Here is a 144179-nt window from a genome sequence, read left to right on the forward strand (position 1 = left end):
CCGACGTGTCTGCTTTCTGTGAATGCCCTTCAGGGTGTGCTGGGTGGTAAGCTGAGGTACACGCGGGCTACCTCAGCTCCTCGCTGGGGAACCTGCCTCGTCCTCTGTAGGGCTCCCTCGGCAGTTAGCGTGATACTGTTTCCCACCCCTCACCTCTCCACGTGTAAGCTCTTCTTGGAATCTGGGAGAGAAGACAGTCTTTCTCCTGAAAGACTGACTCGTTTCTTTCTTTCTTTTTTTTAAGTATGTGTTTGTATTTTTTTATATGTTTTTATAGATTTTAGAAGAGAGAGAAATGGAGGAGAGAGACATTGATGTGAGAGCGCAACACTGAGGGAAGGATCGGCTGCCTCCTGCAGCGCCCTGCTGGGTGGAGCCCGCAGCCCAGGCCTGGGCCCTGCCTGGGAGTCCAGCCAGCGGCCTCTCAGGGCATGGGGCACGGCTCAGCCATCGGAGCCACACGGCCAGGGTGACGTGTTTCTCTCCCTCCCTCCCTTCCTCCTTCCCTCCCTCCCTTCCTCCCTCCCCTCCCTTCCTGCCTCCTTCCCTCTCTCCTTCCCTCCCTCCCCCTTTCTTTCTTTCTTTCTTTCTTTCTTTCTTTCTTTCTTTCTTTCTTTCTTTCTTTCTTTCTTTCTTTCTTTCTTTCTTTCTTTCTTTCTTTCTTTCTTCCTTCCTTCCTTCCTTCCTTCCTTCCTTCCTTCCTTCCTTCCTTCTTTCTTTCTTTCTCCTTCCTTCCTCCCTCCCTCCCTCCCTCCCTCCCTCCCTCCCTCCCTCCCTCCCTCCCTCCCTCTCTCCCTCTCTCTCCCTTTCTTTCTTTCTTTCTTTCTTTCTTTCTTTCTTTCTTTCTTTCTTTCTTTCTTTCTTTCTTTCTTTCTTTCTTTCTTTCTTCTTTCTTTCTTTCTTCTTTCTTTCATCTCTATCCCTCCCATCACTTAGGAAACTCCAAGGTTTTAGGAGCTCGATATGAGGCTCCCTTTCTGCCTTGGCTGTTGGGGGGCACAACAGCACCTTGTTTTCTACACGGTAGCTCCCATCCTTGATGTAATTTCTGCTGCGATTCGTCTTCCCTTGTCCCCAGCCTTTCCTTTAGTCACATGTCTCTAGTTCTCTTATTATTATTATTATTTTTTAAGGGAACTGTTTTGTGTGTCTTATTTTTTTCTTGTTAGACATTTCAACCACTTCTTTGGAAACAGGAGACATTTAAAAGAATTAATGTAATTCTGTATTTTAAATATATATATATTGTCTCCATTTCTTGAGGGCAAATAGGGCAAAGGAAGAATACATTTCCTCACATCTTGAAGAAATGAGGGGAGAACCCCACAGGAGACCTGCTGGGCCCATGGTGTAGGTGCTTCATATGGCTGTCCTCTCGGGCACGAATCTCGGAAGAACTCCCCTTCCCCTTCAGTAATCGCAGGCGAATGTCTGCTCCCACCATACCCACGGTGCAAGGTGTCTGGAGAATGCAACGGTTAAACAGATCTAACCATATTTTTAAACTATTGGAACTGGTCCTAAATATCGAGTCTCCAGGCGTCCCTTGCTGCATAGTAAACACACACTAGGTGTGATGTGACATCTAGGTCCCTGATACATGTCGAACCCCATGTCTCGTACAGGTTATTCCTCTGTTCTCATCTTTACTTCCTTTATGAGGAATCCATCCGAACCTGGTCTTGATCTGCCGTTGCGGGCAGCGTAAGGAGGGCTTAGTCCCTGGAAACGTCTGCCGTCCACCCAGGCTAGCTCGCTACCTCTGCATGTCTTATAATGTATCTTTAAAAGTTCTTCTGGGTGTGGCTCAGCGGTTGAGCGTGGACCTGGGATCCAGGCGATCAGGGTTCGATTCCCGGTCAGGGCACATGCCCCGGTTGCAGGCTCGATCAATGACTCTCTCATCATTGATGTTTCTCTCTCTCTCTCCCTCTCCTTTCCTCTCTCTGAAATCAATAAAGATATATTTTTAAAAAAGAAAATAAAATAAAAAATAAAAGTTCTTCTGAAAAGGATGCTGCTTATTCCCAATGCAACAATTCAAATCAAGAAACACGTCTTTAGCTCCTAGTGAACAGGTCCTCAGTGCCTGTGGGTGGTAGCGAGGCGAGGGTCGGGCGGAAGGCCAAAGCCGACAAGACCGGGTGTTCCTCTCAGGAACAGGGGGACAGGGGCCCCTGACAAAGCAGAGGAAGGTGATGCGGTGAGAGGACAGAATGGGAAGCACCGAGAAGAGGAGGTGCCCGGGAGCGGGGACAGGACGCAGGTGGCAGGGAGCTCTGGGGAGGAGGGACGAAGGACGTGGCTTCAGGGTAGGGCCTTAAAAGAGGGATAAGAATGGAGATTAGGAGAGAGGAGAGGCAGGAGGTAGGTTGAAAGGGTGGAGGCAAGGCAAGAGCAAAGTGGGGCATGAAAACAAAGTTTCAGGCATGATTAACTGGTAACAGGACAATGGGGTAAACAGGCGATCGTTTAGGAAAATTAAGGCTGGGAAGTTAGAGGCCCTGTAGCAATTTACGCAGCACCTGGCATTCCATGCTTAAGGAATTGTACTTTCTGGTCATCTGGACAATGGGAAAGTTATTGTTTCTGGACAGAGTGGTGACTGGCTTCCGAGCAGGAAGATGATTTAAATGTCACGAATGAGATCCTTTGGCGATGGGAGGGACAGGAGGAAGGGGAAATGGACAGCAAATCCAATTCTCTTCTTCCGTGTTTTAAATTAAATTAAATTGAATTAAATTGAACACATTAATGAGAAGATAATAGAAGCAACTTGTCCAGAGAATTCATTCTAATTCAGTCAAACAGCAGATAAAACACTAGATTAGGGCCTTCTCAATTTGTTCTGAATTTCTGAAAGAAAAGTTAATTATGTGGTTTAGACGTAATGCAGGATTTTTCTCTGAGAACTACACTTTTCCTAAAATTCCTTTTAATCAGCTCCTAATTTTTCTTCTTTTCTGTTCAAAGCCTTAAAAAAAAAAAGACCATATGGATGCCACCCCCAGTCCTCGGTGAAATGGGCAAAGAGGACCAATCAGTGGTCTGTGTGATTCTAGAACAAATGCCCGTATGCCAAAATCCTGTCCTGGGGCTTTCAACAAAGAAACCATCATGGGTAGTCCATATCTGGCTCTCATTGTCTGGCTATTAAGACCTTCTGCCCACCCACAAAAATAAACAAATCCTTAAGAGGAAATGTAAAAGAAATCTCAGAGATATAGATGATGATGATAGATAGATAGATAGATAGATAGATAGATAGATAGATAGATAGATAGATGATAGATGATAGATAGAGATAGATAGATAGATGATAGATGATAGATAGATAGATAGATGATAGATAGATAGATAGATAGATAGATAGATAGATAGATAGATAGATAGATGATAGATAGGTATAGATATAAATTTGGGGATATTCACAAACAAATATATAAATATCTTTTGGCAGTTATTAGATTACAGAAAGGTAATCCTCTAGTTTAGCCAGTAGTTTTACAATTTCTTTCATGAAAACATAGCCAAAATTCACGAACACTGCCATTGGTAATAAAATAAACAATTTGGCATCTTTTCCTGCCCCCGTGAAGTTGCTGGCTTGCTGGAATGGTCCAAACAAGGTAGCAGCAGGAGATAAAAGGCCAAAACCCCCAGAATGAGTCTCATCTGTGGAGTGGCTCACACTCAATCTTGCCATCTGCTGATGAGCATTAGAAGGGCCTGGGTGAAAACAGAAAACCTCGGTGGATATTGGCAAGTGAAAGGGCGACCACTTGTATCTTGAGCTACACTGGAAAAAGAAACTTAACAAAACCCTCATCTAAGTGGGACCAACTTTACTGACTTTGTTCACTTTGCAGAGCCAAAAATAAAGCGATTGATTAAGTTATAAATTGTTACAACTACTTTCAACGGGAAACATTAACATATACATTGACTTATATTGAACATACAACTACCTACATCCAGCTAATTGTTCCCTCCCCCACCCCCACCTTATTACAAATCTAAACTACCTCCACAATTTATTTTTAGGATTATGGCTTCAAATTATATCTAATTTTACATAATTTAAGACGATTCCTGAGAGATGGCCTGTATTAGGGAGAAGCTGATATGCCTGTTCACATACAAAACCCCAAGGGACACAGCCTTTACTCACAGGACGCACTGTTCCTGTTGGAAGACGAGCTGCTCTGGGGTTCCGCTCCCTAGGAGTGGGGCCACGTGCACTTTCACTTGGTGCCCATTCCTGCCTCCTCCAGCCTGATTATTCCTCGAGCCAGATTCTGAAGGAGCGGCTGCTCTCGTCAGGGCCTGGCTCCGTTGGTGGCTTTCTGTAACATCTCTCCGACGCATGATGATTTAGATATTTAAGACAAAACAAATCAGAGAAAACAATAAGACTACCACAGTCCTCATCACTGCCTGCCCATGGATCTGTCTGCTGCACGGCTTCTCAGCTGTGTTCCCATGATATGTCTTCTGCTTGAAAGTTGCCTGTAGTCTAATGGCAGCTGCTTTTAGTTTTTTGGATTCCCTGGCCTACCTTGTATGACTGAGTTATCACGTCCGCACAGTAGTTCCCCCAGTAATCTGCAGGGGATACATTCCCAGACCCCCAGCGGGTGCCTGAAACCACAGGGAGTAGCAAACCCTATATATACTGTGTTTTTTCCTAGACATACATGATGTTTATATATTTTGTTTATATATTATTCAGAGTAAGAGATTAACCACAATAGCTAATAACAAAACAGTAATTATAACAATATACTGTAATAAATGTGAATGTGGCCTCTCTCTCTAAAAAGCTCATTGTACTGTTCTCACGGTTCTTCTTGTGATTATGTGAGATAGTACAATGCCTCCATGATGAGATGAAGTGGAGTGAATGACACAGGCATTGTGACAACGGAGCATTAGGCACCTATAAGGGTTACATGAACACCAGCACTGCGATACCACGGCAGTCCGCCTGATAACCGAGACGGTTCCTAAGTGCTTAATGGATGGGGAGTGTGTACAGCGCGGATATTCTGGAAAAGGGATGATTCATGTCCTGGATGGGACAGAGCAGGTCGGTGTGAGAGTTCATGGTGCTACCCAGAATGGGGTGCAATTTAAAACTTAATGATTTGTTTATTTCTGGAATTTCTCATTTAATAGTTTCCAACTCCAGTTGACCTCTGGTAAATGAAACTGCAGAAAGGGAAACCCTGGCTGAGGGGGGACTACTCTAGCTTGGAGGACTTTCAGATCTCTTAGCTTTCATTCTTTGTAACTTTCCCCTTGGTCCTACATTAAGTAGGGTCAAAGGACCAAACATTCAACCCATGGCAAGCAAGTATCTAATATCATATCCATACTAGTAAGAATTGGAGACCAACTTAAAGCCATATATTGTAACCAAGTCTTATGTAATGTTCTAGTTACCATCTCCATCTGGCTAATTCGATCATTTTCTGACAACAGATGGGCCAAGTCAGCCTTCCAACTCACTATCTTCTCTGGTGAGTGTTGTGTTGAAAATTCCCCGAGTGTGGTTGTGACTTAGGTCTCCCTCAGAGCGACTGCTCTTCTGGCTGACTATATACAAAGAGTCCTCTTCTGGTGTATTTGCTTTGTTGAAAGTCACCATCCTCAGGAACCATTTCTCAATGACTACTTCAGTGATTTAAATACGCCTGCAACTTGTTGACCTGGGTAACTTTCCAGAGGACAAAAAGCGAGTTCTTACGCTTCCTGTTAGCTTATAAATCTGAAAACTGTGTCTATCAAGCTGCAGTGAATTGAAACAATCTTGCTATGAAACTGTTTTTTATTACTTTAGAGGATGGTAAAGTGATCCCTGTTTTGAGTTTTGTCTGGCTTTGTTTTATATTATAGAAGAAGCACATGGGCAGCTCTCCTGGAGAACATTTATGTTCTTTTTAGTTTTGTTTAAGTCTTTTTTTCTAATACTTTTTGTCCTTTGCCTTAAGTCTAACCCTTTAGCTTTAGCTTCCTTTAATAAGTTTTGTGTTCTACCATCCAAATTATAAACATATACACTACTCAGTAGGCCTACAATATGGTAAGATGAATGTTGATGTTCTTAGGTTCTCATTATGCATTGAGTGTCATTGTAATGATATGCCTTAACTCAATCACCACGACAACCCTATGATTTAGGTATTAGTGTTGTTCCTATTTTATAGAAATGGAAATTCAGTCTCAGGGAGATTAAATAACTTTCATAGCTACTAAATGAGGAAGGTAGAATTCAAATTCAGACCCATCTGATTCCAAAGCTTCATGTGATGATTCCATAACTCCACGCAGACCCTTTCTGGCTGGAAATCTATAGTTCTTCAGTCAAAGGGAGTGTTTGTCCTGAAACACAATTTGGAGACCCAGAAATTAAAGAGCAATAGCTAATCCAGTCACATGTTTTATATTTTTTGTCTGTTCCTCTAGATAGCCCTTGAGTTTGTTAATTTTTTTCCTGTTAAAAGAAATGCTATTTCTGTTTAAGTGCTGCTAGATTTGGAAATAATTCTCATGACTAAATATTTGTTTGCCTAGGAAGAGCCCAGCTATGCTGCCAGTGGGTGCTCAGTAAAGATTAATGGATGGCCGTGCGTGTCTGTGTGGGAGTCGGCTGCTTAGAATCTGCTCAGTTCTCCGAAAGAGACAGCAATGAAGTAAGGAAGGTGAGAACCTCAGGATCATCACCCTACCCGGACCCTGGGGTTTCGTATTGGACTTTATCATTTAAGGGTCCCAAAGGCCCATCTGGGGCCTGCTGTTTTCCTCAGAAATGACCAGGAAGTGCTGGGAAGAAGATTAGATTCCAGGGCCTACTTCCAAAATTAATACTATCAAATATGAGAGAGAGCTGGGCTCTCTGGTGAGGACTGAAGAAAATCAAATATTTTTTTAATCGACACATTTTCTATTATTATATACATATAAAGATGGTGAGTAATATGCCATATCAGATGGTTTATTCAAACTGTCAGAATCAGGGCTGAAGCGTGAATAGCTTTCTAGAGAACCTTCTGAGAGATTCAAGCAGTGGAGAGTGGGCAGTCACCAGCCATAAATGTATCTACCACCAGCCATCCCTAAAAATCTTGGAGGGGGGGAGCATTCCTTCCAAAGGACATGGTGGGACATTTCGAGAGAAAAGGAAGGAGGCCGATAATTTAAACTTCACTAAAAAACCGAATGTCCACACACTGCCCAGGTCGGTGCACTCCACTAGAAGACAGGGGTCAGCCTTGTGACCCGGGAGATGATATCTACACGATGAGTGATGGCTACTGGGCACCTTTCCGATCTCAGCGGAACTTTGAGACGTTAGCGCCCTCCCTTGCAAAATCAAGCTTTGTTTGGGCATTAGAGAAAATGGAAAGAGGAAAGCCTCAATTACTGGGACTAGTACCATAGGTCTCGGGCTGGGCTGGGGTGCGCTGGCGTTGCGGTGCAGAGGGCGTGCACAGGCACACCTTGGAAATACGGTGGGCTTGGTTCCCGGATCACCACAGTAAAGTGAATATCGTAATAAAGTGAGTCACACGGATTTCTGGATTTCCCAGCGCATACAAAAGTTATGTTTACACCATACTGTATTGAGTGCCATAGCGTAATGTCTAAAAAAAAAACAACCCAAAGCAATGTACATACCTTAATTAAAAGCACTTTATTGCTAAAACATGCTAACCATTATCTGAGCCTTCAGCAAGTCATAATCTTTTTGCTGGTGGTTGCCGCGCACCTTTAATGTGTACAAAACGCGGTATCTGTGAAGCGGGTAAGAGGAGACGCGCCGAGCTGGCGCCCGGAGGCCTCCTTCTGCTCTGAGCTCCGTCTCCGCCTCTCCATTCGCAAAGCCAGCAGGTGGAGGCTGGCTTTCTAGGGTCCATTCCAACTCTACTGTTTTATGTTATCCTTGTCCGGTTTCTCTATGAGATGAGCATTCTTCAAAGAGGAAACTCCATGTATCTTGAGGTTTTCAATGACAACTTATTTATACAATGCTACCTTTAGAAAACTACCAATTTTACCCCCCACTGAACTCTCTTTAGCAATAAGGAGACTTTTTGAAGTGTGATAATTTGGTGGTATCGGAGAACAGTTTATTTCATGAACTCACTGCTCTCCATTGCTGACACCATACTTTTTACCATCCTGTCCTTTTACAGAAAGGTGACTTCTGAGAAGCAACCCAGAAGATGCATCAGGAAAATAGGTATTGTGTCCAGGACAGAACTTAGCTATGTGCCTGCTGCTTAAACATATGAAAATAAGGTAGCTCATGTGAATAGAAATATTCTGAAATATATGTATACGTATACCCAAGATATAGACACACATTTATAAATAATAAAAATGAAAGGTTGGAGACGTGGGAGGGAGTATTTCCCAGTAGCAGGACTATCTTCAACAGCCAGGCAGAGAGATACTGCGGAGACATGGGCCAGGCTTAGCCCCGGTGCCCCACACTCAGGGTTCATTCTCCCAGGAAAGACTTGCAGGAGCCGCTGACATTTCTCTAAAAAGAATCAATGAAGCTTTGTTTCCTTCTGCCTGCTCATTTGACCTTATTCACTTTTGAAAGGAGGAAAGAAAGAATGACTCCAATAGGGAGGGTCAGGGTAGAAGAAACAGAGAAGTAGGTGTCCGTGTTGTGGAGCCCACGACAGGATCGTCACCCAGGGTGTTACTGTTTTGTGTGCTTGCTGTGGTCTTTCTTTCTTGCTTCTCATTTCCCATTCTCGCCCTGATGTAATAAGTCTCCGTCTTCCCAGCCATCATCCCCATATTGACAAGCAAATGTCACCCATGTTTGATTGACATCTATTGCTCCTGAATGCAAAAGTATGATTTACGAATCAATTCTACGTGTTTATTTCAAGCCGTTCTTGTGTGTCTTATGTATGTGTTGGTGGGATAACCTGCCTAATATCTACTCTGGAGGCTTTCCATTAATATTATAAATCCAGGCCGTTCCTTCCCCTGTTCTCTCACGGCAAACGGGGCCCTTCCTTCTCATATTTTTTCTATTTTCCCAGTCCCCCAGTGCGCAGGCAGGAAATGTGCTACGGAGTTTACAGGACTTTTTCCATATCTTTGGAAAAGAGCTTGACCAATGCTTTGGTAAATGCTTCTTGCTTTAGCTTAAGTCTTTTGAAGGCATTTCACAAGTGATAATTTCTCATGCATGTAGCACCCCTCAGTAAATGCAACTTCGGGCCCAATGGTTGTAAAGGCTGCTAGAATTGTAAGCCTGTAAGTGGAGTATACATGTATACACTCACCGCCTGCAACATTTGTAAAAAGAACCAACCCCTCCCCCCTTTGTGGGGTGGGCATGTTCATTTAAAATCATTGAGAAATGTCCTTTGGCTTTTCAACACACCTTGCTGTTCTCTGAGTAACATTTTACTCCGTTTTAGGAGGGTGGCGAGGAAAACCATAAGGTTAAAAAAAAAAAAAATCACATCTACCATCTGGAAAATTCTAAAGGGCCCTCCTTATGTTAAAAGTGGCATTTTTAAAAAACACCTGAAGCACTGATTGTGGGTGAGCCTGTAGAGGAATATTGTCAACCAAGCCACCCTCCTTTCAACCTTCCTCCCCACCCTCCCCCTGGGGCTGCTGGCAGCAGTGACACCGGGCGCTCAGGTGTGACCCTTGAGTTCCGAGGGCTCGCGCACATCTGTCCCCTTCCCCCCGCGCCTGTCCGGCGAGAGCGCTGCCATCGCCTGGATTCCGCAAGGGAGCATTGAGGATCTCGCTGTTATCCATGTGCGGGGGGCGGGGGGAGGCCGAAAAAAAAAATTCCCACATTGTCAGAGTAATGCCAAACTCTGCCTGAGTGGGATGAGCGGAGCAGATGCTGCAATGAGATGCCAGAGCGGCTCCCCTTCCTCTGCGCCTTGGGTGCCTATAAATTGCTCGGGCGCGCGTTTCCAGCCTCCTCTGCTGCTGGCAGGTGGCACCCGGGCAGAGTCCTGCGCTCCGCCTCGCTCGCGCCCGGCTCCCGGCCGCCCCGCGCTCCCGCCGCCGCGCCTCGGCTGCTCCGGGGCGTCCGCGCCCCAGCCCGAGCCTCGCGGGGCGCCCCTGCCCGCCCCTGCGCGCACCCCGGGAGCGGCCGGCCCCAGCTCGCGCGCCCCGCGCGGGCCTTTGGGGGTGCGCGTCTGTTAGAGTTGTGCTGGTCGCCAAGGAGGAAGAGAGAGAGAGAGAGAGAGGCAGAGGAGAGGCGGACCGAGCGGGCGAGAGCAGACCAGGAGGAGGCAGGAAAAGGCAACTTCGGAGGGAAAGTTGGTGCGAACTGGCGCAGTCGGCAAAAACGGAAAAGTCGATCGCGGGCGGCGGCATAAAAGTGCGAGCGGCCCGGGCGGGCGCCAAGGCGGCGGCCGGCTGTGCGCTCCGAGCGCGGGGCCGCCCCGGGCAGCGCGGCCACAGGTGCGACGGGGCGAGAGGGGCGAGCGGGCGCACGGCGCACCCCTCCCCGGCCCCGGCGCCGGACTTCTCGGGTCGCTCGGCGCCCGAGCTCCCTCCGGGCCGCAGCCTCGGCGGGGGGAGCGCGAGCAGCCTCGGAGCGGCCGGCGCGCGCCCGCCCGGGGGAGTTGGGGCTCGCAGGGGGTTGTTTTCGGCTCTGAAGAGGTCCCCGCCCAACCTTCAAAATTTTGTCCAAAAGCAGACAAGAGGATCGCCCCGCGCTGAGCCGGCTGGTGGGCAGCAGGAGGCGCCTGATCGCCGCCGGGGCGCTGGGGGTGGTGATGGTGCTGCTGCTGGTCATCCTGATCCCGGTGCTGGTCAGCTCGGCCGGCACGTCGGCGCACTACGAGATGCTGGGCACCTGCCGCATGGTCTGCGACCCCTACGGGGGCACCAAGGCGCCCAGCACGGCCGCCACGCCCGACCGCGGCCTCATGCAGTCCCTGCCCACCTTCATCCAGGGCCCCAAAGGCGAGGCGGGCCGGCCGGGGAAGGCGGGCCCGCGGGGGCCCCCTGGAGAGCCCGGGCCGCCCGGCCCCGCGGGCCCGCCGGGCGAGAAGGGCGAGCCGGGCCGCCAGGGCCTGCCGGGGCCGCCGGGGGCGCCGGGCCTGAACGCGGCGGGGGCCATCAGCGCGGCCACCTACAGCACGGTGCCCAAGATCGCCTTCTACGCCGGCCTCAAGCGGCAGCACGAAGGCTACGAGGTGCTCAAGTTCGACGACGTCGTCACCAACCTCGGCAACCACTACGACCCCACCACGGGCAAGTTCACCTGCTCCATCCCCGGCATCTACTTCTTCACCTACCACGTCCTGATGCGCGGCGGGGACGGCACCAGCATGTGGGCTGATCTCTGCAAAAACAACCAGGTGCGCGCGGGCGGCGCGGGGACGCTGCGGGCGAGAGGGAGGACACCCCGCAGACGGGGCGGGGGCCCCGCGGAAGGGGCGCTGCGGCTCGGGGCTCCCGGGTGCGCTGTGAAGGCAGGGCGCGGTTCCGCTCTGGGGACTCCGGGGTCGAAAGTCAAAAAGGGGTGCTCCCGGAGGCCCCGAGAGGGCGGTGCCCCCAGCCCGGGGCCCGCACTCGGCGCTTCGGTGCGTGAGCGCGACCCTCGAGGGGCGGGAGGCCGGGAGCTCGGTGTCCTGAACGGCGCGTGAACCGGGGAGTCCTGGAGCAGCAGCCGGGAACCCCCGGCTGTGGGGTGGTTGCTCAGGGGCTTTGGCGGGAATGGGAGGGCCGGGGGAGTCCAGGCTGGGCGTGCCAGGGCCACCAACCCACCCCCGGGGGAGAGAGAAAGACCAGGTCCGGGGGAGAAAGGGGGGTCCGAAGGAGCGAGTCAGCCGGGACCCTGAGGCCCGCAGCGACCCGCACCGGGAAACTCGCCTGCGGTCAAATTCAACACAAATCCGGTTTAGTTTTCAGCCAAGGAGACGAAGGGGGAGATGTAATGAGTGTTGAGAACAGAAGAAAAAAGTTGAAACTCATGGTTTTAGACCGTAACACAGGATCCCGAACATAGAACCCAAACTCCGCTTCCTGGGGCAGGTCCCGGGACGCACGGGCAGGTGGACGGGAGAGCGGGAGGGGAGCCCAGCGGGAAACCGGGGCCGCGCGGCGCGAGCCCAGGCCCCTGCGCCAAGGTCGCTGCACCCCGCCTGCCAGCGCGCAGGGCCGGGGGCCTTGGCCTTGACTGTGAGCAGCCTCAGATTAGCCCTGGGCCGGGAGGACGTGCTCTCCCGAGCTGTTGGCGCTGCCACAAGGGCCACATGGCTGCAGTTTTACACTGGGGCAACTTTCCCGTTTGCTCGAGAAATTCGCAGTCATTGCAGAACCAAAGGGTGTCTTATCTCGTAGTCAGAAGAGGAAAATAATATGTGTAACTGCCTGAAGGTGTAATCAGATCCTCTGCACACGCTGGATCGGTGGCTGCTGGGGGCGAGGCCTTGCCGCCTGCAGTCTAGACAGAATTTTGGGGCTGTAACTTTGTTTATCGGGTGGCACAGTGAATGGCCCTTGACCCTGCCATGGCCAACTTTGATTTAACAAGGTCTATGGGGCTTGGTCACTTTCCCCTTGAATTCAGACCTTTTTAGCTATAACCCAGGTTTCTATTAAGCAGCACTGAAGCTGGAGTTCTTCCGAAAACCTAATTCACTGTCAGGATTGTTTCAAAAACGAAAGACAAATATCTTAAATGTATAAGAGATAGAAAGGACAAAAAAATCCCATCCCGCCCCTCACTTCTAAAGGAATTTAGAAGAAAATAGCTTAAAGGACTCTCAGGACTCAGGACTCTGTGGAACAAAAAGAAGAATTGGCCACCAGGAGGCACTGACAGGGTTGTTTATTATAGTTATTATGCACAAAAATAATATTAAGATAAATAAAAATTATTTGCAGAGCCCTGGGATAGTTATAGGTAAATGGCTGCCAAGGGCATGACTCACTGTACCCATAGAGACTCATGGACAAAAGGACTCATGGGCAGCCCCTCAGCAGGCAGGGGTGAGGCACCCATTTATTTACAAATTGGCTATCTTCTGACTCAACGGTTAAGTCTGGAAAATACTATCTAAAGAAAATACTATCTGGAAAATACATGCTAAAGAGACCTTTTTTAAAGATATTCATTAACATGGAATAAAATTCAGGTTTAATCAGTCCATGTATAAAAGTGCTCACATCTTTAAATATCTGGAAATTGCAATTGCATGAAAAACCAGGGAACAATATATTTAAATTACCTGAAATGTTGATATCTAGACTGCTGAGCCCGAGAATCTTACACTGGTTCCATGAAAACCATTCCACATACACATTCTATGTGCATTTCATTTTTAAATTATTTCATTATTCGGAGTGCAGAGTGCTCCTTTGTATCACCCTAGCGTGTACATTCTTTGAGGGTCAGGAAAAAAGAGCAAGGCAAAAACAGCTGACCTTAAAGGTATAATGCTTTCCATTGGCATTATTAAGTTGCTGCTCAGCAAAGGTGTGCAACGAGTAATTCAGAAAATAAATATCGTAGCAAACAATATATTTTTGAATTCAGCATGGGCTATTTTGGAAAATAGTTATTACAATATTACTGTTAAGGAATTTTATCTCTAGAATAGAACTATTTTGCAAAGTCTGGGCTGCACACAGTTGTAGATGAGAAATCTTATAATATCTTTATTAATATTGAATAAATAGTTTATCCTTGCTTTTCAATTATGCTCTTGTCTAATCACTTCTTAGAGTGGCAGTTGCCACCTCTGAGCTGACATAATTTGTTTTCATAAAACAGAAACTCAGAGATCCATGTCAGTATAATGTTCTGTGGATTAAATGGATTAGAGAAACACAAAAATTGCACTAAAAAATGCAGTTCACTCTCGGATAGAGGAATGTCTCTGGAATGCTACCATATGAGAAGCAATTTATTTATGCTTTGTGTTAATTCAGGATCACAGATGGAAACATCAAAGGCCAGTAAATTAACCTGATGAGCCACTTAACCTTTTGTTTATGATTCCACAGAAGTACAATGAAAATGAAATTATGAGAACATCAGTAGCAATTAATTAAATTAGCAAATGTTACCATAAATATTGTTCTAATGATAATCCTCACTAATGTGATAATGCTAAAGCTATACAACCTATTACGCTCTCACAAACCTGCCACTAAAAGCACCACGGTTCTCACATTCCCCTTGAAACCATCAACCTAAACTTAATCTTATCATCTGTTGAGAGCCCATGACAGTGCATATTAAAGGTAAAAATTGGACTCAAATAGCTGGGAAATATTTTAATATGTTTCTATACCTCTAGCAGAAAACCTGAATAAAAATATTGCTACTTGGATATAATCACTATAATATTACTATAATAAGCCACTATAATGAAAACTTACCAACAGGCTCAAGATTAGAATTATAAAATAATTAAGGACCAATTTTCACTCTAAGAATTTATTTGTTAAGGCACCAGTGAACAAGAGGTATATTGGAAACAGTGACTAGTTTGTGGGTTTTATTCTATACCCTATAGAATAAAAACTGCATCATTCTATTTACTAGTGAGATCAGGAAATGTCAAATTAATTATCTTTGTAGGGGCCATAAAACATGCACTAAAGATCAAGCAGAATCTAAATACTTAACTCAGATATGAAAAGATACTAGCGTACATTTAGATAGAAATGAGTATGTTGAGCTAAGGAAAGGATGCATCGTATTTCCGGAGAAAATGCTAAAATCAGTGTACATTTAGGAACCTGAAAATAGCCTCCAGGGTGGATGCATTACCTCCCTCAATAGTTTGATGGCTTAAATGCAGAACTGTTGGAAGTCACCGAGCTAGAGACTAGAGCTTGAAATTTCAAGTGCCATTATACTTTTAGAGTAGGATGAGGTGAGCAGGGATACTAAAATCATGCAAAAGACACTGGAGCATGGCAGCTATTTAATTGGGAAGGTCTTATGGTACAGTACAGGTTAAAATCTTAGAGAATCACTTTCATTTAAGAGCAATCACACTGGCTTTTTTCACAAAGGAAGCGAAAACCATAGGAGTAACTTCCAGTCTGTGGGATCACACTAATGTATTTACAGGTTTTTGTGATTACCCCTGCTGAATAAAAATGGTAATAATGACATGGTTTGTGGTTATACCCTATAGAATAAAAACTGCATTATATGTATTTTTTAAGATTATTGTCTCAGAATCAAGTGATTTTAATGAGTCCTGGTTCCCAAAGGCCTTTGTATAGAAAACAGTGTTAAAGCACAATACCCATGGAACATATAGTAAATGCTAAGGCAGTAAATAAGGTGTGTGTGGTTATTAATAACAACTGAGAAGTATATTAGGGATTGATACTATATTACTAATATGGTTAATTACTATTTTGTATTTTAACTTTTCTCACCCACTAAAAATCCACACATGAAAAAGATCAGGTCATAATCGCACTATCCCCCTTGTAGATGTTTTTCCCTGGGAATTAATGACTAGATGACATTAACAAATCAAAGCACTCAACTCCTACAAACTTACGGTTAATTCCTAGGAAATATTATGACATTAAGTTGTATTATTACTTAATGGACAAAACAGATCACCTCCCTAAATTGGTGAGTACATTCCAGCCAGTGCTTCTGGGCGTAACTATGGGGTATATCGTGATAATCGGACTGGTGTCGGCCAGCACAGTGTTGAGGAATTCTAAATGCTCTAAGCCTTTCCTCCTTTTGCTCTATGATAGCCAGAAAGAAAATTTTAAATAATTCTCAAATCACTTTACAAGTTCAGCAGTGTCAAAGAGCCTTTTCCTTTTTTAACATTTCAGCATTAATGTGAGAACATACCACATGAAAATTTAATTTGAAAATCTACCATTTACATTTTGAAAAAAATGCATGGAAATTCTTGACTTATGTCTCAGTTCCTTCATTTTGCCAAGTGATAAATTCTGGCACATTGTACCCCAAGTCATGCATTATCACATAGCGCAGGTTTACAAAACCACTAAATCACTTGCTATGTTATTCAGGGAAATACCGTTATACTGGAAGAGAAACAAGCCACAAAGTAGGTGTTTTACTGAAGGAAATCAAATACAAGCCTGCCTGTTGAAAAATTGTTTCTAAGGCAGAATCAAAATTTAGCTAAATGGGCATGAAGCCTAATTTGAGTTGAGGATGTGACAGAATGCCCATGTTAGTTGATATGATAGCAATTTGATTGTTTGCAAATGTCTGTCAAATCACTAATGAAACCACAGGCTCCACACGAATGGGTTTATAAGCAAGCAAACCACACACTTAGAATCACCGAAATGAGATCATTCAAAAACTCTAGCAATTTGAGAAACTTCAAATCATGGAAATTTAGTTCCTTCTATAATTTCAGATATGTTGAAATGAAATAATTTGCTTAATTGCACACATCACAATTAAGTGATTAAAAAGGCACAAATAGAAAAAAAACAACACCTGTAAAGTTGGATGGTATAGTCAAAGATGTTTAAAAGAGTTAAGCTTCTGGTAAAAGGGGCTTTGCTTGAATTAGACTTTGAAATCCCCAAATCAGCTGGCTTTCTTCCTGTACAGTAGAGTAGTGGTATTTCTCTGAGTCTTTACCTCCTGCGGATCTCATGTTCTAATAATCGTGGGGACTAGAGCTGAAGCTTGGGTTGAGCTCCTGTGCCCCTCACCGGCTGGTTAGAATATTGCTATCTGGGTAAATTAAAATGCAAGAAATGACTCTTATTTCCCCTTCAAGAAGTGATTGGGCAGAGAGGTAAAAGAATCAGAAAACGTAGTGATTTAAGGAGAGAATGGATTGGCACGCACTGTTTACAACACATGGTAAGGACAGACGGCTGGCATGCAGGCACCGCTGCGCCTTTCCATCCCTCCTTTCCATCAGCATAGTTGAGACGATTACAAAGATATCCTCGCAAAGCTCCAAGGCCAAGGTGGCCGTTGCGGCGTCGGCTGTCTGCCGTGAGCAGGCCGGCTCCTGAGGCTGAGCGAGCGGCCCAAAGGGGATGCTCCCGGCCCAGCTCTAACCGTTGCCCGTTGCCCGCAGGTGCGCGCCAGTGCCATCGCCCAGGACGCCGACCAGAATTACGACTATGCCAGCAACAGCGTGGTCCTTCACCTGGAGCCGGGGGACGAAGTCTACATCAAGCTCGACGGCGGCAAGGCCCACGGAGGGAACAACAACAAATACAGCACATTTTCCGGATTTATCATTTACGCCGACTGACGATGCAGAAGCTAAGCCGATGAGCTTGGACGCTGGATTCGTGTGGCCAACATCAGTGAATCAAGGATCCCAGGGGAACGCCGGCTGTGGGGCATCTCGGTTGTGTGTATGTGGGGAATTCAAATGCTACCTGACTCACATCTGTGTTCTCAGAAACATTATGTAAAAAAAAAAAAAAAAAATAGATTAAAAACAAGATAAGCAGATGTGTGATCCACTACCGCCAAAGCAAATACTCCTTGTTGTTAGTGTCCATGTGAATGAAGTCCTATATAGATCACAAATTTTTATAGAAAAATCTAAGACGCTCAATTATTTCTTCAGTATATAAGATACTTTGGTGTACCGTGATCCTGCTGCTCTTATCCATGTCAGCTTTGGTTCTTGTGAGTGTACCTGCTTTTTATGATCCTTGGAGTCCATTCGTAGTGTGGGGAGGAATGATTGTACCCTGCAGGAGAAGGTCGAATCGAAATAATGCTGCTTGTCCCCAAAGAAATTGTTTGCCTTGTACTCGTGTGAACTTTAGAGCTAGACCCGGAAATGATTCAACTTCAAGCCTTAACCTGGAATTTTCTGGATTTGAGGGAATTCCCAAGCCTATGGTTATTTTCCCATTTTCTTTTTCTTATGAATGTTATTTTCTCTCTTTACTGGTGATAGTCTTTTAAAATAGAGGTTGAAATTGTATCATAGGATTACCTTCTAAGTGTAAAAATGTGTAATATGTATGGTATTTAGAAAATCCCCTGTGTGTCCATTTTGTCAGTAGAATGTGTTTAGATTTACTTGGAAAGTCAGAGGAATTTATTCTTTGGTGTTAAATCAGACTGAGGCTTTTGCCTTCTTTGGAACAAAAGATTATTCATAAGCCAGCGCACAAAGGTTTAACTTGAGCTACTGCATGCATCACCAGGGGGACACTAAGTAAGGCCTTCAAATAGTTACTATAAGTCATGGCCTGAGGTTACTTCAAAAAGAACAATTTCACATATAACCAGTATGACAACAAAGTGTATATATTTTATAGAAATACCTGCTACATATGTGTGTGTGTATATATACACACCTATATATATTAGATGAAATAAAATATATATGGCTTCAGACCATAAGCACAGTGGCTGGTATAGCCTCAGAAATTTAATTAAAAAATATATATATATATGTGCACACACACACACAAACATAAATTATTTGACTTATTTTGGATTGAAATATATTTTGGATGACAAAAATATATGGAATAGCAAAATAATTTAAATGACTTCTCTTTTACGAGTTATCCTGAAAATTATATTGAATTAGGTTAAAATGCCCTATGCGTCACATGTCTGTAAATTAAGCCTATGGCTTCTCTGTAACCCTCTGCCAGTCAATACTTTTCACTGCATTTGGTGGCAGACTGTTAATGTGAGGATTGCTGAAACAAAGTGGCTCTCCTTTGTAATGTTTATGAATTATATGCATTTGAATGATCACTTTTTCTTTCTCAGGTGGGTCAAAGCTGACAGTAAAGTAGATTTTGAGAGTAGTGTAAATCCTTTGTCTGTTTAAAATACACTGCCAAAAGCCATCTCTTTAAAACTAAGAAAAATATTAAAAATGCATGCTGATAGATTCAAACTATCAGACCACTTCCACTATTACAATGAAAAATCTGTTCCCCTCTCAGCTGCCTTTTGAAGACTCTTTGACAAGTAGATTTCAAAAACAGATTTAAAAATCTGTTTTACTGGTGAAGGATATTTGCTTTTTTTTTTTTTTTTTTTTCATTTAAAAGAATTAATTTGTTCTCCTGACTTGTTCCTCTGGGTACTTTCTGTTCTCATGCAGAAAGCTTCATCATCTTTGATACGCAGAAATATCTTTTATTTAGCAGACCTCACCTTTCCAAAAGAGTTATGCATGGTGTTCCCATAAGAAGGTGCTGTTTTCTTGGTTTAAATGCCTTAGTCTGAGTAACCATCATGATTATATGATTAAAAACACTTAGCCCATTCACCAAGAATAATGACTGATTCGATTTGGCCTTTCTAATATATAAGATAACTCAGAAAGCTGAGTTGCAATGGATTTTATTTCTATTGAACAATATATAGTTATCAAAGAATTGGCAACAGGGTTTGTAGAATTTTTTTTTTTTTTAGGTAACAGCATACTGAGGATTCAACCAAAAAGATTAATTTTTAAAAAGCAATGCACATCAACTAAGAGTTTTAAAAAGGCTTTATTTACACAAATCATCAGGGCTGGGTACTATTTATTTATTTATTTATTTATTTATTTATTTATTTATTTATGAGTATGTTTATTAAAGCTGGGGACAGTGAAACAAAGGAAGGACTTAGGGGCTTAGGAGAGCCTGGGCTGGCCTGCTTTGGCTCCCTAGAAATGTTATAGGCAAGAAGTGATCCAAGGTGGGGCTGCTTTAGCTCACTGAAAAGTCAGAGAAAAGGGTGACTTGGAGACAGGTTCAGGGGTTAAGCCTGGGACGAGCTGCCATTGCTTGCTGCTTCCCTGGTTGCAAGTCTCATGGGGACCCTTATAGTATTAAAAAATAGTATGTGCTCAAGAGAAGGTCATGGGCGTGCTCCAAGGAGGGCGCCAAGGCTGATAACTTTTAGAACATAGGCTGAAGAGTCAGACTGTCATTTCTAGTAGACCCGACCTTTTCCTCATATAAATAAGCATTATTTTCTCTATTTAGGCCCAAGGAAAAACAAAGAAAAGGTAAAGGGAATAAAGGGACTATATATATATGGCAAACGTTTCTCTTTTTTTGCATTATACATTATTAATTAAATTGTGGCCTTTGTTATTATAAATGTAATGATTCATTAAAGTATATTATGTAATATATTCTGACTTTTATGATTGAATTTTTATAATTCAGTGTTATGTGTTCATGCCCCCTTATAAAAAATTTTCAAAACACAACAAAATTTATAGCAAAAGTGGGTGCCAGAAAGCCACAGGCAACACAATTTATTGTAAGTATATATAGATAGGTGGACAGCATATAATTAACCTTCCACAATATTTTTACCATTGTAAATTGGTAATTGTCTTACAGTCTCTATTGAAAAAAATCTCAAAATTTCACTTCCCTTGCTGAAGAAGCTATTCTAAAGTGCCATATTATTCATTAAGCATTAATTAAAGAACAGCAGGATAATTAGTAGGATCATCAATATTACAGGAAATATTGGATTGCTCCAGAAGGGGGTAATTTAACTAAAAACACTTTAAATTCTCAAGTAGGGCAGCTGATAGATTAAGAAAACAAAACAAAACTTCCCTAAAGGGATTTAGCCTGTAAATCATTGTTTGGAAGTAGGCACTTCTGTGCTTATGTTGTTAAGGCAAAGCAATAGGGCTCAGTAAGGCTCCATGACTCCCAAAAGGCGCAGATGTGATAGCCAGGTTCTAAGAAGGCAAGATGCTTCTAATTCTCATAAAAAGGAAATGACCCATCATTAGTCCCATGTAGCGCTGATTAATTGATACCTCACAGTGGGTTTGAAAGAGCTGAATGCTCCCTGTAAGCTTCCTATTCAAGGTGTGAACTTACAACCAACCCTTATTTGAAAGTTAGCCATTGCCGAGGGTTTGCTATTAGTATCTTATCAAGGGCTTTCTCGCTTATACCTCTAAGCAGCATTTTAGGAACAATGTTGGTGAGTATGTGAGAATAGCCGTGGCCTCCGTATTTCATCAGCCGGTGCTTTGTGTGTATGTCATGGGCCATCAGAATTCGGTCTTCATAGCCTTCGTCCACCAGGAGACGTACCCTGTGAAGAATGTTAACTCATGATGCGGCATTTGTCTCACATTTACAGTTTTCAGGGTGCTTTACACGTTGTACTTACAAACCTACTGTGCTTGTCACAGAGACCCCGCCTTCCCCGTGGCATGTGCACTGGGAGACCCTTAATAAATACTGTGTGGTGATGATAAAGCGATGGCTGCATTTTGGTAGGATCACGGTCCTTGTTGCATGCCCACAGACATGTGTAGCCTTTGATATTTAGGACAATGCCTGGCAGTGCTGCGTTAAAGATAGCTTCGAACAGGAGGTGCCAGTTTGAATGGATGGCCCCTTTAGCATTCCACTAAATAACTGTTCTGCCTCTGTAGCTGGTTCTCACTCTAAAAATGCCTCTCTTAGTGGGCCTTTTTTTTTTCAGATCTCAGTCTCTCTCTTTTTTTTCTAGCAAATAACACCAATGACTACTTCTGATTAAATAGGGAAACAGAAGGAATCCTCGTACAAGTGAAACATTCTGAGAGTAAAACCAGCTGGTTTGGAAGTGAAGGGTATATGATAGCTAGACAGTCATTTTTAAAAGCTGAGCAATGGTATGTTTATATTTGGAGCATTTGTCCCTTTGACGTCTATGGGAATTTTTACTTAGTCTTGGAGCACTGGGTTAAATTGACCACTAAAAATTTACTCTTCCTTCTATTTCAGTAAGATTGCTATAAATGATGAGCCGTTCCTTTGTCTAAACATCTAATGCTGTAATTCAAAACATGAGTCACCTCCTGACAGCCACCATCTGTACATGTCCGGACTCTGGGCAGTGTCTGTCGTGACATCCATGGGTCTCTGGTGACAGGAGGTGCAACTTGGGCACAGTGGCTCTTCTCTGGCATTTGCTATAAAGTCTTGTCAGTTTCTAGATTCCCAAATGGATCTAGGTATTTTTTGCATTTCAGTGGCACTTCCTGGCATTCTAGTGCATGGGGCACATTTAACAGCTACTACAATAAGCAAAACGTGAGGTGCTACACAAAAACTCAAGCACAAAGCCCTTCCCTCTGAGAACATACATTTTAAAAATAAATTTCAATGGAAGATTTGGTCTTGTGTTTGCAGGTCAAAGGGATATAAGTGCCAGAGAAGAGGAGCCACCCTGGGCATTTTGTCTAGAACTCCATATTCATGTCATGTGTACCCTATACATGGAATGCTAATTGCGTCACCACAGTTCTCTTTGAGTCTTTAAAAATTTGTGTAATGCCCAAAAGTTCTGAAGTTACCTTTGGAACAAATTCTCTTTAACGGAATTATCTAAGAGAGTTATCGGTCATTTATGAGACAGAAAGATTTGACAGAAACAATGCAGGATGTGTCTTTACAGGATGTTTTAGGGTATGCTTCCCTAAGATTTTGTCTCTTTTCTTTGAGGGGAAAAAAGGGGGGTATCTCGTTACTACAGAGGCATATCGTATGGACGAACAGATTCCTGTAAGAGGCCTTGTGTCAACACAAACTTACTGAATTGCGAAGTAGTGAGGAAAGAATATAATGGATAAGATAGTCCTTTGAAAATGGGAACCCTTAGGACTCATTAAGTCAAGAATCTGGAGACTCCTAGGAAACATAATGTCATAGCTCTAGAAACATCATGATATCCCATCGAGAAAACTACCTGGTCACTCCTAAAATGAGATCATCCCTCCTGTGGTGCCACTGTAAGGAAGAACAGTAGTTCTAGCGACGCCACCAGAAGGAATGAACCACTACAGATGAGAAGACAAAAAAATCGCAGTAATTATAGAAATACAAATGAGTTAGTGTTTTGCAAACAAATATTAGAGAGAGACTACAAAGTGTGAAAAGGCAGAGATATAATAAGATTTGAGAACTGGAGCACAAGATTGAAAACAGGTGTTAGACACAGAATTTCTGGTGCTGAAAACCAGAGGTAGGCAGGCGCTTGCTTCTCTGTTCTTGCACTTCTGAGCTTTATGACTACCGGGGCTCAGAAAAGGACTGCCACTGAAAGATGAAAACCAACTGCCCAAGAGGTAGGGACAAGGGCACTGGGGCACATACCATCCAAAAGTGCATTCAGGATTACTGTGGGCTGTACTTGAGTCAGTGACCTAATGCATTGTTTTAATTTAAGGAAGATAAGTGTATATACATACACATATACATAGAAATACATAAACACACACATATATAATTTTGTATGTATTTTCATACATCTAGAATGTTTACAATTGGTGCAATGAAAGCTGACCAAATTAAGTTCTTGTTCTTGATTTAATAGCCGAAAGGATATTAAATATGGTAAGAAGGCCTACTGGGAGAGGAGTTGGTCATCCTTCCCCCATCTCCTTCATAGATCCCCACCCCGGCAAATCTCCTGTCTCTTATTCCAGAAGGTCTGGGAGCCTCATGGAAGGTGTAAGGGTGCAAAAGATATACCTCACTGCCACAAAGGAAACAGGTCCCAGGAGCTAGCTTCCAATTTCCAAGATGAATCATAAAATATTTATTGAGGACATTTATCGAGATCATGAAAGATCATAAAGACCTACCACGCCATCCCATTTTAAATTCCAGACAATATTCACCTCTGAGCATGGCACAAGCTAGAAGGGCCCTTGGGAAGCCTGTTAGCCAGTATTGAATAACGCTACTGGGCCAGTAAATGAAAAATATAGAACAAAATAAACAAAAATGAAACAATATATCTGTTTATCAAAGGGCTAGTTTGAGTAGTAAAAAAAAATAGATCTAGTTTCACTGGTCAGGACAGTCCAAGCAGTCTGCGTATGGAGAGCTAAGCCTCTCCACGTTTACGTAACTAGTGTAACACCGATCAGCTAGCTCTCTCTAGTGATGCTAAACTTGAAGCATATTTTCCTGTGCACATGGTCATCAGGAGGAGTGCTGACGCCCAGGGACAGCGGAATATAGACAGAAAGGCCCACTGCCCAGGGGCAAATGCTAAGCCTGTCCCAACTGTGGCCTCTGGCTCAAGCTCTTCTCAACCCCAGGGTGCACACGTTTAACTGTTGATACTTGAACCTCACAGTTTCTAGACATCATGTCTCCACTCCAGTGTTGCTTACTTCCATTCTAACCAGGTTTCTACCCTGATAACCGTATTCCGGCCCCTGTCACCATGGAGAGCTACCTCCTCTCTGAATTCTCAGTCTTCAGTTTACCACCCTGACCCCCAGTCGCATCTTCCTAGCTTCTCGCTCGCCCTCTCCTACGACATGTATCCACCCGCTCCACCAAAGCTTCCAGCTATGTGCCCCCGCCCCCTGCCACATATATTCCCTTTTCTCTCTACATTTTCTTCCCTCCAGCCCAGACCTCATGACCCTCCTCTCAACCCCTCTCTTGTTCCCTTAGCTATCAACAACATTTTTTGGACAAAATCCCAACTCTTGATCTCTCCAACTCTTTGCATCTTTTTTTCTTCTATTTTTGCTTCTACTCACAAAGCTTCTTTGGTTCCACTACCAAACTACAAGACATTTTTGGGGAAAATATTCACCAAGTCATGTGTGTATTGGAGCCAATACACAGTCATGCAGCCGGGACCTCTAGCCTCACCTGGGTCTTGCACACATCATGTCTCTGGTCATATCTCTCTTTCCACCTGACATCCATCCCTGGCCTACACCCTCTTCTACAAGCTCCTGCCCGGAATCCACTCCTTCTTTCTCAGGAGATGATCGTTAAGGGCTCACTAGAGACTACATGGGGCCATATGCTCTCACTCCCTGTTTCTCCCCCCAAGAGGTATCTGTATTCACCCCTTTACTGGCCTCATCTCCCCTCATTTCCATGGAGAAAGTGCATCTCCTTTTAACCAACTTCTGATTTGCCATCTATTTGTCTCCTTAGGAGCCTTGCTCTGTATCTCTTATCTCTCCAGTTTTTTAAAACTTAACATTCATTGACCAGTTCCATATTCTGCCCCAGTCAGTCAGCTAAAAACTTTGCATACCTTATTTCATATACATTCTCTAACAAGCCTGTAGAAGAGGCATTACTTACTCCCCTGGATTCAGCCTCTCTGCCTCTCTGCTCTTGCTCTCAGCTACATAATCATGGCTCAGCTCCTAACAAAACCTTCCTTAGATCTGTCTTGTCATCTAGCTTTAGCCCTACACCCCTGCTTCCTTCCCTTTACTACCAAGCTTCTGGATTTTATTTATTTTTTTAATAACAGTTCCTTACATTTATTGGGGTGATGGTGGTTAATACGAACATCTAGGTTTCAGGTGTGGGTTTGCTCTGTGTGCCCACCACCCAAAGTCCTGCCTTCCCCTGTCACGGTATATTAGGCCCCCTTTACCCCCACGCCCCTAAGCTTCTTGCAAGAATAACCTCCACATTCTCTCCCCCTCTCGCCTCCTACTCATTCCCCGAGCCTTTTCCACCAAGGCTGCACTTACTAACTGAGAAATGAGAGCCTCCGGACTGAAATCCACTGGATGCTTTTCGGTCTTTATCTCACTTGATATCTGCCCCCGACCACCAGCGTTCAAGCCGTCCCGCCTGCAGCCTGCTGCCCCACCAGCTCCCATGAGGACACACTCGCCTGCCATTCTCTTACCCCTTTGCAAACTTCTCCACCTGCCTTGAGGGGCTGTTCCTGAGTCCACCCCTTAAACGCATGTGTTCCCGGGGGCTCGGCCCTCATTCTCTGAGTGATCTGACTCATCCCCACACTTCCAGCTGTCACGTACAAACCAATGGCATCTACACTCATGTCTCAGTTCAAGCAATTTCCAGCCCGAGCTTCACACTCTTTTCCAAGGGCCCCGCTGGAGAGCAGCCCTTAGGTATTCCCAAACCAAAGTCATCCTTTCAACCTCAGATCTAGCTCTTCCTCCGGGTTCCCTGACCTGCTGCATTCGGTGTTCATATCACCATGTAACTAAGATGAAACAGGTAGCCATTCATCCCTGACTCTCAACATTTTCCATTTCGTGGCATAGAATGACAAGGACAGGTGTTTGCTTTCAATGAATATCAGACAGTTTTGAAAGGTTAGATTTTATATGATGTTTGGTCTTTAGACAGTATACTTATAGCATTTAAGTTGCAGTCGACTCTTTAGTGAGTACTTTTAATAAAGCATTTCAAAAATATATTGTATGAGGTTATGACTTGAGTGTGTTCAACCTGGGAAAGAAACATCTTACTTCCTGAGAGATAAAGGAGAGAAACATGTTTTGTTCTCGTTACCATGGCAGGGGTTGAGTGTTATCTGTGTTTCTTGTCAGCTGCCCATCTGCACTGAATGTCTAAGGCTCTGCTGAGCTTTTGCCTGCTTAGGATGGCTCATTCTCTTCTTACTATAATATGTAGAGATTCTTCTCCCTGAAACAGCATTGATATATTTTTATTTGCAGGTCTCTGGTTCTGCCTGCTTACTGATTCCAGAATCTTTGCTGATACCCACCCAGACATGAAAATCAAAAGCGAATGCTATCAGAGACTTAATCATATTTACCTTCTAATTCTTTTATTATCATCGGGCATGTCAATATCTGGGTTCAATTGGTAATGAAAGAGTTCAGTACCAAAGAGATCATATTCCAAGTAACAGCCAAGTTGAGCAAACTCCAGTAGTTCCTTCTTATTAAGTATAGTCCTAGAGACAATAAGACAGACATAGTGTTATTATCGAGAGCCTATTTTCCACATGCGCAGATTAAAAGCTTTAAACACACTATGTACGGGAACATAGTTTAAGTAAAGTAACAGAACTTTTGAATTGGCTCTTATGATGTGACTGTAAAATAGTAAGTTCACTTTGTTATCAGAAATAAGAGAATTTACCCCTCCAAAGGGACTTTTCCCTTTCAAAGTACTTAGGATCTATAGACATTTTAATTATGTTGCCAAACTAAAAAAAAAATTTATTTTTTTAAACTTCACCCGAGGATATGTTTTTATTGATGAGAGAGAGAGACAGAGAGACAGAGAGAAACATCAATGTGGGAGAGAAACATCAATCAGTTGCCTCCCATATGTGCCCCACCAGGGTTCGAACCCACAACCTGCGTATGTGCCTTGACCGGGGATCAAGCCTGCAACCCTTTGGTGTATGGAACAATGCTCCATCCAACTGAGCCACCTGGCCAGGGTTACTCAAAAACAATTTTGTAATTCTCCTATAGAATTGTCTTCAGGATATGGTCCATGTATGTTTGAAAATCCTTAGTGGTACTGCTGTGAACTGTGGAAACTATTACAGGAAATTTGGCACCAGGTGCCATGAATTCGGTGAGTAAATACTAATCTGGGTTAAACCTGAAGCGAAGGTAAAATAAGAGGATCAGTTTCTTGTGAAGATCATGACATGGTTCTAAACTTAATTTCAAAACTTATGTAAACGTCATTGCAGCTTCTTAAAAGGAGGCAGCACTCCTATAGATATTTATGTTCTGGTGTGCTTACTTTTAAAATACAATTTATTATTTTGCGCTGATTTTTGTGAATATCTTCTCATTCAATAGATATCTTAGCAATAATATCACAATTTTATGTCGCAAAACTATGCAAATGAATGGAAAAAGAGAAAGATTTAAGATAATACAGTAAACAGACAAAGGAGCAGAGTCAAATGATTTCAAGAAACTTATAACTGGTAAAAAGGGATGCATTAAGTTAGGCCCAAAAAAGCATGGTAGAAATTCAAACACATAGAGAAATAAATAAATAAATAGATAGATGGATGATAGATAGATGATAGATAGATAGATAGATAGATAGATAGATAGATAGATAGATAGATAGATAGATAGATAGATAGATGATAGATAGATAGATAGATGATAGAGAGATGATAGATAGATAGATAGATAGACAGATAGATAGATAGATAGATAGATAAAGAAAGAAAAAGAAAGAAAGAAAGAAAGAAAGAAAGAAAGAAAGAAAGAAAGAAAGAAAGAAAGAAAGAAAGAAAGAAAGAAAGACATTCTACCAAAAGACAATGAATATGGAAATAATGTGAGGGGAAAATACACCCTGTTAGACATTGTGTAAAGGTAATTAAAGGCCTAGAAAAAGGATGATTGTTTGGGACCCAAGACTGGCCTGGAGAAGAGTTGGGATGTCAGGCATTCATTGTCTGATTAGGCTTTGATGTTCTCTAATATACTATCACTTTGGCAACTCCAGGATGCAAGGATTAAAGCACTATTATATGCCTATAAATCTCTTCTAAGAGGTCAGAAGTATTCTCAAAGCCTTTCTTCCAAACCATAGCAGGACCAATTAAGCCTCAGTGTGTCACAGTGCAGGTTTCTGCTGTGCTGAGGCGCTTTCCGGGAGCTCACTGTTGACTTCCCCTCCGAGCAGGCACATTGGAGCTGGCTCCCCTTTATCCGAGCCACCAATTTAGCGTAACTTAGCATTGACAGTATTGTTTAGGCAGAGAGGCTAAAATACCTTCCCTTCAGACTATAAAATGTGCATTATTTCTGTGCGATCTTCTATTAAACTACTCCTTTTCCATCTTCTTACCATGGAAACCATCTTTTGCTTCCAAAATTACTAGGCTAAAAGATTATGTGTTTTTCTATAGTAAACATATTCTGTCCCCCCCCCACCCCCAAAGAACCATGCTTCAAAACAAAATATACACAATTAAAATAACCTAAGGGGGAAGAGATACCTTTAGTATTTTCCCTTTTGAGTCAATTCGTTTAGTTTGTTGATTACCCCATGGGCAGGGTACTGGGGCAGGGGTGGGGGAGGGCCGGTTGGAGTCAAGAAAGAGAACGGGGTGCCAATAACAGGCTGGATCAGACTCTGATTTCTACTCCTGAAATCTTTTTTCTTTCGTTGGCATAATGCCTTGAGAGCAAGTTTTCTAAATTTTAAGGGGTATATTGAGAAACATATTCAATGAAAAGACCATAGTAAATAAAAAGCCATAGAAAAATCTTTAGTCTTAGAACCAATTGTAAATAAAAAGTAAAGTTGTTTGTCATCATCATCATCATTATCATAGCTAAGAATAAGAGCCTACTGTGTGTAGCAATGTGCTAAGTTCTTCATATGTATTATCTCATTCAACATTCTCCACAATTCTTTCAGGTCTTGATTTTACAGATGGGGGAACTGGGACTTGACATATTAAATATTCAAGGTGATATGCTGAAGTATAAGTGCATTTCGAGGCTAGAATCTACTCTCTTAACTATCGTCCTTACTATATGACTTCTTCTATGGCTAAATATTCTGTACTCAAAGGACAGTTTCCAAAATTGCATTGACTTTCTGTGCATATCATGTGTTTTAATTTTTATTTTTAAATTTAGTTCCCTCCCACAGTAACCTCAAACTGCACTTGAAAATGGGAAATTTACCATCAAAGAGGGTGATCAACCCCCAAAGTAAGAAAGGATTGCTTTGTGGAACTTAATTACTAGTTCAGAGAGTGATTACATATAATAGGATCTGACCATTGCAGTTACTTCAGACAATTCAAATGGCATGGTCAAAGGGGGAGAAGGAACTATATTAATCATGACCATTGCTTACTTTCTTACTAGGAGCCTGATATTGATTGCTCTAAGCCTCTTACAAATATTAAGGGGTATATATTAAGGGTCTTCTTTCTCTTGAAGTCCAGACTTGCATGTCTAATTGCTTGCTGTCATGTCAATTTTGATGTCCAGAAGACAGCTCAAGTTTAACATGTCTCGAAATAACCCCTTGTCTACCACCCTAAACTAGCTGTTCTAGCACCCTTCCTTATCTCGGTGGATGGCAACTCCATCCATCCAGTTGCTCAAGCCAAAAATCATGTGATTATCCTGGCTGCTTTGTTTCTTTTATACTCTACATCTAGCCCATTAGGGTAGACATTTGGCTCAACTTTCAAAATATGACCAGAATCCAGATAGGTCACCACCTCCCTGCTATCCTACTGGTCCAAATAACCATCATCTCTTGCAGGATCTCTGCAGTAAATCTCACTGCTCTCCTTATTTCTGCCTTTATTCTACTACAGTCTAATCAAATACAGCAGCCAAAGTCTATCTCCACACTAAAGTCAGATCAGGTCTCTCCCTTGCTCAGAACCCACTAATGGCTTGCCATTTCCCTCAAAGGAAAAAGCCGGGGCCTTGCAGTGGCCCCTGAGGCCAAGCCTGGTCTCTTCAGATGCGGTCTTACAACAGCCTAATCTAAGAGAGGAGTGGGGAATGTAGGTATCCAAATCTCCAGATGCCAGTTATATGTAAATGCGACTTATATTACCAGCGCTAGCTGAAGAATATCCCCATAGGTAGAAATACTTTTCTAGAGGAAGACTAACATGTTTAGTAAGACTCATCCTACACATGTAGGTTTCCAGAGTAACCCCTGGGAATTCTTATCCTGTAGAACAGCCCATAGAAAGGAGAGTGACTTTGAGGAAAATGGTTCTTTGGTAAACACGTAAACATTTTACAACCACGTGTAGGGAGATTTCCTCAGCAGAGAATCAATTAAGCCGATGTTTTGGACATTAGGAAAATGCAGTTAAAAAGGAGACAGATAAATTTGCTGTTATTAAAAATCCAAGAAAGCTCTGGCCGGTGGCTCAGTTAGTTGAGAGTCGTCCCATGCACTAAAAGGTTGCTGGTTGATTCCTGGTCAAGGCACATGCCTGGGTTGTGGGCTTGATCCCCAATAGGGGGCATACAAGAGACAGCCCATCCATGTTCTGCTCTCACATCAATTTTCTTTCTATACATTCTTCTCTCTCTCTCTAAAAATCAATAAAAATATATATATTTTAAAAATCCAGGATATATAAGTAGGTATACATAAATATATAAATTATTTTTTACTGACATTTAATGATATGACACCCTTTGGATAACTGAACATTAGTGTGTAGAAATTAAGAAATGAATTGATTTAAATTCTTCTTGCTGAAGTGCAAAACCCCTGGGGGGAAATAGTGTTAGTGGACATGCATATTTTTCATGACAAAGACCTAAAAAAAAATAGAACTTGGTATTAGATGTTAATGAGAGGTAGGATAGGAGGAGCAGGTGAACAAGAATAATAAACACTTAATCACCATCAAGTATTTAAAGCAGCCCTATCTCATTTAATCTGTTCAAACACTACGTGAGGGAGGTGTGATTATCACCACTTACAGGTGAGGAAAGTTGAGGAATTGTGAATAAACCCAGACTACGTTTGTCCTCAGAAGCCATGCTCCTAGGCCAGGCTGCCCCTTCTGTGCTGAGAGCCTCCAGCACCCACAGCAGCCCCCTTCCTTCTCGCCAGCACTCACCTATGGAGAGATCCACCCCATCACAGAGACCTCGGAGCATCTGCACCATCAATGCCTAACAAGGTGACTTAACCACATTACAGTGACACTCAGTTGGACGACTTCCCGGGACTGTCAAGGTGCTACTGAAGTTGCATTTATGCAAGTGACTTTTTTTTTTTTTTTCACTTGGAGAAAGGATTGACCCCAGATGTCAGAATGGTATCATGGGAAAATGTACTCTGCTTGACGTCTTTCCAGATACGGATTAAAGAGAGGTCCTGCCCCTCCCAGACATCAAAGATCTCAAAGCTTTTCTTATATAAGTGTAGGGGTCAACCTCAGCCAGCTCTGCTCATTCCATATTCTCTATCCGTGAATGATTATATTCTTTCTTATTCCAGTCTTCCCCAGCCTTGAAGGGAAGTATTTTTCACCTCTTGTCCTAAACGGTCAGCCAAGTGACTATGAGATGCAGAAGAGCTCCTGTATTTCACACTGGGCAAAGTGCCTCCTTCAAGGTGCACGGTGTGACTGCAATGCCATTTGTCCAATATCCTGGGATTTCCCAGGAGGAAGATGAGATTTTTGTACCAAATGTTTGTTCTTGTCATTCATATTATATAATTTCTTCTGTTGCATGCTTTACACTTTTGCTCTTCAACTAATAAGAAAATTCGGTCTATATAAGGAACAGGCATACATTTATGACAAACATATTGCCATCAGCTAAGAAAATGGTATCTAAAGTGATTTGCCTATCTCTGTTTGCAGAATACGGTTATCATTTATTAGTGTTTTAAAGTTGGTACTAAAAGGCAGGGATCGTTGATTCTCTTTTTCTTACCTCTTTATATTCTAGATCTTATCCAAGTGCTGAGGGGTTTAGTTTAATGTCAAATGCACTCTGATGGGAGCAAGGAAGTCTGTGTGAAGTGATAATTTAGACAGGGGTCCGTGGGCCATCTAGGGAGAGGGAACTAGAGCAGAGGAAAGGATGTGATTTGTGGGTGTGATCAAGATGATAACAATGCCTAACATGTGCCTTGGGCTTTGCAGTTTCACAGAACTCTCAAATATTGCTTTCACGGAACAGTCTTTTCAATATTAGAAAATAATTGGGAACAAAAAACAATAGAAAAGTAATTCAGATTGCCGTGTATTTATTTCCCTTTATCAGTATTTGAGCAAGCATGCCCCCCCCCCCCCATGTTATTCAGTTCTCTGACTGCTTGGGCCTCTACCTTAAGAGATGTTTAATGACATCATCGGAAGGAATGATGTCACACTTTCAATATTATGACTTAAGTGCAGGCTTAAGCAAAAGGAACAGATGGCTGCAAGAGAGAGAGACCCTTATTTGAATCAGACAAAACTACAAGCTGGCTCTGAATTGTGAAATGTATTTAAAACATTATTTTAAAATACATTTCGTGGTTTATACACCCTAGGAAGAGCTTTTTACTCTATGAACTTTCCAGCTGCCACGTAGCACCAAAGAGGCTGTGTTTCTCACGTAGGCGATACCCAGTTCAGGGAATGATGGCACTGAGGGGAGTGAAGATAAATCTCATAGCCATGGCAATCCTATTTGTTAAAATGTCACATTTCATGGGAATGGTGTCAGAGTCGTGAAAAACTGCTTCAGAAGAAAAAAAATCACCAGGGCAGGGTTTGATGGTTACAATGTACTGGAGATAATACACGGCCGGTGCATCCAACGGCCCTGACAGTGGCTGGTCTGCCCAGTGTCTCTGTTAAAGGTGCACTTTTGGACATTCAACAAATATCAGTTACAAACATAACTTAATTGCACTTTATTCGGCACTTTTATAAGCATCGCAACATTTGCCTGGATTTAAGTTTGTCGAACATTTGCCTGGATTTTCTTTTTAAATAGGTCCTGTCTTGAAAGGAAGTCCAAGATAAACAATAATGGGGGCAATTTGCATTACACTTAAAGGATTAAAAATAATTTTTTTTAACCTCTTTGACACATGAGCAAAAGACTGGGAGGATTAAGTGACCTACTCAAGGTCACACAGCAAGTAAGTTCTGGTGTCAGAACTAAAATTAAGCATGGTGACCCCCACACCCCCTGTTTTCCACTGTTCCATGCAGACATAGACTAGACATCACATCAATGAAAGCATTGCTGCCGCAATGTCATCACACAATTTCCAGCTGAAGTGTATCCGAGGTTTGTGTTTCTATGTCGGTGAGTACTCTCCAGACCAGTGTAGGTTTTAGTGTGAAATTTAGTCATAGTCATGCCCAAGTATATATACAAGTAGCCACAATGACATGTTTCAAAGCACCCATTTTAAAAATATTTTCCCATTGTCTGCCATAGTGATAACAGAAGAAATACCAGTGGACATTAGTAAATGGGAAAAGGGAAATGTTATTTGTAAATATTTTCTTTGAAAAAAATGCACTTGCTTTTCAGGTCCCTCTCTGCTTTGTTGCCTGAGTTGATGTCTTTAATTTCTCATTCTGTGCTTGGATCTGAACCAATATGACTAGATAAGTTGTTTTTGCTGTACTTAATGTGTACAATATACATACTATATAATGCACACTCCTTTTTTTCACAGCATACTGTACATTATGCACATAACACATGCATATACACCACCCCTATAGTAAACTGTTAAGAGATACAGCGCTGTACCCACAGGATTCTAAGTATTTAAACCATTTCATGGGCACGACATTCCAATTGTGTGTTTTTTAAGTACTACCATACTATTTAGATATATAAAGATGTTTTGCTCAATTCAAGTTTGTCAAATATTTGTTTTTGAACGATTTCATGTTATTTCACTAGTATTCATAGAAATTAAAAGTGTACAGTTCCAAGGATACCAGATAGTCTTTTTTTTTTTTTTTTTTGTGGCTTTTCAAAGGCAACCTTAAGGTTAAAAGTCACCATAATCATAATTAAATAAACAGTTTGAAGGCAGAGATTGGGTCTTGCTCCCTGCTACCCCTCAGTGTCTGGTTTATGATAATTATGCTTTCAATAAATATTTGAGGAAGGAAGGAAGGAAGGAAGGAAGGAAGGAAGGAAGGAAGGAAGGAAGGAAGGAAGGAAGGAAGGAAGGAATATTCCACTCAATCTAATTAAGAGCATGAAAAAATGTTTCAAAATTGTATCCTTTGAAGAGCTAGGTAGATTTGCATGGATAATCAGGAGTACAGAGAATAAAATGTGTTGGTGGCCCATCATCTGTGTCTTCCTTTCTCCTCTGTTAGAAACCCTTTGGTCAAATTCTTTGACCTTCCACAGGGAGCAGTTTTCAGACAGAAGATGTGCTATTTTCCTGAACTTTATTATTATTGTGTCCCTCCTCAAACTCTAGGCCCTGGATTTCTGTCAAAGCCTTTGGTTTGTTAAATAGAGAACCAAGCAGAAAAAAGATTGAGGCATACCAAGTGTCTGGTGCCTTCCCTAGGGCTCAGAATGTAATCAGTAAATAGTTAGTACCCAAATACCGACCAGTCATGTTGTTTTACCCAACTTTCCTTGGTAATGAAAGAATTGTGTTGTGATAAAAATACCTACAGCTACTCTATAGCGCATTAAGGATAAACTTCCTTGGAGATGAATCACAAAAAGACTATCTGTGGGGTGTCTTCTTTGATCACATATAGCCCATGTTAGACTGGGGACAGAGGCAGTGCTGTAATTACATGCCACCTGGAAATGTGGCTAGAGTTTTAACAGGTAGTAAAATTATAATAAATGATTAAAAGGCATAAAGCCTTTGTAGATGAAAAGCCCAAACAGGAATAGAAATGCTGGTGTTATTTTCCAATAAATGTTGACTTTGGGTGGCTGTAACTGTCAAGGGCAGCCCCCTGTGAGGTTCCCTAGGGTTAAATTCACAGCCGTCCACAGGCACTTCCACAGGCCCATATTTCTTAAAGAGAACAGATGGTTAGGGGAGGGCCTAGACACAGAAGCAGATTTATCTTGTCAGGCTGTTATCTCCAGGTAAATGACCTTAAGCAGGTCACAAACGGTCACATGACAAGAATGTGGTTCAGAGGTGTCCTAAGGTGACAGCCATTCATTAACTCTTCCCTCTCAAGGTCCCACAAGCTCTTTTGGGACAGGCATACAGCAGTTTGCTGTAGCTGCTGCTGTGTGTGTGTGCGTGCATGTATTTTAAGGCAAAATGCCTGATGAATGAGTGCCAGTGAAGGTCTATGTAGTCAAAAACATTTCATTGCTTCAATGTTATGTGGACATCCTGGAATCTTTTATTCCATACACTTAACTGATAGAAATCCTACCTTTAAGGGGACAAACGAACAGTTTCACAGGTAGCCAAGGCTGAGCACCAGCCCTGCTGGAAAGCCCAGGGCTCTAAGGGGCTGCAGGGCCGAGCCAGCGCCTCCACTGGTTACGTCACAGTCACAGCAGCCTGTGGGGTCTGAACCTTCTTTGTGCCTGAGAAAACATGGTGGGAGAAACAGAATAATTTTCTGGGGTTTTTTTGGTGTGTTTTTTTCCTGGAGGCCTTGTTGTCAGGATGCTTTTCTTTTTGTGTGTTGTCAGTGCATTTTGCGGCGTGAAATACATGCCCTTTTGTGATTTGTCCCCATTATGAAAGCCGGAGCCCTTGCCCTTTCAGCGAGGATCAGATTGTGTGCAGCGCAGCGGACCTCAGAGAGCCTGTGAAAGGCTGACCTAGTCAAACCTCCGCCTGGCGACGGTCTCGCTGTGAAAAGTCACATCAGAGAGCTCAAGTTGCCTGGATCTGCCTCCCTGATTTTTTTTTTTTTTTCTGTTACTTTATTCAATTTGTTTTTCCAAATGTGCTACTTTTTCTAAAGCCATTTCCCCAGTTCCTCTCCACTGAAATGTTCATACTTCTCTACATTTCTTTGCCAGGCACTGGAACCCTGAAAAATCCCTAATATAGACACAGAAGATGGGGGGGGGGCGCTGTTCTAGAAATGGCCTCAGGATTTTCTAGGATGCTCAGAGTTTGTCTGATGTCAGACCAATTTCTCCTCCCCATCCTGAGCCATTCTAGAGGGGGGCACTGAAATGGATGCCAGTGAAAATCAGATGGTGTAGCTTTATTATTTTTTAAAAAATACATATACACACATGTATAGGTATAAATGTTGTTTGACTTTATGAACAAGAAATATACATATGTTTATTGCTTGATTCTATGAGCAAGGAAGTTCTACTGCACTAGGAGTTAAAGACTGTTTCACAATTTCCAGTGGAACCTTATTTTTTATTAATGCCAAGCATAATTTTCTAACTCACCTACAAGTCTAACTAAGAACAGAAAGCACCAGAAAGATTCTTCCTTAAGAATCACTGTGAACCAGGTTTGGGCAGTATGGCAGGCTAGACGTTCACAACAGAAAACCTTCCCAGGACAGTACAAGTAAAATACTGGATACAGTAAAAGGGGGCGAAAATACATTTTTAAATGCTTGGTTCAGCTGGTGGGAAAGTAAAGGACCTGCTCAGAAACAAGAAAGCAGACAAAATGAGGAATAGAGGGAAACCCAGAACTATCATCGTCCTGGGGGGTCTTAATGGGCCCATAGTAGAGAGTCAGGGCCGGATAGGGCAGGAGACAAACCAGACGCAGCCTGAGCCAGCGCATAAAGGAAGCACTCCTCTCATCCCAAACCACACCCATGCGAATAAACGAGTTAAAAACTGGCTCACAGACGGAGTCTTCGGAGATTATGTCTTTCTGAGTCTTGTCTTCTGGTGAAAGGGAGGCAGGCTGGGAAAAAGTCTCTTCTGAGAATCCAAAACCACAACCTGCACTCACTGGGTTTAGGGGCCAGAATTCACAGCACCTGTGTGGTTCTAAACCCTTCGCGTCAAAAGTTTAGTTTTAAAAGTCACAATAAGGCCCGGCCGGGCGTGGCTCAGCAGTTGAGCGTCGACCTAGGATCCAGGCAATCGGGGTTCGATTCCCGGTCAGGGCACATGCCCGGGTTGTGGGCTCGATCCCCAGCAGGGGGCGTGCAGGAGGCAGCCGATCAATGCCTCTCTCATCATTGATGTTTCTATCTCTCTCTCCCTCTCCTTTCCTCTCTCTGAAATCAATAAAGATATATTAAATAAATAAGTAAATAAAAATTAAAAGTCACAATAAGACAAATACAATATCATTCTACTGTATAAGGTCCCTAGAACAGCCAGCTTCATAAGGCCAGACAGTAGGATGGTGGTTGCCACGAGCCTAGGGTGGGGGGAGGGGGAGGTGTAGGTGAGTGAGTACAGAGTTTCAGTTTCGCAAGATAAAAAGAATTCTGGAGACCGGTTGCACAATAATCCACACTACTAAACTTCACACTTCAAAATGGTTAAGATTGTAAATGTTATGTTATATGTATTTTACCACAATTTATACAATTTTAAAAAAATTTAGTTTAAAGTAATACCAGGTTAGTAGTGCCCTTAACCGCCTATAAGAAACAAACAAAACAAAACAAAACCAAAAAACGGAGAGAAAACTCAACCCAGGGCTCTTAATAATTTCCAAGGAATCTAAGATCACACTAAAATTTTATACAGAAGGAAATAACCTCACATGGACAAGAGCTAAAAGAATCAACAAACTAGAAAGTTAGAGTAAAAAAAGATAATCGAAATTAGATTTATTAATTTATGCATGCATGTATATTATTTTTTAACATTTGAGTTGAAAACATGTTGAAGGAAAAAAATGTGTCAAAATTAACCGAGCAGATTTGAAAAGTAACAAATAAAACTAATAGAAATAAAGAAAAAAACTATAGTTCTTAGCATTATAAAACAAATCGAGAGTCTAAGCAATAGATTGCTTTCACTGGAGAGAGAAGCAATAAATAGGAAGACAGAATGGAGAAAATTACAGTTCAAAGATGAAAATGGATGGAAATATGAAGGTGTTAAGAGACGTGGAAGACAGGGAATTAGATCTTACATATATCAAGTTGGAGTTTATGATGCAAATATAAAGAAAATATGAAGAAGCAATATTTGAAGAGACAAGGGCTGAGGTTTTCCAGAAACAATGAAAGATACATCCTCATGTCCAGGAAGTACCCAATTTAGAAATAACTGTAATGTATTATTAGTCACACAGACACTGTGTTAATTCCTTAATCAACCCAATCCAAAGGCTAGTGTGTAGCCTATGTAACATTGTTAGGCTTATTCATGAGATTAACTCCAGCCAACATCTGCTTATATAGTCAGCTACTTTGCTGTCCCCTACACGTCCAATCATCCATAATCATCTGGGCACTTGCACTAATTTGTACATAATCTGCTTACCTATCAAGGTGTGACATAACTGTCTTGGAGATGTCCATACCTGCTTCTTGCAATATTCGGATAATCTGAAAGGGTGCACTTGGATTCCTTCCAGGATGAATGATAACAGGACAGCCAAGCTGGGCCTGGGCATGAGCTGCTGCCTGAAGAACCTTTCTTTCGCTTTCAGTCAGAGGCCAGGAGCAACCAATTTCTCCAATAACGCCACACTTGACACTGGTTCCATCAGCTCCATGGAGAACTTCATTAATGAGGACATCAGTAAGCTTAGGAAGGGTGGGAATGAATATATGTTATAGACTGTGGAATTTCTCAACATAGTATCACCCAGTATGTTAATGAATGCGTTCTTTTAGTTACTGATTCTTCAAAAATGTATTCGTCATTCGTTCAATTAATATTGGTCAAGGAGAAAGGCATTTTGCTGGCCAGATCTCAAATACAACAAGTAATTCTAAATCAAAGATTCAGCAGTATCTTACTGTGACTATTTAATAAGAAGCGTATGGCTTTAGGAAGCTATAGGGGAAATAAAAAATTACTTAAGGAAAGGGCATTCAGATGAGAGAGAAAAAATCAATAATTTAACCAGAGGAGCGTTTAGACATAAAAAGGCTGCCTTTGAACTTACATCAACTGTATCAAGTAATTCTTTAATTCCCCCTTATTCATGCATTCTTTTATCCTTTACAGCATAGAAAATTCACAGCATACAATACTCATGTTACATTGTTTTGGTCAGATGTATAGCTACTGCTAAGAGTAGCTGGAAGACTGTAATAGTTGACATCATGGTAGTCCTCAAGTGATGTAAATATATAAAAAGGGAAAGCCCTGACTGGAAAATAATGCAGGTAAAGTTTTGAAATACAAAGTATTTTAAAGATTAACTAAGTGTTTGCAAAAACTGCAGCTGACGTGCTATGCCTATCAAGCAGGCAATGGAAGATACAAATGAATATCTATGTGTGTGTGTGTGTGTGTATATGTATATACATATATTTACATATATATGTATAAACACATACATGTACGTCTAGAAAGAGAGCACATACGCATGCCCAAAAGTTTTGCTGCTTATTTGTTTTTATTGTCCCTGAAAGATGTAATTCCTTATATCCATTCTTACTTAAGATCTTATGACAAAAACAGGGGAATGGATTTTCTTCCACCCCTCCTGTTTTGTAAAAGGAGAAGGGAACATATTGGCAAATGTGCCAAGTCTCTGCCTGCCAAGTTTCACCCTACAGTGAATTTTTATGACTGGTTATTATAAGACCCAGCAACAAAATCGAGGCCACCTAACTGAAGCTTATCATGAAAAACTGAGGTTTACAAACAGGCGGGGGCACCGCTGCTGAGCAGGGACGCAGTGTCCACGAATCTGAGCATTAACACATTGGGTTCTGCAATGACCGGTGCGTTCAGATCTCCTTCCTCGATGCTTTTTATGAAACGAAATGTTCCTAACTTGGGTCTCAACTGGAAGATGTCCTCGCTCTCCAGCAAATTTGTGTAGAATGCCCAGCTACCTGTGAGCCAGTGACATTTCCAAATGTAGATGACATGTGGGGATAACGTGAATCCTGGCTGTTGGGAATGTTTGTATATCCAAGTATTGTCAAAGAATTTAGGACTTTCTACCTGCTCCACTGACATGGCTCTGGTCTCTGGAGAGTGAGTGGCATCCACGTAAAAGCCAGCGCCGGCTATGATGTGGACACCGGTCTCTTCTGCGAGCCACTTCAAGGTCAGCACGTCCCGGCTAATCCCGGTGGTCGTGTTTTCCACCAAAGCCCCTCCACCTTTGGCTTTAAAATACAGCAGCTCTTCCTTGATTGCTTCCTTCTCTTGATTCAACTGAAGGTTCTCTCTATGGGAGTAAGGGTTCTTCTGAATCCAAAACAAATTTTTCATCATAATGGGCTCCTTAGAGACAGCGTCGTGAGACGGAGGAGGTGGGTCGTAACAGCAGTCAAAGGACATCGTCAAATGTTCGTGCGTCAGGGTGCGGCCCAGTTTGCTTGGCTCCAGCAGTCCCAGGACAGTTTGGACCTTGCCGCTTAAGGAAGACATTTCTGAGGGCACCTGGAGATGTTCTAAAAAGAGTGTTTTCTGGAAAGAAACAGAACGATAATCAGAAAATTTAACACATACATAAATTCTTTCCATAGGGGAAGGGAGGCTGTGGACGTGCACCCGTGGAAGGAAGATCAGTGAAACTAGGAATACGACTTCACTCTTTGTCCCACCAGAGTCCGGGCCTGTCCCTGTGAAGACGTGAGTGCACTGCAACGCTCAGTGACATGTGCGGTGGTCAGTGTCCCCAGGTCACTTCCACTGGGACTCCTCTGCCTGATTAAACCCCAACCTCATCTACTGGCAATGTCTCTTGATATTCAATTCATATTTTTCTTTTGCTTAATTTTATCTCATTAGTCATAGCTGTGCTTCCTTGGATAATTCAACAATAATCTCCATTAAAAAACCTTTATAATCAATGGCATATCAAAACCAGCCATCAAGTATGGAAACTGTCTCATTTGTCATTTTCCAGCTAAGTTAAATATACTGGGGCTACTGAGCGGTCCCTTCGCCATTTACTGTCCAACGGAACAAACTTTTGTTGAAGGTCCACCACGTGCCAGAAACTGAAGACACAAAGGAAAATAAGACAAAATCTCTGACCTTGATGATTTCACAGATTATTCCCCAAAAGACAATGGGGGTGGGGGCGGGAGTCGGGGCAGAGCACACGCAGGTTTAATGTTGGAAAACCAAAAGCAAAACCAAACAAACCTCTTCACTCTCGATGTTTTTATTTTGTCTATGGCACAGAGTCAGAAACACACTTCAAAAATAAAACTAAAATCCCTTCGTCATAATGAAAGCAACTATGACTTATTGAAACTGAAACCTGCCCTCTCTAAAAAGACTAAATACCTCTCCATTTATCTTTTATTTGCTTTCATTTGGAACACAAGTTAAGTTTTCACCAAATTTCTGTCGTTGACAGCAAGAACCCCAACCCCGGCGCTTTCATTTGAAAGTACTTTTCCTAAATGAAAGGACTTCACTTGGAAACAAACAGGTGCTACTGAGAGTGGTGGCCAAGAGCAAACCCTGTGTTCCTTCCACACAGAGCCCCAGCCAGGCCCACTGAGAGGACAGTGGAAGAAAAACAGACTGGGAACTGGGGAAAAGACAATGCCTTTGGAAGGGCCCAGAGGGTTCATCTAAAAGACACTCTGAAATCGCTTTTTGCCACATCCTTCTGAAGACCTTGTCTGACTCTGAGCATCCATTTTCTCACTTGTAAATCAGAATAACAGTGCACATTTCACAGGCTTTTATAAGAATTAAATTTGGTACCACAGACAGAAAGATCAGTAAACGTGTCTGGCACATAGCACACGTTTGATAAATAGTAGCTTTGTTTTGCATGTATCTCCTAGGTTATTTCTTTTCAGAGGGAGTGGTTGATTAGAGGGGAGCATTTGGGGTATAAGACAAATTTATAGTGGGCACGGTGCATACATAAGGGAAGGTAGAAACAAGTCAGGGTTGAGAAAAGGGGACTGAGTTCAAGTCCAATTTATATCAAGCCACTGCAGTTATGTGGAACCCAGGTGTTTGATACATATTGGTCTACAATGTGTAAATGATTGATTTAGACCATTTGACAGAGAACTTAGAACTTGGGGCTAGCATGGCCATTTGTTTTTGTTGATATGGTCTTCAGGAGGCCAAGCTTCCAATATCTAAATAATTCTCATGGTGTCTGTGATGAAAGGAGATGGCATCTGTTTAGAGAACCACATGTAGCTGCCAGTCACTACACAGGGCATAGTTTTCACCGACGATGTCAAGGATTTCTGTTCAACAATGCCTTACGGAGAGCAAGGACTACGCAGCTAGTTCCTCCAGTTGATGAAACCACGGTACCATTAATAATCAACTCAACCTTCCATGGGGGTGCATTTGCTCTTTCATTCCTTCTGGCTGATGGTCTTACACATACGTTCCTGGAGGGTTACTGGGGCCTGAAACTTGAACAAATTGATAAAACACCATCACTTTTACTAGAAGAGTACCAAACTGCATATTTAATTGATATAAATTTGAAAGAGCAATGTTGGTAAGTTTCAAGCTTCACAAGCTGTGAGTCTTTGTGAAAGAAAACAACACAAAAAACCCTTAAGAAATGTCATCTCTTCTGGAAATTTCCTCCAAACACTCTCAGGCAGAACTAGTTGGAGCTCTATGATAAGACACAATGTATACAGAACAAACTGCGGCCACGATGGCTCTAAGCTGGAATATGTCTTTCAGTGGGATAAGATGTGTTTGTAGAACTCGTGGTTACTGTGCAGCTAGGGGGCAGCCTTTGGGCCACATCCACCCTGCAAGTGGTTCTTTTCTCGGTGGACACGCCAAGCTGTTAGTGGCCTTCAACCGTAGGGATGAGAGTTCACAGAACAAGGAGGACAGTACTGGACAATGACAGCTGCAGAGTGCAGCTGTGCAGACAAGAGTGACTCCCTACAAAGAAAGCAGGCTTCGGGCATTCTGTGGAAAACCCATGGGACACCACTTCATTCAGCATTAGGACACACAGAAGGTAGTGAGAAAAGGGTTAGCAGGAGCTATAAATACGGTTGCCACAGTTTTTGCTGCACTTCAAATGTGAAATCTGAGCAGTCAGAGAGACTGAGGATAGGCTGCAATCACCATTACAGCCTCGTTAAAGGAAACAGCCCTTCTGATTCCAATGGGTGTAGAATTATTATTGTTGAGGTGCTCTCTGTGTCCCCACCTGTTGCTGGTGGAAGTGGGCTTCTTGCGATGTTACAAGAAAAGGAATTTTCTGAGACTCCCATGGGCAAAGGAGTGATATTTATTTATGTGGTTTCCAAGGTCTCATCTCCTTCCATCCCGCCAAGGAGAAAGTCCAGCTGCGTCTTCTGCAGAGCTAGGATTAAAGCCACTGCCCAGAGTCTCCCTTCCATATTGAAGCACAGTCCAGTTCAGCATCTGGGTAAGTTAGTTTGTGTTCCCAGCTGCAGTCCATTGTATGTGGGGTCCACATGGCCTTGGGCCATGTGGCTTCTAGGGACACAGGCAAGTGCAAGAAAGCAGGAATAAAGCCAGAGGAACAAGAGAGAGAATTCCTTTGCCTGGGGATTATGTATTCCCAGCTTTTTGTGGGCTTGCATTGGCTCCACCTCTCTAGCCAATGATCTTTGTTTCCAGGTTAGACTAACAGGTAAGCACCTACCCTACGTCACCCCAACTTCACTGTGCATGTACCCATCTCCCTCTTTGTTTTATCCCTTCCCCCCAGGGATCTTCAGGGAATGGACCTGGGGAGTGTGACATTGCAGCTTCCTGGTGAAGCTGCCCAGATGACCATGCTGATAATTCCTGACTTTCCCTTTGCTCCTTCCTGTTATTAATAACTAGCTAATTACAATGGTACTAGAATCAAAAAAGAACACAGAACAGAAAAAGAAAAAAAGAGGAAAAAAAAGGAGAGAAACAGAAAATAGCACTGAACTGAAAACCAGAGACAATATGTAGGGTTTGTGAGTTTTGAAAATATGTGCATGAATTCACTTCTATAAAATAATACATTTACCAAATTATTGGAGATTTGCTGGTGGGTGAGTAGTCTGGGGCCAACTTTGTTTCACTGAGATTTCATCCTGGCCATTATGCTTGAGATTTTTATTTCTACTTGAATTGAATATCCATTTCAATTACATTTCACATTTCAGAGGGTAGGACTTCCTGAATATCTTACATATGAATGAGTGGAATTCACAGACATATGCTCTTTTCCTGTCCCTGCTTCTGCTGTATCCAGTCCTAGACCTGGTTAAAGGACTCTGCAGTTTTCGATGCAATGGTCAAATCGGCAATTTGATGTTTGGTGAATTGGTTTTGTTGCCAGACTAAAGTGCATCAAAGCCCAGTAAGACACGAACAGGAGGTTGCAGCAAAGAAAGTAAGGGTTTATTTTTAGGAAGTGACCCACACCTGGAGACACAGTGACTCACACCTGGAGACAGAGGGGCTAATGCTCAAAGACTTAGCTCCCTGATGGCTTCCAGGGGGTGGGTTATACAGGGAAAAATTTTTAATCATGGTGACTAGGGAGTTAGGGTCGTGGTCAGGGTCATGGTCTCTACTGATTGACTGGCCCTAGGTTAGGAGGCAGTTGATCATTGCATCTGGTCCTGATGTCAACAATGGCATTGCTTCGCTGGTTCCGCAGTTTTTCTGGGCCTGGAGCTGACACACAACTGAAGCCTAGACATTATCTCTAGTTTGACCAAAGCTCTATCTCTGTGGTCAACAGACCCAGGCTTTGTTCCTAAGATTATTTGATGCTGATCAGAACCTCATTGTCCTGGGGGCCTAATGATGAAGAAGTAGACATGCAAGGGGGAAGGAAGCAGGTGAGTCAGGGTGCTGGGTGAAGCCAGTTTGAATCAAAGGAAAGAAAGGAGAAAAGTTCATATTAAAGAAATGAAGTTTCTATGCGGTTACAGTTTTCAGTTCACTTCCTTAACAACTGTACAAGCTCTAATCCCCATAATAAATCCTTCAGTCCATTGCACTTACGATTGTTTTCCTTAAAAAATGGGAAGGCATTCCAGAGTTGTGTGCAGGACAGGGCATGAATTGGATAATCAGGCAGCCCTGTGGAGAAAGGGCAGAAGACCGCTCAGTGAGTGTTGCTAGAATGTGGAAGAAATCAGGTGGTGCTTTGGTCTGAGATGACATCAGTGCAGACAGTGAGGAAGCAGAAGCAGTAAGAGGTACAGCAGATGGGAGTTTCTAACTGGACTCGCTGGTGTTATAAAAGTTCTCCCAAATAAATGGACTCCCATGAGAAAAGTGCCGGCTGGTGCAAATCTGTGGGCACTTCTATTTTTTCACATCTCTTGGGTTACATCACACAGAGTGGTGGCACTCTACGAACACTGAGCTTAAAGCTGACATTTGATTTGTAATCAAAACATTTTAAAAACTACCCAGTATTTTTTAAAGCTTGTTTGAATATGTGATGTGCAGGTTCAAACCTGTGACATGTTTCCTCTCAAACAGCATTGGCCTGGTGGCTGAACAGCAGTGACACAATGGTTTCCTCCTTGCATCCATCACCACACGTCCATTTGCCCAGGTATTTATGGTAAAGGGCTCCACTGCATGGAGATCTATAACTTTTCATAGTAAACATTGTCAAAAAAAATAAATAATCGTGCCCAAATAAAGAGAAAGAAACCCAACCATTTCAGCACACAGAGCAATAATGGAACTCAGCAAGTTCTTCAAGCTGAGACACAAACAACACAAAGCCACTGAGGGACACAAATGAGCAGCTTGTGTCTGGTCTTCAGAGGAAAGGGGTGGGTTTCTTCCCAAGCTTTTTTCCCCCTCCTATTTGACTAAGGAAACAGGAGAGAAAACCTAGGCACATTTCCAAATTCCAGACAACAAATACGACGACGGTGGCAGAGATGTACCCAGGAAGTGACGCTCCTGGAAAAAGGTATTCACAGGACCCCTGTCCTGCACTCCTTGATGTGAACCGTCAGTGGTGATTATTAAAGTCAGAAATCACATCAGGCAGCTCCACAGAAGGCGGCCGTCTTGTGGCTTCATTGACTCTTTAGTCAAAAGCTTGCCAACTGGCCAGCCCTCTGAGCCACACACACCTTGACTTTGGCAAACAGTGCTACAGTCACGTGCCGAAGTAACAACGTTTCAGGCAACCAAGGACACGTTCCACGGAGGTCCCACAAGATTGCAATGGAGCTGATGGCTCCCATCACCCAGCGACGGCACAGGCGCCCTAACGTGACACGCAGCACGTTACTCGCCTGTTCGTGTGATGCTGGTGTAAACGGGCCTGCTGCACTGCCAGTCGTGTAAAAGCACGTAACCCTTTATAATGATAATAAATGACTTTGCTTCTGGTTTATATTTGCTTCACTATACTTTTACCCATTAGTTTAGAGTCTACTATTTCTGCTTTCCAGAAACGTTTGCTGGGACACATGCGGTGTCATGCCGGCCGCCGCCTCCTACATCTGGTGTTCACCGTGTTTCTCGGCTGCATCATTTTCTCTCGCGCTTGATTCTGTTTCCTAACGGTTTGTGCAGTAACGCGCTGCACAGGCCTGTAGCCCAGGAGCAGTGGGCTCGACCCCGCAGCCTGGGGGCGGCAGGCTAAGCACCTAGGGCTCTGCAAGCGCTCTCGACGACGTTCCCGCGACAGTCACCTAAGGACGCGTTCTCGGATTGTATCTCTGTCATTAAGTGGCGCGTAACTGTACCGGCTACTGGACTTTGTTGTCTGTTTCATCGACAAACTGAAAATATGTTCTCCTTAATAAGAGAAATGGGGGGGGGGGGAAGGACAGAGAGTGGGGGGATGAAGGGGAGGGAGGAAAACCCCACTATTTCTACTCAGGTCGAAAGTCAGCATCACTCACTGCGTAGCACGGTGTCGCCCGAGGGTTGGGAGAAGTGCGATATTTCCAGGACACTGCAGAACTGAACTGACCTTTATGTTTTCCTTCCTTTGGAAAGCTGATCTAGCTCACCTCAGCCTTTCTCATTCTCAGAAGGCTCCACACTCAGTTCTGTGAGAGCATTTGATGTAAATTTCTTGCGTTTGCTACTCACGCACGATCCTAGGAGGGAAGCATCATCCAAGTTACTCGATACAACAGTTACGACTTCTTTTTCTCCATAAAGAACTCGTCACGTTGAAGTTAGTTCTCAGCTTTTTATAGAAGGAATTTTCTCTTCCATGGACTCCTAGCAATGGTTTTGTCTCCTATTTTGAGCACACTGCACAGTTGGTCCTTCACTGTATTTAGGCATTCAAGTGCTTAAAATTTGTGTTACTTTTAATTCCTGGCAAATCACAAATTAATGTTTTAAACATAAAATATCTGTATTCCTCGCGCAATTTCATTTGAAAGGCTATTCTTAATGTGACTTTGTGTAGTTGAAAGAATAGTAGATTCAGAGTCAAAGGTTCTTGGCTCTTCCACTAAATAGCTGTGTGACTTTGGGCAAGTTACTTAACCATTCTGAGTCTCTTTTGTGAACTGAAAGGATTAGACCAGATGACCTCCAAGCTTCTGTGATATCCTTTGACTTGAAAGGAATAGTATTGACTTTCTATAGATCATTTACTATCAGTGAAGGCTGTACTTTAAGTAGTTTTTAACATGTATATTAAAAACTATATTCCAGACATGTGCATACATACATATCTATATAATGGGAGAGAAGAGTTAATCTCATTCATTAACTATCAGTCTCATTCAATAATTATCATTGAAGGCTGCACCTTAAGAATTTTTTTAATGTATATTTTATATGCATGTGGATGCATACATACATCTACATGGAGACACACACACACACACACACACACACACATAGATTATATGAATGAACTTAAGTTTTAGATCCTTTTACGTTTATAAGGAAAATTATAAGAGGGATAGGTAACCCTGAGCTTGGAGTCCTGGCTCCAAAGTTTCCTAGCTGTGTGACTGTAGAAAATTTAAAAGCTTATGATGAATTAGTTTCCATACTTGAAACTAGAATAATATCTACTGCATAACATTCGGAATGAAAAACTAGTTAGAGTACATGTAAAAGCACTACCTAAATTATAAATGTTCAGAATTACTATACTCCAAACTTTTTGTTTGTTTATTTTATTGATTTCAGAGAGAGGAAGGGAGAGGGAGAGAGACAGAAACATCAATGGTGAGAGAGACATTGATCGGCTGCCCCCGCACGCCCCCCACTGGGGACCAAGCCCGAAACCTGGGCATGGGCATTTCCAGCCTCAGTTATCCGTGGATAATGAGGACCTCCAATAGTTTTAATCACTTCAGTGGGTTTCGTCCAAAAGCCTAATGAGTTCTGATGTCAATCGCAGAAACCGTGACCTCCTGGTTCATGGCTCAACATTCAACCACTGAGCCACCCTGGCCGGGCACTATCCTCCAACCTTTGAATTATTTCCCCATCATTCACTGAGTATCCTTAGGCAAATGAACCTAAAGTTGTGCCTTAAAAAAAACTACCAATAAGGTGGTGAAGTTTATGAATCAAACTAAAGCTCTAATTTTGCTTACAAATGAATTCCTTCACTTGAGGCCTGTGATTGTTGAAAGCAGATTGACTACTGCGATTGACATCAGAACTCATTAGGCTTTTGGACGAAACCCACTGAAGTGATTAAAACTATTGGAGGTCCTCATTATCCACGGATAACTGAGGCTGGAAATGCCTTTCAAATGAATGCGCTTAATACAGTGTGCTAGCTGGCCTCCAGGGATGGCTTTCGGTGAGCCCCACCTTCCAGTGTTCAAATCCTCAGGCAGCCCCTTCCACGCCGAACCTGAGCTGGTCTGCGACCCGCTTTAACCAACAGAATGTGGCAGAAGAGATGCTCTGTGTCAGTTTAGGACCCAAATCTTTGAAAGTAGCTTTTGCTTTTGTGCTTTGGGGAACCTGGAGCCGCAATGTAGGGAGTCTAGCTACCCTCCCACGTGGAAAAGGAGAGACCCTGAGATGATGTAGAGAGAGACCCCCAGTCACCCCAGGGTCCCCACTGAGCTCAGCCTGTGGCCGGCCCTGAGAGGGTATCAGGAGAGTAAGTGAGTTATCTTGAACTTTCTAACCCAGCCAAAACTTCACATGGCTTCAGGCTCAGCTGCAGGCATCCCAGCAGAGTCTGGCCCACCCACAGAATTACGGGAGATAATAAAAAAGTTACTGTTTGCAACTAGTGTTTGGGGGACGGTTTGTTACACAGTTAGAGATAACCAAAATATATGGAGGCAAAGGTTGAATAATCAGTCACATTTAAAGGACTTAAGATTTTAAATGAGAAAAAAAAGATAAGATAAAAATAAGTCATAATTATAAATTGTCCTGATTGTGAGGACAAATAATTAATTGAATGTTGGGTTTTGGGGGGGGAATTATATGGTATGACATTCTTTATTTGACTTTTACACCTCACTGATGAAGGTTATTGAAAAAATACTTCTGAAGCCTTTATTGTTTTTTTCCAAGGTCATCTATTAACCAGTTGTTATGCAACTTATTCTCTTTGGAAGCACATATCCTGGTATTTTCCATGCCAATCTCTCTCTCCTCTTGTCACACCCTCACTGGGCTTTCTATGTGGTTTAGCATTTCTCAGATATCACTTCCACCAACTTTATGGCAAACTGCAGCTTTTTAAAAGAGTTTTCAATTTTACTCCCCAATCTATTTGCATCCTATTATTTGATATTTAGGAATATATATGGCAGTCAGCCAGAGCTGAAGAAAAAGGTGCTGAGATGTTAAGCAGGAACAGAAATTAGTATTAAGGAAACACGAATGTTTGAGTGGGAATTCACTTTTGAGTGGTCAGTTTATTAGTGCATAGATTTGGTTTATCTAGGTAACCTGTTATCTGGGGCTGGAGGCACTCATATTGACGATATCATATAATGAAACTGATATATCACAGCACATGCCACATTGTACCTAATTGATCTGTTAAGGAACTTGTCTCTCTTTGACTCTGTGTGTGTGTGTGTGTGTGTGTGTGTGTGTGTGTGTGTGTGTGTGTGTTGGAGGGGAATGGGGGTCTATCTCCGATACTTATATAATATCTAGTATGTGGTTTGCATCTGTGAAACTGAACTAAACTGAGTAGAGAGGAGGAATAGTTGACCTTTGAACAATGTGGGGGTTAGGGGTGCAGACTGCTGCAGAGTTGAAAATCCACATATAACTTTTGATTCCCCCCAAAACTTAACTACAGTTGTCCTTGGGTATCAGAGGGGGATCGGTTCCGTGACCCCCACAGATACCAAAATTCCCGATGCTCAAGCCCCTCATATAAAATGATGCAGAACAAACTATACAGTCGGCCCTCAGCATCCTCAGATTCAACCAACCACGAATAACAACAGTATTTTGAATCCACAGTTGGGAACCCAAGGATGCAAAACTGCAGATACGAAGGGTCAACTGTGTATTTATTGAAAACAAATTCGAGCATAAGTGGATCCACACATTTCAAACCTGTGCTGTTCAAGGGTCCACTGTAATTAGTTTATGCCTTAATTAAGAATGAGTGAAAGAGCCAAAAGTTTTGTTCTAAAATGAGTAAAATTTACTATAAATCTGAAATTCCAATAAGATTAAAATTTTCCTTTTCTTTTTTGTTGTTGAAGTTTGCAAGTGGAACGAGCACATAATATGTAGAACCAGACTCTAAATCCCATTGGATTAAAATATCCTACAAATAATTACTTTTTCTTTTATATACAAACAAATGCCACAATCTATTTGAAATTACATGTTCTTAGTGATAAATGAAGAGAGCAGTGGCTACATACATAAAATGCTCATGCCTACAGACTAACCCTGAAGCATGATGTATTTTTTAAAAGTAATTTCCAGAGGATATAACATAATGGAATACTGTTCAAATATCAAATAACTAAGATATTTTTTTGGAATGACTGCTGCAAAATAAACCCCAAACATGGGGGAGAGGGACACTTGATTTCAGTTTTGTGTAACAGTTGCTAAGCAGTAAAACATTTAAAATGTATAACACATTTAAGGTTACACTTGCAACACAGAAAACATCCACTAACCATTTGGAATTTTTCATGAATACAAATCTAGCTTCACACTTCAGAATAAAAACTGTCCATTTAAATGGCAACTTAGTCCTAAAAGTTAACAGACTCGGTCACACTGTGGGTATCCAACAGAAAGCATCACTTGGGAAACACTTAAAACTAATATAATAGTGTCAATTATACTTTAAAAAAATCCATCTGGTCGGCTGATTGGTTTGTGAAAGATAGGCAAGACCAGAGAGTATGGTGAGCTGATGGTCCTCCTACACACAACGCTGGCAAAATTGCAAATTTGCCCCAACTTTTCTGAAAAGCAGTTTAACAATATACATCTGAAGCCCTGAAATGTTACTTTGCCACTGGGAATCTATCTTAAGGAAACATTTAGACACATGTAAAAATTACTTATCCACAAAGATTTCATTATGGCATTATTTAGAATAAAGACCAAAATACATAATATGGGACTGTTTATGTATATGATGGAACATTATGCAAACATTCAAGTTATATTTTCAAAGACTATTTAATGATGGAGGAAAGTGCCCTTATTATAATATGTGAAAATTCAAAATGCAAAACTCTTTAAAGCAGTATAAGTTTATTGAGAGTATATGCATCTACATATATGTAGAGCTTAAGTAGAAATACTAAAATGTTACTTGTATCTTTGGGTGGTAGAAGGAGCAAAGATAGATACTTTTTTTCTTCATTACTATTTAATGTATTTTCCAGTTTTTTATGTTTATTTCATCTATAATTAGTAAAAGGGAATAAAATGAGAAGAGATCAATGTTACCAGTGTAAACCTATCTGATGCTTACAGGAATGTCACATGTAAAATAACAGAATATAGGTTTTGAACCCTCCAACTAAAACACACAGGCAGGCAAGAGCCGAGAGCCATTTCAAATTCTTCTTTATCACAGAATTGCTCATTTGCCAGTCATGCCCAAGATTTCACATTGCTCATGTACAAATATTTCTGACCATACTGCGCGCCTTTGCAGCACTGTGGTTCACTTTGAAGAAATTCAAGCTGTTTGACCGAGTCCTTCACGGACTGATCTAGACTCTAGTGGAAACCCTGGGGCCCAGTGAGAATTCTGGCAAAGGCTGAGCAGCCTGAGTAATTCTTATCACAGTCAAGCCACACAAGCATCAAGATCCCCTGGTTGAACACAGTTCCCTGTGGGGTAGGCCTGCAGATGGGGATTGACAAGAAGTTGTTTCATAGGAGTGTGTCAAGAAATTACAAAGTACGGGTCATCATTTGTTTATAAGTGGAAAAAGAGGGATCGAACAAAATAAATTTTAAGTAAAGATAAACCATATGAGGACAAACCATAAAAAGAATTTTTTTTAAGGAGGGTTAACAGTCTTGGGCAGGTTAGCAGAAAAACAGTAAGAAAGATGAAATAAAAACAGTTATCATATAGTCAATAAATTTTTATTGGGCATCTCTTAAGTGTAAGACCCAGTACTAGGCAGGTAGAGCCTATGGGAGATGAACAGATAAATAAGAGCCAGGCTGCACCCTCATTTCGAGGGTGGGAACCAATAATAAAGCCTTTTATTCACTTACTAAGCTGCCATTTCCTGAGCTCCTGTATCGAGTGCTACGAAAGCACCTCATATTTCTTACCTCGAATTCTCACTAAGACGCTGCTGGGTTGATATTATATGAGGAAATGGAGGCCAAGAAAAGTGAAGAAACTTGTCTAGAGCTGGAAAGCTGCAGTTTGAACCTGGGTCTGCTCAGAGAATGCCAAATATTAGCTATGATTAGCACCTCAGAGAGAGTTCTGTCGGGATCAATCAGACCAGTTTAGGCCATGATTACGACGATGGAAAACGCGTTGGATCATTACTTCGTGCCAAGCCCAGCGCGTGGCAATGCACACGAGTCGCCCTATTTATCCTCAGACAGAACTTAGATGTCTGCCTTCTCTACTTTTTCTCTGACACTACTTCATCCAACTGACCATGTAAAAAAACAACCCAAACTTCATCGAAGACTCCTGTCTCACTCACAAGTACTTGATTTCTACACGGCCCACATCCCACCACTTCCACAGCTCTTTAATTCCCCTTCCCCTTCTCACCCTCACAGCCACCACCTTAGTGGGAACCATCATCTCTCAGGGATCACAGTAAGAGCTTCTAAGCTTGCCCCCTGCCTTCCTGACCTGCCCCCACCACGCCTACGGAGGGCCCTTCCTACACAGACCCGGAGGCGTCACTTCTGTGGTCCTGCCAACACTGAGAAGTAAATCCGAACCTGGAGCGGGGTGGTGCCCCCTGGGCCCCTTCTGGGCTCCAGAGGGTTGAACTGCGTGTCCTTCTCTGGACTCAACACGTCTGCACCAGTCTCATGTCTTTGAATGTGTTTCTGCCTCTTCTTTCCTGAGCTTTGCAAGCCAAGCCGCTCCCACCCTGCCTCTCCTGCCCTTCCCTCTCCTGGCTGACTTCGCCTGGACCTTTGGAGTAGGCCTGTGGCTCCATTTCTAATCAGAATCTTTTCCTGATGTTCTTCCTTACTGTTCCAGCAACCTGGGCAAGATGCTGGCTCTAGGATCTCCCCTAGCACTCCAAGTTTAACCTTGAAACTCACCTCTTATGCTAATGTCTCTCTCCACCAGATATTAAGGTCCCTGAGGGCAGAGCGGTGTCTCCTCCCTCAGTGCTCAGCCCCCGCAGTGCCTGGCACTGCATAGTCACGACTTAATTACCACTTATATGCTTGCTTGTTTTAAGCCAGCCTACTCCACAAAAGGGTTTGAGGTAAGTCCCACAAAAGACACATACGGTGAAGAAAACAAATATTCAAGCAGGAGCAAGGAAATTATAAATGGAAGTAGAATCAGGACCAGAAAAGAAGAAGAGGTTAGCAGTTGTTAGCAAAAGGCTAAAAATTGTCCTGGAATATTTATTCAATATATTTCTGGTAATAGATAATTCTGAAATCATGGCACACCCCTTTTATGGCATATCACATAATTTCCCAAAGTCAGAACAGCTGAAAATTATTAAAGACCATGGACTATGTTTTCCCAAAAGTTTTGGGCTCTGGATTTTGAAGCCATGTTTGTTTTTACAATTTTCCTGTGTCCTCGCACTCCAAGCTCTCAGATGACAGTGAACATCCCATTTTAGGTTATTTTTCTGCACCCAGCATGATACCACATAGGAATGCCTATGATTTTTAATTTTTTTACTTTCCCTTAAGTAAGAGCAAGGCCTGGCCGGGCGTGGCTCAGCGGTTGAGCATCGACCTAGGATCCAGGCGATCAGGGTTTGATTCCCGGTCAGGGCACATGCCTGGTTGTGGGCTTGATCAATGACCTTCTCATCATTGATGTTTCTATCTCTCTCTCTCCCTCTCTTTCCTCTCTCTGAAATCAATAAAGATATATTTAAAAAAAAAAAAAAAAAAGACTCCTGAGCACATAAAAACAGTAGCATGTGACTGTCTTCAAGACATTTCCTATCTGAATTGGTAGAAGCCAATTATAAATCAGAAAAGTAAAAACAGGAAAATTACTGCAGGTGATTCGTGTTAGGAGTCACTCTCGATAGGAGTAACTCTGCATAAATGGCTCTTGGGTTAACTTTTTTAAATGCAGAGGCCATCCACACGAATATCTTTCTAAGGCAGTTTAGTTTTTAAGTCATGTCCTTGAGTCACAGAGAGCATGTCAGTCGCATGGATAACTATATATCTAAAAAGTGTTCCCCACAAAATCATCTCAGGTTCCTTATTTTGAAGACCACACGGTAGACTGTTTGGGGAGCCCTGACTCTTGCTATCCTGCTTAACCAATTCAAGTGAGAAGAGTCAGTGCTGCGTACGTGCTTTTGAGTTGTCAGGCCTGCCCTTTGTGGTGTAAAAAATGGTGGTCACACAGGAAAAAAGGCTGAGAGTCACTGCAAGGAGACCTCTTCCAGCCTGGTTCTAGCCCTTCTTGTCTTGTTCTAGTGACTTCCAAGTATGGCCGTTGCCTATCTGGACTCCTGAGTGAGAAATGTCACCCCTGCTTGATGAAAAGGGGAGTCACATGTCAACTAACTTTTGTTCTGATAACCATTTTAATTCCATTCCACACACGGAGAAATAGGTACCTACTCTGAGCTATGTTTGCAGTCGGCAAGGAAGCACATTTTCAATGGGTGTCTGTTCAACCCAGGAACCATTTTCCTCCTACCACCCTTCAGTTCCACACTGAAGAAATGTACTTCCAGCCAAAAGCAATATGACATTTTCATGAGCATCGCGGCCTCTTCATAGGCTTGTGACCAGCTAATGGTCTTCTCCTTGAAAAGCTGCTTTGATTATAGGTTTGAGGGGATAGCCTTCAGATTTCATACATTTCAATTCAGTGTGGCGAATGTTTGCTGAGAATCTATTATGTCCGAAGGAAGATACTACGGAAAACAAAGGTGAAAAAGAAAATCTTGCCATTGGAAACAGAACAACCCCCAGCACTGTGCTTGGCAGGTGGTGAGCCTTCGACATAGGATTGATATTTTTATGTTAGTGGGGCATCTGTGATATAAAGCGGAGTGCAGTAAATATTAGAAAGACATATAAAGCAAGCACTCTGGGGAATTGCACCTGGACAACGTTCACCAGTACTAGAGGGCTGCACCAATGTTGGGAAGGCTTCCTGGAGGAGATGGTGTTTAGGTGTGGCCACAGAAAATTAACAGGATTTTTACAAGGAAGCATTCTGGTGGCATGAACAATGAAGGACATGTTTCATATTTTGTAAGCCATCTGTAGAGGCTCCTACACAGATTGTACTATATGTCTACAGTGGAAAACACTGCTGCAGGGGCTGGCCCCGGAGGATGAGATCTCTATCAGGATAATAGTAGTTAAACCGGCAGTATGAGTATACAGGCTGGATGCTGGAGACAGGAGGCCAGGAGATGGGTGAGGAAACTAACGTGCTTTGCACTGTTCTTCAGGAATTTTAAGAGTAGGACAGCATTTCAGCGAAAGGAAGCCCGAAAGAGCACTCTCTTTTTTCTCTCCTCGAGCTTACAAAAGTTTAAGAATGATAGGCCTGTAAAGTACTTTTCATAACCATAGTTTGAATATAACCAAAAAGCCTTAAAAGTTGACTAAAATCATCATGACTCAAATACTTATTGATCTCTTAAATGTGTTATTTATTGGTGGAAAAAATTAAGTAAAAATATTTACAATTAGGAAAGTTCATAGTAACTGAACTCTGAACTCTCAAAACCACCGTGATGACCACTATTAATATGACATTGTATGAATGTGTCTTCATAAAACTCTAACTGGATTGAAGCCCCAGCTTCCTATATTGCTGGTTTCATTACCTTCAAGAGATTATGGAATTTAAAAGTATTATCTACAACAAGAATGCTATGTGTTTCTCTGAAGAGCTTAAGGCATTCTACACACTTTAATTAAATCTCATAATGTCCCTGTGAAGTAAGCAAGGGATCAGCAGAAGGTGAGTCACCAAAAAGTATTCAAGTAGAAGACTGGACCATCGGACATAGGATGAAATCCACTTTTATTATTATTGTTCCCATTTCACCAATGAGGAAGTGGTGTTATTATTCAGACAAGGATGATGGCTAGCTTCCATTTTCACTGAAGGCAGGATGCACTGCTGTAAGCTATGTAAGCATTCCTTGGGAGACCTTAAAAATAGTACAAAATTCATAATCTCTGAGGTTTCTCCATTGAGAGTCAACCAACACTTATTAATGAACACCTGAAATGTGCAACAAAGAAAATATACATCTCCCTTTTCTTGAAAAAGAACACAGAACAAGAACCCCAATTATCATGCGTAATCTCTTTTTGATCGCAATCTCTCAGGGCACAGCTAACCTCTCTCCACAGCTTTCTTCTCTATATCCCCATGCTTCTCTCAGCTCAAGAGCATGAGCCTTAAGACAGCTCAAGACCTGTCTTAAGGAGGTCATATTGGGAGTAGAGTTGATTATGTTGAAGACACAGTACAGATAGTGTTGGGGGCAGAGATGTTGATCATGCTCTGTTGACCGTGATTTTTAGCTATAGTTATAAAAAAATAGTCCATGTTCTGTTAACTGTGATTGTTCTGTTCTAATTAGAAAAAGCACTTTCTAACCTGGCTGGGAGTTGTATGCCTTGGGACATTTGGAATGTGAGCCATTCTCCTTAACTGTCTATCATCATGGAAAGATTAACAACCTTGTTCCAGAAACAAAGGTGTCCCAGAGGATCCCCACCCTTTTGCAATGCCCCAGTCTGCATTTCCTGTAACCGGTAAACCATTACACCCATTCTTATTCCTTTTGCCCACTTCCCCATGCAATCTTTGTCCTTCTACCCAATATAAGGAACTGGCTTATGGGGGACGGTTAGAGCAGATTTTATGTGGACAAATCTTGCTGCTCTCCCATGTTTCTGGCATTATTGGAATAAATGCTCATATATGATTCAACACTGTTTCTGCTTAATTGGCTGAAGTAGCAACAGGCAGCCCAGCCCCATTGTGTCTGGTTTCAATAGCAGGCCTAAACAAAACGAAAAAAAGAGTAGAGAACTGAACGAGTCCTGACCCTTGGTTCTACCCTTAAAATAGTGGTATAGACTCTAAAGTTGGCCTCTAAAAAACAAACATACGTGCAGTTATCATATATGATCTCATTGATAAACCACCTCCACTTCTTATAAAAGAAATGAAAGGGCCCAAACCGCTTTACTGGACTATGACACTGCTCTCTCAATCTAACCACCTCCTTACATCTTGAAAAATATACTCATGGCTCCCAGGGAAACAGAGATCCCAGTGTGGAAAAAAATTCATAAAAAGGATAAATGCTGTGCCCTGGCTGGGTGGCTTAGTTGGTTGGAGCATCGTTGTTTCATACACCAAAACGATGCAGGCTTGATTCTCAGTCAGTGCACATACCTAGGTTGCTGGTTTGATTTCTGGTTGGGCTGGTACAGGAAGCCTGATGTTTCTCTCTCACATTGATGCCTCTTTCTCTCTCCCTTCTTCCCTCTCTCAAATCAATAAACATATCCTCAGATACGGATTTAAAAAAATGCTATTATTTTAAGTAATAATTTCATATCACTGAAGTCTGAAAAACAAATTAAGATACAGATAATGAAATCTTATGGCAATATTTGGTTGTCAGGTAGTTACAGTAATACAAACTATGCTTAAAATTGTTTAGATGATCATAAAAGTGAAAACACAAAATAAAAAATTTTGTTGAGACTTTGAGAAAAGTTGTTTTAAAATCACCTTTATTACTATGTCTAGAAAAGAAGGCAAGATAACAAATTTTGCCTAGTCCTAATAGAGTGTGGCAGTGGACACAGGAACTTCTTTTTGAGAAAAAGCTAGTAAGTGATGTGCTAAAAATAAAGTAACAAACAGCTTATTTTCACTCCTGAAAATTGATTTACTACAAATGGATCAAGGGCGAATTTGTAATGACTACATGCAGCATGGAGCAATCATCACTCTTTCCCTATTTGAGATGGCCAAAAAAAAAAAAAGTTCTAATGGAATTTTAAATTCTCTAGATTAAAAAGCCTTATAAACTTGGGGAAAATTCCCTGTGGCCAAATAAATTTTTAACTAGTACCTTGTCACGTACATGTATTTAAATATAAAGGGGATGTGATTACTTATATATCTCCCCATGAAAAATAAGGTGCCTTAAAAGATTTAGAAAGATTTGTCTGGCAAGATACTTTAATTTGGTATTTTAATCATTGCTATCACCTGCTTCCTAAAAATTCACAGAAAGCACATATTTTAAATATTATTCAACATGACTATTGATCTGTATATTTATACAATTATGCAAAAGTTTCCTTTTATTGTAGTGCTAACTGTATTTTAACAATATTACAGGTATACCAAAGGACTATAATTTTTTTTGTTAATCCTCACTGGAGGATATTTTTTCCACTGATTTTTAGAGAGAGTGGAAGGGAGGGAAGGAGGAGAGAAAGAGAGAAATATCGATGAGAAAGACACATTCATTGGTTGCCTTCCACACACGCTCCAACCGGGGCTGGGGATAGAACCTGCAACCCAAGTATGTGCTCTTGAGGGGAATCAAACACAAGACCCTTCAGTGCTGGGCCGATGCTCTAACCACTGAGTCACACTGGCCAGGGCAGGACTATAATTTTAACCTATTCTTTGAATTAGCTTTACATCTTTAATAATTTTAATAAATTGCCTAACTTAAAAAAAGGACAGTTTTAAATCAGATTACAAACCTGCTAAAACACATCAAATTATTAAATGCATCTAAGTAAGATATGATTTTGGTCCTGGCTGGGTCGCTCAGTTGGTCAGACCATCATACCCATATGCCAAGGTTTTGGGTTCAATCCCCGGTCATGGCACAAACAAGAATCAACCAATGAATGCAAAAACAAGTGAAAGAACAAATTGATGTTTCTCTCTCTTTCTCTCCCTCCCTTCCTCTCTCTCTAAAATCAATCAACAAATGACAAGTGCTGGTGAGGATATGGAGACAAGAGAGCCCTAGTCCACTGCTGGTGGGAATGCAGACTGGTGCAGCCACTATGGAAAACAGTGTGGAGGTTCCTCAAACAATTAAAAATGAAACTGCCATTTGACCCAGTGATCCCACTTCTAAGAATATATCCTAAGAATCCTGAAACACTGATCAGAAAGAACTTATGCACCCCTATGTTCATAGCAGCACAATTTACCGTAGCTAAGATCTGGAAACAGCCTTTGTGCCCATCAGTAGATGAGTGGATAAAAAATATGTGGGACATTTACACCATGGAATACTGTGCAGCTGTAAAGAAAAAAAGATCTCTTACCCTTTGAGACAGCATGGAGGGACCTGGAGAGTATTATGCTAAGTGAAATAAGCCAGTCAGAGAAAGACAAATATCAATGATCTCACTTATATGTGGAATCTAATGAACAAAATAAACTGATGAACAAAATAGATCCAGAGACATGGAGGCATGGAACAGCCTGAGGGATCTCAGAGGGAAGGGGGGTGGGGGGAAGAGATTAACCAAAGAATTTATAGGCATATATACATAACCCATGGACACAGACAATAGTGAGTTAGGCCTGGGGGAGGGTGGAGAGGGTACAAAAGGGGGACATCTGTAATACTTTCAACAATAAAGATAAATTTAAAATAATTAATTAAAAACATAAGTAATGTATGGTTTTGAATTTAGATGAATGTTTTTAAAGTAGGTGAAATAAATATATTTATTTAATATTACAATGAACATTACTATATCATTAAAATATGTAAGTTTCAATTAATGTTAAATGCTATTTGACCTCAGGGCTTATGAGCTGAGAAGGACTATGGAGATAGATCATTTAATTCCATGACTTCACTTTCAGATGGGAACAGAGTACCCAATCCTTTGAAGGCCAGAGAGCCCAGGCTAGAACCCAGTCTCCCAACTTGTCAGGCAAGTGTTTCTTTTATTTAACCATGGAGATATGTATTATAAACATCACATAAGTTATCCTGCTGTCCATTAAGGTGGAGGTACTATTCAGAGGTGGCATCCCTCATTAGCCTAAGGAAGAAGCTGCAGTTCTCTAGGACCAGAAAAGTTAATGCCGGCTCCACTGCTGACTGGGCAGCATGAAGCAAGCCATCTAATTGCACTGTGCTTTCCTTTTCCTCATTACAGAAATAAGGACTTGAGTAATTTAGACTTCCACACTTAAGCTGGTTGTTGCAAGAAGAGGCAATAAAAATAACTCTAAAGCATACAGCGTATCTAAGTAAGAACAAAATAATAACAAAAATCTGTTCTTTACTATATTTAAAACAAGGAGTAATAACCAGAGTCATAATTAGGAGGGAGTACGTATTAGCTATTGCGTGTCCTTATAACATCTGAACAAGATAAGGCAGGGGTATATCTAAGAAGTTTTGTCACTCTTAAATTTTCCTAGTTGTTCATAACCTGTCTTAAGTTTTAACTTTTAAATTTTAATCCTTGCCTGAGGAGTGAGGATATTTTTTCCATTGATTTTTTTTTTTTTTTTTTAGAGAGAGTGGAAGGAGAGAGAGAGAAACATCGATGAGAGAGATGCATAGATTGGTTGCCTCCCACATGCACCCTGACCAGAGCCTAGGATCAAACCTGCAACCCAGGTATGTGCCCTTGACCAAGAATTAAACCCATGACCCTTCAGTGTGGGGATGGGGGGGGCTCTAACCACTTAGCAACACCAGCCGGGGCCATAACCTGTCTTTGTGCAGACCTAAGCCATATAGTAATTATCAGCTGAGAACTGGAACTGTACGACTTCACAAATCACCATTCATCCTTAAACAGAGAAAAGTGTTAATGAACTACCTATGGTATTGCCAACAGGATCTGAAAAATAGAACATGGAACCATCCTATAACTGATATATGCAGAGCGCAAACCCTGCCAGCTGCTATTCCCTAGTAGTAAAATAGAGTGTCCTGGGTGACATGTAAAATCTTCCAGTCTGAGCTGACCTTTAAAAAACAAACAAAAACTTATCAGCTGGATTCTCTTGAATAAAAGATAGATCTTGCAACTAGGAGGGATGGGAAGAATTAATAAGTAAGTTTTTAAAGTATTGTATAATACAAAATTTTTAAGAAAAAATATAATACACACTATACATAGAGAAGAGTTTGAAAGAAAATACCCAGAAGTACTTGCTCATACAGGTCATTTCTAGGGGGTAACTTTTTTTTTAGTTTTTTTTTCTGCTTTGGGCTTATGTTTTGTCTGATTTGGGACATGAATTAATTTTCTTTTATTTTTGAAAAGGTTACCTTTCATGGAAAACAATATTTGCTCTAAGGTTGTGGGAGGTAAGACACAATCATGCCCACTTTGAAAATGCAACAAGGAGACTTGAAATGTAAGCAGTGGTAGTGCTAGGGATGGGAGTTGGGTCCAAGGATCTTGTGTCCTGCTGCTGGTGTCCTTACGTGGAGGCCAAGCAGGGAGGGACAAAGCCTGGGGAGGCCACCGCGACTGAGCTTCCGCACCTAGTCCTACAGGGCAGAGTTGTTAACTGTTTATACCCACTCCTAAGCTTACATTTGGCCCGCACTCTCTCCTCGCAGTTTTCATTTCTGGATTGCATGTCTCCGTCTTAAATTTAAACAAGTATTGCCTTCAGTGTTTAATTACAATTTAATGGTAATACTACTTGCATTCCAATTAGCTTTTAGTTTTCACATCACGAAAGTGCATCCAAGTTATTGTGTCATTCTAATCTCATGTTATAATGGTTTCATAATGCAAGTCCCTGCAGAGTTGAATTAGTAGTTTCCTATGGTAATCGCCCATCGCTATAATATCATAATCACATAGCACAGCCCCCTCATGCTTCCACTGCAATCGTTTTGACATTGTAAGAGCATTTTAATAGTATTAGCATAGATTCTCCAGAGAAATCATGTCGTTGTCACTGCATTACCATAGAAGATTAATTGTGATGGAGCCATGTTATGATACGAAAGCTTAAAAAAAAGTCGTGCTCAGCAATAAAGCGTTTCGCTTCTCCAAAGGTCAGTGCATTTTGCAGGCAGGTTCGCCACACGGCCCTGGGTTGAATAGACGTCCTTTCACAGGTGTAAGTTTTTGCTTTGGTAGGTTTTCCTTTTTGTTTGTTGGTTGAGGGCTCACACCGTGGGAATAAACTAGGTCAGGCCCTCCCTGTGAAACAAAAAGCAGGCGTGCCCCTGTCTTCAAGGAGTTTACAATTTAATCAGGTTTACAGCAGATGATATACGTAGACGCAATTAAGACTCTCAGGATAAACGAAGTCCTATGAAGTAGCTGTACCTAGATGTAAGAGCCACCAAACTAGCTTTTCCTGAAGACAGGATGTTTGATAAATGACTAAACAGTTAAGCATATTAAATGTAAAGACTGAGTGGCAGAAATAGAGTATGTGTCTTCAGGGTTCATATCGGGGTTCACTCACTAAGCCTGGGATAAAGGAGGCCACCAGAGACACTGGTAGTGGACACCGCCTCGGCCCCACTCCAAGGAGGAAGCAAGAACACAGGTTATGGGCAGGAAACCTCCCTGCAGGGATCTCCGCTGCTTTCAGTGCAGTGTGGGAGCCTGACCCCCTTCTTGATTGCTCAGAGAAGTGTGAGCAGAGACGTTCTCTGGAGGCATCAGATCGAGGGCAAGGAAAAGGGAAACTCCAGCTCCGAAAAGCATTGCCCGGCCCCTAGTGCTCTCTCGCTTGACGCCAGTGTAAAATGACTAGGTTGTGTCCATGACATATGGCACACACCGCAGAGACCGACAGGGTATTGTGTTCATTGGCGGGGCCTCTAATCCTTTAGTTCTCTCTGGAGACACCACAAGAGAACTGCAAAGGGCTTAGCCTGACCCTCAAGGCGCTACGAGCAGAGGAATTAGCAACTGGCAATGTCTCTGGACTTATTAAAGACTCGCTTGCCTTCTTGGTTATGGCAAATCAGGGCACTCTGAGAGGTTCCGAGAGGTAATGGCTGCTAATTTCCCCTTTCTGGGCTTGTGTGTGCCTGGGGATCTCGGAACTGCTCCGTGATTCAGTTCCCTTTAAATTGGAATACAGCAAGGATAAAGATATGCCTCTAAGTGCTCAAACCTACTTCACCAACAAGCTGTGGAGCCATAGAAACTTATTGCATAAACGAAATGAGCTGTCCTCCCTTCAGAAGTTGTTTTTAATTTCATAGGTAAGGTCTGCAGCACTTGCTGCCTTTTCTCCCTTGAATTCTTGTTTGGACATCCCATGAATTACACTCTCATGCCCTGGCCTATTCTTCATTCAGGGCATTTTTCACTAAGAATTCATATTGAAATTTTATTATATTTGATTATTTGTTTATTTTATTATTTGCTCTGCTATCAGACATACAGATTAGAAATAGAAAATTTGGGATGTTTGAATCCAAGTGTGCTAACCGTAAGAACAGAAATTTTTTTTATTGTAAAAAATATGTCTTGACAGTGCTTAGAAAAATATCAATTAAACTCTTTTATTCAAATATGTTAAAGGCAACAGACATCATTCCTGATAATATTCAATAGGTTAATCTTTCATTTGCTACAAGCAATAGTTAGTAGCTACAAAATATCTTGAGAGCCACCAAAAATTAATGTTAACTTCTTATATTGCAAAAATAGAAGAATGCACACAGATGGGGCAACGTAATGCTCTTAGGAATATATTACTGTATTCCCAAGAGGAGGAAAGGCTATAACTTTAACTATATGTATATTACCAAAAGGTTCATTTGTTAAAAGTGTGTCTTTGGGCAAATCACTTACTCTGTGGGCCTGTGTTCTCACTAATAGAACAAAGGATTAAACAAGCTGATTTCTAAAGTTCCTTCCAGATGGAAGTTCTATGATTCCACATGAAGAGGCATCAGATGACCTCTAAAGCACCCTTGCAGCAGCTCCTCTGTTAGCTCACCTTGTTTAGAAGGTAAATGAATGGGGACATATGTGTCGCAGAAAATCAGGCAGAACATTTCTCTACAAGGATTGTGAAACCTATTCATAGCTTTCCTACACTAATTCTTTCCCTGATCTCCCATCAGGGCAAACTCTTACAAACCATATTACAGTATTTACTCTAAACCTCCGATTATTAATAACTGATGAATGAAATAAAAATTACCAGAAGTTCCAGATTTTTACTTACTTACTTATCAATATTTTTAAAAAAAGAAGATTTTTAAATTAATTTTTAGAGAAGAAGGGTGAGGGAGAGAGTGAATGAGAGAAACATCTTGGTCAGCTGCCTACGGCATGCCTACTACCAGGATCGAGCCCGAAACTGGGACATGTGCCCCAACCAGGAATTGAACTGGCAACCTTTCAGTGCAACAGGACACCACCCAACCCACAGAACCACACTGGCCAGGGCTATTATCACTCTTTTTACTACTTATGAATAAAATTGCATAAAATAAGGGTGCCTTGATTAGCCCTCAAATAAATGATGTTGACTGTAAGAAAGTGAAAACTCTTGGCTATTTTTCAAATAACACCTAAAACAACCCATTATCTATGTGTATGTGTATGTGTATGTGTATGTGTGTGTGTGTGTGTGTGTGTGTGTGTGTATGTGTATGTATGCATGCCTATGCACACATAAAAGGTTTTAACAGCTTCTAATCATCAAAGTGCAAGTAGAGAAACTGTTCTGAAAATTGTTTTGTGCCAACTTTACAACCAAGAATTCTTTTGTTCTTTCGTGGAAGGTGAGATATGTCAATACAGTGGTCCCTCGGTTTTCAAATGTGATCCGTTCCGGGAGACCGTTCGAGTTCTGAAAAGTTCGAAAACTGAGGGATCCACAGCCGACAGCTGGGCTCAGGATCTTGCCCTCAGTGGAAGCCGCGTGGCATGTTCCACTTCAGAGGCGTGTTTGAAAACTGAAGCATTTACTTTTGGTTTATGGCATTTGGAAACCGAAATGTTCATCAACGGAGACGTTTGAAAGCTGAGGTGCCACTGTAAGTCAATAATCTGCTTGTTTTTTGTCAGTGTTTTCAGAAGGTGTGATATATGCCCCACTGGTGATTCAAGCTGATTTTAGGTGATAGATGGACATTTAAAAATGTTTTAAACAAGTGTTTATTTATTTTTATGTGTTTTAGGGAAAAAAGTAATAAATTTTGTAAGCCTGTGATTTTATGGGTATTATTGCTTGGGATGAGGCTGAGATAAAACAGTGGGTGGGTCTGAAGAAAAATATTAAGTAATTAGTAGTAAAGTTAGTACCTAAGCATAGCAAACACTCTTAAAGATATGAGAGTGAATCAAATTTGACTAGTTTGATGAATATTAATAATGAATTTATTCAGATGAATATTATACTGAGTTTGTGAAAATTAAAGGGCATTTAACATTTCTATAATGCTCTGAAACACATTTATTTTTTCTGACCTATTAAAGAGACAACTCCTCTTCTGGGGGTAATATCCCCCCAACTCATCAGAAATATAATCTTGACTTCTAATTAGGCAGAGAATGCTATTATCCAATTTTAACTCTCAGACTTTTGTATTGATCCTATAATTGATGAAGATTTTAAATGTAGTAGATTTAAAAATATAAATATTATGTTATAGGCTATAAAGAATATAGATAGAGACATTATGTTCAGACATAGTATAGCCACTTAGTAAGCTTTCTAGGTTTTTGGTTTTTGTAAAACATCGTTTTTCTGATTTGAGAGAGAGAGGAAGGGAGAGGGATAGAGAGATAGAAACATCAGTGAAAGAGAAATATCCATCAGCTGCCTCCTGCAGGCCTCCTACTGGGGATGGAGCCAGAAACCTGGGCATGTGCCCTGACCAGAAATTGAACAGGTGACCTATTGGTTCATGGATCGGCACTCAACCACTGAGCCACACCAGCTGGATAAAGCTTCCTAGTTTTTATAGAATAAAATACTAAAGTTTAATGCTTCATTCTTTGTATAGAAACAACAGATAAAGAAACTCTCTTTTAATGTTAATGTTGTAAAATCACTATATTATACACAAATAATTACTGAAGACATATTTTAGTCAAGGTATTATTAAGACAAAAATAATAATGAAGTGAAAGCAGGTCCCCCAAAAAACTGCATATCCCCTGTACAATGCACTATGAAAATTCCACATAAAAAATCTTTACAATCCTGATTTGGTCTATCAAAAAGCAAAAGAATTTAGAAATCAATCCTTTTGATCTCACTGTAGCAAGAATAACTAGCAAAGGTCCATGAAGTATCCTGAATGCAAAAAATTATATGTGTTCTTTTATGCATTTTAAATCTAACAATTAAATGAAATTCGATAGACAAGAATATATAGAACTATATAGTAAATCTTCATGGAAATCATTTTAAACTTAGACCTTAGCTTGAAATATTTTGATCTTTGTACACTGATAGACAAAAAGTGAAAAGACAATGCCTGGGAGGAATGGAGGTCAAAAAGGGGTACTGCAACTTGATTTTTGAGAACCTTCTCCTTCCCTAGGTCAACTATGGCTGTAAAGTCAACGTCTCAGTAAGGTCAGTACTTAAAAGGGCAGATTATTGACTACTTATGCATGGAGCTGCTCCAACGGGAAAAAGAGGACCACCTTCAAGATGTACTTTTCTGAATGATCATGGGGCAAGAGCAAAGCAACACAAGCAAAAGGGAATCGATATCAGATCTTAGACTTACGCAGAAATGTAAGTGAGACTCACAAGTGAGGCCCAGGACAGCTCCTACTCCTGCATGTGGAAGCTGGGAAAACTTGGATAAGCGCTGGCAGGGACAGGCAGGGATCTCTGAGGTACACTCAGCGATCTTTCCTTGCCTAGCGTCCGCCTGGAAAGATCCTCCTGGAACAGTGGGGGGTATTTGTGGAGAAAGCATTGGGCAGAAGGCATGGGCCAGGCACGGTGCCTGGGAAACAAGTGGCCTCTTTTTGAATTCCTGTGTTAAATGGAAAGCCTCTGAGGTTCAGCACTAAACATGGAGCAAATGCGGCCTGGGAAACTCAGTAGCTGGTAGAAAGGCACTGACTCATGAAGTGGTAGACATGCCGTATGCCAGGGAGCAATAAAAACATGTGTCAAATAATCCAGTTCAAAACTAACAAAGATGCTCTTTTAGCCTTTCCTGGATAAGGGCTTCCACAACACTTTTCTATGGAGCGAATGATAGTGAAAAATACATTCTACTTACACATGTCTTCTTTTAATATATGCATGGAAGGAGACTAAACATTTCATTCATTTCTTCTTCTTTAAATTTTATTTCATTTAACTTTTTAACATGGGTATTTCCAAAAGTTCACAAATGTACAGAGAGTAGTGTATCAAACCCCTGTCTCCCTCACCCAGCTTCAATAATAAATTCCAGTTAAAAAGTTTTTCAAGGGAAAAATAATGTTTTGCAGCTCATTCCAAACTATCAACCAATTATCCCAAATATTATATATTTGGGATATATAACCTACTCTTTTATATCCACATGACAATCCTTTAAGGATTTCTGGCTATTAATTTACTATGAAAGATACTCTTTTACAATAAAAAAAAAACCAAAAAACTCCACTGTGCCTCTAGTCTGAAGGCACCCTAAATGGTTTCCAGGATCACCTATAGTGTGCAGAGTGGCTATGGACAGGCAATGGTCAGCTGAGGTCTTTGATGCTTTCATTCTTAGCATTTCTTTAAATGTAAGAGCTTTCCTAGCTTTTTAGGTTCATCAGCTCTCTTCAGAGATTCTGCCCTGTTTTTTTGTTTGTTTTTGACATTTTCAGTTGATAACATGGAGGCAATAACACACAACACATTTAAATAACGTGAGCACCAGATGTCACCCTCTAGGGAGATCTGAGATAGGACCACAGCACACTCTATACCTTGTTGTCCTTTCTGATTGCCCAGTATGTGGACTAGTCATAGCAAGTTTTTGATTTAGAAAGGAAATTTTGGGTAAAAATATTTGAAGTGGTTATAACAAATATTTGGATAGTTGTTCAGATGGCAAGGTATACCTGATTATGGACACTTTATGGTCAACGACTAGATAAACTATACAGAGGTGGGCAAAGTAGGTTTACAGTTGTAATACAAATAATGCAATAATTAATAAATAATACAAGCATAAACTTAGTGTTTCACATACTCACAACTGTAAACATACTTTTGTCAACCTCTGTATAGAATTAATTTAATAAAATTTCTTCACTTTTTACCTAATTATGTCAGTGTTCTAAGTCACAAGCATAAAGCTCTCCTCTAAGTAATGTTAAGGAGAAGTTCCTAAACTGATTAGACTGTTCAAAGATTTGTAGCCATCACTTGCTTGCTCAAATTTGGTAATTAAAGAAAATAACTCTTAAAACTGGTACTTTCCAGATACCTTTATTATTAAGGGCTGACTTGTGACCCCTTACCCCCCCAAATTCATATGGTGAATCATTAACCTTACTTCAGAATGAGACTGTATTTGGAAATAAGGTCTTTAAAGAGGTTATTACATTAAAATGGGGTTGTTAGAGTAGGTGCCAACCCAATGTGACTATTTTGTGTAGTTATAATAAGGGATTAGGATACAGAGAGAAGACCATGTGAGGACACAGGGAGGAGGCCATCTGCAAGCCACAAAGAAGGGCTTCATATGAAATATGAAACCAAATCTACCAACACCTTGATCTTGGACTTCTAGCCTCCAGAATTATGAAAAAAGTAATTTCTGTTGTTTAAGTCACCCAGCCTATGATATTTTGTTACCGCAGCCCTAACAAACTAATACAGCCAGTAATGGAAGTTGTCTAATTCAAGCTACAAAGTGGTCTTTAACTACACCCAGAGGCTCTGGGTTTATAAAGTGAGAAGCAAGTTTGTCAAAAGGGCTGGCAGGGCATATGCAATATAATGTTACACCTTTTGACAAATTTTGATGACAATGAGATGACAGCTCAGCGTATGGACTCAGAGTAAATAAATCATTACTGCTATTATTTGTCAGGGCCTAATAGGAAAACTTGCTGAAAAGTTAAGCACATTCCACAAAGGACCTGTGTAAAAGCTGTGTAACATGAGATACTCTTAAATTGGGGGTCCCCCTTTCTATTTCCTCCAAACTTTTAGAGAACAAGGCTGATAACATTTAACTTTTCAGTATATAAGGAAGGTAGTAGAGGAGACATGGAAATGTGACGGTATAATCACGATGACCTTGAAAGTTTATGAAAATATTTTAAATATTTCAGAAATCAATACATATATAATTTTGAAAATAATAAGCTGTATTAAGAAAGAAATCACTGTTGGTGCACAATAATACTGAGGATGGTGTGGTTGCAGTGGGCTTTCAATTACACAAAGGAGTGTTAAATTAACAACATTTAATATTTACCAATATTCCCTTCAAAATGCCTTTCAAACACTAAATAATTACCCAATTAAGCTACTGCAAGATAAGCTGTTATTACTTCGATTTAGTGAAAATAATTACTATTTTAAGAGTTTCTGTGAAGAAAGACTCAGTGTTTACTGATCACAACTGTGAGAACACCCCACCTTTTTAGTGAGTAGGGAACAGAAGAAACGAAAGGTTGTTTAGCTAAGTGAATTCAAGGGAAGACGGAGGCTGATTAAGAACTAAGAACCATGACTAGCGAAAACAGAGAATTTAATATGCACAGCAGAGGCCTCAATTGGCAGAAGGCTATTTATGAATACTGCCAATATTCAGTGCTGCAGACTGACAATGGAGAATCTTTGGCCAGGCCCTGAACAACGTAATTCATCACACCAGTGCTTGGGGGAGTCACGTCCCAGCAATTTATCATCATCATATCACTCGTGTGAATAAGAGAGGGGAAGAACTTTGATTGTTAACCTCTAGGGAGAATGGATTTATAGCCAACATCCCTAAGAAGGCAGCATGGCTCTGCCCACAGCTAAATGCTCCCTGCTTTCACTTCTGTTTAAGTCAGACTGAAAGAGTGAACGCATTGCCTCCAGGACATTGAGAGCAAAACCTAGGTCTGATACTCTTAGACCTGGAAGCAGATAGCCAGGAAATCACATTTAAAATACTCTTTGAATCCACTTTAAAAAAATTAGCCAATGGTAACTATGAATGATTTATTTCAAATGTCCTTTGCTGACAAAATAATTTCTGAAATGCATCCACTGATAACTACATCTGGGAAGAATTGCCTCTTAACAATGAACCTGTGAATATTCCTCTACACTGGAAAACTACCCTATCCCTTCTGGGCACTTTATATATTTTCACTTTAATACTAGCTGCCTTTCCAGAATGTAATTAAACACCTAAATGTCATTTTTGCCACCTTTGATTAAAATCATGAAGCTGACTTGAGCAATATGGAAACAAGTGCTCCTGCTAGCTCACCAACGGTAAGAGAAGCATTCATTGTAAGAGCAAGCCTCGTACAGCATCTTCTCTCTTAAGCTCCCAAGGTGTCTGGTAGACTGGAGACCAGTAATCCTTGTAGTCATGTGGCTCAGACCTTACCTTAGTATATTAGTCAGGATAGGCTAGAGTACGCTGCATTAATAAGCAAACCCCCAAATCTCAGGGACTAAACACAATAAAAGCTTATTTCTAGCTCAAACTGTGTGTCTAACACAGAGTGACAGAGGCGGAGGGGGCGGGTTCTGCTCATTGTCTTCATTCCATGACCCAAGCTGACAGAGCAGCTACTATCTGGACACTTGGTGGTCACTTTGGAAGAGGGAAAGAATGTGTGACAAATCTCTCACTGGCTTTTAAAGCTTCTACCTGTAAGTAACACATGCCATTCCTCCTATATTTTATTGACCAAAGCAAGTCACATGGCCATGCCTAATTGGGAGGGGACAGAGAAATGGTTAACACTCATGACTCCATTGTGAGCAGGCAGAGGTATTTCTACTCAGGCCAATACTGTTTTCATGAAACAGGCAGTCAGAACCACAGAGCCAGTTTGTGCCGAGTGGCCAGGTAGGAACAGGTATTTTATTTTCTTTCTTTCTGTCTTTTTTTTTTTTTTTTAAAGTGAGGGAGGGATGCCTATGAATGAGAAGGCTTTTTTTGTTTTAATAAATGAAATTCTTTAGAAAAACCTGGACCATTGAAAATACACTCTAAAGAGCAGCTAAAGAAAACAGAGGAAGGAGGCCGCACATGGTGTATGAAAAACATATTCAACAACCACCTCAGGTCCTGTTATAACAGTGAAGCTCATAGGACCACTGAGCAGGACACAGCTTAATCGGGAATTCTCAGTATTGTTGCTATATGGTTACTGGTATATTTAAGACCTCTGAAGAGAAAGACTCCTCATATAGTAACACTTAAAGTATATGGAAGCAAGGATGGATACTTTCCAAGGTCAGCAGCTCCTCCCATGCTGTACAGTTCATTACTTTGTCTTCAAGTTTAATTTCCAAGAGCAACCTCTAAGAGCCTTACAGAGGGATTTTCTACCTACTGCTGCAATCCCAGGGAGCTTATGGCCAAGCCTCCGACCAAAGGGGCACTAAGTACACAAGCACAGACTTTTCAAGACTTTAAATTTTCTATCTGGCCTGGTCGGCCGTGGCTCAGCGGTGGAGCATTGACATAGGATCCAGGAGATTGAGGTTTGATTCCCAATCAGGGCACATGCCCAGGTTGCGGGATCCATTCCCAGTCAGGGGAGTGAAGGAGGCAGCCGATCAATGACGACTCTCTCATCATTAATGTTTCTATCTCTCTCCCCCTTTCCCTTCCTCTCCCTGAAATCAATAAAGATATATTAAAAAATGTTCTATCTGTATGTGTTTTCTCTTATTATTTGCTCCTATATGGGTCAAAGTTTAACTATTCAGACTTTGTTATATTGAATTGCATTTTTTTTTTCAGAAAATCTTTTTTTTTTTTTTAATGTATCCTTATTGATTTCAGAGAGAGGATGAGAGAGGGAGAGAGAGAATTGAAACATCAGTGATGAGACAGTCACTGATGGGCTGCCTCTTGCACGCCCCCTACTGGGGATCGAGCCGCAACCCAGGCATATGCTCTGACCGGGAATCGAACCGTGATCCCCTGGATCATAGGTCAATGCTCAACCACTGAGCCATACGAGCTGAGCCAGAAAATCTTTTTACTTCAGCCATATTCAAGGTATTTCCTACCCTTCCACTGGCAGGAACTTGTCCAGTGAAACCTGTCTTTCAGTTAAGTCACCCCCTAGAATACACACTGTCCTGGCTTCCTCCCTCCTCACTGGCCATCTTCCTTTGCTGGCTCCTCTTCTACTGACCTCCAAATGTCAGGCTCTTTGGGATTCATCCAGGGTCCCCTTCCCTTCTCTGCCCATGTCTCTCCCTGGGTCCTCTTGCACATTTCCAACAGCTTCATAATCATGATGACTTCCAAAAACTTATCTGCAGCCCAGATATCTGGAAGCTACAGAATATACCCAACAGCCTATATGACATTTCCCCTTGGATATCTCATATACCTTGTGGAAGGCAGCCTCTACAGGGGCCCCCAACTCCTCTCTTTCCGGGAATTCACACCCTCCCACACCACGTCAGGGGTGGTCTGTGTGACAAATCGCATACAGCAGAAGTGATGGAATGCCACATGGAGATGAGGTTAAAAAAATGGTAGCTTCAACCCTGGGTTCTCTTTCTCTCTTGGATCATTCACTCTGAGGGAAGCAGCCCTGTTGAGAGATCCACATAGCAAGAAACTAAAGTCTCCGGCCAACAGCCAGCTGGTCTACCAATAGCCATGTGGAAAAGCCCAGAGCAGATCTTACAGCCCCAGTCAAGCTTTGCGATGACTGCAGCCTTGGCTGACAGCTTTGACGGTAACCTCATGAGAGACCCTGAGCCAGAACCACTCATAGGAACTGTGAGATAATACATGTTTGTTGATTTAATCTTAATATGTACCAAAGAGAGCTTTCGATCTCTCCTACTCCAATTTTTTCTTTTCCTAGCCTTCCTCTTCTTAATTGATGTCAACATCTACCCAGTTTCTAAGCCAGCATATTGAGAATCATCCCTGATTTCTCCTTTCCTTTCACTACATCTAACTCATCAGCAAGTTCTATGGAATCCAAACCCGCACCATTTATTAAATCCATTCACAGAACATAATGTATTGAGAGCCCACATCGGGTGCTGGAGAAACAACAGTACACGAAACATGCAAACCCTGCTCTTGTGCAGTTGACATTCTCAGGGGAGGGGGTAAATAACAATTTATAAACAAAATATGTATTATGTCATATGGAAATAAGTAGCGTGGAGAGGAAAGCTGAGGTAAATAGGAGGATGGGGGTGCCAGGATGTTTCGGGGGTGTTAGAATGTTATTATAAATAGGGTCATCAAGGAGGGTCCCCCGGTAAAGTGATACTTAAAAACTCCACATTCTGTCTCCACTACCACTACCCTAGCCGGAGCCACCATCACCTTTCATTTGGGCTTCAGCGTGGCCACCTTCATGTCACTCCCCTGCCTACCACCGTTCTGTGGGCTCCCATTGCTATCAGATGAAAATCTAGGGTCTTTACTAGGCCACAAATAGCCCCACATGACATGGTCCTGCCCTGTGTCTCCAACTTCATCTGGAAGGAATCACACTCTATCCACAAAGACCTTCTGGCAATTTCTAAACCACGTTCTACTCTTTCGTGCCGTTTTTACCCCTGCAGGTCCCAGTGCAGGAATAAACATCACTAGGTCCATTTCATTCTTCTAAATCAGAAGGTCTTGATGAGGCCTCCTTTTACCACCATAAGCAATGTGCCCCCCACCTTCACCCCATTTTTTTTTTTTTAATATATCTTTATTGATTTCAGAGAGAGGAAAGGAGAGGGAGAGAGGTAGAAACATCAATGATGAGAGAGTCATTGATGGAGCCCGCAACCCGGGCCTGTGCCCTGACCAGGAATTGAACCCTGATCGACTGGATCCTAGGTTGGCGCTCAACCGCTGAGCCACGCCCGGCCTGGTCACCCCATTTTTCTTATCACACCCTCAGTTAATAATTTGCAGCTGTTTGTTAATTACCTTGCTTGTTGGTTCCTTTGTTTCCTCAGGCCCCTCTGCCTCCAACCAGAATATAAATCCCAAGGGAAACCCTCACCTGTCCTGTTCTCTGTTGGAGCCCCACTGCTATCCAGGTGCACAAATGCACATTAACTGAATGATCCACTGTCCCTTCCTGGCCACCCTGTAATTTCTACACCAAATGTGACAATATCATTAATTGGTAAAAGCAGAATCTTATTTTCACTAACCTGTAGATTTTTAGATCTAGGAGATATCTAGAGATCAATTACCTTTGTGTGCCTAGAAAAGATAAGTAACTTGTACAAAGCCAGGAGCTGGAACCAGAACTAGGGTTAGGCTGTACAATGGGTCCGGAGTTCTTTAAGCCAGCAGCCTCTCTTACTGCTTATCTACTTGTGAAAAACAAAGTACAGGTGGCTGAGGGGTAAGAGCACAGGCGTTAGAGCCAGAAAACACAGATCTCTTGTCTAAACTTTCCAGCAGTGTGACCTCCTCCCTTCTCTGTGCTTTACCTTCCTCCTCTAACATGAGAATATCTCATGGGGCTGTGGATTGAATTAAATTAGAGCACACAGAGCTCAGAAAAGAGCCCTGGCGATTAGGTTTTACCAACTGTCAAAAAATATAGGCTTGAGCATTCCTATTATGATTTTAAGAGCAAGGAATGACAATAAAATATTTTGCAATTTTATTCCAAGTATCTATATTATACTTAGTAACTTTTAGAATGATAAAGCAACCTCTAGCCTCCACAAATGAAAACATCGTTTCATAAAGTAGCATCTTGTGAATTCTGTGTTCGAATTACTATTTTTTAAATTAAGTAGCTTCCTTGCTATCAACAGTCAGCAAGTTGTCTGATCTTTGCAGCGTGGGTGATTTCTTTTTGAAGGGGGCTGGTTATTTCTGGAATTGCCTCAGGCCTATGGGATAGCTGCCTACACCCCTCCTGTCTATGTTAAGTAAAATGTAACTGGACACGTAGGTGTCGTAACCCTTAGGGCTCTTTTTTCACCGACATTCATTCTACATGACAATGAATGCCATTAGCCTTCAGGACAGGAGTTAAGCTTGTCAGCTTACTCCACTGTAGCGGCGCTTTAAGGACAAACGGACCCGTTTCCACACCAGGCCCAAGCTTTTATCTGCAGGCGCGCTCAGAGGTGTCACTGCACCTGAGGTGTCCTCGCAATACCCCAGCACAGCAGCAGCACAGGCCATGCTACATGTGCTTGCAACACTTTATGAAACGAGAACCATGCGACGGTAAAACCCAGGGCGAGGCTGAGGCCCAAGGCCCGCCGGTCCGATTGCCGAGCTTGTCTCAGGAGAACGCGCCTGGAAGGGGCGCCCTGGGCGCCGCGCGGCCGCAGACCACCTGCCGCGTCTCCGGGGAGCAGCGCGGACCTCGCCAGGCGGCCCCGGCCTGGGGGGGCCCTAACACTTCGGGGCAACCAGACACCTGCAGGCGCAGGCCGGCCCCCTAGGCCTCGCTCAGCCTCATGACCCCGGGCTTGGCAGCTTCCCGGGAGCTCTGGGGGGACAGCAGCAGCAGCAGCAGCAGCAGCAGCCGGCCAAAGCGCGACCAGCTTCAAGACCCCTGGGGGGCTCCCCGCAGGGACCCACCCGCAGAGCTGGGCTGCGGCCCGCCGCGGGCACCCAGGGGACCCCCCTTCCTACCAGGCCCACAGCTCCCGCGCCCGCTCCGCTCCCGGGCCGTCCCTCTCCGCGGGGGGCGCCGCCGTCTCCACGGGGCGCTCGGGGCCCGCCGCCCGGGCCTGGGGCCTCTCCGCGCTCCGCTCCTGCCCCGCCCTCCCTTGTAGTCGGCCTCCTCCCCGCCCCCAGGCCCCGGGGCGGGGTCCCCGGCCCGGGCCACGCCCCTAGGGGCCCTCGGCCCCGCCCCCAGGCCCCAGCCCCCCGCCTCCAGGCACAGCCTGGGCTCCTGCTCGCCGCCGCCCGTCCCGCCCTGGAAGCCCACGGCGGGCTCGCAGCTGCAGGACTTTCTGGGAGCCCACTTGCTCGGCGCAGGAGTCTGCTGTAGACGGTCCCCAAGAATCCTGGAAGGGGCGGCTTCTCACTCTGAGCTGAAGGGACTGGCGGCTAGGTCCCCGAGGGGCGAGGAAGCAGCTGCCTCCCCCCGGATCCAGGTTCTCTGTAGAAAAGCCTGGAACACGGGGGCTTTCGTAGCTCCCCAAACCCTGCCAGTTCTCCCCAAGGATAGCAAATCAGAGGGGCTGCCCTGGCAAATTGGTGTCATGACAGCCTTGGGCGTATGGTCCACCGTGTCCTGTCCCGGCCGAGGTTCCTCGTGCTTGAGGGCCCGGAGCGGAGCCGTGGCCCGGCGCTGCTTGCGGCCCAAGCCAGCCCAGGGACGCGGGGGTCCGCCCGCAGAGCGCGGCGCCAGGGGGCCGCCAGCGCACACAGTAACGCTTTTAAGTGTTAGAATGGATTCAATTAATCTTATCCTGAATCCTGAGAAAAGGGGGATGAGTACTCACATGGGAAGAACCTCCAGTCGTCGTTTGAAAGGAAGGTGGATATTTATTTATTCATATTTTTAAATCTTTATTGATTTCAGAGAGAGGAAAGGAGAGGGAGAGAGAGAGATAGAAACATCAGTGATGAGAGAGTCATTGACCGGCTGCCTCCTGCACGCCCCCGACTGGAGATCCAGCCCGCAACCCGGGCATGTGCCCTGACCGGGAATCGAACCTCGATCGCCTGGATCCCAGGTCTAGGCTCAACCGCTGGGCCACGCCCGGCCGGGCGAAGGTGGACATTTAATAATGATAACAATACAACAGTAATAGTAGACGGTGTTTCCTGAGGCCAACTCTGCCAAGCTTTATAACAGGTAGTTTGTATATGGCATCGTGTTTAAGTTTTAGAATAACCTGTGTGTGGTAGGATCTCTCTTTCCTCCAGTTACAGACAAGAAAACAATCTTGGAGAGAGAAGCACCTGTGCAAGGCCAGGACGAGAACCCGGTTTGGTGGGTGTCACTCCATCACACATTTTTAGTAGAGAGCAGGCACGTTGATGGGGGCTAGGAAATAAATTGATATATTTAAGTCAGAAAAAAAAGAAAAAAAGGGGTAGAAAGGTTTTATTTTGTGTGAGTTCTTTTGGTTTTTTTAAGGAAAGTAAAATTATGAGAAGTTATTAAGAAGTTGGCTGATGAGGGCTTGGCAGGGAGAGCAATTGTCCTAAAGAATGGTGGCTGCTTAAATCCTAGCCAGGGAAGGGGATGGTCCCAGGGGTGGAAAGACAGGAAAAAATGTAGTGGTTAGGAACTCCAGAGGGATGAGCTTTGAGACAGTTGAATATTACTAGGAATGACTGAGGCTCATGCTGAGATTGTATAATGAATAGATGGATCGAGGGAGCCTTCTAGAGCGATTCCAGTGCTGGCTACCACTTAGATTACAAGCACTGCAGCCACAAAGCCTGATAAATGCCTACCTGACAATGGTTGTTAAGGAGAGGTCTAAAAGTCCATTATTTATAATGTTATGTATTTTACTAGTCCTTGCTGGCACACATGAAATTATACGTAAGATTCCTGCTAACAAATGACTTTGGTTTTTCTGTGTGGAAGTTACTGAATTCTCCGCTGCCCACGTTACGCCCGTTGTGCAAGATTTGTGATGGGTTTTCCATTCAGGCTCTTATTTCTATGGCTTTCCTCCTCAAAAACATAGTGTTAAAGGGGAACTAGCCTACATTTCCTTTCTCTTTGACAGAAGTAGCTTCAAAGAAACATCAAATTAATATGCAGGAGTTTTATTTCAGGAACTGTATCAAACTATTGTGAACACTTGTTTTCAAACAAGGGGAGAAAAAGCCATGCAAATCCAATGTACAACAGTGAAAAAATTTGGTAGCATTTGAATACATACTGTAATTCCATTTCATATCGTAAGTGATTTAAGCGCTACTGTTAGTTAAGCATCAAATGCGGTCCTATTTAAGAATCATTTAAAAATAAACATCCTGTAGCACTGGCCCCTAAATCCACTAGTCCTGAGGATGGGCAGGCAAGAAGACGAAGGGTTCTTTTATGGTGTTCTGCTGTCAAAAATGACAACCTGGCATCAAACCTTGTGCCCAACTTCATTTTTCAGCCTTTCTTCCTGGAAAAGCTTAACTTGGCTATTTTTTGAACCTTGGAATACCAGTGCCTATGATGAAATAGCCAAGTTAAAAATCACATTATTAAGGAACCAAAGGTTTCCAAATGAACCTCTCAGTTAATGGTTCAGTTCAAATGCACTCTCATTTCCACAGTACCTGCTTTTTCATTTTCAGCGTGTCTTTGAATTTCCACAGTACCTGTACTCAGAAACACTAAATTGGCGGTGAGAATGAAATCAAAACCAAACATCCAAAACCCCTCACTGCTTGGGTTGAACTTCTGGAAAGTACTCAGGTTTTCATCACCTAGTTAGTTGTTTCAAATACACAAAAAGAGTCTGTACAAAAAATCCAGAGAGCACAAAACATCAAGTAATCTAGATAATGTGTCAGATGAGAGGCAGAAAACAAACACTGTGATAATGTCCTCTTGCTGTCGAGTTTTAATTGTTAATTGGAAGTTAAAATTTACAGCGCTGCAGAGAGTTCCTTGCTTTAATCTTTAGCCATGGTGTGGTAAACCATTCCCATCATTTCCAGGAAATTGATTACATACCAATGTCACAAGAGGGCTAGGGCAGAGCTTTCAACACACATTTTTCTGTCAAATTCCTATTCTTTATACTGCCCAGAGAATAAAACTAACTACTCGATATATTTTATTACTTCACTTAGAGGCAAAGGAAAAATAAAATTTAAAACCATTCTAGTTCTTAAAGAGCATCAGTGGAGACACATAATCTCCCAATTCAAGAAACATCTTAATGGAGACTGTAATGTTACAGATGAGTTACTACAACCTTTTGTAGAAGCTGATTACAAGTTTGTCTTTAAAACTATTCTGATTTTTCAGCTGCTCTGGAAAACAGTAGAGCAGTTCCTTGAAAAATTAAACATAAAATTACCAATTGAACCAGCAACTTTACTTCTGGTTATATAGCCAAAAGGAGTAAAAGTGAGGACTCAAACAGATATTTGTACAGCCTTGTCCATAGCAGCATTATTCACAACAGCCAAAAGGTGGGAATAACCCAAGTGTCCATTAATGGATGAATGGATTAACAAATGGGGTAGATCCATACAATGGAATATTACTTACCTTTAAAAAGGAAGGAAAATCTGATAATGCCACGACTTAAATGAAACTTGAGGACATTAGGCTAAGTGAAAAAAGCCAGAAACAAAAGGACAAATATTGTATTATTTCACTTATATAAGGTGCCTAGAGTAGTCCAATTCATCAATACAGAAAACAGAGTAGTGGTTACCAGGGGCTGGAGGGAGGTGGGCTGGGGAGTTGGTGTTTAATGGGTACAAAGTTTCAAATTGGGAAGATGAAAAACTTGTGAAGATGGACAGTAGTGACACTAGTCGAACAATGTGAATGTACTTAATGCCACTGAACTGTGCACTTAAAAATAGTTAAAATGGTAAATTTTATGTTATGACTATTTTGTCACAATAAAAAAATATTTTGACTATAGGCAGCTGTTTATAAATAACTTGTAAAAAGTTTACTTGAATTTAGTACTCCTATTTCTCTCACTAGAGTTGTGGGTATAAATAATGTCATAATTTTAAACTATATTATTATTTTAAATACTTTTGAGTTAAATGGCTTTTTTTCCCCCTGACTGAGCAATTTCTTTTGGTATCTGTGACAGATTCAAAGGTATTTGGTGGCTAGATGCTCACTAAACCATTTCCCCCTCCTTCTGGGCACATACCTACGCAACAATTCCCAGCCTCCCTTGCAGGTAGGTTTGGTACTCTGAGTGCCAGCCAGTGGGGTGTGGTAGAAGTGACATGTACCTTCCAGAATTGGCCCATTAAAAAACCTCCTACCCACCCACCATCTTCCACTCTCTCTCCATTCATGGGCAGGATGGAGAGAATCCCTAGAACCTAGAGAATGGAGCCACAGGAGAGAAGGGACTGTATCTGAATGGCCATGTGGAGCAGAGCCCTCCTACCTGTACTCACTATGAGAAAATGTGAGTGAAAAATTTACTTTTATTGTCTTAAGCCACTGAGATGTGGGGATTATTTGTTACAGCAGATAGCTTATCCTGATTAATGCAGTATTTGTCCTGGTAAGAGAATTGGGTGGTTCCCTATGCAAACTGAAAACCACCGTCCATTAGCAAGTCATTGATAACTAATATTAAATGGCTTCCATGATGGCTTCCAAATCCTTGAGAGAACTATTGAAGTGTTAGAGGCATCTATTAGCACATAATAATGTGATTATTGATCTCTAATAAAAACAGTGTTGAGAGCTAAGTTAAACAGAATAAAATTAAAACCAAAAAAGTCAACAGGGCAGCTATTTATTAACTGTTAAGTCCAAGCATGTGTGCCTATGAAGAATACCAAATGGTAGTTTTCTCAGTGTTGAGAAATAAAACAGTGTGGACTCGAAGCAGGATGACTTGAAATTAGAATCCAAGTAAACTTGATTTTTTTTCTTTAAGTAATATGAATAATTTCTTCGTTTTCATTTCAGAATCTTAAAACTGTGTATGTGAAGGGAAGGGGGTTAACCACGGAATTAGTTTAAATTCCTATTCAGAAACCTTGCTTAAGTACTGGTTTAAAATATTTTTTTAAAGTTCTTAGTTTATTAATCCTCTCGTGGAAAATCTGCACAGTCACCACAGATAAAGTCACTGAAGAATGTCTCTCCTTCTGTTGTCCAATCTCCAGCTCGCTTTTTGCCAGCACCAACATTGGCCTTTTCAGTCCCCCTGACTCTCTTCATTCTCTTCTTTTGTTCCTTTCTCTCTTTCCTTGAGGTCTTCTCATACAGACCATGTCTTAAAAGTCTATGTTTGGGTTCATTTTTCTTAGGATAATCAAGGAATCATAAATCATGCCAAAGCCAATTGTCTTGCCACCACCAAAATGGGTTCTGAATCCAAACACAAAGATGACATCTGGTGTGGTCTTGTACATTTTGGCTAGTTTTTTCGGAATTTTTGTCTTGGGTACCTTTGCCTTCCCAGGGTGAAGGATGTCAATGACCATTTGTTTCCACTGAAGTAGTCTGTTGATCATGAACGTCCTGGTCCAGATAGTTACTGTGTCATTCATGATGACAGCAGATCTAAAATATTTTGTGCTATGTAAGGAACATGTCCTTTGCAACCATGGTCGCTAAAGAAGTCTTTTGTGTGAGTTGTTGGCAAAACTGTGTCACTTACTTAGTAAATATTGCTAAGAGAAGTAACACTATACTAGGGTATATAAAAATACACTAGGGTATATAAAAATATACTAGGGTATATAAAAATCGTGTTGTAGCTAAAATAACTGAAGAGAGGAGTTTGCTTCAATCTTCTAGCTAGAATAGAGAGAAAACGTGGGCCTTCTATTATAACAGATCTCCTGATAGAAGCAGCTACATTCTCGGTGGACATGGGGAATCAGATAGTACCCACCAGGACCTTCAGAAGTAGCTCTGGAGTTTCATAGACTTGATATCAACTCCTGGCTCCTCTACTTTCTTACAGTGGGACCTCTTAATTTTCCCTGAGCCATAGCGACCCCATAGAGAATGACAATACTATTACCTCCATCTGGCAGCTTGCTGGCTATCTTTCACATCCGTTCTCCTTTTCTTTCACTCTAATAATTTAGCAGGGTTCGTGGTCATCCAGTTAAAGATTACCCTTCACAGCGTCTCTTGCAGCTAGGCATGGTCATGTGACTTAGCAGATTTGATATATGCCCTATCCTTCCTGGAGATGGTAAAAACAGAAAACACCTCCTTGGAGTTTATATGTTGAGGATGGCAGAGACCCTGTACGTTTATAGGGTTTGTATGGGGATTAAGTGATATTCTATGTGAAAGTGTTTTATCTGGAGTTCTCAGAACAATACTGGGAGGTTAGCTAGACTGGAGGAGTAATTAGGGTTTAAGTATAGACAAGTCAGAAAAGGCAAATGGAATAAAGTAAGTAGTGTGCTTTTAGACAAGAGAGTAGGTGAGCCTCAGGGTTCAGCATTTGTGTGGGGAGCATCAGGCAGAAAAGCCCAGGAACCAGGAGGTCAGGAATAGGATTTGACACCCAGGCTGGGGCAGCAAAATCAAGTATGAGAGTCTTAGGGAGGAATGTCCGAGTAAGGATTTGGGAATATTGGCCAGTGTAGAGGCACTGGTGATAATGCTCACAATAGTAACAAAAGTAACCCATTTAGTCACAGTCGGTGTGCCTGTCTCTATTCTAATAGCACCTGGTAAACATTTTTAATATTTTTATACTTACATAACCCCCATTTTACAGATGTCGAAACTGAGGCTCAAAAATGTGAAGTCTTTTTGCTCAAGGTCTCACAGCTAATAAAAACGTAAGCTGAGATTCAAATCTAGGACTAACTGACTCAAAAACGCAAGTGCTAAGAACTAACTACCCAGGAATTCAGGTTTGTAGCATAGTACATAGCAAAGGGGTCAATGAATGTTAGCCGTTATTGTCTAGATAAGGGAATGAGTGTCTGACACAGGTCATCAGAGGCAAGATTAGAGCTAAGCTAGGGATTCTGGGAGGCCAGGCTTCCTATATGCCGTGTGTGTGTGTGTGTGTGTGTGTGTGTGTGTGTCTGTGTGTGTGTGTGTGTGTGGAGAGCACTGGGGAGGTGGGAGGACATAGTGGGGTGTTCTAGTGAGTAAGGAAAGTTGACCCACACTGGGGAGTAAAGAAGTGAGGAGTCAGGGAGCAGAATCATTCCTAATGCCACACAGTCTTCTTTTCCTTCAATTGTTTGAAGAAGGAATTGGACCCTTTGAGAACAGGGACGCTGGAAAGACAAGCTGACACTTTCCTTGATTGTCACAGAATCAGAGACTTTTAAAGCCAGAGGAAGATCTGAAAAAGAATCTAGTATCTAACACTCTCCTCTTGGAAGGAGGTTAAGGACATTCACAGGGACTTTTTAAAAGTCACCCACTGCTGAGAATAAGCAAACTCAAAAGGGCTTTGAACTCAAAGAACCTGCAGTCCCAGAGAAAGGCTTGGGCTTGAGAGGAGCAGAGTGAGAGAGCACACACCGCAGTGCACGTGTGCGAGATCGCGGGCAGAATGTGCGCTCGCAGTGACGGCTGTGAAAGGAAAACTTCTATGTTAGGCTTTGGCATTCTTCTTCGTAAGGTTTCTTGAAATAGTTCATTTCATTGTTATGATGTTTAGAAGATGATAAGATGTGAGGCTATTGGGGCAATTTTCATAGAGAACTATCTTTTTTTAGCAACAGGAACATACACGTGTGGAAGCTTTAAGAGACAGTTTTATTTGAGCATCAGGCACGCGGTATTTTAATTGACACAGTAGAATGTATTCAATAAATATTATGGAAGATATAAAGCCTTGTAATAAAACAAACATCTGTGAGCCCACCGCCCAACATTACCAATCTCATGGATGCCCTTGGCACACTCTTCTCCAGCCTCATTACCTCTCCACTCACCCAACCAACTGTACGTTTATTATTTCCTTGCTATTCTTAAAGACACCCAGCATTTCACGCACCTCCACCACCGCCATCTCCTGGATGTCAGATTTCAAGAGGCCATGGGGTGTTAAATAACCCGTTTCATTATTCTGATCGGAGCAGTATTTTGGCATCAGTGGTCAGAAAGGTAATGTCAGGTTGTGTCTTACTTTGCAGCAAATTTTAGTATATTTCTCTGTGCCTTCGGTCGTGTGCTCTGGAAATGGTGTTCCAGTGGTGACACTGGCAAAGCGTCCAGAACGGAGAGGCGGTGGTGAGCACGCGCCCGCTCCGAGGCAGCTGTCCGTGTGGTGCTGTGTTTCTAAGGAGCCAGGCACCATAAAATCCCTCTGCCCGACCACGGATTTCCAGGAGCCCCCTTGCCTTGGCTGGAAGTCCTTTCTTGCCCATAAGTGGCACCAAAGCCCAGCGCCCAGCCTCGCCCTTCATGGCTCACACCCGGCCGTGCAGAGGCACCTGCCCCGAGCCGCTCCTGTGGCTCTGCTCAGATTCCCGATTTGAAGGTGACTTGCTCATGGACGGGGGACAAACAGGAAGGCTAAGAGAACACAGGTGCAAGGGACACACTGCGATTAATCTGGGACCTATTTAAAGGAAAGCTACCCTCACACCATTGACACAATAATAGAAACCAACATACGTTTTTAAACTCTTGGCAAATTCAATATTTTAAGATAAATCAGGCAGGAGTGAGGTATCACAGAGACTTCTCACGGGGGAAGTCATGGAAATGTTTATTTAAGAAAAACCTTTTTACTTGTCGCTTTTCCTCTTTCAGGTAACAGGACAGCCTGACTTACGACATCAAAAACATTTTTGTCAGCACCCGAAGAACACGGAGGAAGTGTTAAAGGAGAGTGGTTTTGTCAGCCCGCACTTTTAACCTGGGCCTAGACGCCAAGAGCTGCACTCAATTGAGAAATAAATAAAAAAGTTGCAGGCTGTCATGCTAATTAACAGCTGATAGGGTACAAACATCTTAGCACATCTGTAACAGGCAGGCAGCCCCTTTTGACAGGCCACAGACACTTCACATGAAAATAGCTCATCAAATGTGAGTGTTAAGGTGGAAAACGTAATGTTAGGTGGGAAGAAGAAAAATAAGTTGCTACGGCAAGACGCACTTTCCCTTCAGTTGGAAAAAGACGCAGTTCAAAGTAGCAGTTGTCACATGTGTGGTGCCTTCATTGAAGGATGGTGCTGGCGTGATATGCTCATCTCCCCAAATAAAGTCTCTGGCTCGTATTGAATCATAATGAGAGGAAACGCACAAGCACTGCTGTTAAGTTCAAGTGGATCCCTAATCATTTAAAATATTTGAGAACTTTGGTTTTCAGATAGAAAGGTGTTTACATGTTAGTTCAGATTCTTAATGAAAATTTCACTTTTCAGTAGAAATTAATATCCCATGCGAAACTTTTATAGGCGCTTTCCCTAAGAGGTGGATCTTGAACCCTCATCATAAGAATAAATTCAAAATACAGAAATAAAATTTGTGTGGTTTTGAGTACTTGAATCATGTTGTTTCCTTCAATGTTGTTCTGTTATAACATTGATGAGGGGGGAAAAAATTGATTCCTGGCTGGGCCACTGTCTGTGTGGAGTTGGCACATCCTGCCCGGGCCTGTGTGGATTTTCTTGGGGGACTCCGGTTTCCTCTCTCATCTCAATGGTGTGCACATGAGGTTCCCTGGCGTGTCTACGTTGCCCCAGAGTCTGAAGGTGGGTGTGCATAGCCCTGCAATGGAAGGACCACCTGTCCAGGGTGGGTTCTGCCTTTTGCCCTGAGCTGCTGGGACAGACTCTAGCCACCCATGACCTTGAACTGGAATAAGCGGGTTAGAAAATCATTCTTACCTGTTTTTATTAATCTTCCTTAAATGTATGTATTGCTCACATTAATTTCAATGTTTAATATTAGAATTTTTTGGGGTCTTTATTTAGAAGTTTGATGTTGTCCAGAAATATGCCCTAAAAACTTTACTCTTGTGTTTATCAATTAGCCTAGGGTAAAATTGGTTTTGTTATATATCCTTTTGTTTAAAGTCACAGTTTCCAAGAACCCATGGACAATGTTAAGTAAGAATTTACTGTAATAGTTTTAAATAATGAAATTTACTCCCCCCCCTCCCTTTTTTTGTAGAAGAAGTGAGAAATTCAAATGTGATTGAGGTTAAACTTCAGAGGATTGGAGTCACAGTTTATTGAATATTGGGCATTAACATTGTATTCCTGAAGGACTCCACTATTTTGCACACTGTAATTTTCTTGTTTATATTTGACTGCAGAAAGAATTACATTCAAATGATATAGAAGCAGGGAGGGCTATAATGTTTGGCTGCCTCTGGAAATATAAAATAGTGACATTTTTCCCCAGTAAGGGTAGTCTTAGGCAAAAGATTACCATGATCAAAAATGGCCTGTAATGCCTCCCACCACTTTCCTTATTCGCTTCCATTTTAGTCTGTTTGGTGATTGACACTCATGCTCTCTGGACTCCCAGTTATGCCCTGTGTTCTTCAGTAATTCCTATGGGTAGTGTTGCACCTGAGATGACCTGTCCAGTACACTCCTCACCCACCACCAACATCCACTAGGCATCACCCATTGTCTTTCAGTCACACCAAATGTATGTCCCTTGCCTGTGCAAGTTTCTCTCCTCTGACGCTAATTATTTTGATGGAAAAGAAATCCATGCTCCAGTATTTATGAATGGTAATGGGCTCATCAGCTGTCCATCTAGTTAGGAAATTTGCATACTATTAAGGGTGTCCTGGGAAAGATGCATTTTCTAATTTGAGAAAAACCAGTCTAATAAAGTACATTATAAAAAAAGAAAAGTGTCCCATGTTCAATCACATAGAGAAAATACTGCCTATTTATGTTCATTAGTGGAGATTCATAACACTTTGTACTTTTCCCAAGGACGGCAAGTTCTATAGTGATGACAACTATTTCTTTAAACCTGAGATTTTCCCAAGTTTATGGACATTAATGAACACACCTATGTGTATGTATTTTCCTAATATAAAGTCTATTAATACTCCATGAAAATACACTTCGAAATACATTTCCTTAATCTAAAGTAGTGATTTGTCTGATGGTGTGAATTTCAGATACCATGGTGGCATGTTGGGCAAGCATATTGGAGTTAGTCTTTCAATACTTCTAAAGTCACACTGTGTGAATAGTTGTCTTCTCAATCTATGAGTAGTGGATTTTCTTATCCAGTTTACTTTAATAGATGATCAATTCTGGTTTTACAATAGCCAACATCTGGAAACAACCTAAGTGTCCACTGATGAATGAATGGATTAAAAAATGTGACATATCCTGGCCGGGCGTGACTCAGGGGTTGAGCGTGGACCTAGGATCCAGGCGATTGGGGTTCGATTCCTGGTCAGGGCACATGCCCTGGTTGCAGGCTCGATCCCTAGTTGGGCACATGCAGGAGGCAGCCGATCAATGACTCTCTCATCACTGATGTTTCTGTCTCTCTCTCTCCCTCTCCTTTCCTCTCTCTGAAAACAATAAAAGATATATTTTTAAAAAATGACATATATATAACAGAATTTTATTTGGCCATAAAAAAGAAAGAAATCTTGCAATTTGTAACATAGATGGACCTTGAGGTCATTAGTCTAAGTGAAATGAGAAAGACAAATAGTGTGTGATCTCACTACTATGTGGAATCTAAAAAAAAAACAACAAAACAAAACTCCCACAAAATTCAAGTTTATATATACAGAGAACAGATTGATGGTTGCCAGAGGGGCTGGGCAAAATGGGTGAAAGAGGTCAAAAGGTACAGATTTTTAGTTATAAGATAAATAAGTCACGGGAATATAATGTACAGCCTATTTACTATGGTTAACAATACTGTATTGCATATTTGAAAGTTGATGTTTCCATCACAAGAAAAATATATTTTGTAACTGTGTGGTGATGGATGTTAACTAGATTTACTGTGGTGATCATTTCTCAATATGTACAAATATTGAATCAGCATGTTGTATAACATAATAATATAATGTTATATGTCAATTAGACCTCAATAAAAAAGAAAATAATAGCTTTTACACTGTTGCTATTCTCCACCCCCTCATACTTTTGCTGAAATTAAGCTTTTAATTGCTGCTATTCTTTTTTGCTTCTCTTTTTAAAAAATTCTATTCATAGGAACCAAGAATATTCTTGGTATCTTGTTTTTCAATTACAATGTACAGGTTTATTTTCTTTATATATTTCTCTAGGAGGTTACTGGATGGCTACCTCAATCATCTGGAGGCTTGTTAAAGGTAAAGATTCCTGGACTCTTTCATAGTCCCTCTATATCAGTGTTTCTGAGAGTGTGGCCTCCAATACTGAATTTACAGAATATTCTTGTGCATACTGAAGTTTGAGATAATTTTTAAAAACACACTTTTGTCACTAGTTTCTTATGCTGCAAATGGGAAAATAAAACATTGCAACCCACAAAGAGCTTATTTTCTAGATGACAGATAATGAAACAGGTACAATAGTCCCACCTTATCATGGATAATACATTCCAAGACCCCCAATGGATGCCTGATACCACAGATAATTCTGAACTCTATATGTACTATGCTTTTTCCTATACATAATAACTATCATAAGTTTAATTTATAAATTAGTCACAGCAAGAAATTAACAACAATAACTAATAATAGAATAGAGCGATGATGACAATGTACTATAATCAAAGTTATGTGAATATTGTCTCTCTCTCTCTCACACACACACACACACATACACACACACACACACACACACACACACTCACAACCAAGACTGCTACTTAGTGACTAATGGACAGGGAGTGACTACAGTCTACAGCATGGAGCCACTGACAAAAGGATGATTCAAGTCCTGGTTGGATCAGAGTGGGATGGCTCCAGATTTCATCACACTACTCAGAATGTCACACAACTTAAAATTTATGAGTTGTTTATTTCTGAAATTTTCCATTTAATATTTTTGGACTGTGGTTTATCATGCATAAGTGAAACCAGGAAAAGAGAAACCACAGATAAGGGGGCACTACTGTAGTTGAGACTATGAATATGCATTACACAATTAGGTCCTTGCATTTTTCTTTAAAAATCAGGTCTTCTGGTCACTTTGAAGTGAGTTTAGACACAGCCTCTCTCTTAGTATCTTGATGAATTATTCCTGAAGAAAACAGAAGATAGAAGAGAATGACAGAGGAGATTTCAAGATGGTGGTGGATTGAGTAGAAGCTACAGTGACACTCTCTCAGGAACAAACTGGAATTACAACTAAAATAGTGAAAAGCCATCCTGAATAACAATCAACTGCAGCTGAAGATGAGCTGGAGAGCACCCTCATAACCAAAGAGGAAAAGTGGAGACCTTATAGAGACTTGTAGGAAGTGCAGAGGCAAGAGGGCTGTCTGGCTCCCATAGGTAGCAGCTGAAGGTCCAGAGGGATATTTCAGCTGTGGGGGGCTTCCTAGCCCAGAACACCAGAATTGAGAAAGGTGCCCACATAACATCTGGCTGTGAAAAGCAGGAGGGTTCTGTCTGCCAAGGAGAGATGACTGGAAATGCAGGTGCACTCTTAAAGGGCCAACATACAGTTTCTGTGCAGCCACTCACCTTGGGCTCCAGCAGCTGGAAAGCAGAGTGGACTAGAGTAATGTGAGAAGAATATGGGATTTTGGGCTCTGGATACTAAGATCAAAGGGCAGCCATCTGCATTCCTTTGCTGAGTCATTCCCTCATACTGCAGAAGACATCTTTCTCTGGCAGATCTTTTCCAGCCAGACAGCTTTTCCCTGCGGGTGGGAAGCAATTGCCCCACCCACTGGAAAACCTCTCACTCCACCCAGTGGAATTTATGCCTTGCTGTGGCCTATACCTTGAGGCTCATTAAGAGACTAAGATTAATCAGCCTGCAGGCAGAGGTGGACCTTGGGGAGTTTTGAGTCTTTGCCTGATCTGTTTCTGGACCCAGGCCTTGGAAAAGAAGACTTTGGTGTGCATCTTGGTCCTGTCCAAACACACCCAGCCTCAGAAGAGGGAACCACAAACCGTGGGTTGTTGATAGCTCCAAACAGGGTACTCAAGGCCAGTCAAAAACAGTGTCTGACATTGGCCAGCACCAGAGATCCTCCAAAAAGACTGAGAGTCCTAGCAGATTCACCTACTACATAGAAACAAACCCAAATAGGCAGCCAAAATGGGGAGACAAAAAAAACAAGCCCCAAATGAAAGAAAAAGAGAAGTCTCCAGAAAAAGAGCTAAATGAAATGGAGATAAGCAATCTTTCAGATATAGAATTCAGAATACTGATTGTAAGGATGCTCAACAGCATGGAAAAAGATATGAAATCTATGAAAAATGACCAGTCAGAAATGAAGAATGACATAGCATAAATAAAGAATACATTGGAAGGATTAAACAGCAGATTAGAGGAAGCTGAGGATCAGATCAGTGAATTAGAAGACAGGGTAGAAAAAAATCACTCAAACAGAGGTCCAAAAAGAAAAAAACAATAAAAAACAGAAGGGCAGGTTAAGGGAGCTGTGGGACAACATGAAACATAACAATATTCTCACTATAGGAATGCCAGAAGGGGAAGAGAATAAGCAAGGGGTAGAAAATTTGTTTGAAGAAATAATGGCAGAAAACTTCCCTAACCTGGTGGAGGAAAAAGCCACACAAGTTCAGGAGGCACAGAGAGTCCCAAGCAAGAACCCAAAGAGGCCCATGCCCAGACACGTCATAATTAAAATGCCAAGAACTCAAGACAAAGAGAGAATCTTAAAGGCAGCTAGAGAAAAGTAACCCATTACCTACAAAGGAGCTCCCATAAGGTTGTCAGCTGACTTCTCATCAGAAACTCTACAGGCCAGGAGAGAATGGCATGGAGTATTCAAGGTAATGCAAAACAAGGCTCTGAAACCAAGACTACTCTATCCACCAAGGCTATCATTCAAAATAGATGGTGAAATAAAGAGCTTCCCAGATCAAAAAAGGCTAAAGGAGTTTATCACCACCAAACCAGCAGTGCAGGAAATGTTAAAGGGACTGCTAGAATAATAAGATAGAGAGAAACAAAGGCATGAAGAATTAAAATGGCAATAAATAAGGACCTACAATAATAACCTTAAGGACTTTAAGGGAGAGATCAACAGCAATACAGTCATAGTCGTAGACTTTAACACCCCACTGACTTCACTGGATAGATCTTCCAGACAAAAAGGCAACACAGAAACAGTAACTCTAAATGGCACACTAGATGGGATGGATTTAATTGATATTTACAGAGCATTTCACCCCAAAGCTGCAGAATGTATATTCCTCTCAAGTGCACATGGGTCATTCTCAAAGATAGACCACATGTTACAAAACAAAACAAGCTTCTAAAAGTTCAAGAAGATTGGAATCATATCAAGCATCTCAGATCACAATGGCATGAAATTAGAAATCAACTACAGTAAAAACACTCAAAAACATTCAAACACATGGAGGCTAAATAGCATGTTATCAAACAATGAATGGGTTACCAATAAGATCAAGAGAGAAATCAAAAACTTCCTCGAAACAACTGCAAATGAACACTCAACAATCGAAAATCCATGGGACACAGTGAAAGCAGTCCAGAGAGGGAAGTTCATAGCACTACAGACTTACCTCAAAAAGCAAGAAAAATTTTTAGTAAACTATCTAACCCTACAACTTAAAGAATTAGAAAGCTCCCCTGTGAAGCCCTAGGTACCAGGGCTTTTGTTTGCTGGGAGTTTTTTGGTTACTGCTTCAATGTCATCAGTTGTTATTAGCCTACTTAGGTTTTCTGATTCTTCCTGGTTCAGTTTTACATGATCTCACTCATATGCGGAATCCAATAAACAAAATAGACTGAAACAAAATAGATACAGAGACGTAGAAGCATGGAACAGACTGATGAATCTCAGTTGGAAGGTGGGGATGAGGGAGTAGGTGGGGAAAGATTAATCAAAAACTTATATGCATATATGCATAACCCATGGACTCAGGCAATAGTGTGGTGGAGGCCTGGGAGAGGGTGGATGCTGGGTGGAGAGTATCAATGGGAGATATCTATAATACTTTCAACAATAAAGATAAATTTTAAAAAAAAGAGAGAGAGACAATGGCAGAAGGTACCTTTTTTTCTGAGGACATCTGAAATGTAGGCAAGGGCCAGATGCCTCACAACCTGATTATTTTATAATCTTATCCCTTCATTTACCTGGGTTTGGGTATCTCATACATAAGGTAAGATAATTGAGCAAAATAATCTCTAAATTCCCTTTGAGCATTAATAAGTAATATATCATTCTTCTCCAGAGAAACATAAAGTTAAGTCAGTGGATAAAATGAAAATGAAGATAGAAGTTCTCTTAAATGACAAATACTGAAGACATATGCCACTTTACAGCCAAGTTTCCTTCTTGTGTGTGTGTTTTTTTTTAAATAATGAAACAATATTATACATCATGGAAAAGAGTAAAATATAGCTACATGCATCAACTTGGATGCATCTCAGAAAACAATACTGAGTAGAAAAATCAAGTTGCAGAAGAAGAGAGTGATTTTGTTTATATCAATTCAAAACATTCAAAACCAAACTACAGATTGAAGATATTAACATATGCACCAAACTACAAGGAAAAGCAAGGGAATGATAGTCCGAAATTCGGGGTAGTGGTGTTCCCAAGGAAGGAGTGGTATGACGTCATGGAGTGGCACCCGGGAGCCCTCATAGGTGCCACAGACACTCTATTGCTTATCCTGGTGGTGGGCAAATGGTTCTGAATTTTATTGTAATTCATCACACCTTATACACGTTATAATTATCCTTTGGTATCCATTCTGTTTTTAATAGAAAATCTAAAACTAAGTTGAGAGCATACATATCTTGACATAGAGTAAATTTTCTCCTGTATTGTGTGTGTTTCCCACTCTTTCTCTATTTCTTTACAGATTTCCATGTTTACATAAATAGATGTTTTATGCAAAACATGAAACAGAACCTTGTACTTTGGTAGTTCTTCATATAAAAACAAAACGGCATCAACAACACAAGGTAAGAGAACATCAACAAATATGTAACAGGTACCTTTGCTAAAGGGAACCAGCACTGTGTAAACACAGACTGTGAGGTGTGCGTCTCTGCAAACAGAGGGACGGGATGCCAGATTTCCAAAGCATCGTGCTCTAGAGCCGTTATTAGCTCCTACCCTTTGAGCAACACAAATCCCTGTATTCACAACTATTAAAAATTAGGGCTTACTCTTCCCGTCTCTTTGATCACATATGCAATTTTAAATATCAGTATCCAGGCACCTCTAGCCTTCAAAAGAACGCCAGGTTGTGACTGTTGAGTCTGTATTTCTTGGCCACACTCTTGAACCCAGAAGTCTCCCACTAGTAGATGAGTGACCTTTGAGGCTTTAGAGACTGTTCAATGAGTCAGTGTACCCCCTTACTAACGTTGGCCAAGCTTCTCGGTTCATAGGACATAAAATACCTCACTCCTCCTTCATCAAATCCCAGCAATGGTTGAGATCCTGGAGGTCATATAGCTCGTGTGTGTGTGTGTGTGTGTGTGTGTGTGTGTGTGTGTGTGTGTGTGAGAGAGAGACAGAGACAGAGACAGAGACAGAGAGACAGAGAGAGACAGAGAGGTATCAGCTTCTTTAGCACATTTAACTTTTCTATCCCTCAGATTCCAGATTCTATAAGAAAATAATCGCATATCTTATCTGAGTACCGAGCACAAGAATTTTACTTCCCTGAAATTCAGTATAGAATGCTGAATTAAAAATATAGCTAGAAAATAGAAATAATTTATTCAGTTGGTCTTGAGGGATGCACAATAAATTTAGGGGCCAGTCCTATCTGTGAATGTTGCAGGAATGCATTTAAAAGACAAAAATCAAAGTAGTTCACAGCCATTTATCCTAGAAAATGCAAAAGAAAGCCATATTCTTTCTTATGTCTTGTTGCTATGGCAAGTTTCACAGTCTGGATATGCACCCTAAACTGTTTTAAAAAATGGGACAGACAAGGCAATAAAAATGAAATTCATTGTTGTTTTAACATTTAAAACAGAGGTAGCATTTGATCATAAAATTTATAGGATTTCTTTTCTATTAAGAGGGAAAATAAGTTGTCTCTATTTTATAGAGGCAAGATCTCTATGGTTGTTTGAAAATAAAGTGATAAAACAGGGTATAACAGAGATAACATACATGACACCTAAAAATGGATATGGGGAGAGCCATACATAGCAGCTGAAAGATGTGTATAGAATATGACTCGAGGCACCTCACAATTTGGCGGGTTATTACCAGCTGCACATTTGTTTCAACTGAAATGAAAGCAGAGAAACAATTAAGTGTATAGAGAAACAAGATATCTTGCAGGAGCCCAACCTTCTGTACAAGTCAAAGGCCCCCATGATCAACATGATCAAAAGCAGCTGACATTTCTAACAGAAATAAGATCTGAAAATTTTGGTGAAACTGCTTATACTTCTATTCAGAGTCCCAGAGAAAGACCTCATTAAGTCAAACTTAAATTGCACCAGTGCCTTAAAGAGGTGCCTGTCTGTTTTAATTTTCCTGATATTCCTCACTGGGACTTGGTCTAATAGTGATTGTATAGAGCTATTAGAACTGCAATTGCCTGCTACTGCTCTATTATTTTGATGCTATACAATAATTTCTCTCATGACTGCTGTGACATAAAAATATATTGGCCTACCAGCTCAAGCCCCTAATTAAGCAACAGTGAAATTTTATGCTAATATTGGATTTAAAGAGAAGAGTGTAGATGCATTTATCTTTAAACCTGACCTAATTATTGTTCGTGTACTATTCTAGACATAAATCTACTTTACAAATGGATTTTAACAATGCAATGCATTTTTGTAATTTTCTGAAATCCTAATGATCTAAACTTGTTGAGTTTTTAATACTTACCTCCCTTTAAAAATATGTACTGGAATGACTTTATACACAACTAAGACATTTTCAGTCACTTTTATTGCTTTTGCATTGTTACAAAACTAGGTGCTATAGAAATGTTACATTTCATTAAGATTTTGTTTTGTTGTTGAAGTGATGAATCAATCAGAGAAACACTGAGCAGGTAAAAAGTAATCTTAGGGAAATAGAGAGTTCTTTTACAAACAGGTAACCACTTCCATATCAGCTAGAAAATCAATGAGATGAAAATAGTTGGCTAGTGAAACACAAGAAAACAAAAAAAATACTGACCACAATTATATCCCTGGATTCATTTGCGTCTAATTTAGTCACACATAGTGTTTTCTTTCAACACCAACTAATTTTATTTCCATCTTTGTTCACCACACTTGACATTTCCTGGCTCTGACCAGCGTAACTATTAAGCAGCCTGCAAATGCCCAGGTGATCTGTACCCGCCGGTGTTCCTGCTTATGCCTCATTCCAGCACTGCAGATTTGGGTTCTTGTCCTAGCTGATCAAATACTACTTCAGCTCCATAGGCCTCCTGCTAGTACCCTCAAATTGTTTCTCTGTGTCTAAGCAATGTTTCCAATTTTATAAGCTATGGTGAAATAAGTACCTCCAGATGCTGGTGGGGTTTTACAGACAATTATCATTTAATCAGCAACATTGGTATAAAGTAGATATAATTGTTCTCTCTCTTTTTTTCTTCATATAAAAAGTCAACACCCACCCCGGCTGGCGTGGTTCAGTGGTTGAGCGTCGACCTAGGATCCAGGAGATCGAGGTTCGATGCCAGGTCAGGGCACATGCCCAGGTTGCGGGCTCGATTCACTGATGCTTCTATCTGTCTCTCTCCCTCTCCCTCCCTCTCTCTGAAATCAATAAATAAGGTATTAAAAAGTCAACACCCAGAAAAAAAAAGAAAAAAGACTTGCCTAACCATGTCACACTTTCTAATTGTCAGAGGCAGGATTTGAACCCAGGGCTCAGCAACTTTGCAACAAATATTCTTTAAAGGTGTTAAAGCAATTTGGTCGACTTGTTAGCCCAGTGCCTAAGAAAGCAACATGGTCTGCGCAAGGATCATGAAAAAAGAAGTAAAGGTGAGCCTCTAAGGATAGGGTGGATTAGTACCTTCAGAGGTGACGCCTGAGATATTTGAGAAGTTGGTGATGGTGTCAGATGAGTCTTACTGGGGATCTGAGTGGACAGCAGGTTCCAGATCAATGAAAAGCAAGACAGGGTTTAGGGCAGCAATTTTCAACTGGGGGTGATTTGCTCCCCTTTCCCTGGGAACATTTGACCATGTCGGGAGACATTTTTGGTTGTCACAACTTGGGGTGGTGGGGGAAGGTCTGTGCTACTAGCACCTAGTAGTCAGAGGCCAGGGATGCTACTTAAACATCCTGCAATGCACAGGACACCCCCACAACAAAGAATTACCTGGTCCAAAATGTCAATAGTGAAAAACCCTGAGCTGGGATGATTTGAAGTTATCAGAGTGGGAGAATATTCCTCAATCCGTTCCATTTCACTCTCCTAATTTTTCTTTGTGGGGCCAACTATTTTCACTTAATTATTTCCAATGAATTGGATTTAAATTATTTTAAAATAAATGAAGCAATTTTCAGCTGTTCGCTTCTGACAAGTTGATAGCTGATTCCCTGTTACACTATAGATGCAAAGTCTTTAGTAATCTATCTTCTCTGAGTGTTCTTTGACCTTAATGACTTTGACGTTACTACCTACTTAAAAGTAGCCCTCCACTTGGTCTGCGGAGAAAGAAGCATCCTCACTCTTCCCATTGTTTTTAAACCAGAGGTAAAAAAAAAAAAAAAAAAAAATGCTTGTTCTGCAACCCCTTCTTCTGCTTGTGTCGAATCCTATAGATATCTGGGTTGCTATTATGGCCGGTGACAGAAAACAACTTCTCAGAATGTGGTATCAGAGCCCCGATCTTTAAGTGGAGACACTTCCTCTTCATTCTCTGTAGGTTTCTTTTCAAAACAACATAATGAAATCATCCTTTTTCCCTCCAAGATGGAATCTTAGATATAGCAGCGTATTAGCAGCTCATATATTCATCAGACATTTTTTTTCTGAAGATAAGGCTTCTTCTGTGTCGACTATGAAAAGGCATTTTAATGCTATCTCTCCGGCTTACTCTCCCGTGCTTTCCCCTTACATATCCACGTTGTTTGCAGCAACACCGCCCTTCTTTCTTTTTCAATAGTGTGGCTTTTAAGCTAGGCAGCCCCTGGTGGAAATGATCGGGGAGGATTTCATAGAAATACTGCTTCTCCAGGGCAGCTTTCGTCCTTGCTCCTAGCAGATTGAATGCGAGCGGTGTTTGTCCCCTCTCAGCTACACAGCACAGAGAATGTTTACCATCTTCTTTATTAAAATCCCCTCCTTGGGAGATCTTGAAAGATGAATCAGAAATAAAGTATTTTCCCCCCATTTCAACCACTGATATGCCATTCAGTGCTAAAGGATATAGATTATCATCTTGGGTAGAGATTAGAGCAGAAGGACAGAGGGAGCAGTTGGCTGCATCGCTCATTTTCCTCTGACAAGCTGCTGCCTTCACAAAGCACAGCCACTCAGAGGCATGTCACTGGAGGCCTCACAGTGGCCTCATTTGCTAGAAGTAACTCGAGCAGCCGCTCTGGCCTTCTCCATCCCTAGACGAGGTGCTTCATGCTCCACAGATAATGGAGGGGAATGATCAGGAAGACCAGCTATTCAACATTTATTAGAAAGCGCTCACTTATAACCAGAGCAATGAAGATTATGCTCAATTGTTCACATGCAAAAGACGTGGTCTGCTCCAGACCCACAGCCATTCTTGTCATCATAATTAAGTGCAAAAGGCCAGAGGCTGGGAACAATATTTTAAGGATCAAAGGTCAAGAGGAAGTACACCGCATTTAAGTTCAAACCTTCTCATTTCTAGGTAACCCCATGAGTTGGGACAAAATGAGAGAGGCAGGGCCTGCTGGTGAGGTATTATCTCATTTGCTCTTCTGTAAAAGTCACCTCTGTCTACACCTCCCTCTTACCCACCTTCCCCAAAAGATTTGCTCTAATCCAAACAAGAACTCTCTTTCCATATGAGATTTCCCCTTTGCTTGATTTTCTGTAGCAATGTTTCACCTTTGTTCTTCTAATATTTATTGGACACTAATTGCTGGGCTTAGGCATTCTGACATTTCCAGGAAGTAGGTACTATTATTAGCTCTCAGTTCAGAGCTAAGAGACTGTGATTTGGATAGTTGGTGACTTTCCCAGAGTTACACAGAGGAAGAAAGTGGTGGAACTAAACTTTGAACCCCTCTGGTTTAACTTCAGACTCACTTAAGTCTACACTATCGGACACACTGTCTTTTTCTACCCACCCAGAAAAATGAAGCAGCATTTGATGCACAGCTTGCTTTCTGAACCACCTGGTCAATATTGCTACGGGCACCAGGAAATAGTATGAACAACATGCCTACCCTCATGATTATTGAGGATTACTCTACTTACTTTATGAATGGATAGTTCTCTATTTTTTAGTAAAAAGAACTCAGCCCTGACTTATAGTAAGGAGTTGAGAAACTGGAATCAAAATTAAAATTGGAGGGAAATATTTCATTTCTTCTAAAAAAATTGCACCATAAATAAGCTAGGGGTAATTTTATTTACTTACACCCTCATGCTTGGTTTTAGGTAAAGAAAGTCAGAAGGAGATTAAAGATGGTGGCAAACTGAGTGGAAGCTACATTGACACTCTCCCAAGACCAAACTGGAATTACAACTAAAATAGAGAAAAACAATCCTGAATAATCAACTGCAGTTGAAGACTAGCTGGAGAGCACCCTCATACCTAAGGAGGAAAAGTGGAGACCACATAGAGACTGGTAGGAAGTACAGAGGCACAAGAGAGCTGGCTGGGCTCCCATCAGGCAGCAGCTGAAGGTCCAGAGGGATATCTGAGCTGTGCGGGGTTCCCATTGAGGACTCTGGAGTCTAAAACCAAGGCTGGACTTCCCAGCCAAGAGCACTAGAACTGAGAAAGGTGCCCATATAACATCTGGCTGTGAAAAGCATCTGGGTATCTGTCTGTTAGGGAGAGGCAGCTGGAAATGCAGGCACCCTCTTAAAGAGCCAATGCACACAGTTTTGTGTGCAGCCACTCACCTTGCGCTCCAGCAGAGGAAGGGCAGAGTGGACTGGAGCTGTGTGAGGAGAATCTAGGGTTGTGGGCTCTGGAGATAGAGCTTAGAGGGCAACCCCCTGGATTCCTGTGCCGAGTCATTTGCCCATACTGCAGAGGCAGACATTTACCTTTCAAGCAGCTTTTGCCTGAGGGGGAAGTAATTGCCCTACCCTAATAGAAAACCTCTCACCCTACCCTGTGGAGTTTCTACAGCCTGAGGCTTATTAAGAGACTGATACAAATCAGCCGCCCCACCCTGTGGAGTTTCTATAGCTGCAGCCTGAAGATAAGGGCATACTTCAGAGTGCTTTGAGTCTTTGCCAGATCTGCTTCTGGACTTGGGCCTTTGGTGTGCATCTTGGTCCTGTCCAAATGTACCCAGCCCAAACAGAGGGCACCTCTGTTCCAAACAGGGTACTCAAGGCCAGTCACAAACAGCATCTGACATTGGCCTGAACCAAAAACTTTCCAAAAAGACTCAGAGTCGTAGTAGGCCTACCTACTATGTAGAAACAAACCCAAATAGACAGTCAAAAAGGGGAGACAAAAAAACAAGCCCCAAATGAAAGAAAAAGAGAAGTCTCCAGAAAAAGAGCTAAATGAAATGGAGATAAGCAATCTTTCAGATATAGAATCCAGAAAACTGATTGTAAGGATGCTCAACAACATGAGAAAAGATACGGAACTATGAAAAATGACCAGTCAGAATTGAAGAATGACAAAGCAGAAATAAAGAATACATTGGAAGGATTAAAGAGCAGATTAGAGGGAGCTAAGGATTAGGTCAGTGAATTAGAAGACAGAATAGGAAAAAATCACTCAATCAGAGATCTAAAAAGAAAAAACAATTAAAAAACAGGAGGGCAGGTTAAGGGAGCTGTGGGACTACATGAAACGTAACAATATTCACATCATAGGAGTTACAGAAGAGGTTGAAAGTAAGCAAGGGTTAGAGAGCCTGTTTGATGAAATACTGGCCCAAAACTTCCCTAACCTAGTGAAAGAAAAAGTCACACAAGTTTAGGAGGCACAGAGAATCCCAAGCAAGAAGAACCCAAAGAGGCCCATACCCAGACACATCATAATTAAAATGCCAAAAATTCAAGATAGAGACTCTTAAAGGCAGCAAGAGAAAAGCAATTTGTTACCTACAAATGAGCTTCCATAAAGTTATCAGCTGACTTCTCATCATGAACTCTACAGACCAGTAGAGAATGACATGAAGTATTCAAGGTAATGCAAAACAAGGATCTGAAACCAAGACTACTCTATCCAACAAAATAAATGGTGAAATAAAGAGCTTCCCAGATTAAAAAAGGTTAAAGGAGTTTATGACCGCCAAACCAGCATTGCAAGAAATAAAGGGGCTGCTGGAATAATAAGAAGAAATAGAGAGAGAAACATAGGCCTAAAGACTTAAAATGGAAATAAATAAGGACCTATCAATAATAACCTTAACGACTTTAAGGAAGAGATCAACATCAATATAGTAATACTAGGGGACTTTAACACCCCACTGACTTCACTGGATAGATCTTCCAGACAAAAAGGCAACACAGAAACAGTGACTAAATGGCACACTAGATGAGATGGACTTAATTGATATTTACAGAACATTTCACCCCAAAGCTACAGAATATACATTCCTCTCAAGTGCACATGGGTCATGCTCAAAGATAGACCACAAGTTAGGACACAAAACAAGTCTCTACAAGTTCAAGAAGATTGAAATCATATCAAACATCTCAGATCACAATGGCATGAAATCAGAAATCAACTACAGTAATCAAGAAAACATTCAAACACCTGGAGGCTAAATAGCATGTTATTAAACAATGAATGGGTTACCAATGAGATCAAGAGAGAAATCAAAAACTTCCTGGAAACAACTGAAAATGAACACACAACAAAATCAATGGGACACAGTGAAAGCAGTCTTAAGAGGGAAGTTCATAGCATTGCAGGCCTACCTCAAAAAGTAAGAAAAATTTTTCGTAAACTACAACTTAAAGAATTAGAAAGCTCCCCTGTGAAGCCATCTGGCCTTTGTTTGCTTGTAGCCTTTTTATTTACTGCTTTGATTTTATCAGTTGTTATTAGCCTATTCAGGTTTTCTGACTCTTTCTGATTCAGTTTCACATGATCTCACTCATATGTGGAATCTAATAAACAAAATAGACTGAGGAACAAAATAGGTCCAGAGACATAGAAGCATGGAACATACTGATGAATCTCAGTGGGAGGGGGAAGAGGGGAGTGGGTGGGGAGAGATTAATCAAAGAATTTATATGCATATATGCATAACCCATGGACACAGACAATAGTGTGGGGCAGGCCTGGAGGGGATCAATGGGGCAAAAAAAAGGTGGATATCTGTAATACTTTCAACAATAAAGGTAAATTTAGAATAAATAAATAATTAATTAATAAATAAATAAATAAAATTGGACACTAGCAAAAAATATATATAAAACTAAAAAACTGAAAGGGAGACACAGAGGCTCCAGACTGTCTGGCTTCCTCACTGTTCTTACCTTTAGGAGAAAGCTGTAAGGTAGCTTTCTTCTTCCTTTCCTGGGGTGCTTTTCCAGTGGTATCGGCACTTTATTTCCTGGAAATCTGGGCGGGGCGGGAGGTAGTGGGCCCTGGCTGACTGCTATTGCTTCTTAGACTTGTTTGTTTTCCCATGATGCTTAAGTGAAGTGACATTTTTTTCTTCTTTGTTTCCTGGTTAAAGCTTCATCTTGGTTAGAGAAAATTGAAGGCTGCTGTTGCTAAAAGTAAGAGAGATGAATAGATATTTAAATTTATTAAATAAAAAATTATACTTGGCTGAATGTGAGAATAGAAAAACATAAAATGTACCATTATAATATATTCCAGTTCTCTTAATTTGACACTAAGCTGCTTGCTTTCCTTTATACATAGTCAACATCAGCTCACCAGAAGGCTGGTAGTTAGAAACAAGCTGTTAAATATTAAAGCTGTGTCTGTGTAATTGAATGTTTTTGGTATGGCTGTGTTCTAAATATATGCTATTAAGATACTGTCTTACAAATATATTTAATTACTGACATCTAATCATGTTACTGCTGTTTCTTTAACCAAGCAAAAATATGAAGTGCTAGAAAGAAAACAGTTTCATTTTAAACAGGAACATTTTGTTAATCTCAGCAATAAAAACCAAATTCAAATCTCCAAATGAAATCATCCCATTTTTAAAGATAGCACTTCTCGGTTTGGTAATCCTTGTGTAATGCTGAGAAAGATGGCTATGCTTAACGTGTTAAGACATCCCACAAATAATACCAGCAGTAAAAGTTAATTATGCTGGTTTATTCCATCAAAATGAAATCTAAACTATCAAATTCACAAGGAGAATTTCATAGTCAACTATGGAGCCTTGCTATAGATGTTTATGACCGTAACATTTTTAATACCATAGACAATTTGAGAAGACGTTAAGGCAACAATAAAATAATATCTTTTACTTGTATAGTGTTTGCACAAATCCACAAACATTACCTCATTTTATCATAACAGCGGTGCTATGAATTAGGTGAGCATGATATTGTTATAATTTTAACATATGGGGAAACTGAGGCCACAGAAATTCATGAGACTTGTAGTTCATACAGCAAATTAAGAGGTAAAACTGGAATTATAACCCAAGGCTCTTAATTTTAATTCCTGAGAATTAGAATCTAGGCTTAATGTTAGTAGTTTTATAGCAGTGGTATCTGACGTTGAATCTTTTTTTTTTTAAATTAGAGGGGGATTGTTTAAAGTGATATGGTAAAAATGACTTGACCAATAAATATTTTCTTTCAAATAAAACATACTGGAAGTTCTAACTTCATGCAAATACCTAAAATAGTGGCTTTGTGGGTTTTTGTTGTTGTTGCTGTTTCGTGTTTTTTTAAAGTACAAAGCCATCTCTGTTAAAAGGTAGTATTTTAGAGAAAAATATTTTTATTTTCTGACTGGTTCTTATCCTCATTTTATTTCCTCTTACAAATAGGTTAATTTCTATCAAAGGGGACTGTGTGGATTCTCCCCAGTGTCTGTGCGCGCCTTCGGAAGGAAGTATGAATGATGTGTCCTGAATGCTGGGGTGGCTTTCTAAGGGCACCACTCCTGAGCACTGCTGAGATGATTCCGTCCACATTTATGGGGGGGGGGGGGGTAGGACATCTGACGTTTGATCATTTCTTAAGAAACTGGATACATGGATTCAGCCCTATCTTATCTCAGCTTTCATTAAGATATTCAAAATAAATCAACTGACCAACTTTAAAATTCCACAGCTGGATTAGAATATCAGCCCACTGATCTAATAGGCCAGAGGAAGTGCAGCTAAATAGGAAGGTGTTCAACTGTCATGATGGTTGAATAGGTGAGCTCAGCCTTCGGGATGACTCAATCCCACCTACCTGGGACAAAATCGATTTAATCTTTCTCGTTTTCTAGATCAGAAGTCAGCAAACTTTTTATGTAGAAATCCAAATAGTAAATATTTTACGCTTGCAGGGCATATTGTCTTTGTTGCAACAAGTCAACTTTACCATTGACATCCAAAAAGTAAACAAGCGGACACAACTGTGCTCCAGTAAAATTTTATTTACAAAAACAAGTGTCCTTGGACTGTGATGTGGCGCTCCCTGGTCTAGACCACTTTTTGTTGTTCTGTGATCAGGTATGAAACATTATGTCAATGTGCTTACTTTGATTGCACTTTTCCAACTTTTTGTTTTGATGTCTATGTTGATGCAAAACTTCATTTATTCTATTTTTATAGTCAAATAATAGCATTACAGTTAAATTGTCCTTACTTTTTTTTCTGCCTTTGTTTTCCAAAACATTTAATTAGATTTATTGAACAACTGCTGAGTAAAAAGCAAAATTCTAAGCCCTGGAGAAACAATTTAAAGACTCAAGGTGGCTTCCCTGGGAGAAAACCGCCTGTTGGGGTGATTGTTATAAACAGATGTATCTGAGTGTTATGCAGCCAACATGGACATGGGAATTGGGAGAGTGGGGCTTCAAAAAGAGGTGTGATAATCAGAACAGTGGCCCCTAAGACGTGGGAGTCCTCATTCCCAGATCCTGTCAGGTGTTGCTTTACATGCAAAAAGGACTTTGGAGATGTGACTAACTGAAGGATTTTGAGATGGGGAGAGTTTCTTGGGTTCCCCAGGTGGGCCCAATGTAATCAGAAAGGTCCTAAAGAGGAAGACAGGGGAGTCCACTTTGGAGAGGGAGACGTGAGGGACGCACAAGTTGGAGTGGCCTGAGGGGGAAGCCATGCAACCTCTGGAAGATGGAAGAAGCCAGGAAGCGGGTTCTCCTCTCCCGCCTCCTAAAGGAGCGCGGTCCTGCTGCCAGGACTGCGGCCCTTTGACCTAGTCGTTGGGAAACTGACTGTGAGAACGAGGTCATTCCCCTGAGGGGGAATGGGATGCAGAAAGGATCATGGGAAGTGGGTCCTGAACTGCTTTTTGAAACATAAGTTAGTGTTCTGGAGGCAGGAGAGGGTAGGCCATTCCGAGCAGTGTAAGAACGGACTTGGAGGTGCAAAAGATTTTGGTGTGTTTGGGCAATTTTGAGAAATTTGCTAATTCACGTACTGATTCAACATTGAGGTTCTGCTCCAGCCGGGCCATGTAGAGAGAATGAGGTCGGGTCAGTATGAAGGGGAAAGGCACAGGTTTGAGGTAAAGTTCTACTTCATTGCACTTCACAAATGTTGCGTGTTTTACAAACTGAAGGCCAGACCCTCCACCAGCAAAAAGTGGTAACTCACTTTATTGCAAGATTTGCTTTATAGCGGCGGTCTGGAACCAAATCAGCAGTATCTTTGAGGTATGTCTGTACTAAAAATAACTAGGTTTCTTATACTGTGCTCATGGATGAGATATACCCTGTCCAAAAAAAAAAAAGGCAATCTGGAGTTTTGATCATGTGTGTAGAGTTAAGTTTGTTTTCAGAGAGATATGCCTCTCTGACCATTGGTTATTTCTGTGTCTGTCTTAAAAGATGTGTTAAAGTCTAATTGATCATTTGAGAAAGGACTGCTCTAATTATACTACTTAAGTGAAAGCAGATTTGAACAGATCAGGAACATGTTTCCAGGAACACATTTCCAGCAGGACCAAGGATGAAGATTATTTGTGTTTAGCTTGGACATTTCCTCACTTTTCCTTTACAAAGCTGGAGTTATGCTTCCCCAAACTTAGTCCAGGCTGCTGTATTTGAGGATAAGCTCCATGAGGGTGGGAATCATATCTATTCTTCACTGTTGCATCTTCCACAATTCCTAAAGCACTATCTTACACACTCTAGGTGTTTAAGACAGTAAACGAATGAAGAAATGAATGAAGAATAAAGGAATGTCCCAGCCCACGTGGCTCAGCAGTTGAGCATCAACCTAGGATCCAGGAGATCACGGTTCAATTCCGGGCTGCGGGCTCAATCCCTGGTTGGGAGTGTGCAGGAGGCAACCGATCAATGACGGCTCTCTCATCATTGATGTTTCTCTCTCTCTCCCTCTCCCTTCCTCTCTCTGAGATCAATAAAGATATATTTTTTAAAAAAAGAATATAGGAATGAATGAATTTTTCTGCTTTATGCTAGTAGAGCTGGGATGGAAAAAATAATGGAAACAGTGAAAACATTTTAGCCCTGTTGCTTATTGCCATATTTTATCTTACCCAAATTAGCCTGATGATTTTTCCACTTGCTTACTTTCTTATTAGAACCCTAGCATTCTTTTTTCTAGGGACTGGTGAAAAGAATGACATAAGGTTCACACCAGGTTCATAGGGCTTTAAACAGGAATTCAATCCAACCCTAGCACACTATTGAAATTCAGATCTCTTTCCCCATCCATGTCTGTGCTGCATGGGAGGATATCATATTGCTGAACTTGTAATAAGAGTCAGTCATTCTGATAAATATAAATTATTTATCACTTATGTCCCATTTTATGGCCTTGATGGTATTTAGAATTATATTACCCTGCATCATAATGCTCCCTTTTCCACTTCCCACAGTATTGAGCCCCTCTGCTAAAGGGACAAGTTGGCAAATGCAGCAGAAGAGTGACAGGCTTTCGAACAGATAGATGACATGATTGTATAATTTAATCTCAGCCACTTACTGCATAGAAGCCTTTATGAAGGAGAGAATCAAATTAGCTATTTTTCCCTTTCAAGGATAGAAGCAAAAGGACATTACTCTTCTATGATTGAAATATTGGTTTGATTGGTTGGCAAGAATGCAGCACCCTTCACCAAGAGTGGCGTACATAGCATGAGCTATGTGGGTATTAGTCTGCCTTAACTGCTTGGTGAGGAGCCACCAGATAGTTCAAATCAGAGACTGCCTGGGAAGAGGTCCTCTGGCAGATAGCTGAGCATCTAATTCCAGGGGGAGAAATATGAGTGCCCTAGGAGACCAGAGATCAATGAAGAGTGGCTTGCTTGCTGGAGTTATTAACTCAAACACCCTCACAGTTGACCTTCAGAGCCCAGCAACTTGATTTCTGGAGGTGAACAGAATTGCACAGAAATCAGAAAGAAAAGCAGAGAGAAAGTGTGTGTGTGTGGTGGGGGGGGGGGGGAGGTTATGTGATTATGTCAGACTCTTAGAACTAGAGCCAATCACTGCCCAAGGTGCCTGTGGACAACGAACCGTCTACCTTAGAAGGTACAAAAGTAAGTTGAAACCACACTGAATTTGGGAGTTGGCAAGCTGTTTGAAGTTCTCCTAAAGCAAGGTAAACAGAGGCAAGGTTCAAGATCTTTTAGTCAGAGACAGAAAACAGCAGCTACAAGAGTCAGGCAGCTGAATATGTGATTCAGGTAGACGGCATGGTCTTGGGAACATCAAAGATATACACACTGAAAGAACCAAGAATACATTAATTAGAGAGGTGGTTCAGGCCAAAAGGCAAGAAAAATGAAATAATCAATAAGTCAAGGGGAACCTGTTTGCAATGATAGATGTAACATCTGGTAGGTGGTGACCTCCTATAAAGAAGTCAATATTGATAGAGTCAGACGGTCATTTGGATATGTTCAAAAGGGGGTGTGGCCAGAAAATGTGCCCTCTCTAAAGGAATAAGCTGCAGTGTTTCGGAGAAAGTGAAATCTTAATGTGGGATAGATTTAATTGATAGGCAACCTTGGGATTTATTTAGACTGAAAAATATTCATTCAAATAAGTCCTCCTTGGTACAATTATGCTTCCCTCTTGCTTCCCACATTCTCTTTATTTTACTCTGCATTCCCACAGCAGGAGGAAATTAACAAATCGCCTGGCGTAACTGTCTCTTAATGGAATCGAAGCTCTCTGAGGGGAAGGATAGGGGTTGGAGTTGTTTTCTTGCTGCATCTGCAGTGTCTAGAATAGGATCTGGCACTTGCTACACACTCCATCGATACTGACTGAATGTCTGCATCCTCCTTCCGTTTTTTTCCTTTCCTCTCATCATTGCTTTCTGCTCACTGTCCCTCTTCAACTTGATGCCAAAACCCAGAGCCAGCTGAGATTTTAAAAAATCATAGGGACTTCTCTATGGAATTCAGCGTCACTGAATGAGGACTGGGCCCCGAAGCGGGTGAGCCTCAGGCCAGCCAGTAATATGTGGGATCTTGACTTCACGCAGGAAAGATTTCATAACACAAGTCCAGGTGAATTTGAGAGGACATTTATTAAAGCTGGGGACAGTGAAACAAAGGAAGGACTTAGGGTAGGAGAAGCAACGGGAGACAGCCTAAGTGGTGCTCTGCTTTGGCTCCCTAGAAACATTATAGGAAAGAAGTGAGTCAAGGTGGGGCTGCTGTTAGCTCCCTGGAAAGTCAGAGAAAAAGGGGACCTTGGAGACAGGTTCAAGGGATAAGCCTGGGAAGAGCTGCTGCTACTCATTGCTCCTGGTTGCAAGTCTTGTGGGGACCCTTAGAGTTTAGGAGGAAGTAAAAAGTTCATGCCTGGCAAGGGGCATAGGCGTGCTCTGGAGAGAGCTTATGCTGGTATCCTCTGTCTTGAGGGCTTTTATCTCTCTTAAGGGAGGGTTTCAGTAGAATATTCATCAGCTTTCCAGATGCATTTCTAGTATGTGGATGCATCAAAATGAGTGTATAGGGGAGTTTGGGATTATTCTTTGGTCTGCTTTACTGTTTTACTTTTATCTTGGGTCTGTCTGGCTCTAACTGGAGTTTTTTGTTATTTGTTCCCCAACGTCATCTGTCCTTGGGTTTATCTAGCACAAATGGCATTAATTGGGCCTCTGTCCTCTATCCCCAAGCAGGGTGATTTAAGCTATGTATTCTCTGGTTAGGGAGGAGAGATATAAACCATTTGTTCTCAAGTGTCTTTGGTTAAGGAAGATAAGGTCTTACGATTTACTAGCTGGCTATAAGTTGTTCAAATTATTTGGCTTTATTTAATTTTCTTGTCTCAGTTTGTCCATTTCACTTGCCCAGGAATTTTCCTAGCTTCTTACTATCCTGTGTCAAAACCACCTCAGATTTATCCTCTCCCTTCTCCAAATAATATCAGAAAGAGGATTTGTTTTATAACAATTCTGGCTGGGTCATCATTTAGTCTGTGCTTGATTACCTTTACAACAGGGAGCTCACTTCCATTGTGGATTTTTCCATTGCATTTTTGAAGACATTTAACAGTTTCATTGTTTTCGTGGGGCTTTTTATAGTTGACTTAATATGCCTTCTTACAACGATCACATACTCATGGTTTTGTCTAGCACCAGTATGTCTACAGACAATCCATTCTTTGAAGAAAGGCAAGTCTTTCTTTTCCTCAAGCTATCATATGGAATATGCATTAGTTTCTAGACTCCTCACCACCTTAGCAATCCCCTTTCGGCTGCATGGTAATTTGAGGATGTCTCCCTCGTAAAATGTCATGCTCAGAAATAAATCTGTTAAAAAAAAAAAAGTAGTTTGAGCAGCACAGAATAGAGTAGAACTATTCTCTTCCAAGATCTGAAAAAGCATGCATATGTAAGAGTAGCAGTAACAGTACTAACAGTATTTTACTGTTGCCTCAGTTAAACTGATACCCATGATACCCTCCTGAAACAGCCCTGGTTTTCTTTTCACTCATGCTTCCACCAATACCATGATCTTATTATTTTTGGCTCTCATCCCAGCCTGTTAGAATTACTTTGTAGCCTGATGATTATCCTTTCTGGACATGTATTCCTTTCATATTTTGCCTCATCTGCATATTTGTAAGCATGCTTCCTAGGTCTTTGTCCAAATTATTGACAACAAGGTTGAATGTGTCAGAACTGGAGAGCAAGCATTTTGACTTTGCATTAGAAACCTTGTTTCTGGCTTTTGTGGCTGGTAAGCCACCTTCTTCGGGGGGATTGTAGCCCTTCGTTCAGTAGATCCCCATTTCAACTACCATTAAACCATCTTACCCACAGTATATAAAGAGATGCTTGATCTTGCTGAAATTGTGATACGTGTCTGAATGGCATGCCCTTTATCTACAATTGTGGTAGACCTTTTAAGAAAGAAAATGTACAAACCAGACTCGTGCCTCTTACTGTAGAAGAGAAGGGTTATACTGTCAGTAGAAAATTGGTCACCTTCTGAACAGGACAGGAACATATACAGGGTGGGGCCCAAGGAGGTTTCCAGCTGTGAGTATGTGAAACACAGAAGTTATTCTTATATTCTTATTTATTAATTATTGTATTATTTTCCATATAAACAACTGTAAGCCTACTTTTGCCCCACCCTGTATGAAATCCTGAAAAATATCTGATCAATTGTTTATTTCAAATTCAATCTGCAAGCAGGGGCTCTTCAATTAACTGGAGTTCAGAATCTCCTGGGTGGGGTAGCTTTTCCGGAGCCTTGGGCCCCACCTCCAGAGGTCCTGATTTAGTAGGCTAGGGGAGGGGAAGAGGTTGTGCTTTCCTTGAGGTTCTTTAGGTGGTTCGATGTGGATGGATGACAGAATACATGTGGACATATAATGTTACACAGTCCCTGGAGAGTGCCTGTCCATCTTGGCTTTTGTTCATTAGCTCCCCATTCCCTCCATAATGAGGTCTCCTCCTGGAACTTTGGCAAATGGAACTTTTTGAGCGTTACCTTTCTTCTTCAACATTTATGTTGACCCATCCTGTAATTCAGTCACTCTCATCCTAACTTCCTAATATACCCAAATATAGGTACACATTGGATATCAAGGCTGACACGATATGGGTTGCTGGGGGTTGGGTCAGACATCTCAGCAGGGTTCGGTGTGGCATAGTTTAGGATGGGTTAAACTTTGATTGATAAGCAATACTGTTATGTGGTAGACTTCTCTGCACTTACTTAATTCCAGGCCCAAGATAAGGCCTGTGAGTCTGATGACAAAATACCATTTCTTTGACAATTGCCATGGGCCAGTTACCTTATATGTATTATCGTGTTTAATTGTCATACAATAGTAGTTCTATGATTTGTGGGACCTGGATTTTATTTAAGTTGGGAAGCTCTGTTTAAAAAAAGGGATACACAGTACAAATACAAGACTTTGAAGAGACCCAGGCAAATGAGTAGTCCTGGAGATTAAGCTTCACTAGCTACACTGCGAATCTATCTGGATCTTCGACAATGCTAAGAGATAGGTGTGTATAACCTGTGGTACAATTGAAAACAACTCACTTAACAAGTTGTTGTGTTTTTTTCCAGTATATCTTTATTGATTTCAGAGAGAGGAAGGGAGAGGGAGAGAGAGAGAGAGAGAGAAACATCAATGATGAAAGAGTTGTCATCAATTGGCTGCCTCCTGCATGCCCCCAACAGGGGATTGAGCCCACAACCTGGGCATGTGCCCTGACTGGAAATCGAACCACGATCTCCTGGATCTTACGTCGATGCTCAACTGCTGAACCATGCCCAGCCGGGCCTGACTTAGCAAGTTTGAATACCTTGCTGGAGATCCCACAGCCAAATATGGTAGAAGTGGGGTTTGAACCCAGATCTGTCTCACTCCAAGTCACAACTGACCTCTTCAAATAAAATGTGCCCATGGCTCCCAGCTGCTCTTGTTTTAGGATGTCCCTGTACACCCTGAATTGAGATCAAGGAAGAATGAAGAAATTTAAAGTGAGAAAGGATGTTTAGTTGACTTGGAAAAGAGAGATATTGGTGATGAGGTTCATAGATGGTTGTTTTCTGCCTTTGTCCCTCTAATCAATTTCCCAAAGATTCACAAAATTATGCATTCAAGGATTTAAAAACTACTATTTTTTGTGTTTTATTTTCATAAAATAGCAAAAAACTAAAAAGAATCTTATTATTTAAAAATATTTAACATAAAGTCTTGACAGAAAGATAGCTAGTGAACAGAAGAGATAGGTAACTCACATTTTTTGAGAAACTATGACATGCCAAGCATGTAATCCTCACAGTGTACCCATGGGATAAAGGCACAAATCTCAATTTCTTCAATGACTGAGGAAAGTGAGACCCCAAGATTAAGTAAATAGAACCAATCTATACTAGTATCACAGCAAAGAAGAGCCTGCTATTTATTTTAAATGGCAACAGTGTAAAATAAAGAGAATTTCTGCAAAACACCATGTCAAATCCACATTTATTTTAACACAAATTAACACAAGATAATGGTTTTCTGAAAAAGAAAGAAAAACAAGATGAGTTCTATTTTCACAGATATGAACTATGATTTATACTATATGGTGTAGCACCGTTGAAATTCTTTAATTGCAGTCTATTTAAGGGGCTAGTTTAAGAGTCTGAAGGACCTATTACCACCCAGTGCAAAAAAATGTGACAGAACAGTAAGAGAATAGACAGTCCAGCTTCTAATTGTGAACTCATTCTGTGTTTGGGTTCAGTGTGATTTCAGGCAAGCTCATTAAAGTGCTGCGAGGCATCATCTCTCTACCCGGATCCGACTGTAGGCAGCCCCCTAAGAAGCAGTCAGGCTGCTGTTGTGCTGGGCTGCGTGTCAGCCTCCCACCTTACAAGGGTGGGAATTTCCCCTGAGGCCCCAGGAAATATTTATCTCCCCTGAAGCTGCAGAGGACTCTCCCTACATTGTTCTCAACACTGAAGGGAAGTAATGTCTGTGAATGCAGAAGGCCTTTGAAGCACAGTAATAAAGAAAAGTATGTGTGTGCCTTAGAATAGGCAACAATGAGAATGCAAACATTAATTCCCTCCTCGAACAACTTGATCCCAGCCCTGTGCAGTGTAAACAGGCCAGATTCACACAAGAGTGGAAAAAGAGGTTTTTGGTCTTATTTGACCCACTGAGCATTTAAGTTATATATAGAGTTTATACAATACAGGTGTATATTTCCTTCTTTATTTCTCCCTCATCCGTATTTTAATTATTCTCTTTGAGAGTGTCTCAAACAATAGTCACAAATCTATTTTGGGGCAATATAGCAGAAAAATATTTACATAGATATAGTTCATCCTTTGGTATTTATAGTCTATGCAGAAGTATTGTAAATATAACCAAATATAAAAGTTTATAATTATAATAACATTTCTGGTTAGGCTCACATTTCTTTCTCTAACAATTTCAAAGGATCACATTTCTTGGATTTTCCTCCTACTGTATTGCTTGCGAAGTGGTTTACTGATTTCAACCCAGTTGTTTTTCTACAAGGATCCATCAGTACCATTTCCTGGGGCTGAGCAGATCTTGATTCACAGAGTGCTGACCCCAACCGCCTGAGCAGAGGCAGCTGGTCCATAAGGAGTTGGCATGTTTTCCCCTCTCGATTTCCAACCATATGCCTTGTTCCATGTTCTGGCACAAGGCGTGTGTGTGTGTGTGTGTGTGTGTGTGTGTGTGTGTGTGTGTGTGTGTGTTGTGTACAGCCTAATGGCAGAGGCAGCCCTTTGGAGATAATCAGATAAGCTTCCTCAATGGTTCTGTGAATTTTACCTTGCCCCTCTATAGGGTGAGAGGCTCTGAGTATTACCATGGTGATCAATTTGTCCCCTGGGAACCAGCCAGCCACCATCACACTGATTCTATGCAGGCCATTAGGTAATGCTGAGAATCTTGGAGAGAATTGCATTTTTGTATGAAAGGAATCCCTGCGGATGACCAGCACTATTTAATTGGGCTGTATAGTTAATGCTGACTGAGAAGGGACAAAGGGTCTTCTGAAATAGTCACAGAAGCGACCTGACTGATGGATTAGTCATATTCTGCTCCATTGTCCTTTCCCTCTTTTTTAAGATATTTAACAGGAAGGAGGTGAATCTGTGTGTTTTAGGGCCAAAAGATATAGGCTACTTGCAAGTAATGGATTTGCAAATAACAAATCATTGGGACATTTTTCGAGTACAGCATGTATTTAGGTCTTCATTGACAGGACACCTGAAAAGTAACTGTTGCTTCTTTGACACGAATTACAAGACATCAGCCCGGCTGGAGATTGCATTGCCTCCCTGTTCAGTTCTGGCTGAGCTCCTGCCATGGAGAACTCACCATTCATGAGCACCACTCTGGACCTTAGGAACCTCACCCTCATCTTTGCAGATATTACTTAATCAACCCTGTTCTGATACCAGAAAGTCCACTGTGGATTTGAGCACCACAGCCCTCTGTGAGCTCCTACCTCAGTCTTCAAACAAACTGATGTTGGGGTGAAACTTCAGCTGTTAATGAGACTTTAGGTGGGTTCATAAGCTTGATGAATTGATTAATTCCTCTGTCATTTGGGGCATATTAATCTATGCTTTATCTATAGGCCCTGATAGAAAAATCATCAGTGACTTGCCTTGAGTGGTCATATTGAGGCAGATTACTAAGGAACTAGGCAAAATTCCCTGGCAAGTGGAATCAAAAAAATGAAACAAATGGCTGCACACAGCTGGAATGGTTGAGCAACCAGCAGTCAGCTAATAAATCACAAGACCCTATCCTTCCTAACAGAAGTTGCCTAAGAGCAGGTGGTTTAAATCATCATAGTTAGGGAAGCAGATAACAAAAACTAGTGAGAACCAAGCTAATCCAAGGTCGAGGTGAAACCGAACAGAGAATGACCCTAAGCTCCATCATATGCTCACTTTAATACATCAACATACTAAACAACACACCTGGTGCACCATGATCAGAAGTAGAAAATCCATAAAAGGTTACAAAATGGCCCAGAGAGTTCTTCTGAGAAGTCTCTACCCCTTTCTCAGAAATTTAATGAATATTCTGTTATGTTCCTCACCTGGAACTTCCCCTAAAAACCCTGCCTATAGAAAAAGATAAAAACTCCCAGGACAAAGAATGCCCGCTCACTCTTTTCTGAGCACTCTGTATCCCTTTCTCAGGCATGTACTTCTGTTTTTTTTCTGTCCTAAGCTCTAAGGGTTCCAACTAGACTTGCAATCATGGAAGGAGTTGGCAGTAACAGCTAGTCCCAGGCTTACCCCTGATTCTGTTTCCAAGGGCCCTTCCTTTGCCTCAATGTCCTCAGCTTCCATAAACTTACCTTTACATTCAACCAGGCTCACTCTTGAATTCTTTCCTGCATGAGTCAAGAACCTGGTCATCACAAACAAGGCCCAGGCTTGGACCTAGTCCAGTGACAATACAGCCAATTAGAGGACGGAGTAAGACTGATGTTAAAGTATTTTGCCTTAAACTAGGTGCACATGATGGTCACAGGACTACATTTGACTTGGTTGCTATTCTTTCCTGTTAAGGTTTTCCAACTTCAGTGCGGATTGACCTAGTCTTACATAATTCCAACCATGCTGACTCCTATGTTCAAATGCTTTTTCTCCCACTGGGACTTCCATGCCCTCCTCCACAAGTAAGATTGTCAGCAAAGAAGAGCATAACATTCTGGAATATTCAAACCCACAGTGCCAAAACCCCACCCCCAATGTGAACTTCTGTAGTCATCTTCCCTTCATCTTCCCTGATATTTTCCTGTACCTCAGCCATGGCTTCTACGTGTCTCTGGCACATACACAGGGTGTCAGATATTCATGCCCACTTAAGCTGGCAGTTCAGGCTCTGCCTAGAGCCCTCTTCTTGCCCAGGACTCTGAGCTGTTTCTCTCTTGCCCATCCCTAGAAGTGCTCTTCAATTTCCTCCTCCTCTCACCCTAGAGATGAGAATAAAGCTTTCCATTTCCCCTCACAGTGATCATGTTAAACTCAGTGGCTACTATCCTTGATGCCATCTTGATGTGTTGATTTGAATAGCTGCTCAGTGACATATTCTGGACCATGTCTGATCATTTTTCCTATGCTATATTCCTATATATGATAATGTTTGCCAGCCTAACAAAACAACTAGCAAATTATTGTGCACTTAATGTGTACCAAAGGGATGTGCTAGGTAAAAGCTATGAATATGAAATTTTCTTGGGGGGAAAAAAAGCAAACAGGGCCTCCCCAGTCATGCACAATTGGTATTTACTAGATGCTTCTGGAAGATGATGGTAATGGTTTATGACATTTGGTTAACAAATCACACCTGCTCAAATGTGATTGAAAAAATTACCTAATTTTATTTGATGGCCTTAACACTATTTAAATTGTGGATTCTGTTGCTGTTAGTTAGTCTGTGTTATCTAGAAATTTCTCTCATTTTGTTTGATGTCTGTAAAATTTTATTCTTTCTACTAAAGGTTCAGCTTTCTTGAATTTTTTGTTTTTCATTTTCTCCTAGTTTTTTCTTTCCTAGGACTTAATATATGTTTCATATTTATTTTTCTATAGCTTCAGTCTTCCTACAAAATGCTTTTGTCATCACCCAGCAACATCCTTCTATTCTTTTATACTGGTTGCCATAGCATTCTCTCTTGGTGCAGACACTGTAAGTATCAGGGTAAAAAAACCACCAAACGAGTTCTTCACTCATTAATCATTTGCTCAGTTTCCAAGTCAACTGAGCCCATAGCAGAGGTTAATCATGAAGCAGATGTCCATCCATACCGGACTGTGCTCATGGGCAGCGGTCACCAATGAGTCATCTCTGAATAACAAACTTCTGTACATGATTATTTATTTTTCAAGTTAAGGTCAACCATTTGGTCTAGGTTAAACCTTTGGTTGAGTCAAGTTGCAGAAAGTCATGAGGAGGTCAAAAAATGGGTCAGCAATGTAGTTAAATATAGTTTATAGGAGTCCTGGATCTTTGCGCTCCTCAGTAAGCTTTTTTTTCTTTCAATGTACATTGTTTTTTTCTTTGTCAAAGGATTCTTTGGACTAAGAATAGTGTCAGGCAGCCCTAAAGTTTTACTTCTAAAAATTCATTAAATCACATTTAAGTTAGTTTTATACCTTATTAGAATCTCCACTTTAAGAAAATTTCATCACTTTTTAAAGTTAATTCCATCAATCTTCCAAGTCATTCCTTGATTTTCTTAGAAGACATGAACTATAGTTATGAGCTCTTCTCTGTTGAGAAATATGTTTATATATCTGTCTAAATTCCTTGATAATTTCTAATGAAATATGCTTAAAATGTTAGGATGTAGAAAAGAGTTTATCAGCCTCCTTTTTAAGCAATCTATGTCAGAGATGAGGCCATATTAATTTTAATAAATAGGCTTAAATATTGTGCTCAGATTAAAGTTTTCAAAAAGAATAGCTTGAATGGGTAGTGTTGAAATGGAGATGAAGTTAATGGAGCGGAGCTATTAGAGCAGAAAATTGGAGGCACCAGGTAGTCCACCAGACAGAAAGGGAAAGGTTAGAATGAGCCCTGAAATCTAGCAGACATGGTTTTGAGTCAGGGTTAAGCCACACTAGCTCTGTTACCTTGGCAGGTAAGCTAACATTCTGTCTTTCCATTCTCACTTGTGCCATGGAGGAGATAATACTACTTCATAGTTTTATAGGGTGCTTCTGAGGAATAAATGAGAATGTTTAGCAGCATGGTTGGCATATAACATTGCTAAATATTTCATTTTAGGGGGGTTATTATTCACTCTCTATTTTGTTTATGTTTAGAAAAAAGCCTCTTGATTTGTTTAGAATGCTCATTGGGAGTCAAGGATACTACTCAAGACAGAGTAAGATACAACTCAGTCCTGAGCTAGACAGGAAGCACCATTTTCATTGACGCTAAGTGAAATTTAACCTAAGCTCAATCTGGGTTAGCCTTGAATAAAGAAATTTTAGAGTAAATCAGGATAGGAATTTTCCCCCATGTTTGGAAATAAAAGCAGGGTCAATATAAGCAGAAATCGACATTGAAGTGTGTGTGTGCATATGTGTGTGTATTTTTTAGTTTAATTTAGTTTAGTTTTTTTTTCTTGGTTTTGTTTTTAAACAAGAGACCTGATGAATTACACAAGAAAATACTGTACTCATAATGTAAGCTTTGGGGTTTAGTTGAGTTGTGTTTTTCAATTGGGACTGGGGACTGGGAGCTGAGTAGCACCTGTAAGCATTATATCTATAGCATTTATATTTGTTATTGTAGAACAAATTACTTTTGATAATTTTGTAACAGTCTCATAGGATGGGTCTCGGAGTGGTTTCAAACCTGCTGCCAACAGCACAATATGGCCAGGAAATTTATATTTCTAGCTATAGGAATGACAAATAAAATTGTATATATTTAGGTTGTACATTGTGACTTTAAAAAAGGTATACAATGTGTTGATTTAATAGATATATACCACAATCAAATTCCTTCCACATCCATCACCTCACAGTTACCATTTGAATGTGTGTGGTAAAAACACTTGAGATTGACTCTAAAATGTTGAAAAATCACTTTTCAATTTAAAAGCCTTTAAGAAAACATGACCTTTCTAGTTTGTCACAGGTCCCACTATTCCTACTATGTTGCCCTTCACCTAGTTCTCATGTTTCTCCAGTCTCCGATCTACTCATACCAACAAAAAAAGTTGTGAAAGTAGTGAAACACATCAGTTTAAACTTTTGTGGTGGTGGTAGTGGGGATGGGGTGGAGTAGAGGAGTGGGGTCCTTTAGTCTAAATCACCTGAACTTTAGGGTGCTCCATAAAATTGCAAATACCTACCACAGATACATGCCTGAGCTCAACTTCTACTAGGCTAAATCCATAAAATCCTGAACACCTGAAATGGTTTTTACACCCTTCAAGCCCCAGAGTAATTTTATCCACATTTCCTGCTTTCTCACCTTGAAACCAAAGCCATTGCATTGCATACCCTCGAGGTTTGTGGGTTTGCTGACCTTGGAGACCTGGGTTGGAGAAAAGGTGTGTGTGTGGGGGGGAAGTGGGCTGTAAATAGTTGAAGCTGCTCTTAAGTGAGGGAAAGATTAAGTTACCAAATCTTTTCTCTAAGATGCCATAAATATAAGAGATTTTTGAACAAGTATAATTTCCAGTAGAACTTATAGTCCAGTTTTCAGCTTTCCTTCCTTTTCCAATCCATGGTTTTGGAGCTACTCACAAAATTTTATACTATTCACAATAGTTGCAGGTGTTGGCAGAGGGACATTTTTCAGCACTAAATAGTTCCTCACACTCTTAAATTTGTATATATGTAGGTCTAGGTGTGTGAAGCATGATACCAATTCTTTACAATGGCAGTTAAATAAACATTGAACCCTGGATTATGAATAATTTTATTTTTAAATATACTTAATCAGATTTAATTGGATCATCAAACATGTTTAAATAATTTTGCTTAAAAACTTCAGTTAAATTGGTCAAATTAAAAATTTTGTTATACATTAAATGTAATTAGTATTTTTCTTTTTCTTTTAGTTAATATCATAGGTGAAAATCTTTTTTAACAGTATATGAAAACTGGTTTTAGATTCTTTACCTTTACATTAATTTACATTTGAATGAAAATATATTCAAATGTCACTTAAGATCACTACAGTAAATAAATCTTTAGGTGATTACTGACATTTGAACAAAAATTATATACATATCTTCATTATAACAACACAATTATTCATTTTATAAAAAGAAAAATAAGAAAACTAACTTTATGGAATTCTATTTTGAATTATATGTCTTTGTCTTATTACTCACTCGTGTGTCATCCAAATATCCTGACATATACAAAAGTAATTAAATTTAGCCACTTGCTGTTTTACGGATTTTCATTGTGACAGAAGCCATAGCTTTACATACATTTTTCCATTTTGTTATTGCGAAGGTGTATTTGTTAAGGTGGAAGAACATATTTCGTAGTTTTAGCCTTATTGTTAAAGTGTAAATAATTAGACAATTGTAACACTTCATGTCTGGTTTTGTCATCTTAACCCCTTATGTCTCAAAGGTTAAGGGCAGGTCTAGACTGAAGCAGAGTGGAGCATCCCCTGGAAAACAATTGCTTTCATTCCCCTCTGAGTTCTAGGGATGACTTTATAGAAAAGTCCTTTATGGCCACACGACAGAAATTATTTCCTCTATTCTGACCCATAGAAGCTGGCCCACGCCTCTCTCTATCGGTTAACTCTGGTTCCATATTCAAATGCCTTGATCTCAGGAATTTCTGGAGCTGCCCTCTTTATCTTGCACTCTTTTCTATAGAAAGTAAATCCTTTGCTAGTAGACAGTGTCAAATACTGATCTAGAGAACAAAAAGGAATTAGAGAGTGGAATTAATAATACCCACTATTCTAAAAATAAAATAAAAAAAAGTAGAATTGATGTTAGATTGTGGGAAAAGTTAGAAACGTTTAAAACATGTCATTTTACCTAAAACTGTGCTTACACCTTGTATTATTTTGGAAATGAACATATTTATGTACTATTCCTCTACAAAAATGTGATGCACTTACTTTGGTGTTTAAATGCGAAAAGGAAACATTGCAGATGTGTTAGTAACTGTCCTCTCATATGAGGTATGCATCATAATGTTATTACGTGAATTCAAGATAAAAATACATTCAAAGTGCATTTTTTGCAAAATTCATATCATAATTTCAGTTCTATTTTTTCCTTTTAAGTACTTTAAAAGTAAAAGCAGGGCTTTTTGTACTATAGAAAAAGTACACCTGTGAAAATGTGACTGAGTCTTGGCTGATGTTGAAATTTACTGAATTTTTCTCACCTTACTATGCTAGGTGGTCAGTGAAATTAATCTAGAGAGTCCTAAGGGCAGGCCACCTGACTTGCCCTTAGGGAAAAGTCTTGAACTTTTCTGCCTAGCACCTGAGAGCAAGTTGCCCTTCTCTCCTTTGATTTCCTTGATCTATGAAAGTGCTCAGAATGAAGAAGGGAGCCGTTGAACAACTCTGGGAAGTAAGTTGACCCCTCTTAGCTATTCCTAGATCCTCCCTCTTCCCTTTGCAAAAAAAAAAGATAAATGGTGACCCTGAACAAAACTAATCCTTTAAATCCAACAGGGAAAGATGTCCCTGCCCCTGACTATCTGGTAACTCCATCATCTTATCTCTTGAACAGTTCAGTAGCTTGAGGTTGCAGATTTCTCATGTTTCTTGTGAATTTTAGGTCTGCTCTCCAGGAAATTTCTAGGATAAAGACCTGAGCTCCTTAACTCTCAGACAGGAAGGAGCCTCATTCCACCTTTCCAGCTGTCCCAGTTGCAATACTTTAATTTTTTAATAGTCACTGAAGTGCCTTTGCCTGTGTATTGGCTCCTTCAGTCTCCCAGAAAGCATGCATTTCAAAAACTCAATGCCTTTTTACATCTTTAGGTAAATGGAACCTACAAATAAGTATTAAGAAGTAAGTATAATTAGGGGTGGGATCTCATGAAATTTGTGTCTGTGTGATCAATGCAGAGAGGTAGTTTTGTTCAGTGATCCAAGTACTGACTGGTCATCAAAATCACCTGTACTGTAGCTGCCAGGGAATAAGGGCCTCAGTCCTGAAAGAGAGATCTGGACAGCACACTACAGCATCCACTACACTCATGGATTTAAGAAACCCACATCTTTTTGGTCAATTAATGTTTGACAAAGGAGGCAAGAACATACACAAGAATAAACTCAAAATGAATTAAGGACTTAAGATGTTAGACTCAAAATCATAAAAATCTTAGAAGAAAACAGGCAATAAAATCTCAGACATTAATCATAGCAATATTTTTTCTGATATATCTCTTTGGGTAAGGGAAACACAAGAAAAAAATAAACAAATGGGACTACATCAAACAAAAATGTTTTTGCGCAGCAAACGAAACCATCAACAAAATGAAAATACAACCCACTGAATGGGAGAATATATTCGCCAATGATACATCTGATAAAAGGTTAATTTCCAAAATACATAAAGAACTTCACAACTCAACACCAGGAAGATAAATGATCCAATTAAAAAATGTGCAAAGGAAGTGAATAGACACTTCTCTAAAGAGGACATACAGATGACCAAGAGATATATGAAAAGATGATCCAGGTTGCTAATCATCAAAGAGATGCAAATTAAAACCAGAGTGAGGTATCACCTCACACCTGTCCGAATGGCTCCATCAACAAGTCAACAAACAAGTGCTGAGGAGGGTGTGGAGAAAGGGGAACCCTCCTGCACTGTTGGTGGGAATGCAGACTGGTGCAGCCACTGTGGAAAACAGTATGGAGTTTCCTCAAAAAATTAAAAATGGAACTGCCTTATGACCCAGTGACTACAACTCTGGGAATATAACAGAAGAAACCTGAAGCACTAACTCAAAAGAATATATGCATTGCTGTGTTCATTGCAGTGTTATTTACAATAGCCAAAGTTTAGAAGCAGACCAAGTGCCCATCAGTCGATGAGTGGATATAGATGATGTGCTACATTTACACCATGGAATACTACTTGGCCATGAAAAAGAAGGAAATCATACCTTTTGGGACAGCATGGATAGACCTGGAGAATATTATGCTAAGGAAAATAAGCCAGTCAGAGAAAGACAAGTACATATGATCTCATTTATATGTGGAATCTAATGAGCAAAATAAGCAAACTGACAAAATAAAAGCAGGCTCATAGATATAGAGAACACACTGACAGCTGTCAGGGGGCAGGGGTGTCGGTGAGCGGGGTGAAAAAGGTGAAGGGGTTAAGCAAAACAACAACAACAACTCATAGACACAGACGACAGTATGGTTATTACCAGAGGAAAAGGGGGGTGGAGGGAGCTAGAAGAGGGTAAAGGCGGGATAAATGGTAATGGAAGGAGACTTGACTTGGGGTGGTGAACACAGAATACAATATACAGATGACATATTATAGAATTGTACACCTGAAACCTATATAATTTTATTAGCAAATGCTACCCTTATAAAATTAATTAAAAAAAGAAATCTAGTCCAGCTGGCGTGGGATTTGGAGCGAGAAGGCTGTTTGTGACTTTCAGTTCTGCCACTTTGCAGCTCTTTGGGTACTTGTAGGTAAGGTCACTTAATGAATCTGCATCTCAGTTTCCTATTCTATTCAATAAAAAAAATCGTGTATCTGAAAGTTTAAAGGTATAAGAAATTAGATGGTAAACTGTTACCTTATATATTCCTTTTGTGTTTTGTGCTAACGAACTTTTTCTATAGTCATTTTCAGATTTACTTTAGCTATTCACAAACCAAATCCCATGGACAGACTTTAAAAAAATATTTGATTGCACTGTTTTAGAAGCAGGGTGAAGTGGCTGATTCTAAGGACTTCTGAATAAATTAATTAGAATCACATAGACTTGCCTTTCTCTAAAATAGATAGAAGCTGTGCAATGGCCATTTCCATACAACACCTCCTTGAACTCCATAAAGAGCTCTGGCCTTATGACTGACCTTACATTTACTTTCAACAGAAAAGGGTGTCTTTAGTGGAAGACCAAAGAGATCCTGCAATTTGATATTATTACTATTCAGTCATACATTTTTGCTCCCAAACAAAACATAAACAAGGAGAAAAATGAAATAATGAAAGTTACTAATTCCCAGAAAAATGCCCCCCACAGTCTCCCTGCTGAAGATTGCGTAACGGGCCCTCTTGAACCTTTTCCTGGTACCTTAGATAGTTTTTTTCCAATAGGATGTGTAAGGTCTTTCTCTTGCTGTGATACAAATGACCAACTCATGAGCAATAGCTGTTTGGGGCTGAATTTTTGCTTTTCCCTGGACTAAGCTGGATATTTTTCCTGTGGCTCGTCCTCAGTGAAGACACTGAACACAGAGGCTCTAACCAGGTTCAGAGGGTGCATGCAGTGGGAAAACCTACCTGGAATTAAACTTTGGCTGGTAGTCAGTCTGTGACCTTTGCTCTCCTACACTAGTGCGAGATGTGCGAACGTCTCCTAAAAACCCCACTTCATTGCATTTTCTCTTCTCTGTCCCTGAAATGGCATTATGCGATTTCCTCTTGTGTGCAAGTTAGTTAATAGCTAAAATTCAGAAAAAAATCAATTTGTGAATAAGTAAACACCTCATAATATATAACACTTTCAAAGGACATGTTTTTTGGATTGATCTAACGTCGTCCAATAAGATCTGTCAATATCATTTTACGTTAACTTCTGTCATGTTTAAATGCTTTTATAGGCTAATGGGGTAGTTTGTAATTTTGTTCCCCCTGTGCTGTTTCTCAGATACATGGCACATAAGGATAAATAAGATATCCGTAAAGGTTTTCGCATCCCATGTTCACGGAGGGCTTCCTGTCTTTACTGCCCTCGCACACAGACGCTGCCCTGGGAGATGAATGTGCCAGGATAAGTTATCTGGGGCTCATAAAATCTTTTTCAGAAGATTGAAATAAAGTCAGTGCTTGCAGAAGACAAATCAATTGTGACATTTCTGAATAGAGTGCGATGCATTTAATTAGCACAAGACATACTGGCAAATGCTGAATTACCCAATAAATCACTGGATGCTGGAACCCATACAGAGCGGGGAGTCAGCTGTCTTGTAAGATGTACAGCAAGTGATAATAGGGAGATCTGGCCACTTGTATTGTCACTTTGCCCCATTTTCTGCTAATTTTTTTTTCTATTTTGACATTTGCACATGGAGCCTCTTTAATTATTCTAAACGGCCTGCAAACCCTGTCCCCACCTACTCTGAGAATATTTTGCAAATATTTGCAATTGCAAAAGGCCTTCACTGTTGTTGATGTGATATGGCAGATGTGGTATATAAGGTCTTCTGTGGAGGGGGAATAAGGGCAGATAAAAATCTTCAGCACAGACATTCTGAAAAACCAGCTAACAGGGTTATTGTATTGCAGTTCATTGAAAATATTGCAGGTGTTACTTCACTCATTTTTAAGTCTCACAAAGATATCTACCAGTTTCGATAGAAAAGTGGCTTACTTTAATGTTTGACACCTTTGGTCTAATTTTTTTTTTTTTTAACCTTTAACTGAGATGCTATTTCAGTCTTTCCTTGCAGTGGTACAGCTCAAGGGCATTGAAGCTTAAATCCAATGTTTTACCTATTGGAAATCTGGGGGGAAATTGAAAATAAATTCTTGCTGGCTTTGGAAGACAAAACAGAGCAATCCCACTAACTGAGGCATACTTTATACATAAATCGGTAGTTCTAAGAATGAGCCTTTTATTGATGCCTCTCTCTGATACAAACATTAAGGTAGCTTACCAAATAAACACCAGATCATGTGACAGACCCTGCTCTACACCTATGTCACATCGCTTCTCTGCCTCGGAGACCATGTTAACTAGTGACATTTTAACTCCTTGATGGTACAAAGAGGTAATGATGCTCTAAGAAAATATGAAGGGTGCAATGTAAAGAAACAAACAAGGCTTTGTTTATAAAAAAAAAAAAAAAAATCTCAGGTCTGCAAAGCTGGGGTCTGATTTTCCTGGGCAGTGGAACTGTCAGGGGCCAGCAGCACTCGTCTGATGTCACGGAGTCTGGCTTGCATTGCTGTGGTTTCTGAGCACAGTGCAGAGGGGAGAAGGAGTCTCTGAATCGCCTGGCAAGGTCTCATTCCTTCCCTCCCCCAGAGATCTACCAATACAGATGGGAAAGAGATCCCCTACCTCAAGGAATCTACATGGGAGAGGAGACAAGAATCAACTAAAAAATAAAACCCATAGGAATCCAAGTGTATCGACTACAGAGACACTCCACAAATCCATCAGCAACCTGTACCTTCCTTACTTGTCCTCATGACTGTGTGTGGGGGAGGTCACTTCCAGCCCCAGAGGCTGAACCTTGATTAGGTGAGGCCTGTCTTGTCAATCCCATTTTCTTTGCCAATGACGGGTTAAGGAGAGGGCATGTCTTAACGTTCTGACCAATGGGACATTGGGGAAATCTGTTGGGCAGGTTCTGGGAGAGTTTATTGTCACTTATATAGAAGCACAGAAAGGGAGAAACCCTTTTCTGTCTGTCAATGCTTTGGTAATGCTAGAGGTAAAGTAATCATGTTTAGCAACCAGAGCACAGCCTGAGGACTAAAGCTAACGCTCTCAGGTTGGAAGTGGTAATAGGGTAACCAGCCATCCCGGTTTGTCTGGGACCAAGGGTGCTTCCAGGACTTGGAACTTAATTTAAGCACTAAAATGGGAAAAGTCCTGGGCAAACCGGGACAAATTGGTCACCCCAGAAAAGAAAAGCTGGGTCTTTGGCAATATCATTAAGCTGCTGAGTTAATCAACTCTGCAAAATGTCTACCTCTGGGCTTGAATCATTGCGATAAATGTCCTTATTGTTTATGCCATTCTGAATTTCGTTGTGTTGCATGAAGCTGGAAGTTCCCTAAATAACCAATAAACAAGGAATTTTATTTTAAATAAGACCCAACAGAAATGAGTGGTGTTATATAGTAATAGGTAAGATAGAGCCTTTTAAATGTGCTCTTCTTAATCCTAAACCTTTCAGTTAGTCATTAACTAATTCATGGGCACTTATTCAAATTCACTTAATAGAAATGAATAATCAGTTCATAACCTGTTATATCATTTTTAATTATCATTTTATAGGATCACTCTCTGCTCTTACAGCATAGTAAATTCTTAGAAATATAAATAACCATAAAGCCGACTAGAAATGCACTATTGTTCAAACATCATTTACATCGACAACAGAAAATGTCAAATGAGCAGGAAAGAATTCAGAGATATAAAGTCTTGATTAGTTACTTTAAATGACCAGAACAGCACTATAACAAGCACTGATACAAAGGGGGGGGCCTCAAAATAATCTTTTAAAATTAATTTTTTATTTTTAGATAAGTATAGATTCAAGGGCTACTGTCTTATCATTGTCATGCGGTGTATTTCTCATTCTGTGCTTCCAGGGAGAAGGGTTACATTAGAAGTCTGTTTCAAAGTCTGAGCAAAGCATTAGACCCACAGAGACCAGTACTTTTCAATTTGCCCCTCACCCGACTTCATCCCAAATACGAGTATTTGTGAAGTGACTGTTGAGTGCTGACCTTGGGCATGACCTCAGACAATCAATCCTGTCATCTCTTTAAACGCAAGAAGAATGGGAGAACTCCACGCCAACAGAATTGCTTAATTGCCTGGGCACCATGACAATACAAACTCTGGAGAAAGTGCCAGAGATAATTGGACATTATAACATTTGGCAATAGAAATTCTGGTCTAGTGGCCTCTACCTCGGTGAGTGCTTTGGGAACCTGTCTCCAGCCATCTCTCCTGTTAAATGTGCTATGATACCACTCAAGAAATGAGGAGATGTTGCTGGCAATGTCCTCCTCGGCTCATGGACTGCACTCAGCTCTTTCTCTCTCTTTGTCAGAGCTGGGTGGCGGCAGATGTTAAGGTCTGGTCAGTCAAGGAGCTGAATCAGTGAATTGGCAGAAATTGTGACCGACAATCAGTGATGATAGCCATCTGGGGGAAAGCCTTAGCAGGCTTAAGGAGGTCTCACACTCCGTGGAAGGATATACAATTGCACTCAGTAATTTGTACAATTTAACAGACATTCCTCCCTTGAAAAAGATAAATATTTTTGAAGAAATGCAAACCGAGTCCTTCTTCTAGCTCCTTATTTTCCTTTTTCAAGCCAAATAAGGAAATCTACCAGCAAGAATATCTGATTTTCAAAATAATGTTTTTAAAATTGCTGCTTCAAAACTGGCTGAATTTTAATTAATGTCTTTTGTTGCCTCAAGTATTGTAGTTTTTTCTTGCAAAGACTTTCTTTTCTCTGATGAAGATATGGTTATGAATGCTTGATTTTATCAATTTGTCATCACTCAACTTTCCCAAAGAAGCTTCACTCTGCCTCTCTCATCCTTAAGGATGGAGACCCATCAAACACTCTGGGTATATCCCATAATAAGGAAAGGTTCCTATTTCTATAAGAGAATTATAAGTTAAAAAGCAAATATTAAGTCAAATATCTCTTAAGGAAAGCTTTAGGGAAAATCATATAAATTAATTTAATATTCTCCAAAGAAAATTAGAAAATCCTACATTTCCATCTAAACCAATAGTCCAGTGCTTTTACTCCCCCCTTGAAATGAGGTAGCAGAGCATAAAAGTTGGATTTAACGCACAGATTTTACAGCCTGCACACTTGGAATTTAAGTCCTTGTTTTGCCTCTTGCCTGTGTGATATGCATGAAGCAAAATTTTCAGAGCTTCATTTTTTTGTCTTTAGAATATTAGGATAGCCCTGCAGGCATGGCTCAGCGGTCGAGCATCTGCCTAGGATCCAGGAGATGGCAGTTCCATTCCCCGTCAGGACATGTGCCCGGGGTGCGGGCTCGATCCCCAGTAGGGGGCGTGCAGGAGGCAGCCGATCAATGACTCTCATCATTGATGTTTCTACCTCTCTCTTCCTCTCCCTTCCTCTCTCTGAAATGAAAAAAAACAAAAACATAAAAAAATAAGATAATACCTACTACATAGGGTTGTATCAAATTAGACGTTGTAAAGCAATGAGCAGGGTGCCTGTTAGTTCTCAACAAATGGTGCCATTGTAATCAGTAGGAATTTGGACTTGTGTTGTTCTAACTACATGTACAATTTCTTCACTGGCCTTCTTGTTGCCTTTTCAAGCCTGACACATTCATTCATCAGCTAATGTCGTTGTCAGTCTCCTTGACCTAATATTTTGGAACATTTTCTATTGTCACAAGTCTTTCTACCAAAGCACTTTGGTATCACCTTTAACTATTGTTTATTTAACTTTGTTTCCATAGTTAGAAATTTGGTTATCCTTTACAGATACATGTGAAAAATAAACATACAGACAAACAAACCAAAGATCCATTGCTCACACTACAAATCATTATCAGTATCAGAGGGGGAAAGAAAAGAAAACGAAACCAGAAATTTTTCTTGCTTTTCTTCCACTGGGTTGTTTCATTAACTACTGTGTTAGTTTCCTACCTTAACAAATTACCATGAACTAGGACCTTAAAACAACACAAATTTGTTTTATTATAGTTCTAGAGCCTAGAAGTCCACAATCAAGTTCTTGGCAGGGTTGATTTCTTCTGGGGGCTCTGGGTGAGAATCTTACACTGTTACGTAGGCATAGAACAGTGTCAAGAATAACCATTGAACAAAATATGGAAATGGAGAGCCAAAAAGAAACAATAAAATGAAAAAATAAAATATTTGTTTAATCTGAAAGAAGGCAGAGGAGTTTGAACAAAGGAACAAGGAGCAGAAGGCACAATTAGATAAATAGTCAAGTGGTAGACTTAAAACAAACCCTGTTAGTAACTACATTAAGTGCAAAAGGAATGAGTGTACTCCATTGTCAGATTTTATTAGAGTAACAAAACAAGATCCAACTATGGGTTGTTTTTAAGAGACACACTTTAAAGGTAAGGGCACTGATAGGTTGAAAATAAAAGGATTAAAAAGAATATACTATGCAAACACCTACTGTAGAAAGCTGATGTGGCCATATTGATATCAGACAATATACTTCAAGATAAGAAGGCATCAGAAATAAAGGACATTTCAAAATAATATGGCAATTTTATTTAAAAACCCAATAACACCCTTAAATGCCTTTGTATCTAATAGTAACTTACAAATCTTACATCTGCAGCCCAGATTTTTTTTTTTAATCTTCACCTGAGGATGTGTTTATTGATTTTAAAGAGACAGGAAAAGGGAGAGAAAAAGAGAGACAGAGAAACATCAATGTGAGAGGGAAACATCGATCCGTCACCTCCCATGGGCACCCCGATCAGGGGTTGAACCCACAACCTAGCTATGTGCCCTGACCTAGAATTGAACCTGCAACCTTCTTAGTGTATAGGATGATGCCCCAACCAACTGAGCCACCCGGCCAAGGCTGTAGTCCAGATTTCTTCTCTAATTCTACGCTTGTATATCCAAATGCCTATTCAAATCTCTACTGTTATCTTAAAATCAACTTAGCCAACACTAAACTGATTTTCAGCTTCTGCTGCAACCTTTCCATGTTAATTAAAGGCAACTATACTCTTTCAGTTACTGAGTCCAAAATCCTTAGAATTATTAGTGATTCATTTCTCTCTTTCACACCTCACATCCAAACCCTAAGGAATTCCTGTTGGCACTGCCATCAAAATATATTCAGAATCCAACTACTTCTTACCAGGTCCATTGCTAGCACTCTGGTCCAATATACCATGAGCTTGAACTGGCTTTTCACAGCAGTGTTCTACCTGAAGCCGACACTTATACCCACTACAGAGAATTCTTTTCAATATAACAGCTGGAATGACCCTTTCACAAGCCTCCCTCCCAAAAATGAAAATACTTACAAATTTCTTTATTTTTAATGTATTTCAATATATGAACTTTTGTGATTATTTCTTTCACTTATAATGTTTACAAGGTTCATCCATTTTGTAGCATGTATCAGTACTACATTGCTCTTTATGGCTGAATAACATCCCATTGTTTGTATATACCACATTTTATTTATCTGCTTATCCATTGACCAGCATCTGGTTTGTTTCCAGCTTTTGCCTATTGTGAATAGTGCTGCTGTTAACATTTGTGAACAAGTTTTTGTTTGAGTCCCTGTTTCTAATTCTTACGTTTTATAATTTTTAAATTTTGAAAAAATTACAAGCTTACAGAAAAGTTCAAGAAAATTACAAAGAACATTTATGTTCCTGATTCATTTGAGAGTGTATACTGTTCTTATGCTCCAACTTTCCCCAATACCTTAGTGTGTATTTCTGACAAACAGGTACGCAGCCACTAGAATTAATATATTACTATTATCTAGCCCTCAGACCACATTCAGGTTTTGTCAATTGTCTCAATAATGTCTTTTATAGCTAACAGGTTCAGTGCAGAATCACATGCTGCAATTACTTGCCACATCTTTTTTAGATTCCTTCAGTTTCAAAGAGTTCCTTTGTTTTTGACTCATATAACATCGACACTTTTGAAGATGATAGGCAGGAGATTTTCTGGAATGTCCCTCAATTCAGAGCGTCTGACGTTTCTTCATGATTAGATTTAGATTATACATCTTGGTCAAGGATACCGTAGTGTTGTGTTCTCTTGGATACACATGGTTTCAATAGCTGATAGTGTGTACTCTTTTCTCATTTGTAATTAACAGGATTTCTGCAGGGAGAAGGTATTTTAAAACTGTATATTTCCTGTTTATCATCAAACTTTCATTTACACATTGTTTATATCTCTATGGACTTATAATTTTCTATTTTATTCAATGAATTATAATTGGTTCCTATTACTTATTGTGATGCTCAAAATGCCCCATATTTGGCCAAAGGGAACGCCTTTAAGCTAGTTTCTGAGTTCTTTTAACATCTCATTCTTTTTTTTTAAATTTATCTTTATTGTTGACAGTATTACAGATATCCCCCCTTTTTTCCCCATTGATTCCCTCCACCCCACATCCATTCTCCCACCCAGGCCTTCACCACACTATTGTCTGTGTCCATGGGTTATGTATATATGCATATAAGTTCTTTGATTAATCTCTCCCCACCCACTCCCCCACCCCCACCTTCCCTCTGAGATGGCTCAGTCTGTTCCATGCTTTTATGTCTCTGGATCTATTTTGTTCCTCAGTCTATTGGTTTATTAGATTCCATATATGAGTGAGGTTATGTAAAACTGAATCAGGAAGAATGAGAAAACCCAAAGAGGCTAATAACAACTGATAAAATTGAAGCAGTAACAAAAAACTCCCAGCAAACAAAAACCCTGGTCCCTAGGGCTTCACAGGGGAGCTTTCTACTTCTTTAAGTTGTAAGGTAAGGTAGTTTACTAAACTAAAAATTTTTCTTGCTTCTTGAGGTAGGCCTGCAGTGCTATGAACTTCCCTCTTAATACCGCTTTCACTGTGTCCCATAGATTTTGGGTTGTTGTGTGTTCATTTGCAGTTGTTTCCAGGAAGTTTTTGATTTCTTTCTTGATCTTGTTGGTAACCCATTCATTGTCTAATAATATGCTATTTAGGCCCCATGTGTTTGAATGTTTTTGAGTGTTTTTACTGTAGTTGATTTCTAATTTCATGCCATTGTGATCTGAGATGCTTGATATGATTTCTATCTTCTTGAACTTGTAGAAATTTGTTTTGTGTCCTAACATGTAGTCTATCTTTGAGAATGACCCATGTGCACTTGAGAGGAATGTATATTCTACAGCTTTGGGGTGAAATGTTCTGTTAATATCAATTAAACCCATCTCATCTAGTGTGCCATTTAGGCACTGTTTCTGTGTTGACTTTTTGTCTGGAAGATCTATTCTGTGAAGTCAGTGCGTTTGTAAACTCCGCGACTATGACTGTATTGCTGTTGATCGCTCCTTTAAAGTCATTAAGGTTATTATTGATAGGTTCTTATTTATTGCCATTTTAAGTCTTTAGTGTTTCTCTTTCTATTTCTTCTTATTATTCCAGCAATCCCTTTAACATTTCCTGCACTGCTGGTTTGGTGGCGATAAACTCCTTTAACCTTTTTTTGTCTGGGAAGCTTTTTATTTCACCATCTATTTTGAATGATAGCCTTGCTGGATGGAGTAGTCTTGTTTTCAGATCCTTATTTTGCATTAACTTGAATACTTCATGCCATTCCCTTCTGGCCTGTAGAGTTTCTGATGAAAAGTCAACTGACAGTCTTATAGGAGCTCCTTTGTAGGTAACAGATTGCTTTTCTCTAGCTGCCTTTAATATTCCCCCTTTGTCTTGGATTCTTGGCATTTTAATTATGATGTGTCTGGGTGTGGGCCTCTTTGGATTCTTCTTGCTTGGGACTCTCTGTGCCTCCTGAACTTGTGTGGCTTTTTCCTTGACCAGGGTAGGGAAGTTTTCTGCCATTATTTCTTCAAACATGTTCTCTAACCCTTGTTTACTTTTGACCTGGCATTCTTACATTGAAAATATTGTTATGTTTCATGTTGTCCCTCAGCTCCCTTAGACTGTCTTTCTGTTTTTAATTGTTTTTTTCTTTTTGGATCTCTGATTGAGTGATTTTTTTCTACCTTGTCTTCTAATTCGCTGATCTGATCCTCAGCTTCCTCTAATCTGCTGTTTATTCCTTCCAATGTATTCTTTATTTCTGATGTCATTCTTAATTTCCTTCAAAGTTTCCACATCTTTTTCCATGCTGTTGAGCATCCTTACAATCAGTATTCTGAATTCTATATCTGAAAGATTGCTTATCTCCATTTCATTTAGCTCTTTTTCTGGAGACTTCTCTTGTTCTTTCATTTGGGGCTTGTTTTTTTTGTTTCCCTAGTTTGGCTGCCTATTTGGGTTTGTTTCTTTGTAGTGGGTAGGCCTGCTAGGACTCTAAGTCTTTTGAGACTGTGTCTGGTGCAAGCCAATGTCAGATGCTATTTGTGACTGGCCTTGAGTACCCTGTTTGGAGCTATCCACAACCCAGGACTTGAAGTCCCCTCTACTGGGACTGGGTCCATTTGGAAAGGACCAAGATGCACACCACAATGTGCTTTTCTAAGGCCTGGGTGCAGAAGCAGATTAGGCAAAGACTCAAAGCACTCTGAAGTCTGCCTCTACCTGCAAGCTGATTAGTCTGATTTTCTAAATGAGCCTCAGGCTGTAGAAACTCCACGAGGTAAGACGAGAGGTTTTCCAGCAGGGTGGGGCAATTGTTTCCCCTTCAGGCAAATCTGTTTGGAAGGCAAATGTCTGCCTCTGCAGTATGGGGGAATGACTTGGCATAGGAATCCAGAAGGGTGCCCTCTGAGCTCTATCTGCACAACCCACAACCCTAGATTCTCCTCACACAGCTCCAGTCCACTCTGCCCTCCCTCCCCTGGAGCCCAAGGTCAGTAGCTGCACACAAACTTTGTGTGTTGGCTCTTTAAGATGGTGCTTGCATTTCCAGCTGCCTCTCCTTGGCAGATAGAAACCGGCTGCTTTTCACAGCCAGATGTTATGTGGGCATCTTTCTCAGTTCTGGTGCTCTTGGATGGGAAGCCCAGCCTTGGGTTTAGACCCCAAGTCCTCAGTGGGAATCCCCCACAGCTGAGCTATTCCTCTGAACCTTCAGCTGCTGCCTGTGGGAGCCCAGCCAACCCTCTTGTGCCTCTGCACTTCCTACCAGTCTCTCTGTGGTCTCTGCTTTAGGTCCTTGGTTATGAGGGTGCTCTTCAGTTCATCTTCAGTTGCAATTGATTATTCAGGATGTTGTTTATCTATTTTAGTTGTAATTCCAGTTTGGCCTTGGGAGTGTCAGTGTAGCTTCCACTCAGTGTGCCGCCATCTTTAATCTCCCAGCATCTCATTCGTTTAACACTTCTGTGGTTTTTAGTACAAGGTGTTCCAGACTCATCTTACATGTCCCTTGCACTAGCTTTGGAATCAGCTATTTCTGCAAGGAGCCCTAGTTCCTTACAGTGAAATACAGCATTTAAAGCCATGCTCTCGCTAGGGGTGTTCATTGCGTTGGGGATGCCACTGTTCCCTCTCAGTGGACAGAATTAGGGAATGTGTGTGTGTGTGTGTGTTTGTACACATGTACATCTACATCTAGATTACATATTTTCATAACTATATATTGAAAACCAAGAGGTTTTCTTACCCACTACCTTACAATACCACAGGGTTTATTCTAATTTTCTCCCTTTTATATTTATAGCTCCATTCTGTAACCATGAGAAACTTGGCTCCCATTATCTCTAATATATTTCACTATTTGTAACTACTTTTCCATCTGCACTACCACCCGCTCCCTTGCATAGACACCCTGCTCACCCAACTTGGGCTCTGATAGCACTTTCTGGCTGCACCCCACGCCTCCCACACACAGATGCTCTAGTTGCCCAGCTTGGGTTCTGATTCCCTACCCCAGACCACCCTTCTGTAGAGGTGCCTTCTACAGACCCTCAGATTCTGAGTCCTCATACTGGGCCACGCACGAGGTGATCCTCCTCATCCTGCTCAGACTCCAAGCCCCTTGTCAAGCCAGTGCTTCACGTAAATGCCCTTCTCACTCTGCTTGGTCTCTGACACCCTGTTCTGGGCAAGCTTTCTGTGTGGATGCCCTCTTCACCTCACTTGGCTCTGACACCCACTCTGGGTCACCATGGCTCCATCCCTCTCTTTTGGTGTCATGAATGCCACCTTGCTTTGTGCTACCTGATGGCTTTTGGACTGAATTGTTCAGATAGAAAAGGAAAGAAGGAGAAGAAACAGAGTGCTTCTTTTGAGTCCTAAATTATATCAAAATGGTTGTAACAATTTGCATTGCCGTTATCAGTTGATAAGGCATCTCATTTTTCCATATCCTCCTGAAATGGCTCCCTTCCTCATCCAGAGCAAAAGCCAAGGTTGTCATCATAATATTTTAAGCCCTGCTTGTACTTTGCCTGTTCCCGTTTCCTCAGCTTTTATGAACTTCCCCCCTCCCCTCATACTCTGACTCTCCCTCAGATGCCTGGCTTTCTGGATGCTTCTCAAAATGTAATGCCGGCTCCTGACTCAGGGTTCTTTGTTGTAGCTATGTTCTCTGCTTCAAACATTCTTCCCCCAGATCTTCCTTCAAATATCTGTACAAATCTCATCTTCCTAGTGAGGCCTAACCTAATGCATTAGTTTGTTTAGGCTGCCATAGCAAAATAAAACAGACTGGGTGGTTTTAACAACATAAATTTATTTTCTTACAGTTCTAGAGGCTGGAAGTCCAGGATGGAGGTGTCAGCAGGTTTTGTTTCTTCTTGGCTTGTGGATGACCACTTTCTCTTTGTATCCTCACATAACCTCTTTTCTAAGTGTGCACATCCCTGGGTTCCTGAATCCCTTCTATCTCTCTCTGTGTGTCATCTGTGTGTCTTGATCTTCTCTTCTTAAAGGACAGCAGTCAGAATAGTTTTATTTTAACTTATGTCTTTGATGGTCCTATCTCCAAATACAGTCACATTCTGAGATATTGGGGGTTAGGGCTTCAACACATGAACTTTGGGGGAACACAATTAAATTTACAACGTCTGACCACCTAATGCAATGCTGAAATTTGCTCCAACATGCCATTTCCAATCACTGCCACCTTGTTCTACATTTCCTTTCCATAGTTCTGAGCAACAACCATAGTATAAAAGTTGATATGTATGTTTGTGGTCTGTCTCCCTCCACTGAAATATACAGGAGGAATGTTTGTTAAAGGCCAAGAGCAGTGCTTAGTACATATTAAGCACCATTTACTGTGCTGAATGAATGAATTAAGTTAATTTATCCATTTCCTGTTGATGAACATATGGGTTATTTCCAGTGTGATGCTATTATGAAGAATGTGTTATGAATATTATTTTAAATCTATCCTGGCATACATGTGCATCTGTTTATTTTGTACAGCTTTCTCAAGAAGTGGAATTGTTGGGTCATAGGGTATATGCATTGTTTGTTTTCTAGGGCTTTTGTAACAAAGTACCATAGACTAGGTGACTTAAAACAACAGAAATTTATTTCTTATAGTCTGAACGCTTGAAGTCTGAAATGAAAATGTCAGCAGGGCCATGATCCCTCTGAGGACACTGGGAAGTATCCTTCCTTGCCTGTTTCTTTTTTTTTTTTTGGTTACTCCTCACCTGAGGATATTTTTTCCCATTGATTTTCAGAGAGAGTGGAATGGAGGGAGGGAGGGAGAGAGAGAGAGAGACATTGATGTGAGAGAGACACATGGACTAGTTGCCTCTCACACACACCAGACCAGGGTCAAGGATGGAACCTGCGACCAGGTACCTGCCCTTGACCAGGAATCAAGCCCACTACCTTTTGGTACATGGGCTAATGCTCTAACCATTAAGCAATGCTGGCCAGGGCCTTCCTTGCTTATTTCTAACTTCTGGTTTTACTGGAAATCCTTGCATTCCTTGGTTTATGGCAGCATAACTCCAATCTCTGCCTCTGTCTTCTCATGGCTTTCTTCCCTGTGTGTCAGTGTCTCTGCATCTCTGTCTTCACAGCTCTCCCTCTCCCTTTTCTTATATGGATACCAGTCACTGGTTAGGACCTACTGTAATCCTATATGGCTTCCTTTTAACTTGATTACATCTGCAAAGACCCTATTTTTCAAGTAAGATCACATTCACAGATACCTGGGGTTAGAACTCAAACATTTTTTTTTCCAGGACATCATTCAGCCCACAATACTTACTCATCCAGCATTAGTAGAAAATGCGAAAACATTTTCCCAAATGGTTGTGCCAATTAACACTGCCACCAGTGGTTTACGAGAGATCCCATTCCTCCATGCCTTCGACAACACTCATTATTGTCAGACATTTTAATTTTAGCTAATCTGGTGATTGTAATTGCATCTCACTGATGGCTTAATTTTGGAATTAGCTTGTCAAGTTTCACAAAATAACTGCTGTACTTGGGTTTTCATTTTATTTTTTATTAACATTTTATAAACTGGTTTATAAACCCGTTTGGCAACAACTAATACCTTTATGCTATTGCTTTTTAATATCCGTGAATATGGACTGGTATGCCATTTATTTAGTCTCTTTAATGTCATTCAATGAAGTTCATAAGTTTCTCCATTAAAAAGATAATTGAGCCCTGGTTGGTTTGGCTCCGTGGTTAGAGAGTTGGCCCAATGATCAAAAGGTCCAAGATTCGATTCCTGGTCAAGGGCATGTACTTGGGTTGCAGGTTTGATCCGCAGCCCTGGTTGGGGCTCAAGCAGGAGGCAACAAATTGATGTGTCTCTCTCACATTGATGTTTCTCTCTCTCTCTCCCCCCTCCCCCCTCCCTTCTACTCTCTCTAAAAAAATCAATGGAAAAATGTCATCTGGTAAGGATAAAAAAAAGGATGATTGAGGTCCATATATTTTATTCTCTAGTTTAAGTTCCAGCAGTTAAGTGTAGACTGAACAACTCTGGGTAAACCTGGAGTGCAGCTGCAGCAAGTTGAACAAGGTGGCATGACACATCAGAGTGAGGAAGGATCTGAGGTACAGCATTCTCATGCCTTTTCATAGTTCTTCCATAGCGTTCTCAATTTCTGCTTTGTTAAACCCTGGTAAGAAAGCCACAGCCTGCTACAGGGCTGACTGTGACAGGGGGAAGGGACTGGACAGCAGAGGTTAGGGGCAGATCACTAAGCAAGTAGATTGACAGATGGTGTAACTGATATTCAGAAGTCTATAGCTAGTCAGAGATGATGCTAAGTCAGCTGGAGTGTCTTCCTGGGCTTTGAGTAAGCTGAGAGAGATCAGATCACAAGGCACTGGAGAAGCTAACGTCGACTGCTAATTTAGCTGCGCAAGTCACACACAGATGGTAGACAAAAGACTTTGGCGATGAGATCAGTGGGTGCAACCAGTGCCCACTCAAAGACCAAAAGAAAGCCCTTCCTCTCCTCCCCAGTGCCATGGAGATGTATAGGTCACCCTTCTCCCTTCATATGTCTCGACATCACCTTCAAGAGAAAAGCAGGGGAGAGGTAGAGTGTCTCAAAGAATAAGTGCCATTGTCCAAGAAATACTGAGCAATAGCTGTAAGAACTATTTAGTAAAACTGTTTAAATGACTGGACTAAGTTTAAACCCTAAGATTAAGCATTTAATTTTTTCTTCTTCATTAACCTATGGGTGCAGAAGAAGGGCCAAATTAAGTAAGACCAAATTTAGAAGTACTTTTTCTCTGCATAAATGAGTTATGATGTGAGTTAAAAAATTATATCTCCACTACTAAATATGCTCACTTTCTGCCTCTTCTGCTACTACCCCATTTTACATATTAAATAATTCTTAAAATATTTGATAATACTCTTGCTCCTCCCAAGCGACTGGGGTGACTGGCGACTCCCTTTCCTTAATAGATGGTATATCAAAGGCAAGCATTCAGTGCTCTCCGTGACGCCTCCTTAGCCCACGCGTCTGTCGTCCCACAGCCTCACAATAGTACCTTCAATCTGCATAGTCAGACTCCTCCGCCTCAGTGTCTCAAAATATTCCATGTTGGTGTTTCTCTCCAAGTTTATGGTCATAATGCTCTTTTTGCTAAAGATGCTCTTTCTTCTCTCTTGTTAAAATGCCCCAGTCCCATTCAGGGCCAACTTTAAAACTGAAAGGCCTTTCCAACTACTATAACTTGTTCTAAAATCTTAGCCACTTTACTGTGGGTATTATTTTTTCTCATAGTTTATGTATTGGCCTTTTCTTTTTGGAAAACTCTATCTTATACCATTTGAGATTTCTCTATTACAGGTAGCGTGACATCAGGACATAGTGTAGACATTAATTATGCAGCTGATAGTGAACTAAACAATTTGAAAAGTAGAGAGAAAAAAGGAAACTTACTTCTAATTATTAGCTGCAGGTTTCTATTGTTGCTGACTTTCACCTGTAATGATGTAGCATATAATTGTTTCACTCACTAAGAAACACTTATAGGTACATGTGCCCAGGTAGTAACAAAAATATCTTTGATTTACACTTCATTATCCCAACAGTATTTAGGTCATTTATACTTGTGTGACTCAGCTAAGAAACATTAATATTAAGTCACCATTTATTGAGTAATCACTACATTCCTATGGGGAATTAGCAACCTCATTGAATGGATGAAGAAACTGAAGTTTCAATTGGTCATGTATCCAAAGTCACACAACAAGTGCCTGTTGAGAAATAAGGATTTGATTTGAATATGGGTTGGTTAACTTCAAAGCCTAGGCTATAAAACTCCTATATAATAAACTGAAATTGAGAGCTTAAATGTCAAGACCAGGCAGAGACACCATGGCCAGAGGTTCTGAAACCAGAAAGAGGGTAGGGGTGGGAGGTGAGATGGTTGTCAGCTGTTCAGCTGGATTGGCTGTGTTGCCTATAAGGCCACGATGAGTCTCTCAAAGGCACAAAGCAGCTCCTTTGAGAAACTTTTTTTCAAGGCTCTATTGTAGGTCTTCCTAGACTCCCTCTTGTCCTTGTGAAATAAGTAGAAATCATCTTATTTTCATTTGAGAGGTAATGAGATTGAGATACAAAGGAATCCAGTGATTTTGCGATATGCTATTTCATGGTGACAGTAAAAGGAGGAAATAAGAACAAAACTAGGTATCACTCTTTACCACTCTGAGTCCCAGAAACCGTGTGCCCCCTCCCCCATTCCCTCCACTGCCTCAGCTCCATGCTGAAGCTGAGGATTCCTAACAGGTTCTTACTGCAAACAAATTGGAGATTATAATTTCTTTATTTACTGATAAAGTTAAAAATCTTTTGCTCAATAAAAGCAGTGCATATTTATGAAGTAACTATGCAGTTTTGGCAATAAAATTACATTCAGAAAGACATCAAAAAGAAAGAAACCATTTATAGCAATAAGTGGGTCTCTGTGGCACAAGAGAATGGGAGAAACGCAATGTCTGGGATTAGATAATGCTTTTCATTGTGAATTATTCTGCTTGTTCAATACAAGACGTTAAAGACTGTGAAGAATGAGAAGCGAATATGTTGTTGCTAAAATGGTAGCGACTTGAATTTTTTTTTGAAGAGGAGCCTGGGGTTTCCCTCTTTGCCTTGTGCAGCTCTAGGGACCCCATGGCACCAGCCCATTCAATCTTCCTGACTTAAACTTCCCCGCAATGGATGCCTCTTGGGCCTCCAGAATCACAAATCAGGCAAGAGTGGGCATGGTACTGCGTGCTTACGGGGCAATCTCTCACCTGGGGAGGACGCAACACTCATTAATTTATGGGTCTTCATGGTCCCACAGGAGCCTAGAGGCTTCATTGTGGATACCAAACAGATGTAAGCTACTAATCGTTTGTATTAATGAGTTGTTAGCCTGTGTGTGTTCAATTAGATATATGTATATTTACATATAATATAATATTGTGATTTTTATATCAAAGACTATACGTACAGATTATTACACTAATAGCCAATATTATTTAAAAAAAACCAAAAACTTTACCAAATGCTAGTCAGTCATTTTGATCCCGCCCATGACTCCCATTCAGAAGCAGACTGCAGGCCCATCACAGGATGGGGTAACACCAGGGCAAACTCAGGTGGCAATTTTAAAAAACAGGAATAAAAATTTAATAGGAACCTTCCAGAGCAGGAAACAGAAGTTATCTGCTCATTGGCGTACACAGGGGGAGGGTGAAGGGGGACAGACGCCAACTCATTCATTCAGGCAGCGTACAGATACTGAGCACCTACTCAGCTCCAGATGGTGACATGACAGAGGTGAGGTGGATGACCTGTGCCTGCTCCCACGGCATTTATGGTCTAGTGAGATAATTACTTCTGTGCAGCAAATAACCAAGATGTGCATGACTCATTCAAGAGACATGTTGAGTAGGCAATGTGGTTATACTCAGAACAGAGGATTGGTGATTCTTAAACTGAACTGTTAATCTCCAGTTCAAGTATCTCACCACCCTTCAAAAGTGAAAGAAAGGATTCCTTGCTAACCCTAACCCTTAGAGAGACTGTTTTTCACATATAGGAGTTCACAATTTGAGGTTTAAGATTTCTCTTTAATACTGTGTGGTTATTATAGATGTTTGGGCAAAACTCAGGGCCAATGTTCACTTTGCTGTGTTTTGATTTCTGTACTTTGGCAAAGCAAGGGATTTTTGTGGGTGATTATTTTTCTGAACATGTTATTTTTGGATTCGACATGTCACTTACACTGTCCTTCATAATCATCACACTCTGCTGTTAATTTTTATTTTGAAGTTCTTAATATATATGCATATGTTTTCTCTATTTTGTTATGAACCTACTTATCATATATCCCGTTATTTATAATAGCATGATATAATATATTTATAGATTAAAAATACTCTTTCTTTTCAAATGTAATTGAAATTTGCTAGTATAAATATTTTGGCATATGGAAAGCATTTTTAACAAGCAGTGGCATTTAAACTATTTTATTGAGATGGCATGAGCCCAGAGAACTTGTTGGAATTTACAAATATAATTTGAATTATATTTTACTTTGTAAGCCAGGGCCAGGAGAAGTACTAATTAGAACCATGGCTCTAAGCTATAAGGAGTACTTATTGATTCAGATCATGAAAAGGCTGGAATGATCAAAGCAAACATGCATCTCCCTCTTCATCCAGAGTTCAGGGGTTAAGTGCTATTTGTCTCAAATCCTTGGCATAACCCCATCTTGTAATGAAGACAATCAACATCTCTATCTATCCACTCTTTGGGCATAGTAAATTAATTAGCAAAATCACTCAATCAACAGCCCTGGGTAAAATATACCACTTGTGTCTCACCTGTCCTCATCTATTTGAACACTTAAGCAATTGTCACCTTGAAGAAATTGCCTAAAACCCCTAAAACACATACTTATTTATGTTTCAACTACACTAAGAATAAGTGTCCTGGTATCCAAAGCAAGGGCTAGCCTAGTGTGCATATTCAGACATGATTTATGTAGATATGATCTAGTCACTCTTTTTTGTTTTATTTACTTATACCTTTCATTGGTCATAAATATGCACCCATAGAAATGTCCTCTCCTTTTACACATTCTGAGGCTCAGAAAGGTCAAGTAACTGCCTAAGGACACATAGACGTGGTTTGCAGTGAAGCTCGACTTTAAACTTAGGAAGGGGTGTCTTCAGAATTGGGAATTTCTTTTTACCACTATACTAGATGGTCTCCCAGGAATGCAAAAATATCACAGAATAATCATAGATGTGGTTAAATATTTATATACAAGGTTAGCCAGCTTAGCATTATTTCAAATACTTAGTGAAAGTTAGTGAAACAGAGTGAATGTCTAACAGTTGAAAAATAGCAAATAACTTATGTACAACAAAAAAATATTATTCCACCATTAAAAGTAATGTTTTCAAAAAAATACAGAGCCTTTTGAGGATACTTATAATGTAAAGCAGAGAAGTAAAATCACGTTACAAGCCAATAAGAAAATTACGACTCTATTTTTGTAAAGAAAAAATATATACATACAAAATGTGTATAGGGGAAAAACAAGACTGGAAATACACCAAAACATTTTCAGATATTATTTCTATTTCATAATTTGGGATAATAAGTGATTTTAATTCTCTTCCATATACTTATCTGTTTTTTTGTTTTTTTTTTTTTTTTTATTGTCTACAATGACCACATTGTTTTATGACTAGAAGATGGTAAATTTTATTTTCTAAAAGAAATGTACAAATAAAACTCTTTAGCTTATTGAAGTTTTTTTCTTCTAACTTTCAGCAAATATTTACCAAATAGCTACCATCTTTCAAGTGTGAAGAATTGAAGTAGGATACAAAGTTGTGATACCTGGGCTCTGCCTTCAAGGTGCTGCCCATCTTGCTAAGTAATGGAGAAGGGCATACATATTGAGTATGTAAATGACATGTACTAAATATATAGTCAATATCTTCTATGTGTTAGGCTGTATGCTAATCATATTCTCTTTTAATCAGGACCACAGTTCTGTGAGGTTGATGTTTTTATTCTCAGTTTATTTATGAATAGGGTACAGCCTGGCCGGGCGTGGCTCAGCAGTTGAGCATCGACCTAGGATCCAGGAGATCTCGGTTCGATTCCCGGTCAGGGCACATGCCCGGGCTGCGGGCTCCATCTCAGGTCGGGGGTGTGCAGCAGGCAGCCGATCAATGACTCTCTCATCATTGATGTTTCTATCTCCCTCTCTCCCTCTCTCTGAAATCAATAAAGATATTAAAAAGAAAAAAAAAAATAGGGTACAGGGAAAGCTGCCTGAGGTAAATGGTGGGGCTGGGCTTCAGAATCCCGGCCCCTGGCTCCACAGTGTCTGCTCTTTGGACTGTTCTTGTGGCTTCTCAGGATGAGAAACTGGTGCCCAGGGAGATTTATCTTCTGGTGGAACTAGAATAGCAGTTTAAATGGAGAGATTGATCAACTTTGACAAGTTTGATAAACTGATCCCAGCCCCCACAGGATGAACTGAGTTGACAGGTTATTTTATTGTCACCTAAAAGCCAGAGATGGATAGGAAACAAGTGAGAGTGTGTGTCTCCTCTATGGCATCTGTAGAATGGCCGTGGACTATATTTAATCATTACCCCCCTCCTAGTAGGCAGCAACGACGAGGCTTGGCACTGGGAA

At 41.0% G+C, this 144179-nt stretch overlaps 2 protein-coding genes and 1 pseudogene across 4 annotated transcripts; 1 reads left to right on the plus strand and 2 right to left on the minus strand.

Annotated features, from left to right (window-relative positions):
• Positions 1–10687: 10687 nt before the first annotated feature.
• On the plus strand, positions 10688–17419 carry C1QL3 (complement C1q like 3). Its single transcript, XM_081123390.1, has 2 exons — positions 10688–11369; positions 17082–17419. The coding sequence occupies exons 1-2, from the start codon at positions 10782–10784 to the stop codon at positions 17259–17261; spliced, it is 768 nt and encodes a 255-aa protein (XP_080979516.1). The 5' UTR covers positions 10688–10781; the 3' UTR covers positions 17262–17419.
• Positions 17420–19562: 2143 nt separating this feature from the next.
• Positions 19563–76729, minus strand: PTER (phosphotriesterase related). 2 transcript variants are annotated; one of them, XM_081123368.1, is made up of 5 exons: positions 76607–76729; positions 40269–40739; positions 38625–38890; positions 26540–26680; positions 19563–21055 (listed from the first exon to the last, which is right to left on the minus strand). In XM_081123368.1, exons 2-5 carry the CDS (start codon positions 40698–40700, stop codon positions 20845–20847), a joined length of 1050 nt encoding a protein of 349 aa, XP_080979494.1. In that variant the 5' UTR covers positions 40701–40739; positions 76607–76729; the 3' UTR covers positions 19563–20844. The 2 variants fall into 2 exon arrangements, with proteins under 2 accessions (XP_080979494.1, XP_080979495.1); XM_081123369.1 differs by lacking the exon at positions 76607–76729 and adding an exon at positions 42519–42643.
• A 4899-nt stretch (positions 76730–81628) lies between these two features.
• On the minus strand, positions 81629–82153 carry LOC308562821 (small ribosomal subunit protein eS24 pseudogene; annotated as a pseudogene). Its single transcript has one exon. The product of its transcript is annotated as a small ribosomal subunit protein eS24 pseudogene (transcript).
• Positions 82154–144179: the final 62026 nt, after the last annotated feature.

This window comes from Miniopterus schreibersii, assembly GCF_964146895.1.
Source record: "Miniopterus schreibersii genome assembly, chromosome: 1".
Lineage (NCBI taxonomy): Eukaryota > Metazoa > Chordata > Mammalia > Chiroptera > Miniopteridae > Miniopterus > Miniopterus schreibersii.

Coding starts and splice junctions, on each gene's coding strand:
- C1QL3 (XM_081123390.1), top strand. CDS start 10,782: ATGGTGCTGCTGCTGGTCATCCTGATCCCGGTGCTGGTCAGCTCGGCC. Junction 11,370..17,081: donor ATCTCTGCAAAAACAACCAG/GTGCGCGCGGGC, acceptor CGTTGCCCGCAG/GTGCGCGCCAGTGCCATCGC.
- PTER (XM_081123368.1), bottom strand. CDS start 40,700: ATGTCTTCCTTAAGCGGCAAGGTCCAAACTGTCCTGGGACTGCTGGAG. Junction 38,891..40,268: donor GAGCCATGTCAGTGGAGCAG/GTAGAAAGTCCT, acceptor ACCCTTCCTAAG/CTTACTGATGTCCTCATTAA. Junction 26,681..38,624: donor GTTATGTCACACCTTGATAG/GTAAGCAGATTA, acceptor TATTGTCTCTAG/GACTATACTTAATAAGAAGG.